Here is a 140,137-nt window from a genome sequence, read left to right as displayed (position 1 = left end):
TGTGTGTGTGTGTGTGTTTCTGTGTGTGTGTGTGTGTGGGTGTGTACGTGGGTGTGTGCGTGCGTGCGTGCGTGCGTGCATGCGTGTGTGTCTCTCTGTGTGTGTGTCTGTGTGTGTGTGTCTGTGTGTGTGTGTTACCCTCTCCGTTGGACTCCATGCGTGATGCTGTGTTCACTGTGTCTCCAAACAGACAGTACCTGGGCATCTTCAGTCCGACCACTCCTGCACACACTGGACCTACACACGCACACACACACACACACACATTTAATTCAATTTGTAAAACTTTATTAACACATCATCTTTCTCACACACACACACACACACAGACACACACACACACACACTGACCGCTGTGTATGCCGATGCGTAGCCTCAGCTGCTGGTCGGCTCGGTGTCGGATCCTGAAGCTCTTGACGGCGTCCAGCAGAGCCAGAGACATCCGGGCCACCTCTCGGGCGTGGAGCTTCCCGTTCCTCACCGGCAGACCTGACACCACCATGTAGGCGTCACCGATGGTCTCCACCTGGGGGCAGCAGCGAGCTCATCATGTCATTCAGAAGACACCTGAGTTTCAGTCCGGTTCAGATCAAATGAGACGTGTCAGAGGATCTCTAATCATTTGTCTTGACACCAACAAAGAACTTTAGAACCTTTTCAGAAAAATCGAAAATTCACATCTGATACAAGCAGAGACGAGTCAGGTGTTCACTGCATCCTCTGATGATGTATGTTGACATGTGAGCTGATAGATAACTAATTATTTTAAATATTGTAATTACTTTTATTGTATATAAACTGGTGGAGCAGGTTGTCTGATCACAGGGTTGGTGGTTTGATTCCCTCCTTGTCCTAAAGCACCATATACATGTAGCCCGTTACCATTAAACTACAAGTACTGATGAGGCAGTGGAGGCTGAACTGAGCCTGACTGGTCCTCAGGTGCGAGGACAGGTATCAGCTTCAGGTTCATGAGTTCAGGACAGAGATAGACAGGTCCAGGACCTGCAGCAGACTGTGTGTAGTTGCTGTGGTGATAAATGTTTACCTTGTAAACATCAAAGTTGTCGATGATGGCGTCAAAACAGGTGTACAGGTCGTTTAACAAGGTCACCACCTGGATGTACAGACAGGTAAATATATAAACCATTTATCTGATCATAAACACATTTACATATAGACAAATGTGCATTAACAACAGTTACACCACAAGATGGCAGCACTGTGCTGATAGACTTATACTGTTTATAGTAGTGTATTGTATATTGTTTATACTACTTTATACACACACACATACATACATATATATATATATATATATTAGGGCTGTCAATTAACTTCACATGTTCTATCTGTCTAAATGTACCAATGTGTTATTAATTCTCTTTTCAACATGTGAGTGAACAAATCTGCTTTACGCAAGTAATATCCGCAGTAAATGTAAATAACTTTGTTCTTGAGGAGAGAAACATCTGGAACAGAACTTGTCATTCAAAAGAGCCAAAACGTTACTGCTGCATCGCTGCCTGACGTCCCAAACTACGGGGCGGGCCGAGGGTCAAATTATTATTATTAATAATTAAGATAGGTCTTCTGAACATGAGATCATAAATATACATACAGTGAGCTGAACAATCAGTTTTGGTGATTATAGAAAGTTGTGAGTCAGATGTTCTTTGTAGCATGTTAACTTCTTCTGACTGGTTCTGAGTGATAACAGCTGGTGACTTTCCTGGGCCCATTTCAATAGGACCTGTCTGACACAGACATTAGACTCAGACACACTCACTACAATGGGAAAGTCTAAGGAGCTCAGTATTGATCTGAAAGAGCTCATTATAAATCTGAACAAGTCAGGAAAGTCACTTGAACAACATCAACTGAACAAACAGCTGTTTGTAAGTATAAAGTTCACAGCACAGTTGTATTTTTTTATGTTTTGTTTTTATTATTCTGCTTTTTAACCTGCAAAGTGTCTTTGTGTACCCTGAAAAGCATTATATAAAATAAATGTATAATTATTATTATTTTTATTATTATTGTGTCACCGCCACGATCAAACTATCACCTGCTGCTGAGAGAAAACTGGTCTGATGGTCAAGAATCAACCAAAAACCACCAAAAAGCAAGTCTGCAAGCTGCTGGAAGACAGAGTCCACAGTCAGGTGTGTTTTACATCAACATGAGCTGAGAGGCTGCTGCGTTGAGAGAAGCTCTTGATCCAGACGCAGAACCTTAAAGCTCCACTGAAGTTTGCTGCTGATCACACGGACGAAGAAAAAACCTTCTGGAGGGAAACTCTGTGGTCACATGAAACAGAAACTGAGTTGTTTGACCACAATGAGCAGCAATATGTTTGGAGGAGAGAAGGTGAGGCCTTTAACCCCAAGAACACCAAACCAACCGTCCAGCATGGTGCTGGTAGAGTTCTGCTGTGGGGCGGTTCTGCTGCCAGTGGATCTGCTGCTCTACAGAAAGTAAATGGAATAATGAAGAAGGAGGATTATCTCCAAATTCTTCAGGAAAACCTAAAATCATCAGCAGAAGATTGGCTCTTGGGTGCAGTTGGATGATCCAACAGGACAATGATCCAAACACACATCAGAGGTGGTAAGGAAACGGATCAACCAGGACAGAACTGAGGTTTTGAACGGACTTCCCAAAGTCCAGACTTGAACCTCATCGAGAACATGTGGACTGTGCTGAAGAAACAAGTCTGTGCCAGGAAGACAACAGATTTAGTTGAACTTCACCGATTCTGTCAAGAGGAGCGTTAAAGCGTGATTGTGACTGTGATTGTGACTGTGATTGTGTTGTGACTGTGATTGTGATTGTGTTGTGTTGTGTTGTGTTGTGTTGTGTTGTGTTGTGTTGTGTTGTGTTGTGACTGGGACTGTGATTGTGATTGTGTTGTGTTGTGTTGTGACTGTGACTGTGACTGTGAGTGTGTTGTGACTGTGATTGTGTTGTGACTGTGATTGTGTTGTGTTGTGTTGTGTTGTGTTGTGTTGTGACTGGGACTGTGATTGTGATTGTGTTGTGTTGTGTTGTGACTGTGACTGTGACTGTGAGTGTGTTGTGACTGTGACTGTGATTGTGTTGTGACTGTGATTGTGTTGTGACTGTGAGTGTGTTGTGACTGTGACTGTGATTGTGACTGTGATTGTGTTGTGACTGTGAATGTGATTGTGATTGTGTTGTGACTGTGACTGTGACTGTGAGTGTGTTGTGACGGTGACTGTGATTGTGTTGTGACTGTAATTGCGACTGTGATGTGACTGTGATTGTGTTGTGACTGTGATTGTGTTGTGACTGTGATTGTGTTGTGACTGTGACTGTGATTGTGTTGTGATGGTGACTGTGATTGTGTTGTGACTGTGATTGTGTTGTGATGGTGACTGTGATTGTGTTGTGATGGTGACTGTGATTGTGTTGTGATGGTGACTGTGATTGTGTTGTGATGGTGACTGTGACTGTGATTGTGTTGTGACTAATTGTGTTGTGACTGTGACTGTGATTGTGACTGGGATTGTGTTGTGACTGTGATTGTGTTGTGATGGTGACTGTGATTGTGATTGTGTTGTGACTGTGACTGTAATTGTGTTGTGACTAATTGTGTTGTGACTGTGATTGTGATTGTGACTGTGATTGTGACTGTGATTGTGTTGTGACTGTGATTGTGTTGTGATGGTGACTGTGATTGTGTTGTGACTAATTGTGTTGTGACTGTGATTGTGATTGTGACTGTGATTGTGACTGTGATTGTGTTGTGACTGTGATTGTGTTGTGACTGTGATTGTGTTGTGATGGTGACTGTGATTGTGATTGTGTTGTGACTGTGAGTGTGTTGTGACTGTGACTGTGATTGTGACTGTGATTGTGTTGTGACTGTGATTGTGTTGTGATGGTGACTGTGATTGTGTTGTGACTGTGAGTGTGTTGTGACTGTGACTGTGATTGTGACTGTGATTGTGTTGTGACTGTGATTGTGTTGTGATGGTGACTGTGATTGTGATTGTGTTGTGACTGTGAGTGTGTTGTGACTGTGACTGTGATTGTGACTGTGATTGTGTTGTGACTGTGATTGTGTTGTGATGGTGACTGTGATTGTGTTGTGATGGTGACTGTGATTGTGTTGTGATGGTGACTGTGATTGTGTTGTGTCTGTGACTGTGACTGTGATGTGACTGTGACTGTGACTGTGATTGTGAGTGTGTTGTGACTGTGACTGTGACTGTGATTGTGAGTGTGTTGTGACTGTGACTGTGACTGTGACTGTGATTGTGAGTGTGTTGTGACTGTGACTGTGACTGTGATTGTGAGTGTGTTGTGACTGTGACTGTGATTGTGACTGTGATTGTGTTGTGACTGTGACTGTGACTGTGAGTGTGTTGTGACTGTGACTGTGACTGTGATTGTGTTGTGACTGTGATTGTGATTGTGTTGTGTTGTGTTGTGTTGTGACTGGGACTGTGATTGTGATTGTGTTGTGTTGTGTTGTGTTGTGACTGTGACTGTGACTGTGAGTGTGTTGTGACTGTGATTGTGTTGTGACTGTGATTGTGTTGTGTTGTGTTGTGACTGGGACTGTGATTGTGATTGTGTTGTGTTGTGTTGTGACTGTGAGTGTGTTGTGACTGTGACTGTGATTGTGTTGTGACTGTGACTGTGACTGTGATTGTGATTGTGTTGTGACTGTGATTGTGATTGTGTTGTGACTGTGACTGTGATTGTGTTGTGACTGTGATTGTGATTGTGTTGTGACTGTGACTGTGATTGTGTTGTGACTGTGACTGTGACTGTGATTGTGTTGTGACTGTGACTGTGACTGTGAGTGTGTTGTGACTGTGACTGTGACTGTGATTGTGTTGTGACTGTGATTGTGATTGTGTTGTGTTGTGTTGTGTTGTGTTGTGTTGTGTTGTGTTGTGTTGTGTTGTGACTGGGACTGTGATTGTGATTGTGATTGTGTTGTGTTGTGTTGTGTTGTGTTGTGACTGTGACTGTGACTGTGAGTGTGTTGTGACTGTGATTGTGTTGTGACTGTGATTGTGTTGTGTTGTGTTGTGACTGGGACTGTGATTGTGATTGTGATTGTGTTGTGTTGTGTTGTGACTGTGACTGTGAGTATGTTGTGACTGTGACTGCGATTGTGATTGTGTTGTGACTGTGACTGTGATTGTGATTGTGTTGTGACTGTGATTGTGATTGTGTTGTGACTGTGACTGTGACTGTGATTGTGTTGTGACTGTGATTGTGTTGTGACTGTGACTGTGACTGTGATTGTGTTGTGTTGTGACTGTGATTGTGTTGTGACTGTGACTGTGACTGTGACTGTGATTGTGTTGTGACTGTGACTGTGACTGTGACTGTGATTGTGTTGTGACTGTGACTGTGACTGTGATTGTGTTGTGACTGTGATTGTGTTGTGACTGTGACTGTGACTGTGATTGTGTTGTGACTGTGACTGTGACTGTGACTGTGATTGTGTTGTGACTGTGATTGTGTTGTGACTGTGACTGTGACTGTGATTGTGATTGTGTTGTGACTGTGATTGTGTTGTGACTGTGATTGTGTTGTGACTGTGACTGTGACTGTGACTGTGATTGTGTTGTGACTGTGATTGTGTTGTGACTGTGACTGTGATTGTGATTGTGTTGTGTTGTGACTGGGACTGTGACTGTGATTGTGTTGTGACTGTGACTGTGACTGTGATTGTGATTGTGTTGTGTTGTGACTGGGACTGTGACTGTGATTGTGTTGTGACTGTGACTGTGATTGTGTTGTGACTGTGATTGTGTTGTGACTGTGACTGTGACTGTGATTGTGTTTTGACTGTGATTGTGTTGTGACTGTGACTGTGACTGTGATTGTGTTGTGTTGTGACTGGGACTGTGACTGTGATTGTGTTGTGACTGTGACTGTGACTGTGATTGTGTTGTGACTGTGACTGTGACTGTGTTGTGACTGTGACTGTGATTGTGTTGTGACTGGGACTGTGACTGTGATTGTGTTGTGACTGTGTTGTGTTGTGTTGTGACTGTGACTGTGACTGTGTTGTGACTGTGATTGTGTTGTGACTGTGACTGTGATTGTGTTTTGACTGTGATTGTGTTGTGACTGTGACTGTGACTGTGATTGTGTTTTGACTGTGATTGTGTTGTGACTGTGACTGTGACTGTGATTGTGTTGTGTTGTGACTGGGACTGTGACTGTGATTGTGTTGTGACTGTGACTGTGACTGTGATTGTGTTGTGACTGTGACTGTGACTGTGATTGTGTTGTGACTGTGACTGTGATTGTGTTGTGACTGGGACTGTGACTGTGATTGTGTTGTGACTGTGTTGTGTTGTGTTGTGACTGTGACTGTGACTGTGTTGTGACTGTGATTGTGTTGTGACTGTGACTGTGACTGTGATTGTGTTGTGACTGTGACTGTGACTGTGATTGTGACTGTGACTGTGATTGTGATTGTGTTGTGACTGGGACTGTGACTGTGATTTTGGGTTGTATAAATAAAATTGATTTGATTTGACCAGAAGCTTGTGGATGGAGATCTAAAGCAGCTGACTGAGGTGAAAATGGCCGAGAGACATTTACCCACATGTTAGAATCACTGTATATATATTCATGATCTCATGTTCAGAAGACCGATAATAAATTCAATGATTGAACCAAACTTCATGAATGCTTTTGTGACATCACAGAAACATGAGAGCTGATAGAATCAACTGAAGACTGACATGATGAACATGTTCTTTATAAGAAGGATGGAAACGTTTGACTGTGACTGTGTATAAATGTATATACATACAAATATACAAACATACCAGGTTTACATACAGCCTGCTTCCACTGACCTGCAGTGTTGTTCTACTCAGTTCTACCCACCTGTAGAGGCGTGCTCTCAGCAGACAGGGCGGTGAAGCCGACGATGTCACTGAAGTAGATGGTGACGGAGTCGAAAGCTTCGGCCTGAACCGTCTCACCTCGTTTCAGCTGCTCTGCTACTGAACTGAAACACACACCAGGTAACAGTACTCAACACAATTCCACTATGCAGTATTTGATTCAGCAGTACTGCAGTGTATGTGTGTACTGTAGTGTATTTACTGTGGTAGTATGTGGTAGTAGTACTGCAGTATATTTACTGTGGTTGTATGTGGTAGTAGTACTGCAGTATATTTACTGTGGTTGTATGTGGTAGTAGTACTGCAGTATATTTACTGTGGTAGTATGTGGTAGTAGTACTGCAGTATATTTACTGTGGTTGTATGTGGTAGTAGTACTGCAGTATATTTACTGTGGTTGTATGTGGTAGTAGTACTGCAGTATATTTACTGTGGTAGTATGTGGTAGTAGTACTGCAGTATATTTACTGTGGTAGTATGTGGTAGTAGTACTGCAGTATATTTACTGTGGTTGTATGTGGTAGTAGTACTGCAGTATATTTACTGTGGTTGTATGTGATAGTAGTACTGCAGTATATTTACTGTGGTAGTATCTGGCAGTAGTACTGCAGTATATCTACTGTAGTAGTATCTGGCAGTAGTACTGTGGTATATTTACTGTGGTAGTATCTGGCAGTAGTACTGCGGTATATTTACTGTGGTAGTATCTGGCAGTAGTACTGCGGTATATTTACTGTGGTAGTATCTGGCAGTAGTACTGCGGTATATTTGCTGTGGTAGTATCTGGCAGTAGTACTGCGGTATATTTACTGTGGTAGTATCTGGCAGTAGTACTGCAGTATATTTACTGTGGTAGTATCTGGCAGTAGTACTGCGGTATATTTACTGTGGTAGTATCTGGCAGTAGTACTGCAGTATATTTACTGTGGTAGTATCTGGCAGTAGTACTGCAGTATATTTACTGTGGTAGTATCTGGCAGTAGTACTGCGGTATATTTACTGTGGTAGTATCTGGCAGTAGTACTGCAGTATATTTACTGTGGTAGTATCTGGCAGTAGTACTGCAGTATATTTACTGTGGTAGTATCTGGTACAGCAGAGCCTCAGCCTTGCGTTTCTCCTCGTGGTACGCCTGCGTTCTCTCCTCCACCAGCTCCTCCAGGTTGTTGGCGTACTGCTCCATCCGAGACAGAAGGTTGTCCAGGATGTTTGAACCATAACCCCTGAACAGACAGACAGGAGGACAGACAGGAGGACAGACAGGAGGACAAGCAGGAGGACAGACAGGAGGACAAGCAGGAGGACAAACAGGAGGACAGACATGAGGACAAACAGGAGGACAGACATGAGGACAAACAGGATGACAGACAGGAAGAAAGGAGGACAGACAGGGTGACAGGCAGGAGGACAGACAGGATGACAGACAGGAGGACACTATAGTTTACTGCTTTAGTACACAAACAACACACAACAGGAAATGACACACTGCAACTTTCTGCAGCTCTTTCAACATGTGGAGAAACCTTCAGTATATGAATGAGTGTATCAATGAATGTATTAATGAGTGTATTAATGAGTGTATTAATTAATGTATTAATGAATGTATTAATGAATGTATTAATGAGTGTATTAATGAATGTATTAATGAGTGTATTAATGAGTGTATTAATTAATGTATTAATGAGTGTATTAATTAATGTATTAATGAGTGTATCGATGAATGTATTAATGAGTGTATTAATGAGTGTATTAATGAGTGTATTAATGGCCATATTAATGCACCACCTGTGCTGTTTCCTGAGCAGGATCTTGATGGTGTTGAAGTCGGGCCTCTCGCTCGGCTCTTCGGTCCAGCAGCGCTGCATCAGGATGCCGAGCTCCTCGCTATGACTGTGGAAGCAGAGGGAGGGGCGGAGGGGAAGGACACCACCCTGAAGCACCACCTGGATGATCTCTGAGGGGGGGACAGGGACCTCATCTTTAAAACTGTTGTTCAAGTTAACATCCATCCTTGTTGGTGTACCCCAGAGGCTGTTAGAAGGTGTATTTGTGGTATTCGAATACTTTGTGAGTGGTGCTGATGTCATCAGTTCTCTGATCAGCTCACGTTACTCTGCTGAGTCTTCAGACTGAAGCTTCTGACCAATCAGCAGTATGTTTTCAAACTGATGAACACTTGAATGCAAAAATAATTATACTCTAATCATATAATGTATATTATTCTGCATAATGAGTACTTTGACTTCTAGTACTTTAAGTAAAATTGATGCTAAAACTTTATTTGTACTTTGACATGTAAGATATGTGTGAGAGCATCAGAGGTGTTGTCATGTGTCTTCTGTGAGCGACCTCAGTGAGGCAGCAGGAAGTGAACATGTGGAGGAACGTGTTGATGTGTGGCGACGTGATGACCGCAGAGTGTTAGCAGACTGTCACACTACAATGTAAACAACACATTCTACACTGTCATCACACACACACACACACACACACACACACACACACACACACACACACACTTTAACCTTTAAGCAGATGTTCATCCTGAACTTTCATCAGATAATTGTGGTGACCTGCTGACGTTATGTATATATTTACTGTATATAACCTGTTTCAGTCATGTGAGGCACTTTGTAAATTTGTAAGAAAAGTGCTGTTTAAATAAAGTTTATTGATATTAATGGTGTGTGTCCACACTGACCTTTAGGGGTCAGCGTGTGTGTGTCCAGGTAGAAGACTCCTCTGAGCAGAGCCAGTTCCTGCAGGATGATACTAAAGCTGTAGACGTCTCCTTTCTGCGTCCCACAGAGGGGAGGACACTCTGTCCTCAGCAGCTCCGGGGCCGTCCACAGTTTACCTGCACAGGTGGAGATAAAGTGTTACCATCTACCGTATAGGTATATAGATGTGTATACTGTGTGTGTGTGTGTGTGTGTGTGTGTGTGTGTGTGTGTTTGTGTGTGTGTCATACGTGCGTAGTAGGCATGAGTGTCCTCGGGGCAGTTGCTCGTCCTTAGACTCTGCAGACCGTAGTCGGTGATCTTCAGGACGAAGCGACTGTCCACCACACAGTTAGATGACTTCAGGTTGCCGTGGGAGATGATGACGCTGTTGTGGAGGAACAACATGCCCTGGTGACAAAAACAAATAACAATGATGAACAATAAACAGAGATGTGTTTTAACATGTAGTCACTGGTTCAGTCACAGCTGATCATCAACATCCGACTGTTCATCCGACCTAGTCAGTCAGGACTGAACATCAAACCACAGATTATTCACTTTATTTAATGAGGTACGTTTCCTCTGTCCAAGCCCCGCCCCCTGGTGCAGTGACAGGTCGTTACCTTGACAATGTCATTGATGAGAGAGTATCTGAACATCCAGTCCAGAGTGATGCTGTCGCTCTCCATCAGGTCCTGGAAGACAAACTCATAGTCAGTGGGTACAGAGGGCTGATAGAGGGGTACAGTGGGCTGATAGAGGGGTACAGAGGGCTGATAGAGGTGTACAGTGGGCTGATAGAGGGGTACAGAGGGCTGATAGAGGGGTAAAGAGGGCTGATAGAGGGGTAAAGAGGGCTGATAGAGGGGTACAGAGGGCTGATAGAGGGGTAAAGAGGGCTGACAGAGGGGTAAAGAGGGCTGACAGAGGGGTACAGAGGGCTGATAGAGGGGTACAGAGGGCTGATAGAGGGGTACAGTGGGCTGATAGAGGGGTACAGAGGGCTGATAGAGGAGTACAGTGGGCTGATAGAGGGGTACAGAGGGCTGATAGAGGGGTAAAGAGGGCTGATAGAGGGGTACAGAGGGCTGACAGAGGGGTACATAGGGCTGATAGAGGGGTACAGTGGGCTGATAGAGGGGTACAGAGGGCTGATAGAGGGGTACAGAGGGCTGATAGAGGGGTACAGAGGGCTGATAGAGGGGTACAGTGGGCTGATAGAGGGGTAAAGAGGGCTGATAGAGGGGTAAAGAGGGCTGATAGAGGGGTACAGAGGGCTGATAGAGGGGTAAAGAGGGCTGACAGAGGGGTACAGAGGGCTGATAGAGGGGTACAGAGGGCTGATAGAGGGGTACAGTGGGTTTCGTAGAGGGGTAAAGACTTTGGTGTGGGGTACCTGCAGGCTGCCCCGGGGGCAGTACTCTGTGACGATGCACATGTTGGGCGGGTCGATGCAGCTGCCGATGAAGCGAGTTAAGTGTTCATTCTGAACGTCTCGCATCTGCAAAGACACAGAAGCTGCTGGTTCAAATCCCACCAGAACCACCAGACTCCTACAAGCACTGGACCAACATTAGTTGTGTTGGGTGGGAGGACCAATCACCGACAGAACCTACAAACAGTCACTAAGTAGGTTCACACTCAGCACACAGTTATCAACACTCACAGTCATTAGACTAGTTTGTAGATCAGCTGGTCGGCAGGTTGATCAACTGGAAGGTAGGAAGACAGGTAGTGTGGCCTGTCTGTCAGTCGGTCTGTTGTAAGACAGTTGTAGATCAGTTGTAGGTCAGTTGTAGGTCAGTTGTAGATCGGTTGTAAGTCAGTTGTAGATCGGTTGTAAGTCAGTTGTAGATCGGTTGTAAGTCAGTTGTAGATCGGTTGTAGGTGAGTTGAAGGTGGACAGGTTGAGTTCTTACATGTTTCAGTTCAAACAGAACTTTCCGGTCCAGTTCGAGCCGTTTCTTGTTGATGTACTTGATGGCTGCCAGGTTTCCCTGCAGGAGACAAATTCATCATCATGTTATTCCTTGTTAGAGTCGAGTCATTGGTCTGATCATCCTGGTGCTGTGTGACGAGTGTGTGTGTTTGTGTGTGTGTGTGTGTGTGTGGGTGTCTCACCTTGTAGTATCCAGTTTTGGTGTAGATCTGGAAGTTTCCCTCCATCGTCATCAGAGAGCCACAGTTCGACCCTTTCTGCAGAAAACCAGAGGAACTTGTTCTGATCAATCCACTCACTCACTACGTTTACATGATGTTAGAAAAAGTCGGACTGTCCATGTCCGTGTAAGCATATTAGTCTGACTGAAATCGTACTGAATCGAATTTCTTAAAGTCGGACTAACACACCCAGGTAATGCGGTTGGAAGTGGATTTACTCTTTCATGTATACGTGTTAGTCGACCTGAACTGGCCTCGGCGTTCTGCCCATGCACCACAGTCCCCGTGACGGGCATTGACTGGAAGTTGTCCATGGCATAAATCCAGGAAAAAGCCAGGAAAACAAAAGAAGAAGACGACGATGAAGGCATCAACATGGCAAGTGCTAGAGCAAGAAATACGCTTCTTTGGACCGATGAGGAAAAACAGTTTATGTTGTCTCAGCTGAAGGAATTAAACATTTTGAAGTACATGGACGGAAGGAAAACGCAGAATGGCGACCTTTTCAAAATACCAACGTCCGTGGTGGAGTCGGACACACTTCTGTGGATACATGGATTCTCCCCTGGTGCTTGTGTACTGGGACAATGGCAGCAGTCCAATAAAATGGCCTGATCGAGCTGTGACCGTAGCTCGACTTGAGTGTGCATGGAAACGTACTGAGTAACTTCCACTGTGTGTGTGTGTGTGTGTGTGTGTGTGTGATACCAGAGACATGGTGAGTCTGCTGCAGGCTCTCCTCAGGACTTTATCCAGGTTGCTGATCTGGACGTCGTCCCAAGAAACTCTCCACAGCTGAGCTGCCAGCTCGCTCTCCAGCTTCAACTTCCTGTTCAACAGACAGGAAGACAGGTGTGTGTGTGTGTGTGTGTGTGTGTGTGTGTGTGTGTGTGTGCGTGTGTGTGTATGTCTCACCTGTAGATGAAGACAGTCACAGTGACAATTATGACAAAGACGAAGCAGATCACTATGGCAACCATCTGATGCATAGTCACTGTACCTGGAGACCAGAGTTAAGGGTAAAGTTAGGCTGTGTGTGTGTGTGTGTGTGTGTGTGTGTGTGTGTGTGTGTGTGTGTGTGTGTGTGTGAATGTGCACGTACGTGCGAGGCAGGCCGGTTTGTCGTTCTTGAAGCCACACTCTGGGACATCTGCAGGTGGAGATCCACCTGGCCACTGGAAGCTCCGCCCACTCTGCATGACCAGCTGTTTCATACTGCTGTTATACACACACACCACCTGCACACAGACACAGACACACACACACACACACACACACACACACACACACACACACACGTAAAGTTAACATTTCCTGCTGCTGTTAAAAGGCAGCATTAAGCTTTTATTGTGAAGGAGCTGCAGGAAGTGTTTCAGATTGTTAGCTTTAAATCAGTTCACTTCAGGTGTTACGTCACTTCCTGTCCTCCAGCTGCTGTTAGCTTCAGTTTATTATTCTGAAAGTCAACCTGCTGCAGTGAGACCATCCACCACAGTGTTTGTTCAGGCTTCATTTGACTGTGAAACTTCACTTCCTGTCATCTGACTGAAAGACTTGATGCCCAAAAACATTTGATTATATCACCAGACTCCATTAACAAATCAGCTGATTTTAAGAGTTGCTGAGTTAAAACAAACTTTATAACCGTTGTGAAACTCTGTCTCTGACAGATTCTGAATCATTGGAGTCAATCAATGTTCAGCACAAACATGGAGTCTGTTTGTCCCAGTGATGGACGGGTTGATTTCATATACAACAGGAAGTGACATCAGATCAGACGCAGGTTAGTGTAGCTGTAAACTGACTTTCACAGTGTCTGAAACATGTGATGACATCACAGTGATGACATCATGAGGTGTTTTACCTGAAACTCTCCAGACTCGATATCTGTCATGTCCCACACAGCAAAGTCCACCTGTCTGTCCCCGAACTCGTCCATCTCCAGTGAACCCATCACTCCTGCACACACACACGCACGCACGCACGCACGCACGCACACACGCACGCACGCACACACACACACACACACACACACACAAACACAGGTTATTAATTCTATGTGTGTCTCATTAGATCTTCAGACTCTTTCTGTTTATTAAAGGTCTGTTGTCTCTGCAGACTGAACTCAGTCGTCTGATTGGTCCACAGAGACGTTATCTGAAGACAGACGTCTGTCCCTGTGTTGATCCTCAGACTCACTCATGTTTTTAAATTTATTTCCTCGTGTGCAGTGAAGCGTCGTCTCAATCAGCCAATTAGATCACTCAGATCTGTCAACATGTGAAGCTTCACTGGACAACAAATCAATGAAAACAATCCATTTTCCTGTTTTGTCCCTTGAACAGACCGATAGTTTCTGTCAACTGATGGACACAGTTTGTCTGTGGACAGACGGACATCAGAGTTCAGTCGGACCGTTTCTCTTCTTCTTCCTCCGGCTGAATGTCGGAGCGTCACTCTGTAGAATTATCAACGTGATCAGATTGTTTTCACATTCATTGATTTTTAATGAGGGAGGAGGAGTCACTGAGGATTTTAATGTAAAATCCTTTTATTTTCTGCAGAAACATGTTGGACTCTTGAGAGAGTGCGTGTGGGGAGGAGACAGAGTGGACAGTCTGCACACATGCTAACAGCTCTGTGAGGCTGCTAAGCTAAATGCCAACATCCTGCATGCTAACATGTTGACAATGATAACGCTAACATGCAGGTTTAATGATTACCATGTTAATCTAGACCTGGACAACACGTCGCTCAGCCTCTCTCCCAGTTCTGCCTGGTGGCCACTCGTGGTACTGCAGCTACACGTTCCCCACAGAGCTCCATCATAAAGACACTGACAGACCGGCTCCATCAGGACTCTTTATGTTCTCAAGTTTACATCCACGGAGGTTTTATATTGAGAAAAGTGATTTAAAATCCATGATGTCATCACAGTGAGCAGGAACTGGTGGGCGGGGCCAGTGGGAGGAAACTACTGAACATATTCAATGAGCCGCAAAACCAGGAAGTAAACTTTCACATCTCACTGTACCTGGTGTCCAGCTCGTATATACATCTATCATTTAGCATGTTAGCATGCTAACATTAGCTAATTATCAGCAAACACAGCTGAGGATGATGTCATCAGTTCTGCAGTAATGTGGTCATAAACTAAAGTACTGAACACACACACACCCACACACACACCCCCACCCACACACACACACACACACACACCCACACACACACACACACACACACACCCCCACCCACACACACACACTGTAACAGTCAGCGGTCATTAATCACTGGGCATGTGCGTCAGAAGCGGGTGGATGGTGGATGGTGGACGTGCGTGTGTGTGTGTGTGTGTGTGTGTGTGTGTATGTGGGGATGTGTGTGTGTGTGTGTGTGTGTGTGTGTGTGTGTTATCAGCTCCATCAACACTCTCAGTCTCTGTCGTTTGTCTCCTCCCTCCATCATGTCCTCTGACTTCACTCTGTTCATTTAATCTGTGTCCAACACACACACACACACACACACACACACACACACACACACACACACACATACACACACACACATACACACACACACACACACACACACACACACACACACACACACACATACACACACACACACACACACACACAGGGACAACACCAGAACACAGCTAGAACCTGTCCAGTCTGGTGTTGAGACATGTGGATGTCTCTTCTGTCCTGAATTAATCTGTAAAGAACTTTGACAGCAGCAGATACACACTATATACACATATGTATACACACTATATATATATGTATAAACATGTATATATATACACACAACCGACTTTCTCAGTCTTTTTGTTATGCATATATATATATACACATGTATATATGTGTATATATATATACGTGTATATATACACGTATATATATATACATACATATATATACATGTATATACATATATATATATATTTACATGTATTTGTATACATGTACTTGAAAGTCCTCCTGGTAACATTCAAGGCCATTCACAACCTCGCCCCCCCATATCTGTCAGACCTCCTCCATGTCCCCACTCCCTCCCGCTCCCTCAGATCCTCCTCCTCCATACACCTGTCTGTCCCCTCCGCCCGTCTCACCACCATGGGGAGCAGAGCATTCAGCCGCTCTGCCTCTGGAACTCACTTCCATCCCAACTCAGAAACATTGATTCACTCCCCAACTTCAAATCACAACTCAAAACACACCTGTTTAAAACTGCCTATTCCCTCTGATGCCACTTGCCCTGTCCCATCCCTTCAATCTATTGGAATTGTTCTTATTTTGTGTGTTTTTTATTTATTTTTTCATTTATTGATATTGATGTTTATTCTAGATGTATTCTTTTATCTCCTTTGTGTACGGTGTCCTTGAGTGTCCAGAAAGGCGCCTTCCAAATAAAATTTATTATTATTATTATTATTATTATCACCTGACTGATGAGGTCACACTGAGGTCAGATCACTTTAACAAGCTCACTGATCAATAAATCAAAGTACACATGTACACACACACACACACACACACACACACACACACACACACACACACACACACACACACACACACACACAGATCACATTAGCTGGTCACCAGCTGAGTCCTGCTGTCTGTCAGCGTGTCACTTCCTGTTTGTTCAGCACACCTGCTCACCTCCTCGTCCTCTCTCTCTTCTGTCTCCTCACGTCTCAGTCTCATCCTTGTTCTTCTTCTTGTTTTGTCTCAGTCCCTCGATGTCCCTGCTCTCTGTCTTCCTGCCCTGTCTGTCTCTGTCCTTATAGGTCTTTTGTTTTGTATTTATTATTTGTTATTTAACAGCAGACAGTTGACAGGAATCGAGGCGGGACAACACACGACAGGCGTCCCTGATAAGACCTGAACTGTCCGTCTTGTCTTATCAGCTGACAATCATTTGTCTGTTTTATTTTTTAGTAATGATTTGATCCTATTCTCATCTTTTCCTCCAAGCTCCACTCTCACAGGAGGGTGTCTGTCTCGTCCTGACTGCTGTCTCGTCCTGACTGCTGTCTCCTGTCTGCTGTCTCGTCCTGTCTGCTGTCTCGTCCTGACTGCTGTCTCGTCCTGTCTGCTGTCTCGTCCTGTCTGCTGTCTCGTCCTGACTGCTGTCTCCTGTCTGCTGTCTCGTCCTGTCTGCTGTCTCGTCCTGTCTGCTGTCTCGTCCTGACTGCTTTCTCAGTGTTTCCCGTCCACATGATAAACGTCCCGTGTGTTTGTCTTTAAACGTCTCTCAGGCTGAAACAACAGCCGTTATTATATTAAAGTGATTTAATGTTTGAACAACATGTCCCTCTGATGAATGAGACGTTTTTATGGTCAGTAAACTTCAGTGTGAGCTGCTCGAGGACAGATTCATTATTTTCTCTCTGTTTGCTTCTTTAAATAATCAGACTGTCTCACAAACATCAGCTGGATCAGAGCTGATGAAGCCTGAGAAGACGAGATCTGGGGACTAACTCAGTGGAGGCGTGAGACAGAAACAAGATGTGTAGCTGAAGTCCTGACGGATTCACAGCTACAAACTGCTGCACAAACAAAAGTCCAACATGTTTGTTCGTCTTCCTGAAGCTGTCTGCAGCGTCTCTGACAGATGAGCGATGACTTCCTGTCTCTTCCTGTTCTGACCTGAAAACAATGACGAGCTTCAGCTGCTCTCAGAAACACGTCCAGCTCCTCGTTTACTCTTAACTCCACATGGACCAGTCCACTGTCCACTGTCCTCTGTCCACTGTCCACTGTCCTCTGTCCACTGTCCACTGTCCTCTGTCCTCTGTCCTCTGTCCAGAGTCCACTGTCCACTGTCCTCTGTCCTCTGTCCACTGTCCTCTGTCCAGAGTCCACTGTCCACTGTCCACTGTCCTCTGTCCACTGTCCTCTGTCCTCTGTCCACTGTCCACTGTCCTCTGTCCTCTGTCCTCTGTCCAGAGTCCACTGTCCACTGTCCACTGTCCACTGTCCTCTGTCCACTGTCCTCTGTCCTCTGTCCACTGTCCTCTGTCCAGAGTCCACTGTCCACTGTCCACTGTCCTCTGTCCACTGTCCTCTGTCCTCTGTCCACTGTCCTCTGTCCACTGTCCTCTGTCCAGAGTCCACTGTCCACTGTCCACTGTCCACTGTCCTCTGTCCACTGTCCTCTGTCCTCTGTCCACTGTCCACTGTCCTCTTTCCTCTGTCCACTGTCCTCTGTCCACAGTCTGTCCTCCAGGACAACTCCACATACTTCTTCTGCTAAAAGTACTGATTCAGCTTATTTACTCCAGTAAAAGTAATCGAGTACAGGCTCTGACATGTACTCAGAGTATCAGAGTAAAAAGTCTCCCTCTGAAGGACATTTGTGGTCAAAGCTACTGAAGCTCACGTCATATTAATATAACTCAAAGACTATTAAAGTTAAAGGTAGAGTCAGTAGGATTTGTCCCAGCTGTTCCTGAACGCACCACAAAGATAGTTGATAGTTGAGTCTCATTCCCAGGACGTCAAACAGCCACATGTTGGGTTGGTAAAGCGTCCCGAGCAGCAACAAAGAGAGAAAATAAGAAACTCTCTGCAGATACGAGACACTAACACGCCTTTTCTCCCCATTCAGCCTCCCTCTCTGTCTGTTCACGTCTTTTACGTCTTTGTCTCGTCTCGCTGCGTCTGCCGTGCGTGATGTGCTCTGATAGGTCGACATCAGTCTGGTGATGTTGGGAAGGCGGCGTGCGATGACGCCAAATAATAATAATCCATAATTCACCTCAAATGCATCAAACTAAAGTAACGAGGCTGTTTGAAGCTGTGAGGAGGAGAAAGTTCAGATGTAGAGAGGGAAAGTCTCAGAGATACTCAGGGACAGGACAGATACCTGAAACATCTGCTGAAGGACAGGACAGATACCTGAAACATGTATTGAAGGACAGTAATGAAGTATTTGTACTTTGTTACTTCCTCCTCTGTCTGAGCTTCAGGTCATCTGAGTATAATTAAACATGTGACGTGTGTCGACTCTTCAATAATTCTGCTGACTTCACAATTGAAGCTCAGTGTGAAACTGATCGATGAAACCAGCTTCACTCTCTGACCAATCAGGAGCCGTCACACTCTGTGAGGTCACCATGGGAACCAGAGTCTGACAGTTTCCTTTTTCTACTCGACCTGTCCGTCATTACACACACACACACGCACACACACGTTCTCACGGCTGTCAGCAGGGAGTTAGCCTGTTAGCGTAGCATGGCAGTGACTCTGGGAACATGAAGACAGGACGTCTGGGACTCAAACCACCAACCAGGACAGGAAACCCACAGACGGCTCTCTGATTGGACGCTCGGTCAGCTAAGACATCACGTTCCCACCAACACATAAACTGGTGACACATGAACAGACTTCGACATCTTAATCTGAATGTCAACAAACGCTCGTCTGCTCGCTCTCATGTGTCTTGTTATTGTAGCTGTCAGAATATTTTCTGCTCTTTGTGGTTTATTGATGAATGAAATTATTTTTACTCCGACTGTTCTCATGCAGCTCTGCGCTGTGATTGGCTGAAACACTGAGCTCCACGTTCCCGTGTGAGTTTCCCACCACGGACGCCTGAGAGCAGATCTGTCTCACCTGGAAAGGTCCTGTTCCACATCCTCCTGGTCACCACGTCTCCTCTGGGCCGCCGGACTCCCCCCGGTCCCGGTCCCGGTCTCTGCTCGCTCAGCGTCTCGTTCAGAGCCTGAGAGTACATCATCACGCCGTCATGGAAACCTCCAGCGATCAGATTATACTGACACAGAGAGAGAGATGAGATCAGGTTCATGCTGACTCTGTTCACACAGACTGAAGGTTCAGTCCGTCAACAACATGTTGCTCCTTCTCTGAATACTGTCCCACTTCCTGTCTGAGGCCCAGCGGTTCCTCACAGACACACAGTCTCATCTCAAACAGTCTGAAACATGTCATCAGTTTGTACCAGAGAGTCCTCGATGGTGAAGTTGAACATTTTCTTTGCGTCGATCTTCAGAGTTTCAACAAACTGAAGATACTCTGGATTCTGAGGCTCCAGGTAGGACAGCACCTTCACACTCTGACACACAGACAGGTAGAGACACAGACAGACAAGTCAGAATCGGACCCGTCTGCTCTCTTCTTCTTAAAAACATGAAAACTCTTATGAAGTTCTGAACAGACGTTGAATCTAAAACAGGAAATGAACCCTCAAACTAAAAAAAAGTCTCACCCTGAAGGCGTGACGGGCCGCCGTGTCATCCCTGTCTCCTCTGTACCACGGCCTGACGGGGCCCCGCCCCCCCAGACCCTCAGCGAACAGATCAATGAAGAAGAAGACGTAGTCCTCCAGCTGCAGCCCCTCCCTCCAGAAGTGGACCATCAGAGTCCTGAAGATGTCCCAGGAGCAACACAGGTACACCACTGAAGAAGAAAAAAACATCACTCTATTTCTAATGATAGAAGAAGAAGAGATGATTCTTCAGAGCGACAGAGCAAGAACAGGAAGTGTAGAAGAAGAAAGGACAGGTACGGAAGCCCCAAACGGTCAAAATGTTTATTTCCTTCCTTAGTTTGTTTTATATTTGTGATCATCATGAAAGTACACACTGATACACACTGATACACACACTGATACACACACTGATACACACTGATACACACTGATACACACACTGATACACACTGATACACACAGATACACACACAGATACACACACAGATACACACACTGATACACACTGATACACACACTGATACACACACTGATACACACACTGATACACACACTGATACACACTGATACACACACTGATACACACACTGATACACACTGATACACACTGATACACACACTGATACACACTGATACACACACTGATACACACTGATACACACTGATACACACACTGATACACACTGATACACACAGATACACACACTGATACACACTGATACACACAGATACACAATACACATGTTATACAATAACATGTATGTGATGACGGAGGAACATGTCAGTTGATGTGACTCGGTGTCCAGTTTCCTCCACAGAGGATAACTGTCCCTCACTGATGACCTCACCACTCAGATCATCAGTAACCATGGTGACTATCACATCCCCCCCCCCCAATACTCTGTACTCTGAACTCTGAACTCAGTACTCTGTACTCAGTACTCTGTACTCTGAACTCAGTACTCTGAACTCTGCACTCTGTACTCTGTACTCAGTACTCTGTACTCTGTACTCTGTACTCTGAACTCAGTACTCTGAACTCAGTACTCTGAACTCAGTACTCTGAACTCTGCACTCTGTACTCTGTACTCTGTACTCTGAACTCTGTACTCTGTACTCTGAACTCAGTACTCTGAACTCTGTACTCTGTACTCTGTACTCTGTACTCAGTACTCTGTACTCTGTACTCAGTACTCTGTACTCTGAACTCTGTACTCTGTACTCTGAACTCAGTACTCTGTACTCTGAACTCAGTACTCTGAACTCTGTACTCTGTACTCTGTACTCAGTACTCTGTACTCTGAACTCTGTACTCTGTACTCTGAACTCAGTACTCTGTACTCTGAACTCAGTACTCTGAACTCTGTACTCTGTACTCTGTACTCAGTACTCTGAACTCTGCACTCTGTACTCTGTACTCTGAACTCAGTACTCTGTACTCTGAACTCAGTACTCTGAACTCTGTACTCTGTACTCTGTACTCTGTACTCAGTACTCTGTACTCTGAACTCAGTACTCTGAACTCAGTACTCAGTTCTCCACTACATGTTCGGAGCTGTTGCTGCCTGTTCAGAACTCCATAAGTGAAACAGTGAATTTAGAGAGAGTGAATTTATATCAAATATGATATATTAAATATAAACACCCTCTTCTGTTCTCCATCAGCCCAGAGAACATTAAGAGAACATGCAGAACCTTGATGTTCTCCTCTATTCTACAACAACTGAGTCTGTTTTTCATTAGTCTCTGTGAGAAAAACACACACACACACATATCCTACACAGACACATGCACACACACACACACACACACACACACAGACACACACACACATACACAGACACACACACACAGACACAGACACACACACACACACACACACACACACACACACGAAGGTACATACTGTCAGTACCATCCAGTGTTGCTGGCTGCAACAGATGGCCTCACTTAAAAGAAGACATGACCAATAATTAGTGTGTGTGTGTGTGTGTGTGTGTGTGTGTCTGTGTAGGATATGTGTGTGTGTGTGTCTGTGTGTGTGTGTGTGTGTGTCTGTGTGTGTGTGTGTGTGTGTGTCTGTGTGTGTGTGTCTGTGTGTATGTGTGTGTCTGTGTGTGTGTGTGTGTGTCTGTGTGTGTGTGTGTGTGTGTGTGTCTGTGTGTGTGTGTGTGTCTGTGTGTGTGCGTGTGTGTGTCTGTGTGTGTCTGTGTGTGTGTGTGTAGGATGTGTGTGTCCGACACTTTATTTTGAAAAGTCTCAACATGCAGCAGCTACAGCATATACCGTAGAGGCAGGTTAGGGCTCTCCAAGCTGACGAGCTAGTTAGCTCGCTAGCTGACCAGATGATAATCAGCAGCTGTGTGTTTGTGTGTGTGACGTCCCCTCACTGTCTGTGAACCAGTTCAGGATGAGGACACATCTTCAGAGACGTGTCTGCTTCATGAGTTCTCCCCACAGAGCATGCTCACTACAGATGTCTGCCGATCGAGCAGCTAACTTCCCGTTTAGCATCCAATTAACTTGAATGGGATAAAATAATTTAATCGTGCGGCTCTTCTAGACTTCCCAAATATTATTGGACCGAATGACTCAAATTCTGACAGTCAAACGAGTCATTTCTTGGGTTGTGATGCTCAAAAAGCATTTATTCAGCGTTTCACTGACGCTTCTTTCACAATGTAAGCTTGTGAAAAAGTCTGTGGACCTCAGTGCATCACGGGACCATGTAGTTACACAGTCTGACCACTACGAGCTCTTCATTAGCTCAGCTACAGCAGCTTCCTCCTTCTTGGTCCAATCACAGCTCAGCTCTGTCACGATGGCTTGTTAATGGCAATGCTGGAATTTAACTAAGTATGTTTACTCAAGTACTCTACTTATTGAGGTACTTTAATATTTATATTTTCTTCTCTATATGTCGACAACATGTCAGGCTGAACAAAGAGCTCTTTCTTCTTCTCTGCTCTGAATACCAGTTACTGATTATTTACAGGTGTGTACAACACACACACACACACACACACACACACACACACACACACACTCAGTAACTACTGAAGCAAAAAATCAAACAATAATTAACCTGTTCAACGAGGAGAGACGGAGAGAGAGGACGAGGACAAAGAACAACAAAGGAAGAAAAAGAGGGAGAGAAGGAAAGAAGGAAGGAAATGAAGAAGAGTGACCTCTGACCTCGGCCATTGTCGCGGATCTCCTGGATGACGGACTTGTAGTTGTCGTTGATGACGTGGTCACGGATGGAGATGTTGTTCTTCCCGAGCTGCGTGTACAGCCCCTCCACGGCGAAGTAGCATGGCCGGTCATCGTTGGCGTCCTTGTTGTCGCTGAAGATGAGCATGGCTTGCTGCCGCCAGCCGAACGTCTCCTGGATCCTCACGCCCAGCTCGCCCAGCTTCTTGTGGGTGGGGCCCGTGTTGGTGACCGCCGCGTAGAGCTCGAAGCCGATGGCACGGGCGCCGGCCGTCACCATGGGAACGTCCCAGTGGGTGGTGAAGCGGGCGACGGGCGAGGAGGAGTAGTCGCAGCCGGGGCCAATGAAGGCCCAGGGGTCGTGGGACAGCTTGAGGTCGACGGCGACCAGCGGCGCCATGGAGTCCGAGCAGAAGCCATCGCGGTTCTCAGAGCTGCCGTGAACCAGCTGGAGCTTCAGGCCCGGCAGCAGCGAGGGGTCAGAGTTCACCCGCCGCACCGCCTGGTGCAGCGCTGGTGCCACGCGAGGCCATGCCCACGCATAGTCAGTGTTAGTCAGAGGCAAGATGGCTGCCAGAGTCACCTCCTGAAGATCCTCTGTGGCGTTGTCAGCAGAGAGAGACGACTCAGCTGATTGGATGAGGACGAAAGGGAGGAGCAGGAAGGGGCGGGGCCAACATGACAGCATGATGACGAGGAGTCTGTCTGTCTGTCAGAAGAGCTGCAGGGACAAACACACACACACTGAGGGCAAAACTTTGGCCATGAAATACTTCCTGTTACCGTCGAAGTTTTAATGACGGATCCCTTTCAGGAGCAGCTGGGATTTCTGGAAACTCAGTGTGTCACTATGGACCCCACAAACAGCTCTGTATGGAGCCCACAAACAGCTCTGTATGGACCCCACATACAGCTCTGTATGGAGCCCACAAACAGCTCTGTATGGAGCCCACAAACAGCTCTGTATGGACCCCACATACAGCTCTGTATGGAGCCCACAAACAGCTCTGTATGGACCCCACATACAGCTCTGTATGGAGCCCACAAACAGCTCTGTATGGACCCCACATACAGCTCTGTATGGAGCCCACAAACAGCTCTGTATGGACCCCACATACAGCTCTGTATGGAGCCCACAAACAGCTCTGTATGGAGCCCACAAACAGCTCTGTATGGAGCCCACAAACAGCTCTGTATGGAGCCCACATACAGCTCTGTATGGACCCCACATACAGCTCTGTATGGAGCCCACAAACAGCTCTGTATGGAGCCCACAAACAGCTCTGTATGGACCCCACATACAGCTCTGTATGGAGCCCACAAACAGCTCTGTATGGACCCCACATACAGCTCTGTATGGAGCCCACAAACAGCTCTGTATGGAGCCCACAAACAGCTCTGTATGGAGCCCACAGACAGCTCTGTATGGAGCCCACAAACAGCTCTGTATGAAGCCCACAAACAGCTCTGTATGGACCCCACATACAGCTCTGTATGGAGCCCACAAACAGCTCTGTATGGACCCCACATACAGCTCTGTATGGACCCCACAAACAGCTCTGTATGGAGCCCACAAACAGCTCTGTATGGACCCCACATACAGCTCTGTATGGACCCCACATACAGCTCTGTATGGAGCCCACATACAGCTCTGTATGGAGCCCACAAACAGCTCTGTATGGACCCCACATACAGCTCTGTATGGACCCCACAAACAGCTCTGTATGAAGCCCACAAACAGCTCTGTATGGACCCCACATACAGCTCTGTATGGAGCCCACAAACAGCTCTGTATGGACCCCACATACAGCTCTGTATGGACCCCACAAACAGCTCTGTATGGAGCCCACAAACAGCTCTGTATGGACCCCACATACAGCTCTGTATGGAGCCCGTTAACTGATCATCAGAACAAACATAGTGAATCTGTATGTTCTCTAAACACCAACAGGAGGAAACTGTGTGTGTGTGTGTGTGTGTGTGTGTGTGTGTGTGTGTGTTTATGAGCCATTGTTCTGCAGCTTCAGTCTTATGTAAGAGTCGTTACGAAACAGCAGAACGTACACACTGACATAGAAATAGAACTGACAGAGAGGTCATCACAGACAGCGTAGAAACAGACAGCGTAGAAACAGACAGTGTAGAAACAGACAGCGTAGAAACAAACAGTGTAGAAACAGACAGCGTAGAAACAGACAGCGTAGAAACAGACAGTGCAGAAACAGACAGCGTAGAAACAGACAGCGTAGAAACAGACAGTGTAGAAACAGTGTAGAAACAGACAGCGTAGAAACAGACAGTGTAGAAACAGACAGTGCAGAAACAGACAGCGTAGAAACAGACAGCGTAGAAACAGACAGTGCAGAAACAAACAGTGTAGAAACAGACAGCGTAGAAACAGACAGCGTAGAAACAGACAGCGTAGAAACAGACAGTGCAGAAACAAACAGTGTAGAAACAGACAGCGTAGAAACAGACAGCGTAGAAACAGACAGTGCAGAAACAGTGTAGAAACAGACAGTGCAGAAACAGACAGCGTAGAAACAGACAGCGTAGAAACAGACAGTGCAGAAACAAACAGTGTAGAAACAGACAGCGTAGAAACAGACAGCGTAGAAACAGACAGCGTAGAAACAGACAGTGCAGAAACAAACAGTGTAGAAACAGACAGCGTAGAAACAGACAGCGTAGAAACAGACAGCGTAGAAACAGACAGCGTAGAAACAGACAGTGTAGAAACAGACAGTGCAGAAACAGACAGCGTAGAAACAGACAGCGTAGAAACAGACAGTGTAGAAACAGACAGCGTAGAAACAGACAGTGCAGAAACAGACAGTGCAGAAACAGACAGTGTAGAAACAGACAGTGCAGAAACAGACAGTGTAGAAACAGACAGTGTAGAAACAGACAGCGTAGAAACAGTGTAGAAGTTCACAAGTTTACAGTTTGATGACTGAATGACTCCTGTTGAGTTTATCTGTCAGATTCACTGTTTCTTCAAATATGAGTTTTTACTGAAGAAAAACGCATTCACTGTTCTGATTATTGATCTGTTCTGTTGATCTGATTATCGATCTGTTCTGTTGATCTGATTATTGATCTGTTCTGTTGATCTGATTATTGATCTGTTCTGTTGATCTGATTATTGATCTGTTCTGTTGATCTGATTATTGATCTGTTCTGTTGGTCTGATGATTGATCTGTTCTGTTGTTCTGATTATTGGTCTGGTTATTGATATTGGTCTTTAAGTGAATTTATTGTACATTAAATTACTGTAATATTCTATAAAATCACAGCTTTACATACTTAATGTCTATAACACTGTTTAATTTACACTGCATTATATTGATTATATATAACAACTTTATTACTGCTATGTATTTATTGTTGTTTCATTTAGATGAACATACTTCATGGTTCCATATTATTACTGTGTGTACTTCCTGTATGTTATATTTATACTCTGATGTATATTATTCAGTCTCGTCAGACTGCAGCGGTGACATCCCTGTATGTCTTCTTTATTGTGATAAAGTTTAAAGATTTAATCTGTTAATCTGCATTAAATGGACTCAACCTTCACTCGACATGTTGTTGAGTGGAGTTCTTTAATTATAACAAATGTTTCCAACAAAGTTCAAACCAGAGAAATCCACAAGTTTCCTCGAGGTAACGGAGAGTTTCATCTGGTCGTCAGAGAGTGAGACCAAACATAATGTGAAAAAAACTTTAACACACTTCGTCTGAGTCACAGAGACAGATTTTCTTTGACAATGAAGACAACAACTCCCATGATACACAGCGTGGGTCAGGAAAGTTACAGAAGTAACTTTAGTTACATTATGTTACTTAATGATGTTAAAATAACTCAGTGTTGACTGATGAACCACATCCTGTTTGTTTTATCTCACGTCACCTGACTTCCTCCTTTGCAGCTGTAATAATCACTACAGCCACCAGAGGTTGCTGCCTCACAACAAACAAACACAACAAACAGACGCAACAGACATAAACACAACAAACATAAACACACCAGACAAACACAAACAAACATAAACACAAAATACAACACAACAGACAAACACAACGAACAGACGCAACAGACATAAACACAACAAACAAACACAACAAACAGACACAACAAACAGACACAACAAAAATAAACACACCAGACAAACACAAACAAACATAAACACAACAAACAACACAACCAACACAAACACAACCAACATAAACACAACAAACAAACACAACAAACATAAACACAACAGACATAAACACATGAGAACTCACAGAACATCTGCAGAGTAATCTAAAGTGTGATGACAGATGGAGACTGAGCTGCAGAACAGTGATCAGAACTGATCAGCTCACTGATGAGTTATTGATCTGATTCATCTTTAACTGGCTGATGTCTGTTTGTTCTTCAGTCTGACAACAAGTTAATAAATGTTAGTTTACCTGCTCACAGCTTCAGTCCGACGTCCCTCATGTTCACAGGAGAAGAAGAAGAAGAAGAAGAAGAAGAAGAAGAAGAAGAAGAAGAAGAAGAAAAAGAAAAAGAAAAGAAGAAGAAGAAGAAGAAGAAGAAAAAGAAAAAGAGAAGAAGAAGAAGAAGAAGAAGAAGCAGAAGAAGAAGCGGGCGGATGTTTCCACAGCAACAAACCGGAGAGAAAATCAGCTCCCACACACACACACACACACACACATACACACACACACCGGGGTCTGTTCACACTGGAAGACCACCGGGAGGCTCGAGCCCAGCGACACGTTTCCGGTTCAGTCCGGCCCGAAGAAAACGAGTCCAAATGTCCCGGTTACGACCAGGTAACGTTCAGGTAACGTTGAGGTATCGACCGACTCTGCTGTCGATCTGCAGCTCCACACAGGCACCGCGGACACGCGCACACATGCACGCACAGAGAGAGGAGGGGGCGTGTAGAGGGCACGAGGGCAGTCACGATAATGCTGACTGTGCATGTGCGCGTGCACGTCTCTGTCCCCTGCGAGCCGGAGGGGATATTCAATTACCCTGATGAGACCCGCGTGCACGTGCGCGTGTGTCAGTGCCCCCCAAGCTGATTTATTGTTTTTCAATAAACAAATGAAAATAGATCAGTTATTGATTATTGAGCAGATGCTGTTACAGTGACACTCATCAATATTAATCTGCTGACACATAAACAAATACAGTTAATTAACTTTAGTTAATAACACTGAAATGTTTATAAACACGTATTAATCAATTGTTTTAAAGTTGTGGCTGAAGTTTATAAACATTACTGACGTCATAAAGTGTTTTATTATGAAGTTGAATCTATGAAATAAACTGTTTTTATTTTCAGTCCAGTGAAGACAAAACGTGATGACGTCATCAGAGCTCGTGTGTTCCTGCACAGGTCAAACTGAACTGTATTTATATTTTATATTACTGTCCCGTGTGCCAGAATGTTTGTTCTGTAAACAAGTTAAATTGAGTGAAATCCCTCAGAGGTTTGGTGCAGGTTGAGTGTGACTGAAGCAGCAGAGCAGAGGGCGCCCCCTGCTGACTGTCTCTGTAATAAACTGGAGGTTTGGACCAAACAAACACACAAACCTCGTCCACATCTTCACAGCAACATGTATTTATTATTTATTATTTCACTGTATTAACATCCTGTTGCCTCGCTGAAGAACTGAACTCTGGCGTTTATTCTATAAACACGGTAAATAATTAATTGTGTACAGTTATAATTGATCTGGTGCTCAGTCTGTGACGCTTCATGGTCTCACGCTGAGTTAACGAGATGGTCTTAGAAAATGGCCGCCGTGCTCAGTCAATGATTTTGGGAGTTCTGGAACTAAAATGATGTGAAACTCAACCGAAACTGTTTTAACTCGAGTGACTAAACATGATTTCACACGTTCATCAGCAGACTCACTAAAACAACAACATGAGACCAACAATCACCTCACAATCAACAAGCTGCTGCTAAATCTGACTTTTTCTTAATGAAGTTTTGAATGGTTGGATTTTTATAACAGTGAAGTGTGTGTGTGTTCATCAAGTTAATGAACAACACACACGCGACCCACTCAGTGTGTGTGTTTTAACAGGATACACCCGGTGGACCAGGAAATCGCTTAGTAACACACACACACACACACACACACACACACACACACACACACACTACTTCTTTGCACCTCTTCCTGGAAATGACCACCACACACACAGACACACACTCCCCCTCTTCCTCCCACTCTCTCCTGTTAATGAAAACGCTTGTTTGTCCTGACGGTAAATGTCGCCCTTGAACGCACCGTGCAGACTCCAGCTGAGCGACGTCATGTTGCGTTACAGGAAGTGACCGAACAGACGTCAACAAACAAGAGAAAGTTGTTTCTCTGAGCTTCTTTTATCTGAACAACCTGAAAAGAGTCAGCTGACCCTCAACAGCCAATCAGCTGCTGAGAAGAGACAAACACATAAACGCCTCAGAGATGATTCATTTAGTTTGATTTAATATGAAACAAGAGAACAGGTGAACCAGGTGAGTCTGCACCTGCTGAGAGTTTCTGTCTGAGGTAGAAAATATTAAAATCTTTATTAACATTTCAATTTTACACATTAAAAACTTTCATTGATACAGAAAATCAAGATCCAATCGGATCTGAGCCAACGAGGTCCTGTGCAGACTCAAGAGACCACGCTGACATCACCTGAGTCCACGCTGACATCACCTGAGACCACGCTGACATCACCTGAGACCACGCTGACATCACCTGAGTCCACGCTGACATCACCTGAGTCATGTGACTGCTGAGACCACAGAAGAAGAAGATTCATGTGCATGTTTCTTTAAGTCAGGACGCGGTCCTCCCCGACTCCACTGTTGAAATGTTTTCATTCATTATTTTATCAACTGTGTCAAAGTTCAGAGTCTAGCTGCTGGTAAGATGATCCGGTTCAGATCCGGTTCAGATCAGATCCGGTTCAGATCAGATCCGGCTCAGGTCTCTTTGACTTTCTGAAATCAAACTTACATTTTCTGTTGAGTTTTCTGAATCGGTTTCACAGTTTAAGTCTCAGCGCTGAACAACTTGGTCCCTGCAGGTGGACCTGGTCTGTCTATGCGGTCCCTGCAGATGGACCTGGTCTGTCTATGCAGTCCCTGCAGGTGGACCTGGTCTGTCTATGCGGTCCCTGCAGGTGGACCTGGTCTCTCGATGTGGCTGATCTTCAGGTGGTGGACCAGGTACTCCCTTCTGGTGAAGGTCCTCCTGCAGAGTCCACAGCGGTGTGGTCTGTCCCCGCTGTGGACCTTCAGGTGTCTCTCCAGACTCTCCTTCCGGCTGAAGTCCCGGCTACAGAACCCGCAGCGGTATGGTTTTTCCCCGGTGTGGACCCGTTTGTGGATCTCCATCCTCTTAATGGAGCTGCACTTCTTCCCGCACACGTCACAGGTGCTGCCCAGCTCTTTGTGGGACCGCAGGTGGTCTCTCAGGACCTCGGTGGACTCCAGACAATCCCCGCAGGCCCCGCACCGGCTCTCAGGCTCCTTGCAGTGGTTCTCTGCATGCCGGACCAGAATCCCCTGAGTGTAGAAGGAACTCCCACAGATCCTGCAGATGAAGGACTTGGCAGGACTCTGGAAGGGGGCCCTCTGTCTGCGGAGGCTGCAGGACATCAGGTCCTGGTCCTGAGACGTGTTTCGTCTGATGTGTTTCCTCAGAGTTCGACTTGAGCTGAACTCTCGACCACAGCTGTCGCAGACCAGAAGCTTCTGGTCGACAGGAGGACCAGTCCCAGATCCCCCAGTCCTCTGGAGACCTGGTCCCAGCTGGGCATCATCACTGTCTTCAGTACCTGAGTCTAATTGGTTCCTGTGGTGGTCAGACTCCGCCTCCTCTCTGTGGGACTGGATATGATAGGACGAAGAACTGCCCTCGTCCTCGTAGCTGTCCAACAGCCAATCAGGACTCTGTGTGAACTCTGTGACAGTGTCGTCTGGTCCTGAAGCCCCGCCCTCCTCCCGTTTGATGTGCAGACTGAAGCCCCGCCCCTTCACCTGCTGCTCTTCTTCTGTGCTAAAAGCATGCACGACACCTGGAGGATAAGAACAACAACAACATCATTAATAATAATTAAATGTTTATTGATCCATTAGAATATTTAATGAAAACACACACACACACACGCACACACACACACACACACACACACACACACACACAGTCTGTTACTGTACTGACCCTTATCCACTTCCTGTTTGTTGACAGCAAGTTGAGGCCCCACCCCTTCCTGAGAGAACTGGATCTGATTGGACAAAGAACTCTGCTCTCTTTCAGGTCTCTCCATCAGCCAATCAGGACTTTGTGTGAACATGATGTTGGACCCCTCTTCTCCTGAAGTCCCGCCCTCTTCCTGTTTAATGCGGGGACAGAAGCTCCGCCCCCTCACCAGTTGTTCTTCTGTGGTGAAAACCTGCATAACACCTGAGAGACGAGAACAGATCATATTTAGACGTCATTGAGACAAAGACAACGGTGTCATCGTTTCACACTCCTGTTCCTTCTCCCTCCATGTGTGTGAACGGTGTGTGTGTGTTAGAGGGTGACACGGGAGTGGATTTTCACTCCTGTCCCATCCCACTCCTGGTAAAATGACTCCCACTCCCATTCAGAACGACTCCCACTCCTGTACCGCTCCCATTTTTCTTCTTCTTCTAGTCTTTAGGCAGTACATTGAACTTGATTTGATCTTCTCCCCATTCTTTTTAGATTACTTTCTGCAGTGTTATTTCAAAAGATATGGCAACAGGAACAGTTCACCTGTGGTAATATAGGGAGGCATTTATTGCCTTAATCCAAACAAAAAACCTTCACTGAAGGGCACAAAACATGAATAATACATGGCCTGTGGTCCCTTTAGTTTTTCTATGGAGGACCACCTGCTGAGTCCCTGTTTCTAGCTCTTTTGGAGGTCAGTTACAGTAAAAACAACAACAAACAAACAAGAAAACAATACATGGGTCACACCATGCCTACCTTAGTTGAATAACCCAAACAGAATTTGCCTTGCAGGTGTGCCTCTTATGCTGCATGCCAGATGCATGCGACACCACTCGCCCGAGTTGCAAAGTGGGAAATCTCGCAGCTGTCTCGCAACATTTCACCGAGGCAACGCCCCCTTTTGGTCCGAATATCAGCTGTCCGACTCGGGGCTCCTGAGAGTAAACTGAGTCGGACAGTTCATATTCCGACGGACTGTCGCACTGTTGGCTTCTGGGCCGTGTAGTTCTTTTGACTTGCGTAACAGTGTAGGCTTATGGAAAGAAAACTACAAAGTGGCGGCGCGCCTGTCCTATGTTTTTTGTTGTTGTTGTCCTATTGGTTGGTTCCTGCTCCCGTCTGCTCCCGTTAACTTTTTTATCCTGTACCGTCCCAATCACGTGATTAATAGTAAGGTTGACTCCCATCCCACGGGAATCCCACAGGAATCCCACGGGAATCCCACGGGAATCCCACAGGAATCCCACGGGAATCCCACAGGAATCCCGTGACCCGTAGGATTCCCGAACAAATGTCAGCCTCTAGTGTGGGTCTTGTCGATGTGTGTGAACGGTGTCTTCTCAATCCACTGAAAAAATCATCAATTTTATCATCATAAAACTCTTAAATAAATCTTCCTGGTTCATGTTTCCACTGTTCAGACAACGAGCTCCAGCTCTGGTTTGGTCACAGTAACAGTTTAATTAATGATTATGTATTTATTATCTATTTCCTTTGTACTTCCTACATGACTTTGTACTTCCTACATGACTTTCCCGTTTATCTATCCATTTACAGAGAGCTGAAGCCCCGCCCCTCAGGTTACTACCGCCCCTTCCTGTTATCCTCATGGAGCTTATTGATCAAACCTGTGTCGTCTTTATAACGACGTCAGTCTGATGTTTCATTAGTTTGATGACAAACTGACAAACATCATCTGTGTGACTCATGACACGATACAAACAGGATCAATACATCACCTGTCTCTCTTCATCACTACCAGACAAAGCTCTGATCAATAAGCTCCATGAGGAACCGGAAGGGGCGGGGCTTCCGCTCTGTCGTAACACGAGGGGCGGGGCTTCCGCTCTGTACAGGTGTTCTCAGCAGTCTGACGTGTCCTTCATCTTTTTTGGTTCTGTGTTCTGGTTCCTGTCACTTCACTCAGAACAATCTAACGGGTTGAATCCACCTCTGATCCTGACGGCTGGTTATTAGTTTATTTTGTGTCTTTAACTGTTTGTGTTGCAGCTTTAATAAGAGAAACGCAGCTCAAAGTGCTTCACAGTAATTATTATTATTATTATTATTATTATTATTATAACTAATAATGCTTCAACAGGTTCCTGTTTGTGACGCGACAGCGACATCTGGCGGGAAAAAACAGCTACGTCATCCACTGAGCGGACATTTTCTTTATCAAACCAACAAACACCAGAGAGTCTCTGACACTGACCTGCTGCTCCGTCCTCCGGCCTGTCCCCCGGCCTGTCCCCCGGCCTGTCCTCCGGCCTGTCCCCCGGCCTGTCCCCCGGCCTGTCCCCCGGCCCGTCCTCCGGCCTGTCCCCCGGCCTGTCCCCCGGCCTGTCCTCCGGCCTGTCCCCCGGCCTGTCCCCCGGCCTGTCCCCCGGCCTGTCCTCCGGCCTGTCCCCCGGCCTGTCCTCCGGCCCGTCCTCCGGCCTGTCCTCCGGCCTGTCCCCCGGCCTGTCCCCGGCTCGTCCAGTCGTCTCCTGCAGTCTTCTCTGTCGGTCCAGTTCGTGTTTTAACCGGAAAACTTCGTGCTCATATTCGGCGATCATTCTGGCGAAACGGCGGAAGATGTCGTCAGTGAGCGCGGAGAGCCGCTGGTCCACAAACAGCCGCAACACGTCGAGCTTCGACATGTCTGAACCCACAGAGACACTGAGACACAGAGACACGGAGACACAGAGACACTGAGACACTGAGACACGGAGACACTGAGACGAGAAGCTGCTGGAGGTTTAATGTCGGAGACCGGAAACAGTCAAGTTCCAGTACACACTGAGATGGAGGCAGACCGGAAGTCTTCACAATAAAAGTACCACAGAGGCGGACAGATAAACGGTTACTATATTAATATATATTAATATTAATATGAATATGAATAATAGTTTTAAGTTTCTGAATTAGTTTAGTCTCTGTTCCATCAGTGACGTCATCAGAACCTGAGACAGGAACATTAATTCTATGGACTGTTGGAACAGAGACCTCTGTAACTTTGTTCTGACGTGTTCTGATTGATCACTCAGGTGACAGAACATGTTGTGGACCTGATGATCACATCTGTTTCAATAAAGTTTATTTTAAGTTGAAAGAATAAAAACATTTAAGTATTTCTGTACAATTTAACTTAATTTACTCCCCAAAAAGACGCTTGTTCATCATAATGTATCATAACCAGCTGTGTGTGTGTGTGTGTGTGTGTGTGTGTGTGTGTGTGTGTGTGTGTGTGTGTGTGTGCGTGCTATCATGGATAATCTCTCTCGCCCCCTCCACAAAACTCTGGACAAGCAACAGACTCATCCAACCTGCTGCCTAAAGGAACGGCACAGGAAATCATTCAACCGGCTGCCATCAGACTTTACAACGCACAAATAATCTTAAATGATTATTACTGTAAACACTGCACCTTATCCTCTCACACCTTATGTTCCACTTTACTCCTCGATACCTCAGCATTTTATTTTATCTTATTTTACAACTACTTAAGCATTTTATTGTATATAGTACTTTATTGTTCGTTATTGTTTCTATATCTGTCCTTGTATTTTGATTGCATTTGTACTTGAATGTACCTGCTGCTATGGTAACTATGTGGCCCCAAGAACATTTCAAGGAACAGAGAAAGTAAATAAAGGCCCTGAATCTTTTACGGCCTTAAAGGACCTCTGGAATCTATTCAATGACATTCAAGGACTCGCTGGATCATAGCAGGATAGAGTGCGGAGCTGCAGTCACCAGCAGGAGGCGCTGCAGATCTCAGTTTATTGATGAAGAAGAAGACGGTGGTGAACACTGATCACAGTATTAATAACTGGACTGAAGCTTAAAGCTGCTGTAATCAACATGATTGATGAGCTGACGGAGTCTCTGTCAGTGAATCAATATATTAATAACAATCACTTTATTACATGATGAAAACGACTCGGTCTGTTCGTGATTAAACCTTTTGGACTCAAAACATGAACATCAGTTTATTTTGGCCTCATCATAACAAATTAAAACATCTGTATGATATCATGATTTTAACGATATCACCCAGCTGATTTATTAATCTGTCCACAAAAACTTCATGAAAAAAGGAAAAGATTATTATTTGGAGAACTTTCCTGAACATCAGTCAGCCCTGCAGAAAGTTCTAGTGACGGAGCAGCACCGGCTGATCCATTAATTGATTTCTTCATCAACTGATGATCGTTTTACTCATTTTCATTCCAAGAAGATTTGATGTTTTTCTTCTTCATATTTGATGTAAAGTGAAGAAAAAGCAAACATTTAAATGATCTTCTGACATTTTATAGACAAATCAATGAAACTGAAGCAATAAAATCAGATTATCAATAACGAAAATAATCGTTAGTCGACAACAAACTGTGACACTGAAAAATAAAAGAGTGAAATTTCTGTGAAACATGAAAAGTTGAAGATGAATTTATTAAGTTTGATTAAAGTCTTGACTGTTTGTCTGTAAACCAGTGTGTGTGTGTGTGTGTGTGTGAACTGGTATGTGTGTGTGTGTGTGTGAACTGGTATGTGTGTGTGTGTGTGTGTGTGTGTGTCTACAGCTGAATGAAGTCCTGCTGCAGGGCGTCCTGACTCCTGATTGGTTCCTTGGCGGCGCAGACGTCCATGTGGACCTTCATGTGGACGTCTCGGGAACGTTTCTCCTGGTAGCTCTTCCCACAGACGCAGCAGCTGTAGGGTTTCTCTCCGCTGTGCGTCAGCAGGTGTTTCTTCAGGTCGTTCTTGGTGACGAAAGCCTTCCAGCACAGGTGGCAGCTGAACGCTCGCTCCTTCTTGTGGAAGCGGATGTGTGTCTCCAGGTAACCTTTGGTGCTGAAGCTCTTGTTGCACAGGTTGCAGGTGAACGGCTTCTCCCCGGTGTGGGTCAGCATGTGGGCGTTCAGCCCTCCCACCTGCCTGAAGGCTTTCCCACAGATGCGGCACTGGAACGGCTTCTCTCCAGTGTGGATCCTCTTGTGGACCTCGAGGACGTGGACCGATGCCAGGCTCTTCCCGCAGGTCTCACAGGGCACGCGCTGGGCTGGTTTGTCTCCGGTGTGGTTTCTAATGTGCGTGGTCAGAGCGCAGTTATCGATGAACGTCTTCCCGCAGAACTCGCAGATGTACGGTCGCTCGCCGCTGTGGATCCTCTTGTGGCGCCGCAGGGCACCAGGGCGAGGGAAGGACTTCCCGCAGACCCCGCAGCGGTACGGTTTGACGCCGGTGTGACTCCTCATGTGCGTCTCGATGTTCTGGTAGGTTTTACCACAGATGTGACAGATCTTCCCAGCGTCTCTGTGGACCTGCAGGTGGTCCATCAGCGTCTCTGACGGCAGTAAACTTTCCCCACAGACGCCGCAGGAAGACTCTGCTGAATGACTCTTAGCATGTTTCCTCAGACGACCTTTACTCTGAAAGGACTCGGCGCAGACTTTACAGCTGTGACACGTCGGCGTCGTCACCTTGGTGACAGTTTCAATCTTCTCCGTCTGAGGTGTCAGACGCTTGGCGTCCTCGTCCTCATAGACGTCTGATGAGTGACTCCTGCTGTGAGTCTTTAAGGCGCTGCTCTCGATGAACTTCTTCCCGCAGAGCTGACAGACGTGAGGTCGCTCGCCGCCATGCAGCTTCCTGTGGCGCCGCAGCGCTCCAGGTCGTGGGAAGCGTTTGTTGCAGACGCTGCAGCGGTACGGTTTCATCCCTGTGTGGCTCCTCATGTGCGTCTCCATGTTCTGGAAGCTCTTCCCACAGATGCTGCAGGTGCCGCTGGTCTCTCTGTGAGTCCTCAGGTGAGTCAGCAGGATGTCAGGTGAGTCTAGCGTCTGTCCACACACGCCGCAGACGCTCCGAGTGTCCCTGCAGTGCGTCTCAGCGTGTTTCCTCAGGAAGCCTCGGCTGTGGAAGGCGTCGCCGCAGACTCTGCAGCAGAGTGAGGACGAGCTCTGTCTCTGTCCTCTCTGAGGTCTTTTTGACTGCCCGTCCTCCTCGTCCTTGTTCTGGTCTCCGTCGTCCTCGTCGTGCATCTTCAGGTGATCCTGCAGCAGCTGGTTGCAGGTGAAGGTGAGTCCACAGATTGGACACACATCGGTGGTCCTCCGGCTGTGGATCTTCTTGTGTCTCCTCAGTGATCCTGGTCGGGGGAAGCTCTTGCTGCAGACGTCACAGCTGAACGGTTTGACTCCGGTGTGACTCCTCATGTGCGTCTCCATGTTCTGAAACGTCTTCCCGCAGATGTCACATGTCCCGCTGCCACGGCCGCTGCCTCCGCCGCCTCCGCCGCCTCCGCCATTTCCGCCATCCGTTTCTCTGTGAGCTCTGAGATGTTTGAAGAAACTGTCTGAGGACTCGCAGTGTTTCCCACAGACTCCACAGAGACGCTGCGGCTCGTCGGAGTGCGTCTCCACGTGTTTCAACAGGTTTCCTCTGTGACGGAAGCTCCTCCCACAGCTGACGCAGCGGTGAGCCGCCGGCCACTCTGATGATGTCACCTGCTGTCTGTGACCACCGCACCGTCCGTCATCCGTCCTATTGGCTTCTTTATGACAGGAGGAGCCATCGCTGCCCCGCCACTCGTCGTCGCTCTCAGCTGCTGAGGCGTCTGAGGAGGTGCCACTGGGCGGGGCTGAGGAGAAGTGGGCAGGGTCAGCCGCAGATGGTGGAGGGTCGTCTGTGTCAGCAGAGGTCGCCCTGATGGAGTCTGGAAGAAAATATTCAAAATGATCATTGATGATCCGAATCGCCTCACAGCTCCTGTTACTGCAGAAGAAGTACTCGACTACTCTACAAATACTCTGTTACAGTAAACATCCTGCATTAAAGTGTCACTGCAGGAAAAGTATCAGGAAACTTAAAGTACTTAAAGTATTTACAGTTACTTATTATTTACAGTACTGGTTGGAAAAATCATCAGTATAGTTGATCATTAATCGATTGATCTTCTGATTATTTCATGTTTACAACTTATTTTGTAAAGTAATCAGTAACTAAAGCTGTCAGCTAAGTACAAGTACACATGAGATTAAAATACTCGAGTGCAGTAACTCTAATTCGTAATTAAATACAGTAATTAGTTACATTTCTCCACTACAAGTTACTCATCACCCTCATACTCAGCTGTGACATCACAACCACAGCTGTGACATCACGACCATAGCTGTGACATCAATAATAATAATAATAATAATACATTTAATTTATATAGCGCCTTTCAGGGTACCCAAGGACGCTTAACAAAGTGGAACATACAAAACAAAGAATAAATGGATAAACAAAAATATAAGATATATATAAGAGAAAGAACTAGAAAAGTTGATTGTTGGGGCTGGACCCAGAGCTGAGAGGCCTTATTGAAGAGATCGGTTTTTAAGTTCTCCAGAGAAGTCTGTTTGCGGGCTGTCACACAGAAGGCTGTCGCCGAGGGTTTGCAGTCTGGTGTGAGGGATGGAGAGCTGGTGTGTGCCTGATGAGCGCAGCTTCTGAGACTGGGTGGAGGGGTGGAGGAGGTCAGACAGGCACTGGGGGGCGAGGGAATGGAGAGATTTATAGGTAAGGAGGAGAATTTTGTAAGCGATGCTTAATTTGACTGGGAGCCAGTGAAGGCGGATGAAAGTGGGGGTGATGTGTTGCCAGGGCTTGGTGCGGGTGAGGGCCCTGGCAGCGGAGTTCTGGACGTACTGGAGCCTGTCCAGGGTTTTGGAAGGGAGCCCAGACAGGACTCATTACAGTAGGTCCAGGCGGGAGGTGATGAAGGCACGGATGAGGGTCTCTGCCACAGGTTCGGAGAGTCTGGAGATGTTTTAAAGGTGATAAAAAGCTGATTTGGTGATGGATTTTATGTGTGCTTGAAAGGATAGCGTGGAATCGAGGATGACACACAGGTTGCGGACTTCCGTGGACGGGGAGATAGAGCAGCCGTCCACGTCCAGGAGAAGATCTCCAACCTTCTGGAGCAGCGCCTTGGAGGCCACAACCATGAGCTCATCAAGACCTCAGCTGTGACATCAAAACATAAGCTGTGACATCACGACCACAGCTGTGACATCACCACCTCAGCTGCAGCTGCACCAATCAGTGAACGTGATGATGTCCTGCTCCTCACTACCAGCTGCTGTGATTGGCTGACACTCACGCAAAGTTTCCCTTCTGAACTTTACCGTCGGTCTGATCTCTGCCCTGTGATTGGCTGACCTGTGGTTGCCCAGCAACAGCCAGAGCGATGTGTCTCCAACATGGCGGCGGTGTGTCGGTGCTCACCTGTGCGGGTCAGCCGGACCACCGGGCTCAGCACGGCCTCCAGAAGCCGGCTCTGCCGCTCCAGCTGCCGCCGGTACTCCTCCACCTCCCGCTCCAGCAGCCCGACGACCCGCCCCGCCGCCGCCGCCAGCCGCTCCGTGAGCAGCAGCCGCAGCAGGGGCAGCAGGCGGCCCCCGGAGGCTCCGCTCCGCTTCTCCAGCAGCACCAGGACCTCCTCCGCCACCCGGGCCAGCTGCTCCGACACCGACTCCGTCAGGGCCCGGAGCCCGCAGCGCGGCGGGACTTCCAGCAGAGACATCCCGGTCCGGAGCGCCGTCCCCCGGCCACAGGAAGGAAAACAACACGGGACACTTCCGGGTCAACGAGTTCACACCGAGTGGAGACAGAGAGAGAGTGCCCCCTGCTGGAGCGGAGGAGGTACTGATACCACAGTATTGATCGGTAATAATCTGACACTGATACCACAGTATTGATCGGTAATAATCTGACACTGATACCACAGTATTGATCAGTAATAATCTGACACTGATACCACAGTATTGATCAGTAATAATCTGACACTGATACCACAGTATTGATCAGTACCAGGACAGGTGTATTGATGCCAGAGCGCCACTTTTTATTCTCTAAGTGAGGAAATAAAATGTTCAGTTTGTTTAATCCGTCTGAATGTTAAAATATTAAAGTGATAAATTAATAAAACTACTCAGTACCACTCTTGTCTTCAGCACAGCGGAGCAGCTGTTACATTATAAATATGTAAGGAGCTGCTCACGTTCAGAATCGTCCCGTCCTTCAGTCACAGCGCAGGAACAGAAGCAGCAGCTGTGTTCAGGACCTGATAACCAGCATGGCTACCACCGCTTTCTGCAGCCACATGCCAGCACATCTGGTTTGAGCTTAGTGGGACCATCATCTGTTTTTCAACAGGACAATGACCCCAAACACACCTCCAGGCTTTGTAATGGCTATCTGACCAAGAAGGAGAGTGATGGAGTGCTGCGTCAGATGACCTGGCCTCCACAATCACCCGACCTAAACCCAGTTGAGACGGTTTGGGATGAGTTGGACCGCAGAGTGAAGCAAAGCAGCCAACAAGTGCTCAGCACCTCTGGGAACTCCTTCAAGACTGTTGGACACCATCCAGGTGACGACCTCATGAATCTGACTGAGAGATTGTCAGGAGTGTGCAGAGCTGTCATCACAGCAGCAGGTGGCTACTGAAGAATATCACATATAAATCATATTCTGGTTTGTTTAACACTTTGTGGTCGTGATGTCACAGCTGAGGTCGTGTACAGTTTCGATCTACAATGTAGAAAATAATACAAATAAAGAAAAACCATTGAATGAGAAGGTGTGTCCAAACTTATGACTGGTACTATATATTAATGTGTTTTTAAATAGACTAAAAGAGGGGAGACGTAGAGGTTCTGCTGCTGGAGGATCACTGCAGGTGATGAAGGCTCCTTAATATTTTCCTCATTATAGATGTTGTTCTCTCTTGGCTGCACTTTGAATATCACTTATTCTGATTCTGTTGTTGTGACGAATGTTTCATCTGAAATATTATTAGAAATGCAGTCATCTTTATACATCTATACATATAATACATCTTATTATTATATCTGTACATATATCATTATTATATCTTTACATATAATACATCTTATTATTATATCTGTGTATACAGTCGCAATCAAAATTATTCAACCCCCACTAAAAATTAGGTTTATTGGCAAAATGTACAAACTAGCAGCTGTTTGCAATAAACAAATCAAACAAGAACAATTTAAATAGCTCAACACAACTAATATTACAAGTGGTTTCTCCAAATTCAATACAAAATGCCACTTTTAATGACGACTGCAGTCTCAAATTATTCAACCCCTTCATGACAAGCGTCTTCAGTACTTAGTAGAGCGCCATTTTGCTGTTACGACCTGCTGCAAACGTGATGCATAGCCAGACACCAGCTTCTGGCAGCGTTCCTGAGGAATCTTAGCCCATTCCTCATCGGCAAAGGCCTTCAGTTCACTATTATTCTTGGGTTTGCGTGTTGCAACCGCCTTTTTCAAATCCCACCAGAGATTTTCAATGGGGTTCAAGTCAGGCGACAGTGATGGCCACTCTAGTATCTTCCAGGACTTCTTCTGAAACCAAGCCTTGGTGGACTTTGAGGTATGCTTGGGATCATTGTCCTGTTGGAAGGTCCAATGACGCCCAAGCTTCAGCTTCCTCACAGATGGCATGACATTTTCTCCCAGGATTTCCTGATACTTGATTGAATCCATCTTGCCCTCCACACGCTGCAGGTTTCCAGTGCCAGAGGAAGCGAAGCAGCCCAGAGCATCACTGAGCCACCGCCATGCTTCGCTGTAGGCAGGGTGTTCTTCTCAGCGTATGCTTCATTCTTCCTCCTCCAGACACACCGCTGATCCATCGGCCCGAAAGTTTTGTTTCATCGCTCCACAGGACAGAATCCCAAAACCTCTTTGGCTTATTTATATAGTTTTGAGCAAACTGGAGCCGACTTTTCTTGTGCTTTTGGGTCAGTAGTGGTGTTCGTCTTGGAGTTCGGGCGTGGAGCCCTTCAGCGTTTAGTTTGCGCCTTACTGTGGAGCTGAAACCTCAGTGCCTGCTGCCACCGAGTCTTGCTGCAGGTCTTTTGCAGTCAGTCGAGGGTTTTTGACCACCTGCCTCCTCAGGACTCTGGTGGCAGCCATTGATAGCTTCCTCTTTCTGCCACGTCCAGGAAGTGTAGCCACTGTTCCTTTGACTTTAAACTTGAGAACTATGCTTCCAGCTGCATCTCTAGCAACATTCAGTGCCTTTGCTATCTTTTTGTATCCTTTTCCTTGTTTGTGCAAGACAGTGATCTCTTCTCTGAACGCTTTGGACATTTCTCTCGACTTGGCCATATTTCTAACATGCAATGAAACGTCACCGTCAACAGTCCAGGTAGTTGAGGTGTTCGATCTCATCACACCTGATGCAACTAATGAAGCCCTTGATTGGTGTGTGTGTTGATTGTGCTTGAGACCACACCTGATTTGCAAATGTGTCTCTTATGAGGAATTCTATTCAGGAGGTTTAATATTTTTGAGACTGCAGTCGTCATTGAAAGTAGGATTTAGTGTTGAATTTGGATACAATCCTTGTAATATTAGTTTTATTTAACTATTTAAACTGTTCTTGTGTAATTTGTTTATTGCAAACACCTGAAAAATTTTAAATTTTGCCAATAAACCTAAAATGCAATGGGGGTTGAATAATTTTGATTGCAACTGTATAATATATCTTATTATTATATCTGTACATATAAAATAATCAGTACTCAACAGTCTCTGGACTTGAAGAGAAACATTCTCATATTTAATCAGAATCAGAATTCCTCATTAGTCCCGCAAACGGGGAAATTTATATAACATTAATAAAATTTCAGTAAAATTATTAAACAAAATGTAAAATAATTCAAATCTAAAAAAAACTAAAATTATTATTATTATCATTGTTATTTAACTTTTATGTAACAGGAAGTGGTCTGAGACTGAAGGAGACGTCAGCTGACAGGCACAAGAAGAGAATAATCATCTGAACTGACTGGCTCTGTCTCCACAGCAACAGCAGCTGAGGCTCATGGGTAGTGTAGTGTTTAGAGACAGTGAAGAAACTCCGAACTGATCATCAGATTCATTTCTTCTTCAGACAGGTGAACAGGTGAGAATCAGGCAGGTGAACAGGTGAGAATCAGACAGGTGAACAGCTGAGAATCAGGCAGGTGAACAGGTGAGAATCAGACAGGTGAACAGGTGAGAATCAGACAGGTGAACAGGTGAGAATCAGACAGGTGAACAGGTGAGAATCAGACAGGTGAACAGGTGAGAATCAGACAGGTGAACAGGTGAGAATCAGACAGGTGAACAGGTGAGAATCAGACAGGTGAACAGGTGAGAGGTGCTGAGGGTTTCCATCAACCATCAGGAGTATCAGTATCAGTACTACGTTATTACAGCAGTACTCGGTACTCGTTGGTTGGACCACAGCCATCTCAGAACTCTGAACATTTATAAGTACAGTTACACAGACACACAGACACACAGACACACACACACAGACAGACACACAGACACACAGACACACACACAGACACACACACAGACACACAGACACACACACACACACAGACACACACAGACACACACACACAGACACACACACACACACAGACACACACAGACACACACACACAGACACACACACACAGACACACACACACAGACAGACACACACACACACACACACACACACACAGACACACACACAGACAGACACACAGACACACACACAGACACACAGAGAGACACACAGACAGACACACAGACACACAGACACACACACACACACAGACACACACACAGACAGACACACAGACACACACACACACAGACACACAGAGAGACACACAGACAGACACACAGACACACACACACACACAGACACACACAGACACACACACAGACAGACACAGACTCACACAGACACAGACACACACAGACACACACACAGACACACAGACACACAGACACACACAGACACACACAGACACACAGACAGACACACAGACACACAGACACACACACACACACACACACACACAGACACACACAGACACACAGACAGACACAGACACACACAGACACACAGACACACAGAGACACACACACACACACAGACACACAGACAGACACACAGACAGACACACAGACACACACACAGACACACACACAGACAGACACACAGACACACAGACAGACACAGACAGACAGACACACAGACACACACACACACAGACACACAGAGAGACACACAGACAGACACACAGACAGACAGACACACAGACAGACACACAGACAGACACAGACACACAGACAGACACACCGACAGACAGACAGACACACAGACAGACACACAGACAGACAGACAGACACACACACAGACAGACACACAGACAGACACACAGACAGACACACAGACAGACAGGTCCTCATCATGTTTGTTTGTGTTCTCAGAGTAATGTTGCCTCAGTTCTGTTACTGACACTGAGAACCTTCAGCTGAATGTGAGTCCGGCTCTACGAGTCTCTGACACGTGTCCTAACCTCTACAGCTGGATGAAGCCAGAGTAGAAACAGTCCGGCGGTGGTTCTGAGGTCTGGTCTGGCTCCAGCCCCGCCCCCCCCATGGCGTGGCCTTTGAGGTGTCCGTTGAGCGAGCGTTTGGCCTGGAAGCTCTTCCCGCAGATCCTGCAGCTGTAGGGTTTCTCCCCAGTGTGGATCAGCATGTGTCTCTTCAGGTCCACGTCCTGCATGAAGCCCTTCCCGCAGCACTGACACAGGAAGCGTCGCTCCTTGTTGTGGAAGCGGACGTGTGTGTCCAGCGTCTGTTTCTGGGTGAAACCCTTTCCACAGAGGCTGCAGGAGAACGCCCGCTCACCTGTGTGGATTTTCAGGTGCGTCCTCAGGTTGCCTCTCTGGTTGAAGGCCTTCCCGCAGAAGCTGCAGGTGTAGGGTTTCTCTCCGGAGTGGATCCTCAGGTGCATCTGCAGCGCCGCCTGAGCCGGGAAGCTCTTTCCGCACACATCGCAGGTGTTTCCGATCTCGCGGTGGGAGCGCAGGTGAGCAGCGAGGCTGTCGGCGGACTCGTACTGATGTCCACAGAGTCCACAGCAGCAGTCCGGGTCCTGCAGGTGAGTCTCCACGTGTTTCACCAGAAAGCTCCTCTTGTCGAAGGCCTTCCTGCACACTTTGCAGCGGTGGGGTGGCGCCGAGCCGCGGCGTCTCTTCGGCTTGTCAGCGGCGTCCCTCTGATGCGACACCATATGTCGCTGCAGGCTGCGTCGCTTGCTGAAGTCCTGACCGCAGGTGCTGCAGGTGTGCACCTTCTCCTTGCCACCGTGCTCCTGCATGTGTCGCTCTAACGATGTCATGTGACAGAATGTGCGGCTGCACTCTTTACATTTGAAGGGTTTCTCGGGGGCGTGGACGCGAATGTGGGAGTTCAGGTTCCCCTTCTGGCTGAACTTCTTGCCGCAGATGTCGCAGCTGTACGGTTTCTCTCCGGTGTGCAGGCGCACGTGCAGCTCCTGCGCCAGGATGGACTGGAAGGTTTTCCCGCAGAATGAGCAGGTTTTACTTGTCTCCTGGTGCGTTTTCAGGTGAGCTGCTAGCTCGTCAGCAGAGTCTAAATGCTCGCCACAGAAGCCACAGTGACAGTCGGGGTCTTTGGCGCAGACCTGCAAGACGTGTTTGAGCAGGAAGCCTTTCCCCTGCAGAGAGCGGCCACACACCTGACAGACAAAACTCTGGGCCGGAGTCGAACGCTTCCGCTTGTTTCTAACAACAAGCGGTGACCGTCCTCTCTTCTTCTTCCTTGGAGGTCTCACAGTCGGAATCTGTTCAGTCCAGTCGCTGTCTGGATCTGGATCGCTGGGGACGGCTGAGCTGCCCGGAGAGACAGGAGGGTGGGAAGGGGGAGAAGGACAGCGAGGACTCAGTGGAGAGCAAGGCACTGGCAGAGAAGAGGCGTCAACTTGTTCAGATTCCGTCTGGTTCAAGTCTGCAGGAGGCCGGAGGTCTGAGGGGGTCAGAGAGACACACACACCTGATCAACACACACACACCTGATCAACACACACACCTGATCAACACACACACACCTGATCACACACACACACACCTGATCCACACACACACACACCTGATCCACACACACACACACCTGATCCACACACACACACACCTGATCCACACACACACCTGATCAACACACACACACACACACCTGATCAACACACACACACCTGATCAACACACACACCTGATCCACACACACACACACCTGATCAACACACACACACCTGATCAACACACACACACACCTGATCCACACACACCTGATCCACACACACACCTGATCAACACACAGGGACTTCATGGTGCGTTCAGGTCCAAGTTAAAGTCTGTACTTGAATCACCTCTCAGGTTGTTTAAACAGTAATGTTATTGTCGTCTCTGGCTTCTTTCATGACATCACGTTTAATAATAAGATGATAAAATCAGAATGATTATATTGTTTTTATATAAAGTTGTTGTCAGACTCAACCATGTTGTACAACAGAGGAACATCACGGCACTCTGATCATCAATGATCTCATCACTGTAGCTCATTAAATATGCAGAGTACTGAGAAAAGGCACCAGAGGAGACTGGACCCACAGTGCAGGTACAAAACCTCACTGAGCAGAAACATCTCCAAGAGATGTCAGTTCAACGTTCACTAGCGACGTCATCGTGACGTCATAGTGACGTCCTTCCTGTGCTGTGAGAGTTCAGATGTAATGTTCCTTTTAGAATGACGTAACTTCCTGTAGGGCATTCTGGGAAAACCAATAAATGTCCGAGTGAGCTGAAAGCGTCCGAATCCGTCCGTCCGAGTGTGTCTGAGACTAACTATTAATTTATAGTGACGTAACACTTACAGGGTTCAAATAAAGTTTTTATGACGCCAAAATGTTACTTCATGCAGCGTCTCCCTGCAGGTGAGCGGAGCTCCTCGTCCACCTGACGCACTCGGCTTGAATTTATTCTCACAGGATGTGATTTAAACAACGTAACCGTTTAGTTTACTTACTACGGTAACTATAACAACAAAGAGTAATCTGACTTCCATCCAGTCACTGTGCTGACGGGGCTTTTATTTTGAAGTGGAGCGGAAGTGTGAGTCGGTGCATGTGTCCGGGCTCCTCTCCGGGACTGACCTGCTCTGTGCAGCTTGACTTGGGGCTTCAGCACGGCATCGAGCAGCCTCCTCTGGCGGCAGATCTCCCGCTCGGACCGCTCCGCTCTGTCTTCGTACTCCGCCACGGTTTCCTCCAGCAGAGCGACGATCTCCTCCGCAGCCGCCGTCAGCCGCTCGGTGAGCAGCGCTCTCAGCGCCGGGACTTCAGCCGCTTCTGCTCCTGTTTCCACCCGCAGCAGAAAGTCTTCAGCGGCGGCGCTCATCCGCTCATGGACCGACACCCGCAGCAGCTGCACGGCCCCGCACATCGTCCTCCTCTGGGCCGAACAAAGAGCCAGCGGGGACGTAAACACACACACGGAGTTCCGCGACGACGACGCTTCGCTGTGAGGAGGCGAAGCGGAGCGGAGCGGAGCGGCGAACAGCGACCCCTGCTGGACCGGAGGAGAACCGCTGGTTTTATTCACGATTATTAATAACACAACAATCATCTTCAGTATAATGATATAAATGACACGAGCCAGAGGCTGATGTTCACTGCAGCACATCGTTTATTATTTAAACACATTTTACATTTGTTCCATTCAGAAATAATAAATCCAGACTTCACTCAAACATCACTCTGTCTCAGTACATCAGCTGGAGGACACTTTGTGTCTCAGTACATCAGCTGGAGGACACTTTGTGTCTCAGCTGTTTGTGTTGTTTATTGTTTATGTTTATTTTTATTATATTCACACACACACACACACACACACACACACACACACACACTGTCAGCACTGTAAATGAGGTTATAATAATGAAGCTGAGACAAGCAGTGGTGGATTATTGATCTGATTTAACTAGTTATCAGATAAATGTAGTGGAGTGGGAGTATAAAGTAGCAGAAAATGGAAATACTCAAGTAAAGTACAAGTAGGCTACCTCAAATTTGTACTTGAGTACGGTAACTGAGTAAATATACTTAGTTATATTTCATCAATTTAAATAACGTTGTCAATGCAGTACTTTTAATTTTAGCAGTAACTTTTTCTGCTGTTTTTTCTTTTCGTACAATAAAGTTATTTAAAAGAAAAAAACGTCGCTGTTGCCATGAGACCGTTGCTAGGACACAGCAAACCGCGCCGCCATTTCAGCGGGTCAAAGAGAGACAGACGGACAGAGAGACAGAGACACACAGACAGACAAAGAGACAGAGACACAGACAGACACACAGACAGACAGAGAGACACACAGACAGACAGAGACAGAGACACAGAGAGACACACAGACAGACACACAGGCAGACAGAGAGACAGACCGGCGGATGGAGATCGTCCATGTCTACACGAAGCTCCGCAGTGAGTTCGGCCGGGAGTGTCTCTTCTCGGACCGGCCCGCTGAGCTGCTGGTGGACGTCCCTCCGGACCCAAGTCTGGCTCTACAGTTCATCCAGAAAACCCACCGGGACCAGGCGGTGCAGGCCTGCAGGGACATGTCCGAGCACCAGGTGAGCTGCAGCTGTCTCACCTGCACGTTACCGTTTCACAAGACTTCTGTGACGTTACCGCCATGTAACGTTACTTTGAGTCTCCTGGGGAAAGTTCAAACTTCCTGACCTGTGGTGGAGGATCCTTTACTACAGTAAGAGTACTATTACCACACTGTAATACTCTGAAATACTCCGTTACAACCGGAAGTCCTATACAGAAAGGATGGAGATGTTCTATTAGAATAGTCACCACAACATCACCAGACTCCCTTAACAAATGTAGTGATTTTAAGAGTTGTTGAGTTAAAACAAACTTTATAACGTAGTGAAACTCTGTCTCTGACAGACTCTGAATCAGTGTCTCCTTCTTGTAAATTCAGCATTAAATGAAAACAGTAAGTTGTGTGTTTCCTTGTAGAAAGTGTCAGTTTGTGGCAGCATGGCTGCACCAGCCTGTCTGCTTCTGTGTCTAAAGTGCTAAAGTCTGACCTGCCAACATTTAGCAGCTGTTTGAACACACTGTTTACACTGATTTCACCATTTACACTCCATTTATGAAAGAAGAAACATTTTATTGATCTAAACATGTCACATTTTACAGATACACTGAACAGTAACCAGTATAGGCTTCTTCTTTGTCCCCAGACTCCCTTTACAAATGTGTCAGTTTAGTGAGTTGTTGAGTTGGAGACACTTTATAAACTGTGTGAAACTCTGTCTCTGACTGATTCTGACTTATTTGTTCCTTCTGGTAAATTCAGCAAATGTTCTACATGAACTTCTTTCTGTCTTTGCGTAAAAACATGGAGTCTGTTTGTCCCAGTGATGGACGGGTTTGTTTCATACAGAGCAGGAAGTGACATCACATCACAGGTGGTCAGAAACAACACAAACTGCCCTTCATTTCTATAAAGGTGAAGCCCTCAGGTGTGACTGATGTCACCTCAGGTGTTCCTGTGTGTCTGCAGGTGAACACGGAGCGCTTTGAGTCTGACAGCTGTGGGATAAACCACGTGGAGGGGGGGTGGCCCAAAGACGTCAACCCTCAGGAGATGGAGCAAACAATCCGTTTCAGGAAGAAGGTGGAGAAAGACGAGAGCTACATCAACAGCATCCTGCAGCTGGGAAGTGTAAGATCCACGATCCAAATCAGACCATTTGAGACCACATCAATCCACTTCAGACCACCTCAGACCACATAGATCCACTTCAGACCACATAGATCCACTTCAGACCACCTCAGACCACATAGATCCACTTCAGACCACATAGATCCACTTCAGACCACCTCAGACCACATAGATCCACTTCAGACCACATAGATCCACTTCAGACCACCTCAGACCACATAGATCCACTTCAGACCACATAGATCCACTTCAGACCACATAGATCCACTTCAGACCACCTCAGACCCCATAGATCCACTTCAGACCACCTCAGACCACATAGATCCACTTCAGACCACACCGATCCAGTTCAGACCACATCGATCCACTTCAGACCACATCGATCCACTTCAGACCACATCGATCCACTTCAGACCCTACAATCTCCTCACTGACTCTGTATTTGTTGACTGAAATGAGCCATGTCGCTGTTATGATCAGAGGGGCGTGTCCACGGTAACAGCCTTGCCTCTAGTTGTGATGTCACTGCGTGCTGTGTGATGTCATCATGTGTTTGTCACTCAGGCGATGGAGCACTGCATCAGACAGAACAATGCTGTGGACATCTACCAGGAGTACTTCGAGGACGAAGAGGAAATGGAGGAGAGTCAGGAGCCGCCATCTGCCAAGACCATCAACGTCTTCAGGTAACAGCTGACATCACAGAATGTCAGACAGGTAACAGCTGATATCACATTTCTTCTCACCTGTGTGTCTGCAGAGATCCTAACGAGCTGAAGCGGACCGTCACCGGTCTGTCGTGGCATCCTGATGGCGGCAGGAAGTTGGCGGCAGCCTACTCCTGCCTGGAGTTCCAGAAGACCTCCAGAGACACGAGCCTGGACTCGTACATCTGGGACGTGGGTGAGACAGGAAGCAGCTGGATTAGACCTCCTCAGAGTTCTCAGAGCCCTCAGAGTTCTTAGAGCCCTCCGAGTTCTTAGAGTCCTCAGAGTTCTCAGAGTCCTCAGTGTTCTCAGAGTCCTCAGGTTCTTCAAAGTCCTCAGAGTCCTCAGGTTCCTCAGAGTTCTCAGGTTCCTCAGAGTCCTCAGAGTTCTCAGAGTCTTCAGAGGTCTCAGAGTCCTCAGTGTTCTCAGAGTCCTCAGGTTCTTCAAAGTCCTCAGAGTCCTCAGGTTCCTCAGAGTTCTCAGGTTCCTCAGAGTCCTCAGAGTTCTCAGAGTCTTCAGAGGTCTCAGAGTCCTCAGTGTTCTCAGAGTCCTCAGGTTCTTCAAAGTCCTCAGAGTCCTCAGGGTCCTCAGAGTCCTCAGAGTTCTCAGAGTCTTCAGAGGTCTCAGAGTCCTCAGAGGTCTCAGAGTCCTCAGTGTTCTCAGAGTCCTCAGGTTCGTCCAATCACACCTGGATTTGTTTGTGTTGCAGAGAACCCGAACAGACCTGAGATGACCCTGAAGCCGGCGTCTCCTCTCGTCTGTCTCGACTACAACCCCAAAGATTCCCACACTCTGGTGGGAGGCTGCTACAATGGACAGATCGGTAGGTTCAGGTCCAGGCTGATGGACAGGTGAGTCTGTATCTGACTAGGTTTACTCACCTGTGGGCATGCTTGTTTTAGTGTACTGGGACACTCGGAGAGGCAGTCAGCCAGTGGAGGTGTCCTCTGTGGAACATAGCCACAGAGACCCCGTCTACAAGATCATCTGGCTGCAGTCCAAGACTGGGACAGACGCCTTCTCTGCCTCCACAGACGGACAGGTAGATGGATGTTGGACAGGTAGACAGGTGAAGGACAGGTAGACAGGTGTTGGACAGGTAGACAGTTGATGGACAGGTAGACAAATGAAGGACAGGTAGACAGGTGTTGGACAGGTTATGGACAGGTAGACAGGTGCTGGACAGATAGACAGGTGTTGGACAGGTAGACAGATGAAGGACAGATAGACAGATATTGGACAGGTAGACAGATGTTGGACAGGTAGACAGATGCTGGACAAGTAGACAGGTGACGGACAGGTAGACAGGTGTTGGACAGGTAGACAGATGAAGGACAGGTAGACAGATGCTGGACAAGTAGACAGGTGAAGGACAGGTAGACAGATGAAGGACAGGTAGACAGGTGTTGGACAGGTAGACAGATAAAGGACAGGTAGACAGGTGTTGGACAGGTAGACAGATGCTGGACAAGTAGACAGGTGAAGGACAGGTAGACAGATGAAGGACAGGTAGACAGATGCTGGACAAGTAGACAGGTGAAGGACAGGTAGACAGATGAAGGACAGGTAGACAGGTGTTGGACAGGTAGACAGATGAAGGACAGGTAGACAGATGTTGGACAGGTAGACAGATGCTGGACAAGTGGACAGGTGAAGGACAGGTAGACAGGTGTTGGACAGGTAGACAGTGTTTCAGGTTTAAAACTGTCTCTGTCCCTGTGAGGTCCTGTGGTGGGACGTCCGCAGGCTGAGTGAGCCAACAGAGTGTCTGGTTCTGGACCCAAGCAGAGAGGGACACCTGGACCGAGCTTTAGGGGGTGTGTCTCTGGAGTTTGAGTCCACCATGGTGAGCGACACTTGTTTAAAACACATTAGAGAAGGTATACACTCGTCTTCAGGGGAGGACAGCTGTTTGTAGTTCTGTCTCCGTCTCAGTGTGTCTCTGTCCTCATTGTCTCTCCAGCCCACTAAGTTCATGGTGGGGACGGAACAGGGTGTGGTGGTGTCCTGTAACAGGAAGGCGAAGACGCCAACGGAGAAGATCGTGTGTACGTACGACAGTCACCACGGACCCGTCTACGCCCTGCAGAGGAACCCCTTCTTCCCCAAGAACTTCCTCACTGTGGGGGACTGGACTGCTCGCATCTGGTCTGAGGACATCAAGGAGTCGTCCATCATGTGGACCAGGTAGGACTCAGACACACCAACGGGATGTTACATCATCACCTCTGATCAGCGTCAAAGAATCAGAATTAAGGAGAGACGAAGTCTTCATGATTCATCTGTCTCCTCTCAACCTGTCCTGTCCCATTGTCCCATGGCTTTATTTATCCCACAACGGGGAAATTCACTTGTTACAACAGCTCGAGATGCAACAGTTCAGGAAAGAGAATCAGACAAATATGCATAAAGTTAAATAGAAAATAATAGAAACAAAAACAAAATATTTACAAAAAACAAACAAGTGATTGTTCAGGTAGTGCTCGAGGTAAACAGTCTGATGGCTGTGGGGATAAATGATGTCCTCCCCGTCCTTTGCCTCCAGGTTCATCTTGTTCCATTTCATCTCGTCTTTTTATCTTTCTGTCTTGTGTCCAGTCGTCCTGGACGTTCCAGCCTGTCTTCTTTCATCTCATTCTCTCCCCACGTCTCATCTCGTCTCTCCCCATCCTGTCTCACGTCACCTCAGTCTGTTTCATCTGACAGTGTCTCTTTGTCTTGAGTCGTCCCGTCTCCACGTCTTCATCCTGCTCAAACAGACTAAAGCTCTGACTGTCTCTGTCCTCTTTGTGTCTCAGGTATCAGATGTCCTACCTGACGGACGCCTGCTGGAGTCCAGTCAGACCTTCTGTCTTCTTCACTGTGAAGATGGACGGCGTGCTGGACGTCTGGGACATCTTGTTCAAACAGAACGACCCCACGCTGAGTCTCAAGGTGCGTCCGTCTCACCTGTGAACTGAGACTCGCCTTTCAATCAGTTTTGATTTGATTCACTTGCAGGTTTCTGTTCTTGTGTGTGTTGGTGCTCAGGTGTGTGACGAGGCCCTGTACAGCCTGCGGCTTCAGGACAACGGCCGTCTGGTGGCTTGCGGCTCTCAGCAGGGCGGAGCCACGCTGCTGGAGATCTGCTCCGGACTGTCAACGCTCCAGAAGAATGAGAAGAGTCTCCTCGCTGCCGTAAGAGTCCTCTGTCAGACATCTAGGGCATTTAGCAGACGCTTTTGTCTAAAGCGACTTACAATAAGTACATTTGTCACAAGACAGAAACCACAACATATCACCGTCGATAAAGTAAGAAAAGAGAAACAATTTTCAAGCCCTCATCTGAGCAAAGTAGCTGCTATTTATCAAGGATACCATAAGTACAAAAGTGCTATGATGAAAGTGCTGAGGGTCAGAACTTACAAGTGCATATACATTTTTTTGGGGGGGGGGGTTGGGAGGGGGTCATGCTATGCAGGGTCGAGGTGAATTCTGAACAAGTGAGTCTTGAGTCTTTTGCGGAAGATGGCGAGTAACTCTGCTGTCCTGACGTTGGTCGGGAGTTCGTTCCACCACTGAGGCGCCAGAACAGAGAAGAGTCGCGACTTCGCTGAGTGGCCTTTGTTTGCTCTCAGCGATGGCGGTACCAGCCGGCCAGCTGATGTAGTAGGGTTAGACCTGAGTCCTCTGTCAGACCTGCGTCCTCTGTCAGACCTGAGTCCTCTGTCAAACCCGAGTCCTCTGTCAGACCCGAGTCCTCTGTCAGACCTGAGACCATTCAAAGGGAAATAAAGTTGATATGAGGCCAGAAATATCAAAACATTACAAACACATCGATACAGAACATGACGTGATCATCTCTGTACAGAGTTTGTAAAGTAAAACTTTATTGATAAAGAAGCAGATTGACAAAGTAAAGATGGTAAAATCAGAATGAATCTGTGAAGCTTCAGTTTGTTCTCACTGAGTCGATCCGTCTGCAGATGTTTGAACGAGAGACGAAGCGAGAGAAGATCCTGGAGGCTCGACAGAGGGAGCTCCGTCTGAAGGAGAGGAGTCGTTCTGAGCAGAGCAGAGAGGAGGACGCGGGACGAGACGACGGAGACGACCGTCCTGATCAACTGATCAGCAGAGCAGAGACAGACTTTTACAGTGTGGTGGAGACGGAGACGAGGAGAAGGAGGGACAGGGAGGAGCAGAGCAACCGGGTCAGAGTCTGACTGCACCTCCTGCTGTTACTGCTGCTGTCCTTCTGTCCTCCTTTACTTCTGTCATCCTGTCCTCCTTTACTTCTGTCCTTCTGTCCTCCTTTACTCCTTTACTTATGTCCTCCTTTACATCTTTCCTTCTGTCCTCCTTTACTTCTGTCCTCCTGTCCTCCTTTACTTCTGTCCTTCTGTCCTCCTTTACTTCTGTCCTCCTTTACTTCTGTCCTCCCTTACTTCTGTCCTCCTTTACTTCTGTCCTTCTGTCCTCCTTTACTTCTGTCCTCCTGTCCTCCTTTACTTCTGTCCTTCTGTCCTCCTTTACTTCTGTCCTTCTGTCCTCCTTTACTCCTTTACTTCTGTCCTCCCTTACTTCTGTCCTCCTTTACTCCTTTACTTCTGTCCTCCTTTACTTCTTTCTTTCTGTTCTCCTTTACTTCTGTCCTTCTGTCCTCCTTTACTTCTGTCCTCCTGTCCTCCTTTACTTCTGTCCTTCTGTCCTCCTTTACTTCTGTCCTTCTGTCCTCCTTTACTCCTTTACTTCTGTCTTCCTTTACTCCTTTACTTCTGTCCTCCTTTACTTCTGTCCTCCTGTCCTCCTTTACTTCTTTCCTTCTGTCCTCCTTTACTTCTTTCCTTCTGTTCTCCTTTACTTCTTTCCTTCTGTCCTCCCTTACTTCTGTCCTCCTTTACTCCTTTACTTCTGTCCTCCTGTCCTCCTTTACTTCTGTCCTCCTGTCCTCCTTTACTTCTGTCCTTCTGTCCTCCTTTACTTCTTTCCTTCTGTCCTCCCTTACTTCTGTCGTCCTATCCTCCTTTACTTCTGTCCTCCTTTACTTCTGTCCTCCTGTCCTCCTTTACTTCTGTCCTTCTGTCCTCCTTTACTTCTTTCCTTCTGTTCTCCTTTCCTTCTTTCCTTCTGTCCTCCTTTACTTCTTTCCTTCTGTCCTCCTTTACTTCTTTCCTTCTGTCCTCCCTTACTTCTTTCCTTCTGTCCTCCTTTACTTCTTTCCTTCTGTCCTCCTTTCCTTCTGTCCTCCTTTACTCCTGTCCTCCTTTACTTCTGTCCTTCTGTCCTCCTTTACTCCTTTACTTCTGTCCTCCTTTACTTCTTTCCTTCTGTCCTCCTTTATTTCTGTCCTTCTGTCCTCCTTTACTTCTGTCCTCCTTTACTTCTGTCCTTCTGTCCTCCTTTATTTCTGTCCTCCCTTACTTCTGCCGTCCTGTCCTCCTTTACTTCTGTCCTTCTGTCCTCCTTTACTTCTGTCTTTCTGTCCTCCTTTACGCCTGTCCTCCTTTGCTTCTGTCTTTCTGTCCTCCCGTCCTTCTTTACTTACTTAGCATTAACACTGGAAACATGAGGAACAGCTAGCTTAGCTTAGCATTAAGGGATGAACTGAAGTCCCTCTATACGTCCTCAGACTACAGCTGCTCTCAGAAGACCAGAGAGGACTAAAGCAGCTGGACAGTTTGACAGTTTGACTTTGTCCTGTTTTTGTCCTGAGTTTTAACTGAACGTGAAAATGTTTTCTTTCATCAGGAGAAAGACGTCTGTGAGGAGAAAGACGTCTGTGAGGAGAAAGAAGTGAAAGATGAAGACACTTCAGAAACTGGACCGTCACAGTGAATGAAATCAGAGTATTTGTTTTTTATTGTTGGACACAAACAGACACTGAAACTTGATTTAAATATTAAAGAAGTAAAGAATCCTGAGGGGAACGTGAACGTCTCACAGCTGCTCACATGATTAATGATCCATCAACTCGTGGCTACATGTTGAAGATCAAACTGACAGCGCTCAGAGGTGTAATCTAAATTACAGGTCTCATTAATAAATAGCAGAACATGTTCATCACATCCTAAGTTTGACAATAATATTTTCATTATTACACTATAATATAATAGAAATGCAATAAAAAACAATCCATCACTGACACAACTGTTTTCATTGTGTTTTACTTTTTATTCTCTGATCGCAAAGTATTTGTCTTAATTTACAGACTGTCAGTCCCATGATGCTTTTATTGTGAAGGATTCCGGAAGCGGTCCTGCAGGAACAACCGCTTCTTCAGCCGTTAGCTCAGTTACCAGTTAGCAGCAAGTAGCAGCAGTTAGCAGTCAGCAGCAGTTAGCAGTCAGCAGCAGTCAGCAGTCAGCAGCAGTGTGCGGACATGTCTCGGCTCCAAAAGCTCCGCGTGTTCGTCGGTCAGCGGCTCGACGCGGCGCTCGAGGAGATTCTGGCAGTTTTTGAGAAAACGCTCGTGAGGTACGAACAGGAAGCGGCTCTGAATCAGCAGGTGATCTCCCGCCAGCACGCGCTGCTCTGCGCGCTGCACAAGCCGCTCGTGGACCTTTCGTCCGCAGGTGAGTCTCTCACGTGTTTGTTACATGTAACAGGTCACCTGGGACAGTCGTGGTTCCGGTCCAGGTGTCACAGGGGACTGAGTTCAGGTGAGGTGGAGGTGCAGCTGTGGGGACTGGATAGGTGTTCAGGTGAGATCAGTCCTGCAGGAGATCAGTTCAACTGTGACGTCAACAGGAAGTGATCGACTGAGAGGAAAATAATCGATCTTTAAAATCATAAGTCAGTGAACTCAACAGAATCATCCGAACATTTAATCTCGTTTTAATAACTGATCAGTTAATGGATCTGTTAATGAAGCACAGAGCTGCGGTCCGTCCCTGTCAATGTTCCCCTGATGCTGTCCGTCCCTGTCAGTGTTCCCCTGATGCTGTCCGTCCCTGTCAATGTTCCCCTGATGCTGTCCGTCCCTGTCAGTGTTCCCCTGATGCTGTCCGTCCCTGTCAGTGTTCCCCTGATGCTGTCCGTCCCTGTCAGTGTTCCCCTGATGCTGTCCGTCCCTGTCAGTGTTCCCCTGATGCTGTCCGTCCCTGTCAATGTTCCCCTGATGCTGTCCGTCCCTGTCAATGTTCCCCTGATGCTGTCCGTCCCTCTCAATGTTCCCCTGATGCTGTCCGTCCCTCTCAATGTTCCCCTGATGCTGTCTGTCCCTCTCAGGCCGTGTCCAAATTCAGGGGCTGCAGCCCAGGAAGGGCGCATTTGAAGGCAAATTACGTCACAACGCTGCGCGAAGGCTGTCCAAATTCAAAGGCTGCGCCACATGCAGCCTTCCCCACCCTTGTTTAGGAGGACGCACCGCTACTGTCCTTCGCGGCCTCACATATCCCAAGATCCTTTGCGCACCGCCGCTCAGTCCCGAAACAGAAGAGGAAGCAAGAGAAAATGGCGACATCAAGTGGCGCAGACATGACATTTAAATTTAAGTAATGGGTTTATACTCGGTTTTTACTCATTTGAACATCCAACGCCAGATGTGTTAAACTTCAAGAGACTATAAAACCTCCAAAGTTTAACTTTCAGTTAAAATACGTGACGCTGGTACTGCTATGGTAAATATAGTTGTTATTCACCAATGGGTTCATGTTTATTTTGTAATGTTGATAATTCAATTCAGATTTGACACATTGTACACACACACATAAATGTACATGTTTGATAGATTTGAACCAAAACAGACTTTAATGCATGAACACCTGGTGACGCAACCAGGAAACACTCTGACGGCTGGACCGTCCCATTTAACAACGGTGGACGAGGCCTTCAAGGTCTCTGAAGGACCCGGCCCTCGTGGACCGCTAAGGCCGCGGCCTTGAAGGCTGCAGCCCCTGAATTTGGACACAGCCAATGTTCCCCTGATGCTGTCCGTCCCTGTCAATGTTCCCCTGATGCTGTCCGTCCCTGTCAGGCTGTGTCCGAAATCACTCACTCATTCACTACTCCCTGCTCCCTACATGGGGAGATAAATGTAGTGGACTATATAGTGAGCTCAACTGAAAATCTTTCGGACACTTTCGGACACTACTCTTGGCGCCGTTAATTACGTCATCGCTGTCGCACAATTAAAACGTACCACATTAATGTCATCTTTCCTCCCGTCCGTCCGTCATTTTCCCATCAGCGCAATGCCAGAGAATTTCTGGCAATGCATGATGGGATATCTTGCTTCGGTTAGTGACCATCGGATGTTCACTACATTTCGCGGTGCATTGTGGGACACAATGAGTGCACTATATAGTGAATATCAATAATCACTAAACATTCGGACACCACTACAAAATGGCGTACTCACTATATAGTGAGTAGGGGGTGATTTCGGACACAGCCTCAGTGTTCCCCTGATGCTGTCCGTCCCTGTCAGTGTTCCCCTGATGCTGTCCCCGTCCCTGTCAATGTTCCCCTGATGCTGTCCGTCCCTGTCAATGTTCCCCTGATGCTGTCCGTCCCTGTCAATGTTCTCCTGATGCTGTCCGTCCCTGTCAATGTTCCCCTGATGCTGTCCGTCCCTGTCAATAGGCTCGTTCGAGATGAGCCAGGCCTGCTCAGAGTCGATCACCGGCGACCACCGCACAATGCATGCCGGTTAGATTTGTGTCCGACTTGATCCCGACTTGCTCTGACGTCATGCACGCGCCGGCAACGATAACCTCACGAGATCAAGGTGGCCGCAGTTTTTAGAGCCAGGCGCCGCAGTTGCTCTCCAAGGACTGCAAGACCGCAGGGTATGATGGGAAACGCCTGGCTGTCGCCTGATCAAAGAGCTGATTGGCTCTTAGTTAGGACTTACTACTTGTGTGTAATTGTTATATTTAATGCTAGATTATATGAATCTCATGCTGTGCAATGAAGGTTTAATCTGTTAACAAACATATTTTGTGTGGTTGATAGCTCTCTGAACGTGTTCTGCAAACTACAGGTAGCCTACAGGTGGATCTAACAGGATGTAAATGTTTCTGTGACTTCCTGTATTTTCTTTGACGGCGGCTGGAAACTGTCACCGCCCCCTGCTGCTGCTGCCGCCTGGTCTCGTCCACCTTCAGGCGAGGCGCAGTTCATCTCGAACGAGCTTATTGGCTGTGTCCAAATTCAGGGTCTGCAGCCCTCGAAAGGAGCATTTGAAGGCCAATTACGTCACAACGCCGCGCGAAGGACGCGGCCACCGTTGTTAAATGAGACGGTCTAGCCTTCGGAGCATTTCCTGGTTGCGTCACCAGATGTACCCGCCCCTTAACCTTACGTCACGATTGTGAATGAAGAGATGCATTAAAGTCTGTTTTGGTTCAAATCTATCAAACGCGTACATTTATTTGTGTGTGTACAAAAATTAACGACAAAATGTGTCAAATCTAAATTGAATAATCAACATTACAAAATAAACATTAACCCATTGGTGAATAACAACTATATTTACCATAGCAGTACCAGTGTCACGTATTTTAACTGAAAGTTAAACTTTGGAGGTTTTATAGTCTCTTGAAGTTTAACATATCTGGCGTTGGATGTTCAAATGAGTAAAAACCGAGTATAAACCCAAGACTCACATTTGAATGTCATATCTGCGCCACTTGATGTCGCCATTTTCTCTTTCTTTCCCTCTTCTGTTTCGGGACTGAGCGGTGCGCAAAGGATCTTGGGATATGGGAGGCCGCGAAGGACAGTAGCGGTGCGTCCTCCTAAAAGAGGGAAGAGAAGGCTGCATTTGAAGGAGACTTCGAATTTGGACAGCCTTCGCGCAGTGTTGTGACGTAATTGGCCTTCAAATGCGTCCTGCGAAGGCTGCAGACCCTGAATTTGGACACAGCCAATGTTCCCCTGATGCTGTCCGTCCCTCTCAATGTTCTCCTGATGCTGTCCGTCCCTCTCAATGTTCTCCTGATGCTGTCTGTCCCTCTCAATGTTCTCCTGATGCTGTCTGTCCCTCTCAATGTTCTCCTGATGCTGTCCGTCCCTCTCAATGTTCCCCTGATGCTGTCCGTCCCTCTCAATGTTCTCCTGATGCTGTCCGTCCCTGTCAATGTTCCCCTGATGCTGTCCGTCCCTCTCAGGCCGTGTCCAAATTCAGGGGCTGCAGCCCAGGAAGGGCGCATTTGAAGGCCAATTACGTCACAACGCTGCGCGAAGGCTGTCCAAATTCGAAGGCTGCTCCACATGCAGCCCACAAATGCAGCCTTCCCCACCCTTGTTTAGGAGGACGCACCGCTACTATCCTTCGCGGCCTCACATATCCCAAGATCCTTTGCGCACCGCTCAGTCCCGAAACAGAAGATGAAGCAAGAGAAAATGGCGACATCAAGTGGCGCAGACATGACATTTAAATTTAAGTAATGGGTTTATACTCGGTTTTTACTCATTTGAACATCCAACGCCAGATATGTTAAACTTCAAGGGACTATAAAACCTCCAAAGTTTAACTTTCAGTTAAAATACGTGACGCTGGTAATGCTATGGTAAATATAGTTGTTATTCACCAATGGGTTCATGTTTATTTTGTAATGTTGATAATTCAATTCAGATTTGACACATTGTACACACACAAATAAATGTACACGTTTGATAGATTTGAACCAAAACAGACTTTAATGCATGAACACCTGGTGACGCAACCAGGAAATACTCCGAAGGCTAGACCGTCCCATTTAACAGCGGTGGACGAGGCCTTCAAGGTCTCTCCGAAGGCCGCGGCCTTCGTGGACCGCTAAGGCCGCGGCCTTGAAGGCTGCAGCCCCTGAATTTGGACACAGCCTCAATGTTCTCCTGATGCTGTCCGTCCCTCTCAATGTTCCCCTGATGCTGTCCGTCCCTCTCAATGTTCCCTTGGGACAGAACAGTGATAAACAGAAGTGTTGGTTTGTGTCCCTGCAGACGCCTTCACTCAGCAGCTGATGGTCAGTCACAAAGAGGCCCCCCCTGAGGACCAGGAGGACCCGGAGCCCCCACAGGTCAGAGTGGAGCTTCAGGACCTGGACGAGGCCGACATCATCCAGTTCACCTACAGCAGACCAGGTTCCACCCGGACAGAACCAGGTTCAGCAGGTCCGGATCAGGAGGTCCAGCTGGTGTCGTCTGAGACCGAGGACAGCGATGACTACAGCAAAGACCCGGCTGGGACCAGATCTACTCCAACCCGGCCCAAACCGAAGAGGGGCCACAGACCAGAAAGCGGTCTGAGATGCTGGGTCTGCAGCCGGACCTTTAAGTCCCGCCAGTTCTTACTGAGACACATCAAGGCTCACCTGCAGGAGGCGGAGCCGGTCTGCGGTGTGTGTGGGGAACGATTTGAAGCCTCAGAGAGTCTGAAGATCCACATCCAGACCCACCAGACCACTCAGCAGAACCAGCCCAGGACCCGGGGAAGAGAGACACGGTGTCTCTCAGAACCGAACACAAACGTCCAGACGAGGCAGAGAGAGCACACCTGTGAGAACTGTGGGAGGAGTTTCCTCCAGGTGTGGAAGAAGAGGAAGCACAGGTGTGTCACCTTGAGGAAGAAGGGGGACGGTCCTGAGGGAACCAAGACTTAACGGACCGATCCGGATCAGACCTGTTTTTAGTCCGTCCAGACAGACTGAAACTGTTTCTGAGCTGAGAGCAAAAACTTTTTACTGAGTTTAAGTTTCATTTTTTACAATAAAGACGTCAGAGACACCGAGGACGTCAGACACTCCGAGGACTGAAGGCACAAACTGAGAGAAAAGTCCAAAATTTTTAGAAAACTTTATTTTCTTGTTGTAAATGTTTGAGTCTGAAGTTATTTTAAACTTTATTTAGAAAGATTCAAACTTTCTTCCTGCAGATGTTTCAGGTGTTTTGTTGCTCGTTTCTTCTTCATGTGTTGTCGTCGGTCTGAACACAGTGAAGTTCATCAGACTGCAGCTCGTTAACTGATCTCAGATCAGCTGCCGTCAGCTCAGCGTTAAGTAAGACTCTGATGAAGGTTTCTTGTTTGTTGGTTCTGATGTTGTTGAAGTCTCAAAGGTTCTGTTTCTACTGAATTTTAATAAAAAACATTTTCTACTTGAAGTTTTTCAGTGAATGGTTTTTAACATTAAAGGAGAAGTACATAGTTTTATAGAAGAAATCTAAACTGAGAATTTTAATATTTTCAATATTAATGAGGTAATAACACAAACTGTCTCCATCAGTGAATAAACCAGCTGTTCTCAGAGGAAAATAAGGTCCAGAACACTGTTTGAAGCTAGGAAGGTGGCAGATTCACATGTAAACAAAGTAAAACAGTATAAATTGTGTTGTCCTTTAAGGTCAGTTTGTTTATTCAGTCATGAAAACAAAGAGAGTTTGTTTATTTAGTTTGTTTATCAGCCAATGAGGATCTTTCTCTGCTCCTTTAAAATACAGACCCTAACCCAGACCTTTTAAGCCCAATTTTTACTACTGCGTAAAGTGCTGTACACGGACACGGAGAGCCCTCTCTGTCGCCGGAGAGCCTGTCGGAGAACCTCTTCGTACTCTCCGGGCCCATGAAATATTTTTTAAATGTCCGTCACTCCGTTGAGGGGAAACGGAGACGCAAGGGCTGCGATTGGTCCTCTAAAAACATCATTTCCGGAATTACTTTTCCGGTTTGACTACTCTCTCAACAACATAAACACCACCACCGCCATTTTCGAAAGAGTTTGACCGGTTCGCAATCAAGACGAGAATGAATCTGATCGAAGAACGCCTAGCCGAAGAAATATAGAATAGAAATATAGTATAGAAAATACGAGAACCTTTATGTAACCTCCTTAAAGACATACAAGGACGCACAAATGACCAGTAATTCCTGGTCGGAAATAGCTAAGGCAGTTGACTTGTCGGTCCCTGAGTGCATCAAGAGATGGAGGTCGCTCAGGGACAAATTCGATTAGGCCAGTCTTGCGTAGCGACCCCTAGAGAGGAGAACAGGAGAACTGCAAAGGCTCGAGGGGTCTCCGTGGTTACAGAGTCGGATTATGTATTACGTAGTAGGAGTAGTATATTCGACCCTTTAGACTACAGGCTGCTCCTTTAATCTACAGACTGCTCCTTTAGACTACAGACTGCTCCTTTAGACTACAGGCTGCTCCTTTAATCTACAGACTGCTCCTTTAATCTACAGACTGCTCCTTTAGACTACAGACTGCTCCTTTAGACTACAGACTGCAGTTCTCACCTGTGAGAACTGAACTTTTATTCAATCTGATTAATCAACGAGCAGCACTGATTTATCTTCACTTCTATACAAATAAAAGGTCATGAGGTGATGTGACATATAAACTATACATTAAGTATGACATCATCTGACTGATTCTCAGTGTCCATCAATGCAAACAGATCAAATGACTGTACAGTAATTACCGTCTGACTGATGGACAGTAACTAATTACATTTACTACACTGGGAACATAAAATACTTTTTACTGCACTACTTTATGTGATGTTTGTTGTGACGTCACTGCCACAGACCTCATGTACCCATACACACTGTAGAGGAGCAAGCAGCATCAGGAACTTCAACAATGTACAGAATTATGACAATAACGTGCTTGTTAATGATTTAATTATATGCCGAATTTATTCAGAACCAGTTCTGGTTCACCGCTTGGTTAAAGTTCTGTTTCTGAAGTTATGACTCTCTGTAGGTTAGTGAGGAACACAACCTGAGAGACAGAGAGTGACCGACGCGCGCGCACACACACACACACACACACACACACACACACACACACACACACACACACACACACAGTATACTGTATAATTGATGTAAATCAATCTTGGTGTTGTGTTTGTGTTGTTATTTGTTGTGTTCTGTCCGAGTGTTTGGACAGATGCTCTGGCAACATTGTTGTTTAACTTCCATGCCAATAAAGCTCCTTTGAATTGAAATGAAATGAATTGAAATGAATTGAATTGAATTGAAATGAACTGAATTGAAATGCAGTCGGTGTATAGGTCGTACCCGGTGTAGCAGTGAAGCATTTACAGCTGCGTTTGTCCGACAAACAAAGAAAAGAGTCAGAACTTCAATGAAAGACGTTAAAAATTGAATTGAAAAACAAACATGAATTAAGGAGCTTTGACGCGCAGCTGCAGTCAGCACGCTGGAGACACGTTCCCGCTGACGCACAGATGACGTGACATGTGAACGTAGGAAACGTCTACGTGTTACGCAAAGACGCTGGGCCGGGGATCCCGGAAGTGTCCTCGCATTGTTTACATCCTCCTCTTTGTTCGGTGGACACTCCGCCAAAATGTCCAAGAAACGGTGTAAAAGCGCGGAGAGCCGCAGCCTGCGAGCCGCCGTCGACCAGCAGCTGGCGGCGGCCGCGGAGGACGTGTTCCGGCTGCTGAAGGAGCGCAGACAGGCGGCGCTGGAGCAGCTGAAGCAGCTGGTGACGGAGCGCATCGCCGCGGCCGTGGAGCAAATCTTCACCGTGTTCGAGGCGAGCAGGGCGGCCGACAGAGGAGCGGAGGAGCCCGGTGAGATTCAGCTACCAGGGGAGGAATGTAACGGAGTACAGTTACCCGACTGCTGTACTCGAGTACAGTTTAAAGTACTTGTGCTTCACTTCCATGTTATGCTACTTTATGATGTACTCCACTACAGATCACGTTACTTTATTATAAACACACAGGAGATTATTGTCACGAGTCTGTTAATGAACAAACTGGATCAAGTTTATTATTTAATAAATTAATAATTAAAAACAGAATGAAAAACATCACAGTTGATAAAAGTACTCAACAGTTATACTCGAGTAAAAGTAAAGATACAGTGTTAAAATATTACTTTGGTCAAGAGTAAGACAGACAGACAGACAGAGAGACTGACAGACAGACAGACAGGCAGAGACTGACCGAGAGACAGACAGACAGACAGACAGACACACAGACAGACAGACAGACAGACAGGCAGAGACTGACCGAGAGACAGACAGACAGACAGGCAGAGAGACAGACAGGCAGAGACTGACAGGCAGAGACTGACCGAGAGACAGACAGACAGACAGGCAGAGAGACACACAGACAGACAGACAGAGACTGACCGAGAGACAGACAGACAGAGAGACTGACAGAGAGACAGACAGACAGACAGACAGACAGACAGACAGAGAGACAGACAGACAGACAGACAGAGAGACAGACAGACAGAGAGACAGACAGACAGACAGACAGAGAGACAGACAGACCTGAGAAAAATAACAAATGAAAAACATCGCCAACCAAACAACCAAAACCAACATTTTAAAGAAATATAAATGAACAATTAGGAGCAAAAAACAAATGATACCCACATGAAACTGGAAGATATTGAGAATGCCATTAATCAAAATCAATTCTGGGATATGTGGAACAAGTTCAACACAAAGCAACAGACATTACTCATCCAAAATGGAGACACCTGGAGAGCACACTTTGAAAATCTGTACAAAGACACGCCAATAAATCAAATCAATTCAGATCAGTGTATTATACAAGAAAAACTCCAAACATTAGAAGAAACAGTTAAAGAGAACCAAACCCCGCTTGATTTCCCAATTACTTGGGAAGAATTGACCACACAGACAAAATGTCTCCAGCCGAGGAAAGCTTGTGGTCCAGACAGCATTAAAAACCAAATGCTCAGATGCAGCAGCCCAGAGCTGCAGGGTGCAGTGTGAAAGCTGTTCAATACTGTGTTACAGTCGGGATGTTTCCTGACATCTGGTGCAAAGGGCTCATTTCCCCCATTCATAAGAGTGGGGACACATCAGACCCTGATAACTACCGTGGCCTCTGTGTCAGCAGCTGTCCAGGTAAATTATTCTGGAGTATTCTGAATAAAAGGAAACTGGATTTCCTTGACGAACACTCCATCTTGAGTAAAAGTCAAATTGGCTTCCTCCCAAAACAACGTATATACCCTTCACACTTTAATTAACAACATGTTCACCAAACAAAAGATGGTAAGATATTCACTCGTTTCATTGACTTCAAGAAAGCTTTCGACTCCATTTGGCATGAAGGGCTCTACTACAGGCTCCTGCACTGTGGTACAGGGGGCAACATGAACCATCTGGTTACATCAGTGTGTTTGGAAAATATGTGTGCTGTTAAAACTGGAGACAAACAGACTGAACTCTTCACCCAGAGAAGAGGAGTACGCCAGGGCTGCAATATAAGTCCGACTTTATTTAACGTGGATATAAATGAACTTGCTGGTGAGCTGGATCCATGTGCTGCTCCTGGCCTCTCCCTCCTGGACAGAGAGGTGAAGTCTCTGTTTTATGCTGATGACCTTGTTCTACTGTCTCCTACTGAACAAGGACTACAGCAGCAGCTGGACATAGTAGGAAAGTACTGTCAGAACTGGGCCCTGGCAGTAAACATGAAGAAAACTAATGTCATGATCTTTCAAAAACGCCCCAGATGTGAGGAGAACAAACACCAATTTACCATAAATAATCACATCATTGAACGCAGCATGAGTTATAGCTGCCTTGGTAAAACCATTACAGCATCAGGAGTTTCAACATGGCAGTGAACGCACTAAAAGAAACAGCTGGAAGAGCCCGACATGCAATTAAGAGAACATTTTATCATTTCCAAATTCCAGTCAAAATCTGGCTTCACATATTTGATAGTGTCATCCAGCCCATTGCGCTGTACGGTAGTGAAGTCTGGGTCCACTCAGTCATCAGAGCTGAACCCGCTGGGACAAACATCCAGCAGAGTCTTTACATGCAGAGTTCAGCAGACACATTTTACACACACACAGAAACACACCAACAAATGCATGTAGAGCAGAATGAGGCAGATACCCACTGATAATTAACATTCAACAGACAACGCTCAACTTTTAACCAGCTGAAATCCAGCCAGAGACGCCCTCCACTCCAAAGCCCTCCAAACTCAAGAGACTTCGACAAACAGACAGACAGAGAGACACACAGACAGACAGAGAGACACACATACAGACAGACAGAGAGACAGGTGCTCATTTAAAACATCACCCCTGCTGCAGTCTGCAGGTAACAGCAGAAATATAACAACTTCCTCCAGGTGTGCTGAGGCCTGTTAACGTCTCTTCAAGTGATCAAACATCACAGTTTAAGCTGCTGTTAGACTCCTTCACACCGTCACTGAGAGAAACTGACCAGCAGCTTCATGTTTGATGAGACTGTCAGCTTTTGAACTGAGACGTGAGCTGACGGACACTTGATGTAAACGTGTGTCGTGTGTTTGTCTCTGCAGAGTTGTGTCTGTCCGTCGGTGTCCAGAGTCTCTCGGATGAAAAACATCTGAAGCGCAGTGTCTCTGTGGACGACCGACTGAGGGAAGCTCTGCCTGGCACCTCCTCCAGACCGGAGGACGTCTCTGAACCGGACCATCACCCCGCCTCTCCGGACAATCCGACTGGCGAGGAAGAAGAGGGCGAGAATGATGAAGAGGTGACGCCTCACTGCTGCAGAGTGTGCGGGAAGTCCTTCGACAGGAAAGGCTTCCTGATGAAACACGTGGAGAAACACCTGAAGGAGGCGGAGTGTCTCTGCGGTCTGTGCGGCGAACGTTTGGAGTCCAGCGACGGTTTGAGGCTGCACCTTCAGACGCACCGCGACAGCAGCCGGACCTGCGACGTCTGCGGCAAGAAGTTCCCCTCGATCCGAGCTCAGGAGACTCACTTGAGGCTGCACACCGGAGAGAAACCCTTCAGCTGCCACGTCTGCGGCAAAGTCTTCAACCAGAAGGGCAACATGGTGACACACATGAGAATCCACACGGCGGAGAAGCCTTTCAACTGCTCCATCTGCAGCAAAGAGTTCAGCCACACCGGCTCTCTGGAGCGACACATGAGGGCCCACGACGGACCGCCGGCCTTCAGCTGCAAAGTCTGTGGGAAAGGCTTCAGCAAGAGTGCTGAGCTGAGGCGACACATCCGCAGCCACGAGTCCAACGCTACGCCTGCTGTCAGGAGCAGACGCAGGAAACCGAGTCTGACACCGTCTCACTGCTGCACGGTCTGTGGGAACGCCTTTCACAATAAAGGGAACTTTGTGCGTCATGCAGAGACTCATTTAAACGAGCCTGAGTGCCGCTGTGGCGTCTGTGGAGAGCAGTCTGAATCCTCTGAGAGTCTGCAGCTTCACATCCAAAGCCACAGAGAGACCAGTAGGATCTGTGACATCTGCGGCATCAGCTTCAGGGACATGGAGATCCACATGAGGACGCACACAGGCCAGAAACCCTTCAGCTGCAAAGACTGCGGCAAGGACTTCCCCAGGAAAGGCTCTCTGGAGAGACACATGAAGCTGCACGCCGGCGAGAGGCCGTTCATCTGCGAGTTCTGCGGGAAGACTTTCATCGAAAACACCGTCCTGAAGAGACACATCAAGAGCCACACGGGAGGGAAGCCCAGGATCTACTCCTGTGACGTCTGCGGCAAGAAGTTCACCATGAGCCAGCATCTGGATGTGCACAAGAGGATCCACACCGGGGAGAAACCATACACCTGCAGGGTCTGCGGGAAAAACTTCAGACAGATCGGCAACCTGGACTCCCACATGAGGATCCACACGGGCGAGAAGCCTTTCATCTGCAGCCTCTGTGGGAAGAGGTTTCGCCAGAAGATCTCGCTGGAGACGCATGAGAGGTTCCACAAGAAGGAGAAACCGTTCAGCTGCCAGCTCTGCACCAAGGGCTTCGTCCAGAAGATTGACCTGAAGAGACACATGCTGACGCACACCGGAGAGAAACCCTACAGCTGCCGCGTCTGTGGGAAGAGGTATCAGGAGAAACGCTCAGTGGACTCGCACATGAAGGTTCACACCGGAGAACGAGCCACCAAAGATCCGCAGGTGACACCGAAACATCAGGAAGGTGTTCACACAGACTTCATCCAGCTGTGACCTGCAGAGAGACGGAGACTTCAGTCTGTCACTGGCTGAGACATCAGGAGTCACAGTCTGAACTCATGTCAGTCCCTCAGAGAGTCTCAGATCAACAGATGTTTTACTGTCCAGAGGCTTCACCTGCCTTTCACTACAGGAGCAGACGAAGACATTGAGCTCTGTGGTCAGTTATCAGGGTGGAGTCAGCAGTGCTGAACACTGAGTGGTCAAACACAAACGTCTCTCTCAGTGGAGACTGTGTCCTGAACCGGAGCTCTAAAGGTCACAGACTGAGCTTCTGTCAGGACACCAACTGATTCATGTTCAGTCCTCTGTGTCAGAGTCAGGAACCTGAGAACTCTCTGTCTGTCCCTCTGTCTGTCTGTCCCTCTGTCTGTCTGTCTGTCCCTCTGTCTGTCTGTCTCTTCGACGCCCTGACAGGTAAATAAATGCTTCTTATAGATGGAACATGTGACATTCATGTCTGATCAGATCCAGCAGACATACAGAGACCAACGAGGAGTTAAAGAAACAGTTCATCATCTCCTCCTGTTGATATAAAGTCAGCTGAAGTCTCGTAGTCCACAGAACATTTCTGGAGCTTCACAGTAAAACAGAGTTGCAGCGTTCTGCTGAACAGCTGAAGCAGCTGGAGATGATTTAAACATCAGATGTCTCCATACAGCTCGTCTGCTGTGGTCACAGTCTGCAGGAGAGGAGATCACAACCTGATCTGAGGAGACCATATTTAACCCTGTAAGATGAAGTCTTCACTGTAGCTGCTGAGCTAACAGTGTTAGCATCAGCTAGTTCTGCTGAGCTAACAGTGTTAGTGTGTACGAGCTCGACTGCATGTCGAGGATGTAAATAACGTAAACTTCACCTGACTTTCCATCAGCAGGTGAGGACTGAACTGTTCCTTTAAAGCTGACAGGGAGGATGAAGACAGTTTTGTCTGTCGGGCTGCTTCACTGATGGATGTGTTGATGACCGTCGAGACGGTGAGGGAAATTAAATAGTTTTGAATTCTGTAATCAATGTTTGGTAGAGAACATCTCAGGATGTGAGAGGAGGAGATTCTCCTTCACCTCAGGGCTCAGAAAGTGACATGAGGGGCAGTTCTCTCTGCCTGAGGTGTCACAGGAAGGTAGACAGGATGACACGTACTGTCCTAGTAACACACCAGAGGGTCACTGTCCTGAAAGACATGATCAAACAAACATCAGGGGGTCGTTGTTTTGGGAAGAAATGATTAACAGCTTTTGTAAAAGTATGTGACCTCTACTCTGATGTATTTAAGTCAGAAATATCTGAAGACTGCAGAGACACTTCAGGTCTTCTGTCCATGCTGCAGGTGTTAAAGAGATCTGATTCATCACGCTGAGTCTAAAATTCTTCAGAGAATTAGAAACTCTCAACCTCACAAAGGAGATTTCCCTTACAGACGGTGAGGGACGCTCCCCGTCTGACCGTCGAGACGGTGACCGTCGAGACGGTGAGGGACGCTCCCCGTCTGACTGTCTGACCGTCGAGACGGTGAGGGACGCTCCCCGTCTCACCGTCGAGATCTCCTTCAGATCTCAGCGGCGTCTCTTTCTGTGAGCAACATTAAATCTGTCTGATGACAAAACGTCATCACTAACAGATTAATTTAATATCTGATCTGGTCTCACATGTTGGTTAATGAAACAGTTTGAACCTTCAGTCACTTCATGAAGACTGAAATCATTTTGTTAATTGATGATCATTCAGTGCCGACGTGATCTGATGTCCGTTGATCTCTTCATGCTTCATTGTTTCAACATTTAATATTTAATAAAGTAGAAATAATCACAGGAGATGTTTCAGCTCAGCCACTTTATTAAAACAAACATCTGAATAATAAATTCTTTAAACTGTTGAAAACAAAAGTCTTCTTAGACGAACTCTTCAGGGACGTAACGTGATGCAGTTTTAGATTTTGAACCTGAAAATGTTTCTGCTGACAAATTAAACAGAAACGTTTGAATCATTCTGTTGATGTAAGAAAATAATAAAAAAACGTTTCATATTTCCTGTTTGACTTCCTGTCTTTCATCTGACGAGCAGCTGCTTCATTTCTCTCTGAAACAGAAGAAATGTCGACTTGATGATTCAGTTCAAACGATGATGTTCCTCCACCACCACACTCCTCTTCTCCCCTGCGTTAACTTCACCTGTGGACATCATGTGAGTGCAGATGTTCAGCCCAGATGTTCAGTGCAGATGTTCAGCATCATCAGTACTGAGATGATCTTTTATTAAAAAATGAAGAAACAACGCGGCTCAAAGAACTTTTACATCTGACCAGAACTCCTTAAATTCAACACAAGAGGTTTCAGGATGGTTTTGGTTTTAGATTTGAATATTTTATGATTGATAATTAAAACTAATAATAACTCTGCATCCAGTCCTTGTTATTACACAGTGATGTGATTCTGTTGTGGTTCTGTCGACCCATGTTGGTGTTTAATGTGATAATATGTTTGTGACAGAAACGGAGCTGCTGGTGATAAAAAGATGATTCAATCACATTTCAACTGTTAAACTCTGAAATTCTTAAGTTATGAAAGAAAAGAAATGATTTGATTTAAAAACAGAATGTACACGTTATATCAATTATATATATATATATATTATATACGTTATATATAAGAGGAGTTAATCAGAATGAACAGATTGGTTCTGGTCAGCAGGACGATGTGGATTCTAATACTTCAGGTGACTCACTGAGACTGACCCACTGAAGAAGGTAGTGATCCAAGTCCAGGACTAATTAAAGGCTGAGTCAAAGACTTGAGTTTGAGTTTAGATTTAAAGGCGTCAGTAGAAACAGTTGAGCCTGATGCACCAGGTGGGACATCTGGTGTAATGAGGTCTGACATGTATGACGTGTACAGTTCTGTATGTCATCAGCAGAACCTTAAAGTCTGATCTTATATGAAGTGGCAGCGAGGTGAGGATTGGTGTAACGTGATCACATGTTCTGGACCTTGTTCAGACTCCAGCTGCAGCTTTCTGAACCATCTGAAGACTTTTACTGCTCTCACACAGCAGACCTGCAATAATCCAGCCTAGAAACAAAGGCATGAATCAGGATCTCTGCGTCAGCTGTGGACGGGTCGGACCAGTTTATCTGTTGGGCAGGTGGTGAAAAGAGATCTTGGTCATTTCTTTGATGTGCTGAAGGAGACAGAGGCTAGAAATTAAGATTCTGCATGGAGCAAAGGGCCACAAGAGTTGAACCCTGAGCTGCTGCAGCAAGTCACAGACACTCCACCAACTGAGCTACTGAGGTACTGGAGCTGCTGGACTACTGGACTACTGGAGCTACTGAGCTACTAGAGCTACTGAGGTACTGGACTACTGGAGCTTCTGAGGTACTGGACTACTGGAGCTTCTGAGGTACTGGACTACTGGAGCTGCTGGACTACTGGAGCTACTGAGGTACTGGACTACTGGAGCTACTGAGGTACTGGAGCTGCTGGACTACTGGACTACTGGAGCTGCTGGAGCTACTGAGGTACTGGAGCTGCTGGACTACTGGAGCTGCTGGACTACTGGAGCTACTGAGGTACTGAGCTACTAGAGCTACTGAGGTACTGGAGCTGCTGGACTACTGGAGCTACTGGACTACTGGAGCTACTGAGCTACTGGAGCTACTGAGGTACTGGACTACTGGAGCTACTGAGGTACTGGAGCTGCTGGACTACTGGACTACTGGAGCTGCTGGACTACTGGAGCTACTGAGGTACTGGAGCTGCTGGACTACTGGACTACTGGAGCTGCTGGACTACTGGAGCTACTGAGGTACTGGACTACTGGAGCTACTGGACTGCTGGAGCTACTGAGCTACTGAGGTACTGGACTACTGGAGCTACTGAGGTACTGGAGCTGCTGGACTACTGGACTACTGGAGCTGCTGGACTACTGGAGCTACTGAGGTACTGGACTACTGGAGCTACTGAGGTACTGGACTACTGGAGCTGCTGGAGCTACTGGACTACTGGAGCTGCTGGAGCTACTGGAGCTACTGAGGTACTGGACTACTGGAGCTACTGAGGTACTGGAGCTGCTGAGGTACTGGACTACTGGAGCTGCTGGACTACTGGACTACTGGAGCTGCTGGACTACTGGAGCTACTGAGGTACTGGAGCTGCTGGACTACTGGACTACTGGAGCTGCTGGACTACTGGAGCTACTGAGGTACTGGACTACTGGAGCTACTGGACTGCTGGAGCTACTGAGCTACTGAGGTACTGGACTACTGGAGCTACTGAGGTACTGGAGCTGCTGGACTACTGGACTACTGGAGCTGCTGGACTACTGGAGCTACTGAGGTACTGGACTACTGGAGCTACTGAGGTACTGGACTACTGGAGCTGCTGGACTACTGGAGCTACTGAGGTACTGGACTACTGGAGCTGCTGGAGCTACTGGACTACTGGAGCTGCTGGAGCTACTGGAGCTACTGAGGTACTGGACTACTGGAGCTACTGAGGTACTGGAGCTGCTGAGGTACTGGACTACTGGAGCTACTGAGGTACTGGACTACTGGAGCTACTGAGGTACTGGAGCTGCTGAGGTACTGGAGCTGCTGGACTACTGGAGCTACTGAGGTACTGGACGACCTGCAGGAAGTTTAATCACATCCATTTATTCACGCAGACAAACAGCTGAGACACAAAGTGTCCTCCAGCTGATGTACTGAGACACAAAGTGTCCTCCAGCTGATGTACTGAGACACAAAGTGTCCTCCAGCTGATGTACTGAGACAGAGTGATGTTTGAGTGAAGTCTGGATTTATTATTTCTGAATGGAACAAATGTAAAATGTGTTTAAATAATAAACGATGTGCTGCAGTGAACATCAGCCTCTGGCTCGTGTCATTCATATCATTATACTGAAGATGATTGTTGTGTTATTAATAATCGTGAATAAAACCAGCGGTTCTCCTCCGGTCCAGCAGGGGTCGCTGTTCGCCGCTCCGCTCCGCTCCGCTTCGCCTCCTCACAGCGAAGCGTCGTCGTCGCGGAACTCCGTGTGTGTGTTTACGTCCCCGCTGGCTCTTTGTTCGGCCCAGAGGAGGACGATGTGCGGGGCCGTGCAGCTGCTGCGGGTGTCGGTCCATGAGCGGATGAGCGCCGCCGCTGAAGACTTTCTGCTGCGGGTGGAAACAGGAGCAGAAGCGGCTGAAGTCCCGGCGCTGAGAGCGCTGCTCACCGAGCGGCTGACGGCGGCTGCGGAGGAGATCGTCGCTCTGCTGGAGGAAACCGTGGCGGAGTACGAAGACAGAGCGGAGCGGTCCGAGCGGGAGATCTGCCGCCAGAGGAGGCTGCTCGATGCCGTGCTGAAGCCCCAAGTCAAGCTGCACAGAGCAGGTCAGTCCCGGAGAGGAGCCCGGAGCACCCGGAGCGCCGCGCACATGCTAATGCTAATGCTAGCAGGGCTAACAAACAACGTTTTTACTGAAGTGAAACATTTTCTGAAGTTTTCTGTCTTCAGTGTGACACCAACTGATGTCCGCCACGCTGTCAGTCTTTAAAATATTCATATATATTCATTTAAACTAAGAGAAAACAACAAAAACTGTGTTCGCGAGAAACAACTACAACTCCCATTAGTCTTAGACAGCGCAACGTCAGCAAAGCCTGATGGGAGCTGTAGTGTTTACATGTCATCAACAGTCATTGGGTTACCGCTGTTATTCTTGTGTTTCTAATAACCTGATTTACTGTAACTCATTAAATATCTGCTCACTAATGAACCTTCGTTCATATTCACAGGACAGGAAATAAAAACTACTGATTAATACACATCTAAAATAAATAAACAACAGAAATGAAATGATTTTAATCACAGAAACAACCAAAGTCTGATGTTCATCAGTTATACTGACGATGTGTGTCACTGTTGATCAGCATCATCTGGAAATATTTTAATAATCGATGTTCAACTCAGACACCAGCAGTCTGACACTTTACTGGTGGTGGTGGTGGTGTTGTTGGTGTTGGTTCTGATGGTGTTGGTGGTGTTGGTGTCAGTGCTGTTGGTGTTGGTGTCGGTGCTGTTGGTGGTGATGGTGTTGGTGTCGGTTGGTGATGGTGTCGGTTGGTGTCGGTGGTGTTGGTGTCGGTGCTGTTGGTGCTGTTGGTGTTGGTGTCGGTTGGTGTTGGTGGTGTTGGTGTCGGTGCTGTTGGTGTTGGTGTCGGTTGGTGTTGGTGCTGTTGGTGTTGGTGTTGGTGGTGTTGGTGTCGGTGCTGTTGGTGTTGGTGCTGTTGGTGTTGGTGTTGGTGGTGTTGGTGTCGGTGCTGTTGGTGTTGGTGGTGATGGTGTTGGTGTCGGTTGGTGTTGGTGCTGTTGGTGTTGGTGTCGGTGCTGTTGGTGTTGGTGCTGTTGGTGTTGGTGTCGGTTGGTGTTGGTGCTGTTGGTGTTGGTGTTGGTGGTGTTGGTGGTGATGGTGTCGGTGCTGTTGGTGTCGGTGCTGTTTGTGTTGGTGGTGTTGGTGTCGGTTGGTGTTGGTGTCGGTTGGTGTTGGTGCTGTTGGTGTTGGTGTCGGTTGGTGTTGGTGGTGTTGGTGTCGGTGCTGTTGGTGTTGTTGGTGGTGTTGGTGGTGTTGGTGTCAGTTGGTGTTGGTGGTGATGGTGTTGGTGCTGTTGGTGTTGGTGTCGGTGCTGTTGGTGTTGGTGGTGTTGGTGCTGTTGGTGTTGGTGTCGGTGCTGTTGGTGTTGGTGGTGTTGGTGTTGGTGTCGGTGCTGTTGGTGTTGGTGGTGTTGGTGCTGTTGGTGTTGGTGTCGGTGCTGTTGGTGTTGGTGGTGTTGGTGTTGGTGGTGTTGGTGCTGTTGGTGTTGGTGGTGTTGGTGCTGTTGGTGTTGGTGTCGGTGCTGTTGGTGTTGGTGGTGTTGGTGTTGGTGGTGTTGGTGCTGTTGGTGTTGGTGTCGGTGCTGTTGGTGTTGGTGGTGTTGGTGCTGTTGGTGTTGGTGCTGTTGGTGTTGGTGTCGGTGCTGTTGGTGTTGGTGGTGTTGGTGCTGTTGGTGTTGGTGTCGGTTGGTGTTGGTGTCGGTTGGTGTTGGTGTCGGTTGGTGTTGGTGTCGGTGGTGATGGTGGTGTCAGTTGGTGTTGGTGCTGTTGGTGTTGGTGCTGTTGGTGTTGGTGCATCATGTGACTGCTGCTGGCAGCTGGATCACTGCATGAACCAATCAGCAGCTGTGCTGGTCAGCAGTGAATCAGTGAGGTTAAAGAAGTAGAAACTGTATTTATTAAAATATTGATATGTTGTCACCATGGTGACATCTGGAGGGAGAATTTACTTCCTTAATAAAAATGACAAACAGGAAGTGATGAAACAAAAGAGAGTTTCACAATAAGACATGACAGGATGTTAATGACAAACACAAACTGATCATCTGGATCACACTAACACTCTACACAGCTGATCACCTGTCAGTTACTCCAGCACCTGTTGTATCTGGTTGTCACTGGAGGGATGTAACTGAGTACATTTACTCAAGTACTGTATTCAGTAGAAATGTGGGGTTCTTGTTCTTTAGTTGATTCTTTTCTTTTCTTCTTCTCCGCCACATTTATCTGTCAGCTTTAGTTACTTCACTCAACATGTAAAGAGTTAAATCTGATGTTTGTTCTAAATGATACATCCATCTGAACCATCGGTACATTCAGCGATCAATAATCTGCTCTGTAGATCAGTTCTGTAAAGTCATGGTGTGGTGTCAGGTCTGACTGGATGTGTCGGTACTGATGTTGAGGTTTGGACTGAACAAACGCTGTGAAGTCACTCTGGGCTCTGAGCTCATTGTCAGAGATGTTTGATCACCTGTTATGTGCGGGCCTATAGGGATGCTTGTTGTGCCCGACTGGTTGTGTTCTCTCTCTATGCCTCTCTCTCTGTTGCTCTCTGGCGCCCTCTCTTCCTTTTTGTCTGTTTCTTTCAGGAAGACACACCTGTCCAGGGGTGTTGCAATTACCTGACAGCATTTAAGGGGGATTGAGTGGAAGCCACGCTCTCTCTGGAGCCACTGCCCAGCTGACACTGAAAGGAGGAGATTTTTTACCTTATGTCTCCTTTGTCACCTTTTCCCCACCATGTTTTCAGTGCTGGGGCTTTTGTTTTGTTAATTTGTTTGTAGTTTAGTTTTGGAGATCACCAGCAATGCAGTTTTGGTTTTCTTAAATTAATCTAGGATTAGATTAATTTCTTTCTTTGATTAGGTTAGAGAGATAGCTGGGTGCAACAGCCCACTGCGTGACTGGCCCAGCGATTTCCCCCTTTTGTTTATTTCAGCTGGGTTCTCCAACCTTTTCTTTTGGTATGTACTTTTTTTTTTACTCTCTTTGATTTCTAAATAAAATTTGGTTTATTCCTTAATTTGTTGTCTGAGCATCCTCTTAAATGTGTTGCATCATCTATGCAAGCATTTTTTGTAAGAGGGTCCGTAACATCATCGATCATTGATCATTGATCTGAGTCATGTTGAACATCAGTCAGAAATGAGACAGTAAAGCTCAGAAGTGAAGGTACAAAGACGACATAGTGTCCTTTTTTTGGGCTCTGACATCACTGGGCCTCGTAGATGAGGACCAATCAGGGCTGGACCTGATCATTATTTTCATCATCTGTTGATTATCTTCTGGATTAATCGATTTTTGTTGTTGAAAAAATCTTGATCACTGTTTCGTCTCAAAGATCTTCAGTTTACTGTCACAGACAAGGAAACAAACATATTGACATGTACCGAGCCGACAGCAGAGACAGAAACTGTCTCCTACAGTGACTCAGTGTTGGTTGTGTTGTTGGTGTTTGTGTTGACATGAAATATGATCCATGATGTTCAGTTTGAGTCAGAGATGAATGTTTCTCACCCAGCGTCAGACTGATGTCAGCTGATCACAGATGGATCAATATCCACCCATGTGTCAGAGGACCAAAGATGTGTTCTCCAACAGTGTCCACCAGAGGGCAGTGACGGGTGAACTACACTGTACAACGTCCCAACAGCACAGTTCACGTCCCAAATTAAAAAATGTAAAAAAAAAAATTAATGGAACTTTCTTTAAAACTGGTCAACAATAACAACAACAAACACCAGCCTTCAACCGGTCAACAATTAACAATAAACACCAGCCTTCAACCAGTTAACAATAAACAACAACAAACACCAGCCTTCAACTGCTCAACAATTAACAACAAACACCAGCCTTCAACCGCTCAACAATAACAACAACAAACACCAGCCTTCAACCGGTCAACAATTAACAACAAACACCAGCCTTCAACCGGTCAACAATAACAACAATAAACACCAGCCTTCAACCGGTCAACAATTAACAACAACAAACACCAGCCTTCAACCGTTCAACAATTAACAACAAACACCAGCCTTCAACCGGTCAACAATTAACAACAACAAACACCAGCCTTCAACCGGTCAACAATAACAACAATAAACACCAGCCTTCAACCAGTTAACAATAAACAACAACAAACACCAGCCTTCAACTGCTCAACAATTAACAACAAACACCAGCCTTCAACCGCTCAACAATAACAACAACAAACACCAGCCTTCAACCGGTCAACAATTAACAACAAACACCAGCCTTCAACCGGTCAACAATTAACAACAAACACCAGCCTTCAACCGGTCAACAATAACAACAATAAACACCAGCCTTCAACCGGTCAACAATTAACAACAAACACCAGCCTTCAACAGGTCAACAATAACAACAACAAACACCAGCCTTCAACCGGTCAACAATAACAACAACAAACACCAGCCTTCAACCGGTCAACAATAACAACAAACACCAGCCTTCAACCGGTTACAATAAACAACAAACACCAGCCTTCAACCGGTTAACAATAAACAACAAACACCAGCCTTCAACCGGTCAACAATAAACAACAAACACCAGCCTTCAACCGGTTAACAATAAACAACAAACACCAGCCTTCAACCGTTTAACAATAAACAACAAACACCAGCCTTCAACCGGTCAACAATTAACAACAAACACCAGCCTTCAACAGGTCAACAATTAACAACACCAAACACCAGCCTTCAACAGGTCAACAATAACAACAACAAACACCAGCCTATAACCAGTCAACAATTAACAACAAACACCAGCCTATAACCAGTCAACAATAAACAACAAACACCAGCCTTCAACCGGTCAACAATTAACAACAAACACCAGCCTTCAACAGGTCAACAATAACAACAACAAACACCAGCCTTCAACCGCTCAACAATAACAACAACAGTTTGTTACAAAGTTCAGTTTCTCAAATCGTTCCAGAGTGAACCCTCTTCACAAACAAATCAATAAAGGATCTCTGAAAAAGAAAATAAACCAACATGTCCGACACTGTCAGAGTTTCCTCTGGTACCAGTCAGCTGATCGTCTTCATCACACAGGAGAAGAGTCTAGAAGTGACACTGCAGGTTAACACTAAGCTAGCTGCAGGTTAACACTAAGCTAGGTGCAGGCTAGGCTTTTTTTTTTTTTTTGTCTGTGAAGTAGGCGGGGTGGAGAGAAGAAAATAGCGGGGGAATCAGCAATCCAGATTTTGATCTCGATGATGGAAATTGAAAAGTCATGTTGATCAATTTTTGATTCATAATTAAAATCATGACATCATCATTGATGTTTTTTTATTTTTCTTCTTCAGAGATCCTTAATTGTGGATTTGCAGCGTTACGACAGCTGTAGAGGCTCCAGGTAACAAACAAATGTTTAATAATGAAATAATGTGTGTTTGTGTTTCAGAGTGTCCTGCAGACGTCCAGCAGCTGTCGGTGAGTGAAGAAGAGGTTCCCCCTGAGCAGCAGGAGTGCAGCTCCAGTCTGGACCAGGAGGAACCAGAACCCCCACACATTAAAGAGGAACAGGAGGAACTCTGGACCAATCAGGAGGAGGATGACATCACCAGGTTCACCTTCACCGTGAAGAGTGAAGATGAAGATGATGAAGAGTATCATCAGAGCCAACTTGAGGAGTTCAGAGAGACTGAAGGTCCAGCCAGTGGCTCAGCTGAACAGATGGAGACAGACACTAATGGAGAGGACTGTGGAGGACCAGAACCAGCCAGGAAGTCTGATCCAGATCGACATTTACAACCTGTCAGTGAGGATAATTCTCTGGACTCGACTGAAACTGATGACAGTGATTGTGATTGGACAGAAACAGACAAAAAGCCGTCTGTTACAGAAGGTCAGAACAGTGAAGCTCCTGACGTTGGACCTTCAGTGAAGGAGCGACCGTTTCCCTGCTCGTACTGTGGGAAAAGATTCAGTCTGAAGGGAAACCTGAACAGACACATCAGAGACCACACAGGTGAGAGGCCGTTTCCTTGTACAGGCTGTGATAAATCATTTAAAGACAGCGGGTCGCTGACGGCACACATGAGGTGTCACACCGGCGAGCAGCCGTACAGCTGCTTGTTCTGCGGGAAGAACTTCAGCGGGAGAGGAAACATGACGAGACACATGAGGATCCACACAGGAGAGAAGCCCTTCACCTGCTCCGTCTGCAACAAGAGCTTCCATGTCAAAGAACACCTTAACAGACACATGAAGTACCACACGGGGGAGAAACCCTTCAGCTGCACCATCTGCGGGAAAGGCTGCGCTCAGAAAACAGACCTGAAGAAACACATGAGAGTCCACACGGGAGAGAAACCCTTCAGCTGTCCCTTCTGTGGGAAGTGCTGCGCTGAGAAAGGAGACTTGACCAAACACATGAGAGTTCACACGGGAGAGAAACCCTTCAGCTGCAACGTCTGCGGGAAGAGTTGTGCCCAGAAGGGAAGTCTGAAGATCCACATGAGAGTCCACACCGGAGAGAAACCCTTCAGCTGCTCCGTCTGCGGCAAACGCTTCACTGTCACAGGACATCTGAAGAGACACATGAAGCTGCACACGGCTGACAGTCAGGGGGCGGAGTCTACAGCCAAAGGACAACAGGAAGTGGACACTGTGGAACAGGAAGTGGACACTGTGGAGCCGTCTAACGTGTCATGATGGTTCCATCAGCCAGCTTGTCTGGGTCCATGTTTAACCAGCTGCTCAGACTCATGTCTCATCGTCCAGTTCATTACTAGACTGTTAAAGAATCGCTGCCGTCAGCGATCAGAAATACGTTATTTAATAATGTAGAATATGAGAATATGAGAATGTACCTGTGGTTCTGTGGTTCTGTGGCTCCTCTCTCCTCCAGAGCTCTTCTTCATGAAGCCTCGCTGCTGATCAGTTTGTCTGTCTGAACCTGAACTGAACTGAGCCCGACATGAACTCCACGGACGTTCTGTTCTGTATGTCTGAACCCGACCGAGTCTAATGAAGTTAATGTCAGCTTAAGCTCTGAGTTTGTGTTACCATGGTTACAGCCTGTCTGTCATGCACAGTGAAGATAAAGTAAGAAAGTATCCTATACACACAATAAAATTTTATATATGTATATATATGTATATATATATGTATATATATATATATATATATATATATATATATATATATATATATATATATATATAAAAATATATAAATGAATACAGACTACCGCCACCTGCAGGTGTGGAGAGGTAGTTCCTCTCAGGTGCAGAGCGTACGAGCTGGTTGGTCGTCGTCTCTGTGGTGAGTTCAAGTGCAGCTTTCAGGTGGAGTCACAGGAGACGTGAGGCGGCGACACAGTCGACCTTCATCGCTGCGACTTCTGTGATGTTTTTGGTTTCGAAGTATTTCAGTGGCGAAGTCTCTGCAGAGAGGGATGAGAATCAATGAATGGTACAGACAGGGGTAACAGATCACACTCACCTGTAAAGTGACAAAAACTAACCCCGCCTACTTTACACCTCCACACAGCTGCTTAGACCTTCAGATTCCTCCATTTCAACGCTCTGGATGAAGAAGTTTCCAGGTGCTGCTGGCTGATCAGAAGCGTCAGAGAACACGTTGTAGTTCTGAACCGGCAGATCAATAAAACATTGACTGTGCAGCTGAAGAGGGATTCACTTCTTCATCTCTGATCTGATTGATTTATAAAATCTCAGTGAAGTTTGAGTCCTTCTCTTCAAGAAAGGTCTTTGTGACTGAAACATTTTTAATACATCATCAATTCGACGGTCGATGGTCAGTAAAGTCTATTAATGTTGATTCATAACTAACAATTGGTGAGCGTTGTTCAGCGACACATAAGTTAAAGTTGAGAGCAGGTCAGTTTCTGCCAACAGCTGCACAGCTCGACACCTGGAGGCTGCGAGGGCTCCTTTAATTCTCACAGACACCCACAGTCGATCACAGAGGGTTCGGTCAGCGTCTCTGAAGACGCTCCATGTTTAAACTTGTGTATTTGCAGGTTCTCTGCAAGCTCTCTGCAGGCTCTCTGCAGGCTCTCTGCAAGCTCTCTGCAGGCTCTCTGCAGGCTCTCTGCAGGCTCTCTGCAGGCTCTCTGCAGGCTCTCTGCAAGCTCTCTGCAGGCTCTCTGCAGGCTCTCTGCAGGCTCTCTGCAGGTTCTTTGTAGGTTCTCTGCAGGTTCTCTGCAGGCTCTCTGCAGGCTCTCTGCAGGCTCTCTGCAGGTTCTCTGCAAGCTCTCTGCAGGCTCTTTGTAGGTTCTCTGCAGGTTCTCTGCAGGCTCTTTGCAGGCTCTCTGCAGGCTCTTTGTAGGTTCTCTGCAGGTTCTCTGCAGGCTCTCTGCAGGTTCTCTGCAGGCTCTCTGTAGGTTCTCTGCAGGCTCTCTGCAGGCTCTCTGCAGGTTCTCTGTAGGTTCTCTGCAGGTTCTCTGCAGGCTCTTTGCAGGCTCTCTGTAGGTTCTCTGCAGGTTCTCTGCAGGCTCTTTGCAGGCTCTCTGTAGGTTCTCTGCAGGCTCTTTGCAGGCTCTCTGTAGGTTCTCTGCAGGTTCTCTGCAGGCTCTCTGCAGGTTCTCTGCAGGCTCTTTGCAGGCTCTCTGCAGGTTCTCTTTGCATGCTGGGATGTAAATCAACAGAATGGAGGTTTGACCCGGAGCAGCTTCGTGATGTTTTGGACTCTTCATGTGATTCACTTTGATCTGAAGTCTGGACAGAAACAAGCTGTTTGTGTAAAGTTCTCATATTTATGATCTTTCTTCTTCACGTCTGTCAGCGGTCACATTCTGACTCGTGGGGTCGTCTCGTGTCTCGGCGCTGAGGACGGGTCAGTTTCATCATCGTGTTATTAATGTGAATCTGAGACAGAGGATTTAAAATACGTTGCGCTGATCGGCTCAGAGAACGTCAGCAGCTCTCACCTGATGAGAGGAAGTCAGTCACAAGTTCAACAGCTCGATCACTGAATCAGACCAGAACCAAACTCTGGAGGAAACGGGCCGAACCAGATCTCAGACAGAGTCACAGCAAATATTCATAAATGTAATTTCTTTGACGGACACAGTTTGTGTGAATGAATGTCTCTGATTATTTTATTATTAATATCAGACCGAACAGTAACTTAATTATTTATTGAGTTCTAATAGAATCATGTGATGAATGTGGACGAGTGGGACGGACAGCCGGAGGACCTGAAGACGTCTCACGGAGAGAGAGATGCTCGTCTGTCTGACAGGAAGTGAAATATTATTCTGCCTCCTGTAGAAACGATCATAAATCAGAGCAGCTGACGAACTTCTGCTTCATAACTGAATAAAGATATTTTATCAGATTCATGAATATTAAAGAGTTCAGCTGAAGAGCAACGTGTCTTTATTTCAATGCTTTCAGTTGTCAGGTGGGACACACCTGTGTCTCTTGTCCTCGTCCCGTCTCCTCGTCTCTTGTCCTCGTCCTGTCTCCTCGTCTCTTGTCTCTTGTCCTCGTCCTGTCTCCTCGTCTCTTGTCTCTTGTCCTCGTCCTGTCTCCTCATGTCCACACGGAGTCTGGAGGATCCTCCATGATGTCAGAGGGGAACGAGGAGGAGGTGGAGACGTTTGTCAGGGAGAAGGTCAGTGTGACATCATCAGTGATGTCATAAGTGGCAACAAGTTATACTCGAGTAAAAGTCTTAAGAATCTGATATTAAAGTATTAAAAGTAAAGTAACTGATCATGTATTTACATGTATGTATAAACTGAGTCAGCTGATCATCACAAACACTTTTTATCTGATGATAAAAAAATCAATTCATTTAAAAATGATGCAGCATGTAATCTGTAAAGTAACTAGTAACTAAAGTTATCAGAAGTAGTGGAGTGGAAGTATAAAGTAACAGATAATAGAAATACTCAAGTTAAGTACAAGTACTTCAAATTTGTACTTGAGTAAATGTATTTAGTAACATCCAATCAGTGGAAACAGAAAACCTGGAAAGTAACTAAATTCTTTTACTCAAGTATTGTACTAATACACATCTGAGGTACTTTCTGCTTCACTTCATCTCAGAGGGAAATATTCAACTTTTTACTCCACTACATTTGTCTGACAGCTTTAGTTACTAATTACTTTTCAGATTACCTTCCTGTCATACTTGTACTTGAGTAAAAGTCTTAAAGTATCTGACATTAAATGTAGTGAAGTATCAACAGTAACAGTATTTACATGTATGTAAATACTGAGTCAGCTGATTACAATCAATGTTTTTGTCTAAATGTAATAAATATAAAACTGCTCTGAAGCTGTAAAGTAATCTGTAAAGTAACTAAAGTGATGTAATAATGTAGTGGAGTAAAAGTACAGTATTTGACTCTGAAACGGAGTCAAATACTCAAAGACGGAGTATGCTTTTACTTTGGTGAGGAACGTCCGGTTGTCGTAGCGCCTCCGGACCAGCAGAGTTCGCTGTTCGCTTTCGCCGCTTCGCCTCCGTCGATGCGGAACTGCTGACAGAAGTCCGTCCGTCGCTGCGTGTCGTGCGGCCCAGAGGAGGACGATGTGCGGGGCCGTGCAGCTGCTGCGGGTGTCGGTCCATGAGCGGATGAGCGCCGCCGCTGAAGACTTTCTGCTGCGGGTGGAAACAGGAGCAGAAGCGGCTGAAGTCCCGGCGCTGAGAGCGCTGCTCACCGAGCGGCTGACGGCGGCTGCGGAGGAGATCGTCGCTCTGCTGGAGGAAACCGTGGCGGAGTACGAAGACAGAGCGGAGCGGTCCGAGCGGGAGATCTGCCGCCAGAGGAGGCTGCTCGATGCCGTGCTGAAGCCCCAAGTCAAGCTGCACAGAGCAGGTCAGTCCCGGAGAGGAGCCCGGGCACAGCCGAGCCGAGCCGAGCCGAGCCGAGCCGAGCGGGGCTGCTGCTGACTTTCACTAGCAGCTACTGTGCAGTCTTTCTGTGACGTCAGGGAGTAGCTCACCTGTCACTCACCTGTCATAGTTTAACTCACCTGTTGGTTCCTCATCACCTGTCTGGAAGCTAAGCTAACAGGGCTAACTGTAGCTACGTGACAGAAGTTATTAATGAAACTGACAGACAATAAAACAAACAGGAAGTACACCTCCATAATAAAAGTCTCACAGCTCCAACACATCAGTGACGTTTCTCCTCATTAATATAGCAGAGCTGAAACTAATCTGTAATAATAATGAGAATAAGAATAACAATGATAATATTAACAATAATGATAATAATAATGACAATAATAATAATAATAATGATAATAATAATAATGATAATGACAAAAATAATAATAATAATGATAATAATAATAATGATGATAATAATAATAATAATAATGATAATAATAATGATGATGATGATGATGATGATAATAATAATAATAATAATGATAATAATAATAATGATAATGACAAAAATAATAATAATAATGATAATAATAATAATGATGATAATAATAATAATAATAATGATAATAATAATGATGATGATGATGATGATGATGATGATAATAATAATAATAATAATAATGATAATAATAATGATGATGATGATGATGATGATGATAATAATAATAATAATAATGATAATAATAATAATGATTTATTATATTAATCCCATATTGGTACCCTCCCCTTCTCCCTCCCCATATACCCTCCCATGGGACGAAGAGTCCAAAAAAAAAAACCAAGATCCAATTCTGCAGAGGTATATCAACGGGCTAGTCAGACAGTTGACTAGAGAGAGCGCTTAGATAACATGATAACATGATCTGTTAGATGTTCAACTTCCTCACATATTCAATGAAGGGAGTCCACACTCTACTGAATGTGTCGCAGGAGCCTTTCAGAGTATGTCTCATCTTTTCTAGCTGAAGTACAGATAGCACCTCCTGAATCCATCTGAAGGGTGGGCATTTATTAGCTTTCCAATTCATTAAGATTAACCTCCGCGTTATGAGACTACAGAATGCTGTTGCTCTCTTTTGTGTGCCTTTGATATGTATTTCCGAGGGTGTGACTCCAAATATAGCAGTGAGTGGATTGGGTTTGAGGGATGTGTTGCATAAAGCTGCAAGGCAGTCAAATATGGAGGACCAGAAATCAACTAGGGAGGGACATGACCAGAACATGTGGCCCAATGACACCGGGTTTCCACATCTGGGACAGATTGGGTGAACAGACGGGTATATTTTAGCAGCCTGTCATTGGAGTAATGTGCTCTGTGAAATACCTTGAACTGTATCAGTCCGAGCCTCAGACACACAGAGGAGGTGTGTATGTTGGAGATGCATTTAGCCCAGACATCATCCAGGATTACAATTTCCAGGTCCCTTTCCCAGGCTTTAAACAGCTTCATTTGACTTCATCATGAATTAAAGTTTACAATAATCAGATAAAGTCCGTCGATCCTGATACTGTAAATATCAATATGTCAATATATCAATATATCAATACATATTGATCGTGAAGTGATGATGGACGATGAAATCGAGGCCTAATCACAGAATGTAGTTGCTATTAAGACCTGATGTGATGAATGAACTTTAATAAAGACAGAGACCCGACGGGACGGTACCGTCGGTCCACAGAGACGCGACCGACCGACGGTACCGTCGGGCCACAGAGACGCGATGGACCGACGGTACCGTCCCGTAGGGTCTCTGTCTTTATTAATGTTTTCACTGCAACGAAACTCAGTTGAGCCTTTTAACAACTGCTGACTGAGTATTGATCTGTTGATGATCAGAGTGAACTCTGGCGCCCTCCAGTGGTTTGTCAGTGGAAAGTTGTTAACATGAACTGAGTGGTCACACAGCTGTTAAACATCTGCAGGAGAGCCAGCTGTGATTAAAGGAGCAATCTGTAAAATATGGACAGAATTTGAGTTTAAAACCAGTTAGCCTCCTAACAGGTCTGACAGCCTGTAGTTTTAAAAGCAGTCAGTTCACTACTGAGTCTAACAAGTCAACAGAATAAACTCAGGACATATTTTGACACCTATTTTCCTTCTAAACAGAAAAATAAACCGTCTGAACTCAAGTTTGTCTCTGTGACTGAACTCAGACGAGCTTCATCGCCTCCTTAACTCGTCAAACACACTTCATTCAAACTGAGTCACAGTCACCAGAACAGTTCTGGTTTGTCTCCACAGTCACCTCTGGTTCGGGTCAAATAAATCCTCAGTTCACAGAGTAACGTGAAAATATTCTGTCTCTCTCTCTGTCCTCTCCTGTCCTTTACTGTCCTCTCCTGTCCCTGCCTGCCGTGTCTTCTCGTACCCGGAGTCATAGTCCTGGTCAGAGCCGCTGTAAATCACCTCTGCACTGTGTCCTCTGTCTTCACATGACCTCCATCAGTTCAGTCCCAGTCTGATGTCCACACGTCTTCACTGGTGACTCCTCCTGTGAACTGAGGTCTCATCTCAGACAGACGAGCAAAGAGCAGCAGTTATCAGAAGTTCTGCTGCCACCTTCAAACTCTGTCCATATTTTACAGATTACACCTTTAATAAGTTCAGTTAACTCAAATAAAACTAAACGATGTTTAGATTCACAACTTGATGATGGAGACGACACAGTTTCACATCGTGTCTGCTCTTTTATTTCACTGTCCTGCAGACGTCCAGCAGCTGTCGGTGAGTAAAGAAGAGGTTCCCCCTGAGCAGCAGGAGTGCAGCTCCAGTCTGGACCAGGAGGAACCAGAACCCCCACGCATTAAAGAGGAACAGGAGGAACTCTGGACCAATCAGGAGGAGGATGACGTCACCAGGTTTACCTTCACTCCTGTCCCTGTGAAGAGTGAAGATGATGATGATGAAGAGAAACCTCAGTCCTCGCAGATGGAGACAGAAGCTGATGGAGAGGACTGTGGAGGACCAGAACCAGCCAGGACCTCTGATCCAGATCCTGAGACTGACGACAGGGCGACAGAGTTTTCTGTGGCCGAGGTCGAGGTCAGTTGTGACGACTGGGACCAGACCAGAGAACCTGGGTCATGTTTAAACTTGAATGAAGGTCGCAGGTATCAGAAACCTTTCAGCTGCTCTGAATGTGGTAAAACATTCACCAGAACTGGACTTCTGGAGACACACATGAGGACTCACACAGGAGAGAGACCATTGAGTTGCTCTGTGTGTGGAAAGAAATACACAATCTACAGATATCTGCTGCGACACATGGCCGTGCACGACGTGGAGAGACGAGGCCATCAGTGTGATAAGACTGAGTGTGACAGGAGACTCTGCTACAGTCACCACCTGAACAAAGACGCTCTGTCAGAGGAAAGTCTGTTCAGCTGCTCCGTCTGTGGAAGAAAGTTCACACAGCGAGGATATCTGACGCAGCACATGGCGCGGCACATGGGCAAGATCCGATTCCGCTGCTGCGTTTGTGACGAAAGATTCGCCTGGCGTCACGAGCTCAAGAGCCACAAGTGTGTCGGTGAGTCATCAGAGCTTCACCGAGAGGCCGGAGAGGCAGAACCTCGAGCTGACGGAGACGACTGCTCGGGATCAGACTCTGACGACAAGACTTCAGACTCCTCTGAAGCTGAGACTGAGGTCAGAGATGACGTCTGGAGGGAACCGCAGCCGGGTTTCAACTCTGCAACGGACACCGACGTCCCTGTGAGCGATGGCAGCACTGAGAAGAAATCCTTCATCTGCTCTGAGTGCGGCAAAACGTTTAGTGGTGAGGAGAATCTGAAGACTCACATGGGAACTCACGCAGGAGAGAAACCATTCAGCTGCTCGTACTGTGAGAAGGGGTTTCCACAAAGAGACTACCTGACGAGCCACGGGACGGTCCACACGGACGAGAAACGGTTCCTTTACTGCGTCTGTGGAAAAAGATTTGCTTGGTGTTACAATCTGAAAAATTACAAGTGTGTCGGCGAGTCGAGTCCGACTGATGAGGACCGACAGCCTCCGGCCTGCGGCTCCAAACCTTCAGACTCTTATAACGAGACTCTAAACTCTCCAACACATCTGGTCAGCGAAGGCGGCGCTGCAGAGAGACCGTTCAGCTGCTCGCAGTGCGCTAAAACGTTTCGCCGCAAGAAGAACCTGCAGGAGCACCTGAGAATCCACACAGGAGAGAAACCGTACGGCTGCTCGGTGTGTATGAAATATTTCTCCTGCAGTGGATCGTTAAGAAAACACCTGAGAATCCACACAGGAGAGAAACCGTTCAGCTGCTCTGTGTGCGGGAACAGATTCACTGAGAGTGGACATCTGAAGGTGCACATGAGGACGCACACCGGAGAGAAACCCTTCAGCTGCTCAGTCTGCGGGAAAAGTTTCACCTGGAGGCAAAGTTTCAACAATCACATGAAATATCACACGGAGACGAACTAGAGACGCTTCACGACGGCCCATCATTCAGGAGGAAGTCCGACTCTTTCAGTCAGAACTGTTTGGAGATGAAGACAGAAACTTCTCAGCTGCTGTTTGTTTCAAACATCTTCATCTCACTGCAGGACACCACTTAAAGGAACAGTTCACCCAAAAACTCAAATCATCCAGTCATCATCTTCTCCTGATGATATAAAGTCAGGCTCAGCCATCATCTCCTCCTGATGATATAAAGTCAGGCTCAGCCATCATCTCCTCCTGATGATATAAAGTCAGGCTCAGCCATCATCTCCTCCTGATGATATAAAGTCAGGCTCAGCCATCATCTCCTCCTGATGATATAAAGTCAGGCTCAGTCATCATCTCCTCCTGATGATATAAAGTCAGGTGAAGTCATCATCTCCTCCTGATGATATAAAGTCAGGCTCAGCCATCATCTCCTCCTGATGATATAAAGTCAGGTGAAGTCTCGTAGTCCACAGAACATTTCTGGAGCTTCACAGTAAAACAGAGTTGCAGCGTTCTGCTGAACAGCTGAAGCAGCTGGAGATGATTTAAACATCAGATGTCTCCATGCAGCTCGTCTGCTGTGATCACAGAGATCAACCTGATCTGAGGAGACCAGATTTAACCCTTCATTAACATGAAGTCTTCAGTGGAGCTGAACTGTTCCTTTAAGGTCGAGTGGACGAAGTGTAAATCTCTGTTCTGATGTTGGAGACTTCGGTGCTGCAGACTCGTGTCTTGTACTCGAACATGTTTCAGTGAATGTATTTAATTGAATTGACAGACTGATGAAACATCATGAATGTCTCTGTGTATCCTGATGTTTGTGTTCATCGCTGAGGTTGATTCATTAAAGTCACAAAGTGTTTCCTGTCTGATGGGGTTGATCTGTTGTTTCCTCGGTGACTCGACTCTGACTGCAGCTGCTGGTTTCTGACACTAGAGGGCAGAAGCAGACTGATGACAGCGAGGAGACGAGCTCGTCCAGCAGCTCAGGAGAAGAAAGAAGAAAACTAACGAGTCGTAATTATGAGATGTCAAAATGATTAGTATTTTGTTTTTATTGATGTTTTTAACACAAATGTGTTTTTGTGTTGTGTATTTCAGGATCAACGTCAAAGACAGAAACGAGTGTTGAGTCATAATGAAGTTTTATTTCCACTTCATCAGTTTGGATGAATAATAAAATATGAACGAGAGTTTGGAAACAAACCTCAAGTGAAGAAAAAGTGATCGAGCAGCGATCGTTCAAGAACAAATCAATTCAAATATTTACTTTTTGAATAAAATATAATTTGTTGAGAATTAAAACAATCTAACTTTTATTATAAAACTATTTCTCATCAGTTGAACTCAAATAAAGTATCTGGTCTAAAACATGTCGTCAGATTGTCAGAGTGTGTTTCAGCTGCAGTTTGTGGCCGTGAGCTGACTACCCAGAATGCACTGCGTCTCCTCAGACTGTCGGATCATTTCTGTAAACTAATCAGTGAATTAATTTCTGACATGTTCAGATAATAACAATAATTATAAAACTTTACAACTAATGAGAAACTAAGAAAATGAAAGAACAAAACTTGTCTGAATAAAAACTGAAGGAAACGTCTCAAAGATGGTTTCTGCAAATTTGTGATTTTTCAGTTTTAAGTCGTCGTTCAACGAGTTTAAAAACTATATAAATATATAACATATAAATATTAAAGGAGGTGGTCTCTGGGTGTTGAGTCCACTGAGCCTCACAAACTGTATTAATGATGATAAACTGTTTAACTGCCGTTCTGAAGTTTGTCCAAAGGGTGTTTCTGTACCAAACTGTCAGAGATGGCGGACACGCTCGTGCTGCTCAGATCAGTTTTATTTATATTACTGATTATTGAATATAGATTATCCCTCCGTGCTGTGACTCAACATCAATGCTGAAATGTCTGAATTTATTTTCTTTGCTCGTCTGAACTTGTTTCTGAAGGTTGTTCCTCTAACGGTCCTGCAGCGAGCTGAAGTCTGGTGACAGCTGAGTCGTCTCCGTCGTCACAGTCACTTTAATATTCAATCGTGACTTTGGAAATAAACTCTTGCTGTTAGTTCCTCAACTTAAAATCCAAACTCCTGTGACTCGCAGCACGTCTGCACTGAGACGATGCTTGTGTTTAACGAGGTGGACGGATGACGTCCTCACCTCCATCGCCTCTTTCTAATCATGCTAACATGCTAACAGGAACACTGACACGATGAACACTTCCTCCACCGTCTGTCAGAGCGGGTCGACACCAGCTAACATTCAGGGTTAGCGGCTAGCTTTAGCAGACTGCAGTAATGTGAGGCCTGTTAGCTTCTCACATCAAACATTTAGCTCGCTGTGACACAATATTAGTGCTAACAGTTAAAAAAATTAAAACTGGATGTCTTAAAGATGTTTACATCAGCGTCAGGGATGAAAACCATACAGCCAATCAAAACGTGGCCAGCATCCAGAGTGACCAATCAAGAGACAACACACAACAATGAAGAGGTGGCAGACATGTTTTATTTAAATCATCAGAGCCTTTCTGTGTAGGAGAGCAGGTGGTCGGATGAAGACAAACACTCCGAACTCCAGCACATTATATTAAACATGGAGTCGACCGGTCTCCTCTGCTGCAGCGTCGGGTCAGCTTCCGGTTCTGCCGGTCTGGTGTACAAGCTTTGATTTAATGCAAACGGACTGGTGGACAGAGCTAGCAGCGTGTGGCTAACTGTGGCTAACTGTTATAAGACACATGAACACCTTCAGTTTGAAGCCACTTTGATTAAAGTTACAGCATTACATGGCTCATATTCACTTCCTGTATTGGTTTCAAATTAAAAGCCCTCTACAGTTTCAGTTGACAGAAACCCTTTATTTAACACAACTTTTATTGTGAAACATTTCCAGGAAGTTGTTGTTAGAACCTCACAAGTTAATCTCAAGTCACTTATTTAATATTTCTACGCTCTTCGCTCAAACAGGAAGTTGTTCTGGATGCTTGATGACACTTCAGAGTAAAAGACGTCTCATTTCCTTGTTTCTCCTCGCGGGGTTTCCTCGTGTCTCTCTGCGTCCTCAGTGGGAGGAGCTACAGCACAAGGAAAAGATGCAAGCGAGGGAAATGTGGATGCAATACAACAGAATTGGGATGCACCCCGGGTCTTGAAAGGTTCTATAAACACTTGGAATGCAGCCGCTGTCATCTTTTTTCACGTTGCGGTCAGCTGAAGTTTTATTTTATAATTCTGATGTAAAGTTCAGTCGACGTCTCTGTGAACGTGTCTCAGTCTGAACCACACCGCTCAAACAGTAGTCACATTATTATGCCTGTTTTAAATGATATGAAGTGAAGCTGTGAGTCAGGTGTTCACTCTGAGGCCTCCTGTCATCATATGAACCTTTAACCACAGCAGCACTCAAACGTCTCCGCTGCTTCAGACTCCAGCTGAGTGTTTCATGAACATTTTCACTCCAGCTGTAGATTTTTTTCTTTACTTTCAAGATAATCTGTGTTGAACTGTGTTAAAGTGGTGAAGGGTTCTGTCCTGTCAGCTGTAGAGGAACCCATCTGTCACACAGTTCACGTATCTGATAAAACAACTAAAAACAAGTTGAGAGTTTAGATTCAAAGATGAACTTGTGACTCAGGCAGAAGATTTTCACAGTTCAATATTTCAGCACTTTAAATTCTGTCGTGTTTAAATGTATTCAGCTTCTCATCAGGTCCAAATCTTTGAGGACATTGTTCTCCTCGACACAGGACATGATGTGAACCGCCGGATCAGAACTCACCTGCTGTTCATCTTATTGAACACACTTCACTCTGCTGAGGATTAAACACACGTGTGGTTTCTGACCAGTAACTTCTTATTGAATCCTTTTCCACAGACGCTGCATTTATAGAGTTTCTCTCCGGTGTGGATGGTCATGTGCTCCGTCAGATGAACGTTCTGTTTAAAACTTTTGCTGCAGACTGAGCAGCTGAACGGTTTCTCTCCTGTGTGAATCCTCATGTGTGTCTTCAGATTTCCCTTCAGGCTGAACTTTTTTCCACACTCAGTGCAGCTGAACGCTTCCTTGTTAGGAACCTTCTTCTCAGTGTGTCGCAGCTGTGAGGACTCACCGACACACTTGTGGGTTTTGAGCTGCGTGTACCAAGTGAACCTTTTGTCACAAGCGCTGCAGCTGAAGCGTTTCTCCTCCGTGTGGACGGACATGTGCAGCGTCATGCGTCTTTTATGAGCAAACCTTTTGTCGCAGAACGGGCAGCTGAACGGTTTCTCTCCTGTGTGGATTCTCTCGTGAAGCTGTAACGTTCCCTTCTGGCTGAAGCTTTTGCCACAGAATGAACACTCGAACGGTTTCTCTCCTGTGTGAATCCTCATGTGGGCCAAAATGTTTCCGCTGCAGCTGAAACGTTTGTGACACACGGAGCAGCTGAAGGGTTTCTCTCCTGTGTGCGTCCTCATGTGGCTCATCAGATGATCCCGGCGGCAGAAAGTTCTGCCACAGTCGGAGCAGCTGAAGGTCTCTTTGTCAGGATTACATCTCATATCGCTCACAGAGATTTCATCGGTGTTCAGAGCGTTGTCACCTGACTCAAGTTCCCTGCTGTCCTTCCACCTATCGTCTCTGTCTTCAGTCTCTGGTTCTGAAGGTTTATCATCAGTAACTGGTTGTAGATGTCGATCTGGTTCTGACTTCCTGGCTGGTTCTGGTCCTATGTGAATGTTCCCGTCGATCGCGTTACCGACGTTGGATTTCTTTTTCTTCCCTGTGTGGATCCTCATGTGTCTGCTGACGTCTCCGCTGTACCTGAAGTGTTTGTGACAGATGGAGCAGCTGAAGGGTTTCTCTCCTGTGTGAAGCCTCATGTGACTGATGGAGTTTCCCTTCTGAGAAAATCTCTTCCCACAGAAGGAGCAGCTGAACGGTTTCTCTCCTGTGTGGATTCTCATGTGTGCGTTCAGATGCGGCTTGCGTCCAAATCTTTGACCACATTCAGAGCAGCTGAACGATCTCTCCACGCTCAGATCACCAACACTCACTTCATTATTGACCACAGAGTTGGAACCTGCCTGAGGCTCTCTGGTCTCCTCCCAGTCACCATCACTGACTTCAGTCTCAGAAGAGTCGTCAGTCTCAGGATCTGGATCAGAGGTCCTGGCTGGTTCTGGTCCTCCACAGTCCTCTCCATCAGCTTCTGTCTCCGTCTGTGAGGACTGAGGTTTCTCTTCATCATCGTCTTCACTCTTCACAGGGACAGGAGTGAAGGTGAAACTGGTGACGTCGTCCTCCTCCTGATTGGTCCAGAGTTCCTCCTGTTCCTCTTTAATGCGTGGGGGTTCTGGTTCCTCCTGGTCCAGACTGGAGCTCCACTCCTGCTGCTCTTCTTCACCAACAATCACTTTTCGGACATCTGAAGGTAAAGCTGAAACACAGACAGACGTGTTAATGTCAGAACTTCTGATCCGCTGCTGAACTTTGTTTTTTTTTAATCACATTCTCACAACTGGCTTCCGACTCGTACGATGCACGAGTCCAAATTTATGGATAAAAGATTCATGTTTTTATGAAACTTAATATTCAGCTTTATATTTTGGTGTGGTCAGCACAGGAGAACTATTGACCCGGACTGGGGATATTGTCAGGCAGTGAAAAGACTTTGAAGACTCGTTAAACCGACTAACACGTCCTCTGAGGAGGAGAAGAAGAAGACCTGCTCTGAGACGTTGAGGTTCTGGACATCATCGGGTCGTCTCTCAGCTGACTCACCTCTTCGGTGCTGCTTCGGAGTCAGAGACAGAACCACTTCCAACTGGACGGAATCTCTTATGTTAACCTGCCGCTGCGACCCGGCCACTGATAGGTGGAACAAAGTGGATGAAAAATGACCTGCTCGAAATTATTGTTTTGCATTTTACTCAAGATGTAAAAAGACTAAAATAAACTGACGGTTAATATACGAGAAATAATCAAGATGCTGAAAAATCGATTCAAAATTATTCTAAAATACTTTAAAACTCAAATTCATTAAAAAAGCACAAAAACGCAAAACTAGAAAATCATGGAAACAATTTACAGGCACAGAATGGACACCTAAAAAAACAAACAAGCCAGTGAAGCGTCTGATTGGTGTTAAAAGCAGGACTCAGCCTGGATGGCCCGCCCACGGACAGCTGATTGACAGCTATACCGCTCAGCAGGACAGAACCGCTCAGCAGGACAGAACCTCTCAGCAGGACAGAACCGCTCAGCAGGACAGAACCTCTCAGCAGGACAGAACCGCTCAGCAGGACAGAACCTCTCAGCAGGACAGAACCGCTCAGCAGGACAGAACCTCTCAGGTGCTTCACTGTGATGTAAATGACATGTTTGTTAACCTGCTGATGTCAGCAGCTGTCTGTGAACACACCGTCTGTTTGAACTGATCCAACCATTGAACCAGTAACACAACATCACCAGACTCCCTTAACAAATGTGTCAGTTTAGTGAGTCGTTGAGTTGGAGACACTTTATAAACTGTGTGAAACTCTGTCTCTGACTGATTCTGACTTATTTGTTCCTTCTTGTAAATTCGGCAAATGTTCTACATGAACTTCTTTCTGTCTTTGAGTAGAAACATGGAGTCTGTTTGTCCCAGTGATGGACGGGTTTGTTTCATACAGAGCAGGAAGTGACATCACAGGTGGTCACTCAGGTTAATGTAGCTGTGAACTGAGAGCTGAACCCTGTAATCAGATTACTCAGGATGGATAGTGATACTGGGTCTGACTCCACCTGTCAATCAGTGTGATTTCTGCTCAGCTGATTATTTCAGGCGTTGGACGACAGCTCATATTCAGATCCCACTAGTATTAACTTATATTAGTTGTTTACTGTTAAATGTAACTTATTACTGTAACTTCTTTACTTTCATTCTTTAACTTATGTATTCCTCAGTTTTTGGAGAGACGACGACGTGGATTTATTTTAATTGATAATTAGCTGCTCCTCGTGACCACTGATCGATAAAAAACTATTTGTTTCTTGTGCCTGAGAGGATTCATCTGACCCATAATGCATCAGTAAAGTGACACCTGTGCGGTGTGTCCAGGATGACCTGATCAGACGGCTCCTCTCTCTCTCACATCAGGTAAAGTTTCCTCACACCTGGCTGCTTGTTTCTCTCGACAGATCTGGCAACCCTCGCTCCAAACAGGCCTCCCGTCCGCCCCTCAGCTGTCTGCAGCCTGAAGACACTCTGTCGGAACCGGAAGTCTTTTCAGCTCTTTAAGTTTCTCTAATGAAGTCAGAGACCGGACTGAGATCAGGATGTTCGGGAGACGTGAAGCCTCCTGTGTTGGCTCACATGAGCTAGCTGCTGCGGCTAACAGGCTGCGTGTGAACGGCTGTGCTAACGTTAGCTTAGCACCATTAGCAGAGCGGGAGACAGCAGAACCGGAACCAACCTTCAGCTCGAGGCTTCGCTTCAGCTTTTATCTGGACGTGCAGCAGTTTGAGCTCCGAGTCCATCTCTGATCGATTACAGGTGAAAATATCGATCAACGGCAGCTTCGACCCACTGAACGCTCGCGATGGTACGGCAGGTAGACGTCAACACTTCCGGGGCCGTGTTTCAAAATAAAATCATCTCCAAGCACCACCGCAGGTTTAAAGTTCAGCTGTGACCTCACATCAGCTGTTCATTACACATCCAACGTGTGTGTGTGTGTGTGTGTGTGTGTGTGTGTGTGTGTGTGTGTGTTGAATTAGTAAGTAACTAGAGTTGTCAGACAAATGTAAAGTAAAATTAGAGTGTTTGTCGCTGAGATGTAATCAGGCAGGTTACTGTCAAAATGTAATATATTACATATTACTAGTTACCTTCACTTTAAAGTAATACATTACGATACAATATTACTGTCTGTGTAGAGTAATATATTACTTATTACACTACTTTTTAGTTACTTTCAACAACACGGCCACATAAGCTGTATAGAACAAAGAAACAGCCTCGATGTGTTGAAGTACACGATGGTCTTGGACTCAGTGACGAGCAGACAGAGGATCACAGTCTGATATTTTATGAGACAGGAATGAATATTTGTGATTGTAGGCTCAGTCATATGAAACACAACAGAACTATAGCTTCTATAAGGTAGCCTATAATGACATGACAAGACAAACAGAACAAGGACTGCATGGTGTGACTCAAGAATGTAAGTTAAAGTGCAGGATCAGGATTCATCATGAGGCTCAGTTCAGTCACACAAACACACAGAGCCTTTATTAATATGGTCGTGTTGGTGTGGATGGGCTCTTAAAACAACAACAATAATATTAATGACAACATGTTCCAGACTAAAATTCTGAACACATTGAATTATTTTTTCTAAAAACAATCATTACTCTTATTAGTCTTATTTTGAAGGCATGAGGATGTGGCGGAAGTTGTGTCTTTGTTTCCGGGTCAGCTCTTTCCGGCCGGACACAGTTAGCATGTGTGCTAACGTGCTACAGCCGGTGAGCTGAGCTGGTGTGTCCGGATCATCGTCCTGTTCGCAGCCTGTTGTCCTCTGCGACTCTTCGCTCTGTACGAAATGTTCATCTCACTTCAGTTTAATAAAGATTGATTCAAACGGAGGCTCGAGACGATTTGATTGGACGTTTGGAGACAACAACAACAACAACAACAACACCGGGACATGGAGAGCAGATGTGTCCGGCAGGAAGTTCTGGACGTGTTTTAAAGGCTGAGATAAAGCTGCAGAGAGAAGGTGGGTCCGGTTCTGCTGCTGGGAACATGTTCACTGCTCTGCTGCTGCTACAGGACGTTTTATGCTAAGCTAACGTTAGCTAAACCATCCACACTCTGCCTGTTAGCCGCAGCTAGCTCCTGCTAAAAGTTTCATGTAGTTCTTTGTTACTGATCAGCCTCCGGACTGTCAGCCCCACAGGCCCAGACAGGCCCAGACAGGACACAAGAACCAGAGAGGAAGTTCTGCGACTGGAGCTGACACGCACGCACGCACACACGCACGCACAGATACACACACGTCACAGTGGTGGAGGTGTACGTGCAGGTCGGTGCTGGTGTGTGACCCTGCTGATCGACTGACCGTTCTAAACTTCGATAGAAAACTAGTATACAATAACCAGTACCGGTAGAGTGTATACCTCCACCAAGGCCCAGCAGTCCCTTTAATTCCATCATTCCTGATCCAATATCAAATCAAACACGTTTAAATCTCACTCACAGACACAAGCCACAAAAATCTGCCTGATTTATTTCTTCCAGCTCGTTATTGCTCCCTGAGAAGTTAACACAAATGTGGAAGAACGTCTGATTATGTATCCGTCTTTTCTTTTGGATCAGCACCAAAAGTTAATAAGGTCTATTCTGGGCTGACATCGTCTATCCAAGTCTAGTGAAAATCTGTTCAGTAGTTTTTGTGTAATCCTGCTGACAAACAGACTCAGGTGAGAACATCACCTCCTCGGTGGAGGTAATAAAACTTGATCGCTCTTTCAATCCCCCAAAAAATAAAATGGTCCGATTATTTTGTTCGGTCGGGCTGATTCACATCTGTTAACATCTGTGCACTGATGGGTTGAACATCTTGTTGTTTTTATAGTAGATCTACACAGTTTGGTCCAAATCACTTTGGACAGTCTGTGGGGACAGTCTGTGGGGACAGTCTGGAGGGACAGTGTGTGTGGGGACAGTTTGGAGGGACAGTCTGTGGGGACAGTCTGGAGGGACAGTCTGTGGGGACAGTCTGGAGGGACAGTTTGGAGGGACAGTCTGTGGGGACAGTTTGGAGGGACAGTCTGTGGGGACAGTCTGTGGGGACAGTCTGGAGGGACAGTGTGTGGGGACAGTCTGGAGGGACAGTTTGGAGGGACAGTCTGTGGGGACAGTTTGGAGGGACAGTCTGTGGGGACAGTCTGGAGGGACAGTCTGGAGGGACAGTGTGTGGGGACAGTCTGGAGGGACAGTGTGTGGGGACAGTCTGGAGGGACAGTGTGTGTGGGGACAGTCTGGAGGGACAGTGTGTGGGGACAGTCTGGAGGGACAGTGTGTGTGGGGACAGTCTGGAGGGACAGTGTGTGGGGACAGTCTGGAGGGACAGTGTGTGGGGACAGTTTGGAGGGACAGTGTGTGGGGACAGTCTGGAGGGACAGTCTGGAGGGACAGTCTGTGGGGACAATCCTTCGGCTTCAGCTGCTGTTTAAAGCAACTTGTTGACGTATGAACAGTAAAAACAGATAAAAATCTTCTTGTCGTTTGTTTGTTTGTTTGTTGTTTGCACGTCCAACAATCATCGTGGACTCAGAAGTCTTTCAGAACATTAAAATGTTTCTGTGTCTCTGTGATTGAATATTGTTGCTCGTCCTTCTGTATTTAAATTGTCTCTTTGGTCTGAACTCATAATGTGACGTTGAGTCTTCATAGAAAACAGTTCAGGGTTTCATTTCTTTGATTCTTTTGAGAAGTTTTGAGTAAAATAATCTAATTGTGTTTTTGAGGCCTCGGTTTCTAACTTTGTTCTGTTTGTGAAGAAACATCAGCATCACTGAGGCGAGACAGTCACTGAGTTATACATCATATTCAGTTTGTACGTAGTAACTGAAGATATCATGAGTGTGAATTATCGTAATTGTATATTTTGTTTTTTAAGGTGCCAAAGAAGAAGAAAGGATTCAGAATGAGGACGTTCCCTCAAGAAGCAGCTAAGACCGACACCAGAGGTAGTTCACCGTCTTCAACACCAAGTTTAGTGTTTATATACCACAGCTGTAACACCCGATCAGCCCGATCAACCTGATTAACCCGATCAGCCCGATCAACCTGATCAATCTGATCAACCTGATTAACCCGATCAACCTGATCAACCCGATCAACCCGATCAATCTGATCAATCTGATCAATCTGATCAACCTGATCAACCCGATCAGCCCGATCAATCTGATCAACCTGATTAACCCGATCAACCTGATTAACCCGATCAATCAGGAACACACAGGAACACAGGAACACGCAGGAACGCAGGAACACGCAGGAACACGCAGGAACACAGGAACACACAGGAACACGCAGGAACACAGGAACACGCAGGAACGCAGGAACACACAGGAACACACAGGAACACGCAGGAACGCAGGAACACAGGAACACAGGAACACGCAGGAACACACAGGAACACACAGGAACACAGGAACACACAGGAACACAGGAACACGCAGGAACACAGGAACGCGCAGGAACACGCAGGAACACGCAGGAACACAGGAACACGCAGGAACACAGGAACACACAGGAACAAGCAGGAACAAGCAGGAACACGCAGGAACACGCAGGAACACAGGAACATGCAGGAACATGCAGGAACAAGCAGGAACACAGGAACACGCAGGAACACGCAGGAACACAGGAACACGCAGGAACACCCAGGAACACCCAGGAACACGCAGGAACACCCAGGAGAACGCAGGAACACCCAGGAACACGCAGGAACACAGGACCACACAGGAACAAGCAGGAACACGCAGGAACACAGGAACACAGGAACACGCAGGAACACGCAGGAACACAGGAACACGCAGGAACACCCAGGAACACGCAGGAACACGCAGGAACACGCAGGAACACAGGAACACGCAGGAACACCCAGGAACACGCAGGAACACCCAGGAGAACGCAGGAACACCCAGGAACACGCAGGAACACAGGACCACACAGGAACAAGCAGGAACACACAGGAACACGCAGGAACACAGGAACACGCAGGAACACAGGAACACACAGGAACAAGCAGGAACAAGCAGGAACACGCAGGAACACGCAGGAACACAGGAACATGCAGGAACACGCAGGAACAAGCAGGAACACGCAGGAACACGCAGGAACACAGGAACACGCAGGAACACGCAGGAACACGCAGGAACACAGGAACACACAGGAACAGGCAGGAACACATGAACACGCAGGAACACAGGAACACACAGGAACACGCAGGAACACACAGGAACACGCAGGAACACGCAGGAACTCACAGGAACACAGGAACACGCAGGAACATTCGTTCCCCGACCTTTGGATTTACAAAGGTCGGGGAACACAGCTGCTGCTCCGGTGGGTCCACAGTGTCTGGAGCAAACTGAGCATTATTTATTGACATTTATTGATCAGAGTGATCAATAATCAGTCAGGATCAGCAGGCGGAGCTCTAGTACCAGCTGATTTATGTCTGTCCCTCTGTCTCTATCCTTGACTGTCCCTGTCGACTCGCCTCTCTGTTTGTGGACGGTACAATGGAGGAAAATGGAGTTCGGACCGCAGATCTACAAAAAGCAGCTGGCTAAAAAACCAAACGGACTTGTTCTGTCTGAGCGATCACTTGATGCATCTCAGTTCTGGACCTTCACACTCATGGACTCATTTCACAGCACGTCGCTCTCTGACTCAGAGCAGAAAGCACAAAACTCTCCTCTTCAGTCACGCTGCAGGCGTCACTGCGTTAACAGGCTGGACAGGATCGATGAGCAGCGCAGAGCCACTGAGAAGATCTGATCAACGAGATTACTGAGATTAAACTGGATCCAATGTTTTCAGTTTGTTTTGAAACAGTTTCAGGAGTTTTATCATTTGACACCTTCAGACAGTCGACCGGCACAGTTCAGAGTTTTCTATAATGTGTGTTTGTGTTTGTGTTTCCTGCAGACGTCCAGCAGCTGTCGGTGAGTGAAGAAGAGGTTCCCCCTGAGCAGCAGGAGTGCAGCTCCAGTCTGGACCAGGAGGAACCAGAACCCCCACACATTAAAGAGGAACCGGAGGAACTCTGGACCAATCAGGAGGATGATGATGTCCCCCAAATGTCCAGATTTCAGGATCTTAAAGATTTATTCAGACAGCGACTGCTCACTGCGGCTCGAGAAGATCTGATTGGACATTTTGAGACGACAGTCTGTGGATATGAAAAGGAGATCCACCGGCAGCAGAAACTGCTGGATGTGGTTTTAAAGCCTGAAATAAAGCTGCGAAGAGCAGGTTGGTTTCCTTTCTACTGCTGGACACATGCTTACTGCTCTGCTCATGTTGCTGGGAGCTGATGCTAAGCTAATATTAGCTAAACCATCCGGGTACTAATGAGGACTTCACCTCGATTAATCAAACTATTATGTTTTATTGCTCAATTAATGTAACAATGAATTTACCCAAAATATCATTTTGAACTTAAATCATCAACAAACAAATATGACAAAGTGCACTGAGGGCAACAACAAGTAGCTCAGTCTGGTAATCTGTGTAATCCTGACATATATTTTGGTGAACAAAAAGTAAACAGGACTTCAATCACATCAGCTGTCAATCAGCAGGACGTGTTGTTTCTCCTGGATAAGTGCGACATTTTATCTGTGAAGCGTTAGTTAGTCCAGTCTTGTGTTCCAGTTTAAAACACAGTCATGATGCTCATGCTGGTTGTTTACTGTGATTTTTAACTCGTCCATGAGGACAAACGATCACCAGCAGGACCAACGTGTAGGAATTAAATAGCTTTACATTCAGAAATCAATGTACGGATGAGAACACATCAGTATGTGAGAGAAGAGTGTTCAGGGTTCAGGTCAGGAAGTCATGTGAGGGGCAGTTCTCTTCACCTGAGGTGTTAACAGGAAGACACTTATTGTCCAATAAAACACCAGAGGGTCACTGCCTCGGGGAAGACATGAGTAACAACTATCATAACGTATGTTACCTCCGTTCTGTTTTATATAAGTCAAGACAATCTGGAGGACGGCAGAGAGCAGTGTGGGTCTTCTCTCCATGCTGCATGTTTGTAAATCTTCAGAGACTTAGCAACATGCTAGTAGCACAACAACATAGCAGCTTCGTCTTTCAGCAAAATGATCTGTGGGGTTCCCAACAGGTCACACACACAGACCATGGTGTGACACTGCCACATCCAATGTGAATCCAGCCGCCCGGGGATGTTTCCGCTTCAAGTGCTCCATCGTGGTGGTAGTTCTTCTTACATCCTCCGCGTCCGCGCACGTTGTGTAAATCGACATATTTACCTAAACGTAAACGGTTACATCGATGCGTCGCACCAGCCCTGGTACTGATTATTCTTTGTATGAGGCTCTTTGACTCAGAAAGTTTTGATGATCAATTTATTGATTTTCTAGAAAAGAAATGCGTAAAACATGAGCTGGTTCCAGCTCCTCAGCTCTGAGGGTTTCAGATCAACGTAAATTGAATATTTTGGCTTTATAACCGAAGATTTAAAAAGTCTGTTGTTCTGAAAAGTTTTGCCTTTTCTCACCGAACATGTTTCTGATTTTTATAAAAGAGATTCAGATTCAGTATAGTAACCGACTTTATCAGCACACCTGAGTGTACGAGAGGTGATTGGTGAGTTCACAGGTGGAGGAGAAGCTCAGTGATAATGATGCTCTCGCTGCTGTGGATCCTTCTGGAGGTCCAAGACGCCAACTTCTGCACAGAAGGGATTGGTATGCTCTACGATCGCTGTGTGTAAATGTAGGCAGAGATTATGTTGAAGAATAAATGTTCTAATTTATCAGTTGTCTTCGTTTATTCACCGTCTTCTGTGGTGTTCAGGTCAAAGTGTGTCCACGTGATGGACAGGACTTCTTGTTGGATGCAGTAGTTTCAGGGACAGAGAAGCTCCAGGCTGGTTGTAGTTGTGGTTTAAGAGGTGACAGCTGCTGCCTCAGTGTGAAGCCTCTGATACTCGTCTGTTGCCTGATGTTAAAATAATTAAATTTGTTCATCTCTTGTGTGTCTGATCCGATATATCTTTATACTGTGATGTCATGCTGCAGTGCATTTCATAGGAATTAAAGTGAAAAGCTGTTTATGGTCATCCAGCAAATTATGACCTGAAGCTAATCATGTAAAAATGTAATATCACCATGTCGAGCTCGTCTTTAACATGAACTCAGAGTTTTCTATAATGTGTGTTTGTGTTTGTGTTTCCTGCAGACGTCCAGCAGCTGTCGGTGAGTAAAGAAGAGGTTCCCCCTGAGCAGCAGGAGTGCAGCTCCAGTCTGGACCAGGAGGAACCAGAACCCCCACACATTAAAGAGGAACAGGAGGAACTCTGGACCAATCAGGAGGAGGATGATGTCCCCCAAATGTCCAGATTTCAGGATCTTAAAGATTTATTCAGACAGCGACTGCTCACTGCGGCTCGAGAAGATCTGATTGGACATTTTGAGACGACAGTCTGTGGATATGAAAAGGAGATCCACCGGCAGCAGAAACTGCTGGATGTGGTTTTAAAGCCTGAAATAAAGCTGCGAAGAGCAGGTTGGTTTCCTTTCTGCTGCTGGACACATGCTTACTGCTCTGCTCATGTTGCAGGGAGCTGATGCTAAGCTAATGTTAGCTAAACCATTCATACTCTGCGAGAAGCAGTTTGCTCAGTTTCTTTTTGTTCTGTGGACTGCGTGTTGTGTATCGATCATTCTTTGTTTGAGGCCTTTTTGACGGTGAGACATTATTGTAGAAGTCGTCCTTCATGTGTCTCAGCATGTAAAACTTTGGACTGAAACATCATCATCAGTCCATTTTGTAGGAACACAAGCTAAGAGCTGTTTGTTTGTCCAGCAAATGATTTGCTGTTGGAAGATAAAAATCCAACATCACTCCAACGTGTATTCATGGTTTTCTTTAATGTCTGTTTGTCTGTCTGTGTTCTCTGCAGACGTCCAGCAGCTGTCAGTGAGTAAAGAAGAGGTTCCCCCTGAGCAGCAGGAGTGGAGCTCCAGTCTGGACCAGGAGGAACCAGAACCCCCACACATTAAAGAGGAACAGGAGGAACTCTGGACCAACCAGGAGGAGGATGACGTCACCAGGTTTACCTTCACTCCTGTCCCTGTGAAGAGTGAAGACGATGATGAAGAGAAACCTCAGTCCTCACAGATGGAGACAGAAGCTGATGGAGAGGACTGTGGAGGACCAGAACCAGCCAGGACCTCTGATCCAGATCCTGAGACTGACGACTCTTCTGAGACTGAAGTCAGTGATGATGATGGAAACATTAAGGAAGCTCATTTAGGTTTAAACTCTCTGAAAAATCCTCAAAATGATTGTGATGAGAAGTCACGCTGCTCTGAATGTGGGAAAGTGTTTAATAAACAGTCACATCTGAAGAGACACATGAGGATTCACACAGGAGAGAAACCCTTCAGCTGTTCATATTGTGGCAGAAGATTTGTGCAGAAGGAACATCTGCAGAAACATGTGAAATGCCACACAGGAGAAAAACCTCACAGCTGTTCAGTGTGTAGTAAAAGTTTTTCTCAGTCTGAACATCTGCAGCTACACATGAGAACTCACACCGGAGAGAAACGATACGCCTGCACAGTCTGTGACCAAAGATTCATTTGGCCTAATCAACTGAAAAGACACAAGTGTGTTGTTGAGTCCTCACAGCTTCTTCAGAGTCGTACTGAACAGATGGAGACAGAAGCTGGTGGAGAGGACTGTGGAGGACCAGAACCAGCCAGGAACTCGGATCCAGATCAATGTTTACAACCTGAGGCTAAAGACGGGACTGAAGTCTGTAATGATGTCAGAAGGAGCACAGAAGCTCATTTAGGTCCAAACTTGATGAAAATGAACGGGTTTGATTCTTGTGAGAAACCATTCAGCTGCTCTGTCTGCAGGACAGGATTCAACCAGATCTCACGTCTGAACAGACACATGAGGACTCACACAGGAGAGAAGCTGCTGAGCTGCAGAGTCTGTGGACAAACATTCATTCAGCCTCATCAGCTCAAATCACACAAGTGTGTCGGTGAGTCTTCACAGCTTCATCAAAGACAAACTGAGACAGAAGCTGATGGAGAGGACTGTGGAGGGCCAGAACCTGCCAGGAACTCGGATCCAGATCAGTGTTTACAACCTGAGTCTGACAACAGGACTGAAGACTTTTCTGAGTCTGATAGTGAGGACGAAGATAAAGACTGGAAGGATCCTGAGAGGAAACGTTGTCGCTGCTCTGTGTGTGGTAAAACATTTCAACACCGCGGAAATCTTAATACACATTTGAGAACTCACACAGGAGTGAAACCATTCAGATGTTCTGTGTGCAGCAAAACCTTTTCTCAAAAATCGGGTCTGGACTACCATCTGAGAATTCACACAGGAGAGAAACCGTTCAGCTGCTCAGTCTGCGGCAACTCGTACAGAAACAAAGGAACTCTGAACTATCACATGGCGAGCCACGCCGGGGTGAAACCGTTCAGCTGCAGCGACTGTGGCAAAAGATTCAGGGGGACGTCTCAGCTCAAAATTCATAAGTGTGATGATGAGTCATCACCGATCCACAGAAACCACAGACGCACAAAACCACTGACCTGTTCTGAATGTAACATAACGTTTCCTAACAACTACGTTCTGATGACACATATAAGAGCACACAAAGGCAAGCAACTTTTTACTTGCACAATTTGTGGCACAACCCGGCAGTACAGTTCCCATCTGGAGATCCACATGAGAACCCACACAGGAGAGAAACCCTACAGCTGCTCCGTCTGTGGGAAAAGGTTTTCACAAAGAGGAATCATGACGCAGCACATGGCCGTCCACTCAGGGGTGAAACCGTTCAGCTGCAGCGACTGTGGGAGAGAATTCTTTTGGCAGTTTCAGATTAAAAAACACAAGTGTCTCGCCAAGTCCTCACAGCAAAGACACGCTGGCTTCAATGGAAAGAACTGTGGAGGAGCAGAACCGGTCCGTTACTTGAACCTATACAGACGTTTAAAACCAGACACTGAGAAAGACACCAAGTTGTCTTCAGAAAGTGACGACAGTGTTGACCTTGACTTTTGGAAAGAGACCAGGCAACATCAGTCAGGTTTCACTTACTGCAGGAAAAATCTGAGAGAGAAAGTCTCTGAAAACGGAGAGAAACACGTCAGCTGCTCCGACCACAGAGCTCCAACTGAACCAAAGACCAGCGACAGTGTTCACATAGACCTCTGTAAACAGACCAGGCAGCATCCATCAGGTCTCCAGCTGAAGAACGAGGAAGTCTCTGTGAGTGATAAAGGATTTAATACTGCCAAGAAACCATCCAGCGCCTCGTTTAGCTGCTTATTTTGTGGGAAAGGATTTGCAACAGGAGGATATCTTACAAGACACATTTCCATCCACGTCGGGGAGAAAAGACTCAGTTGCATCATTTGTGAGAAAACGTTCACTTCAGAGTTGGCGCTCATCAGCCATGAATGTGTTGAAGAGGCTTCACAGCTTCATCAAAGCCAGACTGCAGAACAGCTTTCTGCTAACAAATCATTTATCTGCTCTCAGTGCGGGAAAGGATTTAGCCGTAAGCACAATCTACAGGTGCACATGAGGATTCATACCGGAGAGAAACCGTTCGGCTGCTCAGTTTGTGGTAAAGTGTTTTCCAGGAGTGAAAGTTTAAGTTTTCACATGATGTGTCACACAGGGGAGAAGCCTTTCCACTGCTCGGTCTGTAACACAGGTTTTATAGATAGTGAATCTTTAGTCAAACACATGAGAATCCACACGAGACAAACACAGTTCAGTTGTTCAGTTTGTGGGAAAGAATTTGCGTGGAGAAGATATCTGACCAAACACATGGAAGTCCACGCCAAGGAGAAGATCTACAGGTGCAGCGTTTGTGACGAAAGATTCACTATGATTTCTGAGCTTCATCACCATCAGTGTGACGGAGAATCATCACAGATTCATGACAGAGACACTGAGAACAAACAGACAGAACCTCCAGTCAGAACCTCAACTGAACAGATGGAGACAGAAGCTGATGGAGAGGACTGTGGAAGACCAGAACCAGCCAGGACCTCTGATCCAGAGCGACATTTACAATCTGAGACTGAAGACAGGACTGAAGACTCTCCTGAACCTGAGACTGATGACTGGAAGCAGACAAGAGAACCTCAGTTCAAACATAATGAAGTTCTTCAGAGAGATTCAGTCGGTACGACTGACGAGAAACTCTTCAGCTGCTCTGAGTGTGGGGACACTTTCTACAACAGCCACCTTCTGATGATCCACGTAAGAAATCATACAGAAGAGAAAGTGTTCAGTGGCTCAGTGTGTGTCAATCACTTTACTGAAAGAGGAAGTCCGAGTCAAACCTTTACAGTCCATGATGGCGTCCACAGAGGGACGAGGCAGGAGGACTCAGAGACCCCACGTATTAAAGAAGAACCACAGGAACCCTGGATCAATCAGGAGGAGGATGATATCACCAGCTTTACATTCACTCATGTCCCTGTGAAGAGTGAAGACAATGATGAAGAAGAGAAGCCTCAGTCCTCACAGCTTCAAAGACATACTCAAGAGGGCAGTGGAGGACCAGAACCAGCTCAGAACTCAGATCCAGACAGACATTTACAACCTGAGACCGATGACAGTGTTGACAGTGATTTCTGGAAGGAGACCAGAGAACGTCCGGCAGGTCTAAACTCTTTGGGAAATGATGAAATCTGTGAAAGTGTTGCAGGATGTGATTCTGATGAGAAGGCGTCAGAGTCTGCTGAACCTGAGAGTGACGACAGCGTCGACAGTGACTTTTGGAAAGACAACAAAAAACCTCTGGAAACTCGCAGGAAACCACACAGCTGCTCCGAGTGTGGGAAAAGGTTTCTCCACATTCATCATCTGAAGAACCACATGAGGTTTCATGTCAGACAGAAAGCTCCGTTCTTTTGTTCCGTCTGTGGTCAGGAGTGTCTTTACAAGTCCCACCTGAAGATCCACATGAGGACCCACACAGGAGAAAAGCCGTTCCCCTGCCCAGTCTGTGGGAAGAAATATGCACACAAGGCAAGTATGCAGTCTCACATGGCCGTCCACACTGTGAACAAACAGTACACCTGCCAGGCCTGCGACAGAAGCTTTGGTTGGTATACAGAACTGAAATACCATCAGTGTGTCGATCCGTCTGACTGCAGAGGAACCATGTAGCTGCACACAGAAATCTGAAGGATTCATGTTGTGTTGCATGAAAGGAAGCTGCAACTAACGAGTTGGGTCATTTTAAACCAGCTCACCACCACCTCCAGCTCACCATCACCTCCAGCTCACCACTACCTCCAGCTCACCATCACCTCAAGCTTACCATCACCTCCAGCTCACCACCACCTCCAGCTCACCACCACCTCCAGCTCACCACCACCTCCAGCTCACCATCACCTCCAGCTCACCATCACCTCCAGCTCACCACCACCTCCCAGCTTACCATCACCTCCAGCTCACCATCACCTCCAGCTCACCATCACCTCCAGCTCACCACTACCTCCAGCTCACCACCACCTCCCAGCTTACCATCACCTCCAGCTCACCACCACCTCCAGCTCACCACTACCTCCAGCTCACCACCACCTCCCAGCTTACCATCACCTCCAGCTCACCATCACCTCCAGCTCACCACCACCTCCCAGCTCACCACCACCTCCAGCTCACCACCACCTCCCAGCTCACCACCACCTCCCAGCTCACCACCACCTCCCAGCTTACCATCACCTCCAGCTGACCACCACCTCCCAGCTCATCATCACCTCCCAGCTCATCATCACCTCCAGCTCACCACCACCTCCCAGCTCATCATCACCTCCAGCTCACCACCACCTCCCAGCTCACCATCACCTCCAGCTCACCATCACCTCCAGCTCACGTCAGGATTATCTTGAAGAAATGAATGTTAAACCATCTGTTAGTGTTTTTAGAAGTTTGGCCCTCAGAGCTAAATTTATCATTTTTGTGGTTTGTTGGTTTTTATTCTGGACCTCATCCATGACTTCATCATCTAGTCTGCAACAAACCAATAAACTCTGTAACTTGCAAATTTCCTGAGCTCGATGAAAAACAGGCTCAACTGGTATCAGACAGAAACCTGGTGTGAGTTTTCTCAGCCTCAACATCTTTCAACAGACCCTGCAGATCAGTTACAATATGTGTTTATTTCAGTTATTGTTGGGATCTTTGATTTTCAAACATTAATATCTTCACTAGTTTCCACTTGGTTGATCCAGATGCTGATTCTGTGACTCACATCTTCTTAAATAACTTCAGAGCTGAAAAACACTGATGGAGATTTTATTTGTTCTGTTGGCTTCAAGCTTTTCTCTCCGTCTGATACCTGTTGAGCCTGTTTTTCATTGAGTTCTGGACATTTACAGTTGGTTTGTACTGGTTGGTTTTCTTGCAGACTCGATGGCTTCATGTGTTTCACAATTTTAACTGTTCTGAACTCATTTATGATTTCCACTTCTGTCACTTGAGCAGCTGATGAGGCTGAGAATCATTAAATCAACTTTGTAAAGTATCTGGAGCACAGCTGGGTCCCATGAATTTAGTTTTAGTGTTTGAATTGTTTTTTTGTTTTGTTTTTTCAAGAAAATCCAGGACATGAACTAAAACAAGTTCTGGACTGTGGGTGAGTTGGTGTGAAGTGACCCATCTTTTGGTGGAACAACAGTCCAAATCCAAAGATATTCTGTTTACTGTAATTTATGTCAGAATAAAGCAGCAAATGTTTTTGTTATTTTTGTTCCCATGACTGAAACTGTTATCTGAGTGGTTGCAGATTATTATTATTTCATTTCTTTAGACAAAGAAGTTAACTTGTTTTTGATGACAGTGAAGAGATTTTAAACCCAGACTCTTGTTCAGTCCACGTTCTGGATGTGTTTTAGATATTGATAATGTTCCTGTTGGACTCACAGCTGTGTGTTTTATCTTAAATATTGTATCATCACAGTATTTTATATGTTGTTGAATCAGAATATCCAGATGTTTTCTGCTCCTCCTGCAGATGATAATAAAAGTATAAAGTTAAACAAAGCTGTTTATAAGATTCATTATCAGACAGCAGGTCAGCTGTTGTTTAAACACCTCTGCTCCTAACAGTCTGTACAGTGGGCAGACTTCAACCAAACCCCATTCAAAAAGCAGGTGTTCTATGATACTATCTTTTTCACAGGGTAAACTGTAGTGACATCATCATTGATTAACTTTGATCTACAGACAGCACACTGTCATTTACTCAGTGACATCATTAACTCACCTGTGATCAGGTGTTCACAGGGGTTAGTTCAGAAAAAAGTTCAGACACACAGATCTCTCGTTACTCTCCTTCGTTTTTTGGGGAAGTAAAGAAAATCACAAACTAGTTTTCTATTGTTTGATGTGTAAAATGCAACACAGCAGCTTTCTTGATTTGTCACCGACAGTTTAACAGTCTGTTTTCACCCAGAAGGGTCGTTCTGTTCCGGCTTTGACAATGTGATGTCTCACCTTCTTTACACCCTCTCAGTGTGTCGTCTGTCTTTCCATTCAGCCAGTCGACCTTCACCTCCACCATCTTGAAATGAAAAGGCTGTGTGAACACACCACCACCAAAATCCACACAAGACGTGTAGGAGACGCAGCGTCACATAAACAACACGTTTTGTGTCAACATCTGTCTGAGTGACCAGCTGTGATGTGATGTCACTTCCTGCTCTGTAAGAAACAAACCCATCCATCACTGGGACAAACAGACTCCATGTTTCTACTCAAAGACAGAAAGAAGTTCATGTTGAACATTTGCTGAATTCACAAGAAGGAACAAATAAGTCAGAATCAGTCAGAGACAGAGTTTCACACAGTTTATAAAGTGTCTCCAACTCAACAACTCACTAAACTGACACATTTGTTAAGGGAGTCTGGGGACAAAGAAGTCGCCTATACTGGTTACTGTTTAGTGTATCTGTAAAATGTGACATGTTTAGCATCAATAAAATGTTTCTTCTTTCATAAATTGAGTGTAAATGGTGAAATCAGTGTAAACAGTGTGTTCAAACAGCTGCTAAATGTTGGCAGGTCAGACTTTAGCACTTTAGACACAGAAGCAGACAGGCTGGTGCAGCCATGCTGCCACAAGTATGTGGCTCCGCAGTAACACTACAGTGTACAAAACTTTATTTCAGTAAAAGTTCAGAAGGATTCAAATCAAAATGAATGCAAAAAGTAGCAAAAGTAAAACTCCATAAAAGTTTGTACGCTGTAAATAACAACAGAATCAATCATGAACAAACTGTTTACAGCAGTTTCACACAGTCATTGATCACCTGTAATGATCCGAACAGGTGATGTTGCTCCTGTCACAACTGGTTTGAAACATTGAATCATCAAATATTTACAAAAACTCGATCACACTGTAAAAAGATAAATATATATTGTCTTTGTTCTGTTTAACATGTAAAACATTATATTCTATAATGATCAGGGCCGAAGAGCTGGAACAGATTTACAGTCTAATGTTTCCACTGGGAGTCTTTCAGTGAATTATGAATACTTAACACAGGCGGATTGCTCCTTTTATACCCAATCATGACACTCACCTGTTTCCAATTAACCTATTCACCTGTGGAATGTTCCAAACAGGTGTTTTTTGAGCATTTCCCAGTCTTTTGTTGCCTCTGTCCCAGCTGCTCTGGAACGTGTTGCAGGCATCAAATTTAAAATGAGTGAATATTTGCAAAAAAAAAAAAAAACAGTAAAATCCTGTGAAACCAGGTGAACTCACATGGTGTCATCAGTGTCAAATCACAACATTCATGTCACAGCTTCAGCTTTCAGACACTTCAGCACATTTCAAATCTCTTGACTTAACAAAAAGTTAATAATGTGTCAGCCTATCACAGTTCTTACCTACAACGTCCGGTCAGACCCCCTCGTAGAGAGGAGCCAACAAAAGTTCAGTTGGGATGAACTTAATACAACCAGTTTTATTCAACTTTACAGCTTCAGTTCAGAAAAATACAAAAGTAAAAAATCCATTAAAGATGTCAAGTCAGAGCCAAAAGCAAAGACCTAAGGGCCTCCGTCATCCCCCTGACCTCCTCTCCGTCACTGTTTTTACACTTCATTCACAGAGAAAAGGTTCATTTATATGATTTATATAAAGACAAGTTCATTTTCAAAGACAGAACAGGCATCTTAGCAAATCACACCTCAAGCTTCGCGGGTACATCTCAGTCTTGTTGCAACAGACTGAACAGCTGTTAAAACCACATCGGCTGCATAGTGAGCGAACGACAGACCAACAGCAGCAGCAGCAGGCGAGACGCTGCGGATCCATCAGAAGGAAAATGTCCCGAGTTCAACGTCTGGTTTTATTACATTCACCTTAATAAAAGTTCAGATTCAATATCAGGCTTTAGAGAGTAGTGTTTGGTTTTCTTCTGCCAAAGTAATCAGATTACTTACAACATTTTTTAAGTAGCTTCAGACACATTTCTCACCAACTTTTTAACCTCTAACCTTATTTATGTTATGAAACTAAATGATTATGAATTTATAACTAAAACAAACACAATGTCTCTGATAAGTTACAGTACTGTAGAGTTTATAATTATTATTATCATTATATATGTTTGTACCGTAAAAACTGGACTATATTTGAATTCAAGCATTATCCTGACATAAAACATAAAAGTCCAAATTTGGCATTTTTCAAACTTTCCAGACTCGAATGAACCCTGAGGTTTCTCTTCATCATCATCATCGTCATCATCATCACAGGGACAGGAGTGAAGGTGAACTCAGTGACATCAGCCTCCTCGTGATTGGTCCAGAGTTCATGAAGCTAAGATGGCTCAACACAGTTGTGATTTTTGAGCTGACGACGCCAAGTGAATTTTTTGCCACAGACTCTGCAGCTGAACGGTTTCTCCCCCGTGTGGGTTCTCATGTGTTCCTGTAACGTGTCAATCCGTGAGAAACTTCTGACACACTGAGAACAGCTGTGAGGCTTTTCTCCAGTGTGGCATCTCACATGTTTCTGCAGACACGCCTTGTGGTGAAATCTTCTGCCACAATATGAACAGCTGAAGGGTTTCTCTCCTGTGTGAATCCTCATGTGTCTCTTCAGATGTGACTGTTTATTAAACACTTTCCCACATTCAGAGCAGCGCGACTTCTCATCACAATCATTTTGAGGATTTTTCAGAGAGTTTAAACCTAAATGAGCTTCCTTAATGTTTCCATCATCATCACTGACTTCAGTCTCAGAAGAGTCGTCAGTCTCAGGATCTGGATCAGAGGTCCTGGCTGGTTCTGGTCCTCCACAGTCCTCTCCATCAGCTTCTGTCTCCATCTGTGAGGACTGAGGTTTCTCTTCATCATCGTCTTCACTCTTCACAGGGACAGGAGTGAAGGTAAACCTGGTGACGTCATCCTCCTCCTGATTGGTCCAGAGTTCCTCCTGTTCCTCTTTAATGTGTGGGGGTTCTGGTTCCTCCTGGTCCAGACTGGAGCTCCACTCCTGCTGCTCAGGGGGAACCTCTTCTTTACTCACCGACAGCTGCTGGACGTCTGCAGGACAAAGGAGACAAACAGACAGATGTTATAGAAAAACAACAGGAGCCGGGCTGGAACTTTATCATCAATCCCATAATTTCTCTAAATGACGATAGGAAACTCTTGTTGTTGGGTCACTGTGCTCTTTGCAGGGTTGTCAGTGGGATAAATATTATGAAGCAGACTTGTAACTGATATATTTGATCAGTCTAGTTCTGGAGCTCTGGTGGCACCAAAAGGGCGTGACGGTTCACATCATGATGTCATAATGTCTCAGCAGACTGTTTATAATCATATGGATGCTGTTATAATGTGTTGTGATGGAGATCCTGATCCTGACAGACTGACAGATGGTCTCTAACTGTTCACCTGAACACTTTATGGTCAGTGATGTCAGGTGGAGACATCTTGTAGAACATTGTGGACTCATACAAAGAGTCTACAAGAAGGGCCTGAGCCGGCTTCACTTCCTGAGGAGGCTCAGGTCCTTAATGTCTGCAACCAGATGCTCCAGATGTTCCATCGGTCTGTTGTTGCGAGCACCATCTTCTTGGCTGTGGTGTCCTGGGGTGCAGGCATCAAAGTGAAGGACGCCAACAGACTGAACAAACTCATCAAGAAGGCAGAGTCTGTTGTTGGCTCTGAGCTCGTCACCCTGGAGGAGGTGGTGGAGGACAGGATGCTGGCAGAACTGCAGGCTATCATGGATAATCTCTCTCGCCCCTCCACAAAACTCTGGACAAGCAACAGACTCATCCAACCTGCTGCCTAAAGGAACGGCACAGGAAATCATTCAACCGGCTGCCATCAGACTTTACAACGCACAAATAATCTTAAATGATTATTACTGTAAACACTGCACCTTATCCTCTCACACCTTATGTTCCACTTTACTCCTCGATACCTCAGCATTTTATTTTATCTTATTTTATAACTACTTAAGCATTTTATTGTATATAGTATTGTTTCTATAATTGCCCTTGTATTTTGATTGTATTTGAATGTACCTGCTGCTATGAATGAAAGTTTTTACAACAATGTTGCCAAAGCATTAAAACACAACTTGTCCAAACATTCGGACAGAACACAACAAATAACAACACAAACACAACACCAAGATTGATTTACATTAATATCTCTCTCTCTCTCTCTCTGCAGTACTGAACATATTCTGCAGCCAAACTGCAGAACCGAGCCGAGTGTGAAGCAGAAGTGAACGGAACCGACCTGCTCTGTGTAACCGGACCTGAGGCTTGAAAACAGCGTCCAGTAGTTTCCGCTGCCGCTCGTTCTCCTCTTTGGAGCGACTCAGCTCCTCCTCGTACTCTGCTATCGCTCTTTCCAACAGCCCAGATATCTCTTCAGCAGCCGCAGCCAGCCGCTGCTGCACCAGCGCGCGCAGCATCTGGACTTTAGACATTTTCACAGTCACACAAACTCCGTCACACACACTGCTGCTCTCCGTCACACACACTGCTGCTCTCCGTCACACACACTGCTGCTCTCCGTCACACACACTGCTGCTCTCCGTCACACGCACTGCCTGCTCTCCGTCACACGCACTGCCTGCTCTCCGTCACACGCACTGCCTGCTCTCCGTCACACGCACTGCCTGCTCTCCGTCACACACACTGCCTGCTCTCCGTCACACACACTGCCTGCTCTCCGTCACACACACTGCTGCTCTCCGTCACACACACTGCCTGCTCTCCGTCACACACACTGCCTGCTCTCCGTCACACACACTGCTGCTCTCCGTCACACACACTGCCTGCTCTCCGTCACACACACTGCTGCTCTCCGTCACACACACTGCCTGCTCTCCGTCACACACACTGCTGCTCTCCGTCACACACACTGCCTGCTCTCCGTCACACACACTGCTGCTCTCCGTCACACACACTGCCTGCTCTCCGTCACACACACTGCTGCTCTCCGTCACACACACTGCCTGCTCTCCGTCACACGCACTGCCTGCTCTCCGTCACACACACTGCCTGCTCTCCGTCACACGCACTGCCTGCTCTCCGTCACACACACTGCTGCTCTCCGTCACACACACTGCCTGCTCTCCGTCACACAGCAGCTGCTCTCCGTCACACACACTGCTGCTCTCCGTCACACACACTGCCTGCTCTCCGTCACACACACTGCTGCTCTCCGTCACACACACTGCTGCTCTCCGTCACACGCACTGCCTGCTCTCCGTCACACACACTGCTGCTCTCCGTCACACGCACTGCCTGCTCTCCGTCACACAGCCGCTGTTTACAGCTAGCATGCTAAGCTAACGTGTGTGGCCGTGACAGTGGAGCTTCCGGTGCAGCTTCATTCACTCGCGCTGTTACTGATATTATAATTATAATAATTATAATGAAATATAGAAGTTGTTGTTGTCACAACACCGACAGAAAGAAGTTATTACTGTACGAAGTATCGCTGTGTGCCAAACCAACGAAGAAGAAGTTTACTTCCGTTTCCGGTGACGGAACTAGTTCCGCCTCCTGATGAATCGTCCTGCTCGGTTTTCATCTAAACTGCTGGATGTGGTTTAAAGCTGCGAACATCCGGTTTGTTTTCTGTCTTTTCTACTGAGTGACTGTCGCACAGAGACAGTGCTAAGCTAACGTTAGCTTAGCCCTGTCGCACAGAGACAGTGCTAAGCTAACGTTAGCTTAGCCCTGTCGCACAGAGACAGTGCTAAGCTAACGTTAGCTGAACCAGTCCCACACTGTGTGATCAGACACAGCTGCTCTCAGGCAACATGGCGCCCAGACGGAGGTTTGACTTCAGATTCAAGGAGAAAGTGTTGCAGTATGCAGAGCTTCATTCGGGAGAGAGAGCTGCCAGGCACTTTGACATCGACTCCAAAAGGATCCGGTACTGGAGGAAGCAGCGGGGCCAGCTGCTGGCGGCTGACCGGCGCAGAGCGCGGCTGGCTGGAGGAGGGAGGCAGAGACTGAACCTGCAGCTGGAGAAGAAGCTGTCGGACTGGATCTACTCAACATGGCACAAACGGACACCGGTGACAGGAACAATGATCCTGGATAAAGTGTCTGAGGTGAGTAATGGGGCCGAGGCGTCGGTGGCCAGCAGAAGTTGGCTACAACGGTTTCTGCAGCGCAACACGCTCTCACTGCAGCGCCGCGCCGAGGCCCGCACGGACCCGCACCTCCTCACCCGCACACTTGTCTCGTTTGTCGACTATGTCGGCAGGACTGTCCGCGCTAAAGGGATTTCAGAGGAGGACATTATTGCGATGGATGAGACTGCAGTTTGGCTCGGCAGTCACCTCACCGTCGTCCTCGCCGCCAAGGCGGACGGCACCAAACTGAAGCCCTTCGTCGTGTTCAGAGGAGCCGCTGAGCTGAAGGAGCTGCAGCAGCTGACCTCCAGCGCGGTGATCGGCCTGTCTGACAACGGCTGGATGAACGATGCTCTCACTGCTGACTGGCTGCAGTCTGCAGTGGGACATCTGAGCCCGGGCCCGTGTCTCCTGGTGTGGGACTCGTACCGCTGCCACGTCAGCGCCGCCACCAGCGCAGAGCTGAGCCGCCGCAGCGTCACCGCGGCTGTGATCCCGAGCGGCTGCGCTAAATACGCGCAACCCTGCGCCGTGTGCTGGAAGCAGCCGCTCAACAAGAGTCTGCAGGACGTCTACGATCAGTGGACATCTGGGCAGGCAGATGAGGAAGCCCCCTCACACCGCCTCCTGGTGGACTGGGTGGTCTCAGCATGGGACAAACTGGACGAGGATCTGATCAGGAAGTCTTTCAAACTCTGTGGACTGTCTGTGAGAGCTGACGGCAGCGAGGACGCCCTCATCCTCTGCCTGAGGGAGGGACAAGCCTGCGCCGCCGGGCGGGAGGCGCTCAGCGGGGTCAGGAGACAGGCCGGCAGACCGCAGGAGGCCTGGGACGAGGACGACGAAGAGCTGTTAAACAACGAGGTCGTTGTTTTTGATGATGAGGAGGACGATGTTGGCGAGGAGGACGATGTTGGCGAGGAGGACGATGACCACATGTCATGGCACTGTTTCATTCATCAAGGTGAGACCGGACCGGTTCTGCCCGCAGCTGAATCTGCTACTGGCCGATCGTTGATCCATATCAGAGACCAGCGACACCAAACTTTATCAGCTGGTTATAATCTCGATGCTTTACGTTAAAGTTTTAATGACACAGAAACTAAAACGGATCATTTCACAAATAAAAAATGTGATGTGTGATTTTAATTGAAGGTCCACATCTCGGTTCTGGAGATTAAACATCACATTTATTTGAAAAAAATACCTGTCTTAAAGGTGCACTGAATAAATGTAAAGTCATGAGCTCATAGTTACAATATTATAAAAGTCATAATACAAACTCAGACGTTCAGTTGATGTTTCCATGTTCAGATTGTCATCACGTGATTATTGTGACCAAACAGATTCAGCACGATGTCGTCATGATGGTGGAGAGTCTGAGACAGAGACAGAGACAGAGACAGGGTCTGAGACAGGGTCTGAGACAGAGACAGAGACAGAGACAGAGTCTGAGACAGAGACAGGGTCAGAGTCTGAGACAGAGACAGAGACAGGGTCTGAGACAGAGACAGAGACAGAGTCTGAGACAGAGACAGGGTCAGAGTCTGAGACAGAGACAGAGACAGAGTCTGAGACAGAGACAGGGTCAGAGTCTGAGACAGAGACAGAGACAGGGTCTGAGACAGAGTCAGAGACTGAGACAGAGACAGAGTCTGAGACAGAGACAGGGTCAGAGACAGAGTCAGAGACTGAGACTGAGACAGAGTCTGAGTCTGAGTCAGAGACTGAGACTGAGACAGAGTCAGAGACTGAGACTGAGACAGAGTCAGAGACAGAGACAGAGACAGGGTCTGAGTCTGAGTCTGAGTCTGAGTCAGAGACAGAGACAGAGACAGAGAGAGAGACAGAGACAGAGTCTGAGACAGAGACAGAGACAGAGTCTGAGACAGAGAGAGGGTCAGAGACAGAGTCAGAGACAGGGTCAGAGTCTGAGTCTGAGTCAGAGACTGAGACAGAGTCAGAGACTGAGACTGAGACTGAGACAGAGTCTGAGACAGAGACTGAGACTGAGACAGAGTCAGAGACTGAGACAGAGACAGGGTCAGAGACAGAGTCAGAGACAGGGTCAGAGTCTGAGTCTGAGTCTGAGTCTGAGTCAGAGACAGAGACAGAGAGAGAGACAGAGACAGAGTCTGAGTCAGAGACAGAGTCTGAGACAGAGACAGAGACAGGGTCTGAGACAGAGACAGAGACAGGGTCTGAGACAGAGACAGTCAGAGTCAGAGACAGAGTCAGAGACAGAGTCTGAGACAGAGTCTGAGACAGAGTCTGAGACAGAGACAGAGACAGAGACAGAGACAGAGTCTGAGACAGAGACAGAGACAGGGTCTGAGACAGAGACAGAGTATGAGACAGACAGAGACAGGGTCTGAGACAGAGACAGAGTCTGAGACAGAGTATGAGACAGAGACAGGGTCTGAGACAGAGACAGGGTCTGAGACAGAGTCAGAGACAGAGACAGAGACAGAGAGAGAGACAGACAGACAGACAGATGGACAGACAGAGAGACAGACAGATGGACAGAGAGACAGACAGACAGACAGATGGACAGAGAGACAGACAGACAGACAGGTAGAGAGACAGACAGACAGACAGATGGACAGAGAGAGACAGATCTTTAGTTTGTCTGTATATAATAATAATAATAATAATAATAATAATAATAATAATAATAATAATAACCTGTATGTTGTCGCTTCCTCTGAATCAGCTCAGAAACATCACTACTGACAGGATGAACTCAGGGAGCTTATTGATTATTGATGAAACAGATGATCAGTGATGTTTATGAAGGAGGGTCTCTGGTTCCAGACTGAGGTGACAGCTGTATAGAAGTCTATGAGAGATGATGGAGAAACATGAAACCCAACATCTACGTGGAGAGGTTACCACCTGAGGTTTATGGACAGGTGGTGTTGGTGTCAGTGAAGCCTCATCAGCAGGAATCAGTCAGCTTGATCACAGTACCATCGGCCCGCTCACTCTGGACCGGAGGAACATCAGTGTTCACCTCTCTGTTGTGTGTTCTGTCATGTTCTGAGAACGATTCTTCATCATTACGACGTAGATGTGTTGGGTTGTAGTGTGTTTCTCCATCATCTTCCATAGACTTCGATACATCTGTCCCCACAGTCTGACGCCAAAGATCCACATGATGTGTTCAGAGTTAAAGAGTTCTGGTGTTGTGGTCCGTCTCCTCCATCTTACATCTCAGTTAACAACTGTCTGTCTGTGTTTCAGCTTTACCCTTCAACAACAACACAAGACTTCTCATTAAAGAAGAGCAGCAGGAGTGGAGCTCCAGTCTGGACCAGGAGGAACCAGAACCCCCACACATTAAAGAGGAACAGGAGGAACTCTGGACCAATCAGGAGGAGGACGACATCACCAGGTTCACCTTCACTCCTGTCCCTGTGAAGAGTGAAGACGATGATGAAGAGAAACCTAAGTCCTCACAGATGGAGACAGAAGCTGATGGAGAGGACTGTGGAGGACCAGAACCAGCCAGGACCTCTGATCCAGATCCTGAGACTGACGACAGTGATGACAGTGACTTCTGGAAGGAGACCAGAGAAGATCTGGCAGGTTTAACCTCTCCAAAGATGAATCGGAACCCGGTGAGTGATGTGGGACGTAAAGCCTTCGTCTGCTCTGAATGTGAGAAAAGGTTCGACTGCCTCGGGAGTCTGAAGATCCACAGCAGAGTCCACTCAGGAGAAGAACCGTTCAGCTGCTCAGTCTGTCAGAAGAGTTTCAGATATAAAGGAAATTATGTGAGACACGTGAGAAGTCACACGATGGAGAAGTCATTCAGCTGCTCCGTCTGTGGGAAGAGATTCTATGAAGAGGTGAATGTGAAGGTTCACACGAGGATCCACCGAGAGGACGAACCGTTCAGCTGCACACAGGAAGCAGCTCTGACCACGCACGGGTCCGTCCACACAGCCCAGGACCGATCCACTGAGGACCAACAGACTGAGAACAGAGAGGCAGAACGTGGAGCCAGCAGCTCACCTCGACAGACGGACACAGAAGGACCAGAACCAGAACCAGATCCACATTTACAGCCTGACACTGAAGACTCTTCTGATGCAGACACTGACGACAGCGACGACTGGAACCACGGCCCTGATCCCCGCTCAGGTCTCAACACTGAGGCTGTGTTCATGTGGAGACAGAGACTCTGTCAGTGAATGAAGAGACGACTGCTGGTCCAATGGACCTCTCAGGGAACCGGTCCTGACGCCGCTCGTCTGTCAGAGAGCCTGAGCCTGAGCCTGAGCCTGAGCCTGAGCCTGAGCCTGAGCCCGTCACACTCAGTAAACAGGTCTGGATTCTGTTTCAATCGGACTTGATGATTCTGGTCTTTTATTTAAACTCTTCAGGAGTAAATATCTTTTTAACACTTCTGATTATCTGTCAATCATTGTCTCCATTAATCGATCAGTTGATTGGTCAATAAAGCGTCGATCAGATGTCAGTAACTGTCACATTTAACGAGCTGACGGCAGAGTTTACTCTTTCAGACACATGTATTGATTATCAGAATACTGGCCCACTAATCGATTCATGTGTCTAATGTTTATTAAATGTATTGGTTCTGATCCGAACCAGCAGGGGGCGACCTCACCTCTTCCTGCAGGTGCATTATTAAATTACACTACAGAGTTCTGTTCATTTTGAGATTCAGATATAATTCAGTTATTTGTTTGTAACTCTTTAATGACGTCGTGCTGCCGTGTGATTGGCCGACAGACGGTCAGAAGGATAAAGTGAAGTAAAAATAATAACTCAGCTGAAATATTGATCAGTTTTCATCTGAAGTAGAGCTGAAATATGACGTGTATCAAGGCTAATGATGATTTCACTCCATGAATTGATCAGTTGATTGATTTATAAAACGTTGATCAGTGTTTCGTCCTCAAACGTCTCAAAAATCTTCAGTTAATAATAATATTCACATTTAACGAGCTGACGGCAGAAACAATGACTCAAAGTACCTGCTGCTGTTTTCAAACTTCAGCTCTGCTCTGATCAGACTCATTGATCCGTCTGTAACGTCTTCAGTTCTTTTTGACTCCACAGACCAGCTGTGACTTCTGTTCATGGATCAACCTCCATTTTAATTCAGTCAGCTTCATATCAGTTAGCTGCTGTTTATAAATCACCTGAGCAGACGTGTCCTCTCACTACACCTGTCGATGACATCATCAGCATCATCAGTAACACCTGTGAACCTCACGCAGCCTCAGGACGCCAAGAGCAGAAACACTTTCAGATTTCTTTGTTACTGTTTCATTGATAAAGTCACACACACACACACACACACACACACACACACACCAGCTGTGAGTCACTTCAGTCAGTCTGTTGATAGAAGTGTAAACAACAGTTTAATTAAAAGTTTGAGATATTATTGTTTAATAATGATTTTATTCTAAACATTTTAGGTCATTTAAAGAAAATCTAAATGTTCCACCTGCTGACATCACGCTGACGCTGCACTGACATCACGCTGACATCACGCTGATGCTGCACTGACATCACGCTGATATCACGCTGACGCTGCACTGACATCACGCTGACATCACGCTGACGCTGCACTGACATCACGCTGACATCACGCTGACGCTGCACTGACATCACGCTGACATCACGCTGATGCTGCACTGACATCACGCTGACATCACGCTGATGCTGCACTGACATCACGCTGATGCCGCACTGACATCACGCTGACGCCACGCTGACATCACGCTGATGCCGCACTGACATCACGCTGACGCCACGCTGACATCACGTAGACGCCGCACTGACATCACGCTGACGCTGCACTGACATCACGCTGACATCACGCTGATGCTGCACTGACATCACGCTGACATCACGCTGACGCAGAGTTAGGGTTAGTTGCTACAAGAAACAAAACATCAAACTTTATTTATTCAGCAGCTTTCAAACAAATCAAAATGTGATTCATAAAAACAACATTAATGCACAGCTGCTGTCATAAAATGAAGAATGAAACATTAAATGTTAATAAAATGTAACAGTCAAATATAGAGAAAAAACAATAATGAGACAAAAAAATACTTTAATCTATAAACATAAAAACCATGAAATGCATAAAACCCAGAACAGATTACAGGTTATTAGTATAAATAATACTAATAATATTCCAGCTCCTGCAGGTCTGAACACTTTGTCATATCTGTCACATCTATAGACACACACACCTCATCCCTGCTGTCCAGACTTTATTCTGTATACTGTTTTTGTTTTTCTTTCTTTATTAATTGTGTTGTTATTACTATTATTATTATTATTTCTTATGGACATTTCATTTAGTATTGACCCTTTCTGTAGTGGAGTCTCTAACAGACGAGGCTCTGACAGGTTTCATGATGTAAATGTTTTACACATTTATGTGATGACAGAAGTTCATCCATCAGCACCGTGATGATGTAAACCAGATCCTCTCTGAGCTGTGTGATGTCATAACCTTCATATTTAAATTAAGTGACTGTTGTTGTGAGAAGTGTGTGTGTGTGTGTGTGTGTGTGTGTGTGTGTGTGTGTGTGTGAGAGAGAGAGAAAGTCATGGACTTGAATCACATAATGAAGTCACTAGTAACCTCAACATCACCAGACTCCATTAACAAATGTAGTGATTTTAAGAGTTGTTGAGTGAAAACAAACTTTATAAACTGTGTGAAACTCTGTCTCTGACTGATTCTGACTTATTTGTTCCTTCTTGTAAATTCAGCAAATGTTCTACATGAACTTCTTTCTGTCTTTGAGTAGAAACATGGAGTCTGTTTGTCAGTGATGGACGGGTTTGTTTCATACAGAGCAGGAAGTGACATCACATCACGGGGTCACTTTAAGGTCAGCTTCTTCTCACACTGACCTTCTTCTGATCGGATCACTCTGTAAAACCAAACGTGAACAGTCTCTCTCTCTCTGAACCGCCTGTTCTTTATTAATGTCTCTCGCCCTACACGGTGAGTCAGTTCAGTTAAAGACCACAGTGGTTTATAATCTCATCACAGGTGCTGAGTCGCCCTCTGCTGGACGTTTACAGTCACAGAGGTCGTGACAGTTTAACACCTGCAGGGACAGAAAACAGGAAAATAAAATGAATTTCTCAGTGACAGTTTCTTATGATTCATGCTGACACATTGATTTTGTTTTTGTCTCGACCAATCACCACTGAGCTCTGTCAGCGCCGCAGCCTCATCGACTGCCGCCGCTCTCTCCGACACACTCGTGTCTTTTAAATTGCGACTGCCAGGTGAAGCTTTTCCCACAAACATGGCAGCTGAACGGTTTCTCGTCGCTGTGAGCCGCCATGTGTCTCGTCATGTGACCCTTCCGTGAGAACGTCTTGCGGCAGACGGAGCAGACGAAAGGTTTGAGTCCAGTGTGAGTTCTCATGTGCTGAACCAGCGTGTGACGCTGAGTGAACCTCGTGTCACAGACGGAGCAGGAAAAAGGTTTTTCTCCCGTGTGGATTCGACGGTGAGCGACCAAATCTGAGCGCTGCCTGAATGTTTTACTGCAGAAGGAGCAGCTGAAGGGTTTCTCTCCTGTGTGGACTCTCATGTGTTTGTCCAGCGACCAGCCGTGGCTGAAGCTGCTGCGACACACGGAGCAGCTGAACGGTTTCTCTCCTGAGTGACATCTCATGTGAGCGACCACGTGTTCCCTCCGGGTGAAGCTTTTACTGCAGAAGGAGCAGCTGAACGGTTTCTCTCCCGTGTGACACCTCATGTGTCTCTTCAGGTTCGTCTTGTGGACAAATGTCTTCCCACATTCAGAACAGATGAACGAGTCCTTGTTGGTTATATTATTGATCGCAGAGTTTAAACCTGCCTGAGCTTCTCTGGCCTCCGTCCAGCCGTCGTCACTGACTTCAGTCTCAGGAGAGTCGTCAGTCTCAGGATCTGGATCAGAGGTCCTGTCTGGTTCTGGTCCTCCACAGTCCTCTCCATCAGCTTCTGTCTCCATCTGTGAGGACTGAGGTTTCTCTTCATCATCGTCTTCACTCTTCACAGGGACAGGAGTGAACCTGGTGACGTCATCCTCCTCCTGATTGGTCCAGAGTTCCTCCTGTTCCTCTTTAATGTGTGGGGGTTCTGGTTCCTCCTGGTCCAGACTGGAGCTGCACTCCTGCTGCTCAGGGGGAACCTCTTCTTCACTCACCGACAGCTGCTGGACGTCTGCAGGAAACAGTGACAGTTCAGATTACAACAATCTGAACCTCATTTAAATCTCCAGCTGTTAATTTATTCTTAATGCGTCATTATTTCACTGATTTGTGTTTTTATTGTTTTCACATGATTTATTTTCTGTTTCATCTTTAATGTGGCAGAAAATCTGAGTGAGACTCAGAATCTGTCTGATGAGCCAAGTTTCACATCAGAGCAACAAACTGAAGACACATCAAGTTTCAATAAAGGAAAAGTGAACAATGAAGAGACGTGAGGAGAAGCGTGCAGCGGCTAACAGACGTGAGGAGAAGCGTGCAGCGGCTAACAGACGTGAGGAGAAGCGTGCAGCGGCTAACAGACGTGAGGAGAAGCGTGCAGCGGCTAACAGACGTGAGGAGAAGCGTGCAGCGGCTAACAGACGTGAGGAGAAGCGTGCAGCGGCTAACAGAGACGTGAGGAGAAGCGTGCAGCGGCTAACAGACGTGAGGAGAAGCGTGCAGCGGCTAACAGAGACGTGAGGAGAAGCGTGCAGCGGCTAACAGACGTGAGGAGAAGCATGCAGCGGCTAACAGACGTGAGGAGAAGCATGCAGCGGCTAACAGAGACGTGAGGAGAAGCGTGCAGCGGCTAACAGACGTGAGGAGAAGCGTGCAGCGGCTAACAGAGACGTGAGGAGAAGCGTGCAGCGGCTAACAGACGTGAGGAGAAGCATGCAGCGGCTAACAGACGTGAGGAGAAGCATGCAGCGGCTAACAGAGACGTGAGGAGAAGCATGCAGCGGCTAACAGACGTGAGGAGAAGCATGCAGCGGCTAACAGACGTGAGGAGAAGCGTGCAGCGGCTAACAGACGTGAGGAGAAGCATGCAGCGGCTAACAGACGTGAGGAGAAGCGTGCAGCGGCTAACAGACGTGAGGAGAAGCATGCAGCGGCTAACAGACGTGAGGAGAAGCATGCAGCGGCTAACAGACGTGAGGAGAAGCATGCAGCGGCTAACAGACGTGAGGAGAAGCATGCAGCGGCTAACAGCTGAGGCTCTGAACTTGTCTTCTCTTTTCATCTGTTCTTAATTCTTTGTCCTTGTAATCTGTTCTGAACAGTGTTGAGGGTAACTTACAAAGTAATCTGTTAGAGTACTTGGATTACTTTTTTGTTGTAATGCATAAGTTCTGCAATTCAAGTAATCCGTTATTTAGTTAGATTTTTATAAAAGTAATCTGTTACTGAAAGAATTGCTGTCTTTTCCTTTTGTGGCCAAAAAATAAAACAAACTCTCTGAAGCTTCATCTCCGTCCGTCCGTCCGTCCGTCCGTCCGTCTGTCTCTCTGTGTGTCTGTCTGTCTGTCTGTGTCTCTGTGTGTCTGTGTCTCTGTCTGTCTGTGTGTGTCTGTCTCTCTCTCTGTCTGTCTGTGTGTGTCTGTCTCTCTGTGTCTCTCTGTCTGTCTGTGTGTGTGTGTGCCTGTCTGTCTCTCTCTGTGTGTCTGTCTGTGTCTGTCTCTCTGTGTCTGTCTGTGTGTGTCTGTCTCTCTGTCTGTCTGTGTGTGTCTGTCTCTCTGTGTCTCTCTGTCTGTCTGTGTGTGTGTGTGCCTGTCTGTCTCTGTGTGTGTCTGTCTCTCTCTCTGTCTGTCTGTCTGTCTCTCTGTGTGTCTGTCTGTGTCTGTCTCTGTCTGTCTGTGTCTGTCTCTCTGTGTCTGTGTGTCTTTGTGTCTCTCTGTGTGTCTGTGTGTCTCTCTGTGTCTGTCTGTCTGTGTGTTTGTCTCTCTGTGTCTGTCTGTGTGTGTCTTTGTGTCTCTCTGTCTGTCTGTGTGTGTCTGTCTCTCTGTGTGCCTGTCTGTCTCTCTGTGTGTGTCTGTCTGTCTGTCTCTCTGTTTGTCTCTGTCTGTCTGTGTCTCTCTGTGTGTCTGTCTGTCTGTGTGTGTCTTTGTGTCTCTCTGTGTGTGTCTGTCTCTCTGTGTCTGTCTCTCTCTCTGTGTCTCTGTCTGTCTGTGTGTCTCTCTGTCTGTCTGTGTGTCTCTCTGTGTGTCTGTCTCTCTGTGTGTGTCTCTCTCTCTGTCTCAGTCTGTCTGTCTGTGTCTCTCTGTGTGTCTGTGTCTCTCTGTGTGTCTGTCTCTCTGTGTGTGTCTGTCTGTGTGTGTCTGTGTGTGTCCTGCTGCTCAGCTGAAGGTTACCTACAGTGTGTCAGTGAGCATGTAGCGAGGTGTTACTCATCACCAGCTGTGTGTGTGTGGTCCTACAGTGACGTGGAGTCCAAACATTCACAGCTTCACGTGGCTCCGCGCGTCTGGACAACATAACACGAGGTAACTGTAAAGTACTCTAACGTGTTACGTACCAAGTTACTTTTAAAAGTAACGTTACCAACACTGGTTTTACTTCCTGTGATGTGACGTCTTCTCCTCGTCCTTTACTGATGTCATTGATCTCTTTTCTCTCTGATGTCATCACTTTTATTGTTTACTTGTTCTGACTCACCTCAGTTTAGTTTACACTTCAATGACGTCACAACAAGAGAAGCGTTGAACGTTACATTACCGTAAAGTTGAGAATACGGTCGCGCGGCTGTCGCACCGGCGGCCGCTTCGCCCCCCGCAGCCAGCCGCTGCTGCACCAGCGCGCGCAGCATTTGGACTTTAGACATTTTCACAGTCACACAAACTCCGTCACACACACTGCTGCTCTCCGTCACACGCACTGCCTGCTCTCCGTCACACACACTGCCTGCTCTCCGTCACACACACTGCCTGCTCTCCGTCACACAGCCGCTGTTTACAGCTAGCATGCTAAGCTAACGTGTGTAGCTTTGTAGGCTACCATTCAGAACAAAGGTGAACAGCACAAAGTCCATTCACACACGCTGATCAGAACACAGAGGTTCTGGTGGGGCAGCGCTGTTCACTGGACACACACGAACACTGGACGCCATGTTGATCAAAACTCAGAGAAATATCACTTCCGGGACAGAATAGTCGTCGCTGAGTTTCAAAATAAAAGTCTGTTGGCACAGAGCTCAAAGGTTCATTGTTGAACTTTGAATCAGGAGTTTATATAATTAATAATAATAAAAGAAAAGCTGTTTATGAATTCATCTCAATGTAATGAGCTAAATGTTTAGCTGTGACAAAGTATCTGTGAATCACACTGATGGAATGTAACTAAGTACATTTACTCAACTACTGTACTGAACTGCTATTTTGAGGTACTTTACTTGAGTATTTCCATTTTCTGCCTCTTCATACGTCCACGTCACTACATTAGTGGTACCATCAACACAGTTCACTGAACGGCCCGAATCACCTGGTTTACATATAAATGTCAGAAGCAAAGGAGCAGCTGAAGAACAGGAAGTGTAGTTTTACAGACTGTGAACTTGAAGTGATGATGATCAGACTGACAGAAGAGTTTTATTTACAGGCTGCAGTTCTGACAGAGGAGCTGAACGCTGTGAGTTCACAACGGCCCACTTTTAAAAGTGATCTGAGGAGGATCCCCTCGCTCTCTCTGCCTGATGATGTCATCATCATGGGCCAGAACATCAGAACGGTCCCTGAACACTGGCTCCGGTCCAAACTGCTCATTGGTACCGCCCTCTAACACCAACACAGCTGTTGTGTCATGCGGCTACAGCCCTTATAGTGCCGCTGACACCTGGATGTGTTCTCACTCCTCAATAATACAGGAAATAATCTTTGTTTACGTTTAGAAAGATCATGTGTTTGTTTATTTACATAAAGATCATTATAATTACTGACACACATGTTTACAGAAGACAGTAAACGCATCACAGTGAAGGTTTTAAACTATAGATGTGATCCTCAAACATGATTTAGTGAAAATAAACAGCTGTAAATAAAACGTCACCTGATTCACACTTTTCTTCTCATTTTTACAAACTCACAACGTCCCAGTGCTCAGACACGACTGTGTTCATGTTACACGTGCTGAGCAACACGGATCAGTACAAACTGTCTCTCTGTGGACGCTTATACATTTAGAAACCTGGTGGAAAAGGTGGAAGTACGCATGATTTATACGTTTGGCTGCAGAACTTGTCCTCAACTCTCCACCTTGTGTGTGACTGTTGGACCTGATGTTCTGCTGCTCTTCCTTTAAACTGTATTGGACCTGATTGTTGTCATCAGGTGTTTATTATCTTTATTCTTCTTCTCTGGTTTATTTGACATCTTTTGTCTTTTTACAGTATTTATTAAATGTTTTGTGTCTTCAGGCGGTTTGAGTCGTTTCTTTGTTGTAAAGTGCTTTAAAGTTTAACATTATTTCAGTTCTGTTCTGGTCTGAACCACACGTGATCCGGTCTATGGCTCCAGAACTTTCCTCCTTCGTTTCTCTGAAGTTCCTCATGTTTTCATTTTATTTCATTATTAATATGAAGGGACAAAATAAACAGCAGCAGGTTGGATCAGCTGGGTTTATGTTCTGATTCAGAGAAATCAGTCAAAACTGTTAAAAACACTCAAATATCCGACAGACCATCGGCTGTTATTGACCCTGTCCAGGAGTTCAGTACTGTAGAACTTTCCTGATCAACTTTGAATGGGATCAAATCAAACGGGTCTGAAACATAACACAACGACAACCATCAGAATCTATTCGGACACACGGTTTGGATCAAACACTTTCTGAACCTTTTTCTAACTTTCAGTTTGGATCCAAAAATACTTTTTCAGGACTTGGTTCTGGTCCTCCACAGAACTCTCCATCAGCTTTTGTCTCCATCTGTGAGGACTGAGGTTTCTCTTCATCATCGTCTTCACTCTTCACAGGGACAGGAGTGAAGGTGAACTTGATGATGTCACCCTCCTCCTGATTGGTCCAGAGTTCCTGTTCCTCTTTACTGTGTTGGTTCTGGTGAAGCTGTGACGGATCAGGACGATCGCACTCGTGTGTTTTTAACGTAAAACGTTGTGTGAAGGTTTCTTCACGCAGGCTGCAGCTCAGGGGTTTCTCTCCTGCGTGCACGGCCGAGTGTCGGGTCAGTTGAGCCTTCTGAACAAATCTTTTACCACAAACTGAGCAACAGAACCGCTTCTCTCCCGTGTGGGTTCTCATGTGTACGGTAAGACTTTGTTTCCGGTTAAATTGTTTACCGCATTCAGAGCAGCTGAATGGTTTCTCCTGGGTGTGACAGGCCATGTGGAGCTCCAGGCTACACTTTCTAGTAAAACTTTTCCCGCAGACTGAGCAGTAGAACGGAGTCTCTCCCGTGTGTGTGGCCATGTGTCGGGTCAGGTCTGCGTTTCGTATAAATCTTTTGTCACATTGAGAGCAGCTGAATGGTTTCTCCCCGGTGTGCTGGGCCGTGTGGTGGGTCAGATGAGCCTTTCGTGTGAATCTTTTACCACAAACTGAGCAGCTGAACGGTTTCTCCCCTCGGTGCACGGCCATGTGTTCCAGCATGTTCCCCTTCCACAAAAACCTCTTACCACATTCAGAACAACAGAACGGTTTCTGCCCTCGGTGACGTCCCATGTGTTGCATCAAATTTTCATTTCGTGCAAATTTTTTCTCACAGACTGAGCAGCTGAAAGGTTTCTCTCCGGTGTGAATCCTCATGTGTCTGATAAGAAAAATCTGGTGGCTGAATCTTTTACCACATTCAGGACAACAGAAAGTTTTCTCTCCGTGGTGAATCCTCCCGTGAGTCTCCAGCTCGGAGCTCTGACTGGGTCCACAGTCAGAGGAGATGAGTGGTTTCTCTCCAGTATCACCTCCCACATCACTAACAGGGACTTCAGCCTCGCGTTCAGTCTCAGGCTGTAAATGTCGGTCTGGATCTGAGTCCCCGGCGGCTTCGTCAGCTTCTGACTTCATCTGATCAGCGGAGCTGCTGTAGGACTGAGGACGGACACATTTGTGTCTTTTGAGCTGATACGGCCACGTGAAGCGTCGCTCACAGACGCTGCAGCTGAATCGTTTCTCTCCTGTGTGGCAGCTCATGTGATACGTCAGGTGGCCCTTTAGTTTAAATCTCTGGCCACAGAAGGAGCAGCTGAACGGTTTCTCCCCCGAGTGGATCCTCGTGTGTTTGATGAGATTTTCGATCCTGATGAACGAGATGCCACATTCAGAGCAGATGAATGCTTCCCTGTCAGAACTACATCCTACACTGACTGTGACTTCGTTATTGATCTGAGACTTTAAACCTGCCTGAGGCTGTCTGGTCTCCTCCCAGTCACCATCACTGACTTCAGTCTCAGGATTTGGATCAGAGGTCCTGGCTGGTTCTGGTCCTCCACAGTCCTCTCCATCAGCTTCTGTCTCCATCTGTGAGGACTGAGGTTTCTCTTCACCATCGTCTTCACTCTTCACAGGGACAGGAGTGAAGGTGAACCTGGTGACGTCATCCTCCTCCTGATTGGTCCAGAGTTCCTCCTGTTCCTCTTTAATGTGTGGGGGTTCTGGTTCCTCCTGGTCCAGACTGGAGCTGCACTCCTGCTGCTCAGGGGGAACCTCTTCTTTACTCACCGACAGCTGCTGGACGTCTGCAGGAAACACAAACATTAACACTGACACCTCTGCTTCATCTCACCGTCTCCATCAGGAAAATGTGACTGTTGTTTTCACGTTTACTTGGTTTTAATGTGTTTTATTAAATAAATATTAGGGGTGTAACGGTACACACAAGTCACGGTTCGGTACGTACCTCGGTATGGGGGTCACGGTTCGGTACAATGGGGAAAAAAAAGAAAAGACTAGCTTTTTTCATTTATTTTTAACAGACACCAATTGACTGCAAAATAAAAAAACATCTCCGGTTATAAAAGTAAAAAATGAATAGAATAAAACATAAAACAAATGTATTGGGAGGGTTCTCATGATGCGCCGATGTGCGCGGGATGGGACACTGTAGCGGCTCAAGCACCTTTAATAAACACTTGAAGCGGGGCTCCTCTACTACGGCATATGGCCGCATAGATGTTGATATGTAGCTATATGCCAGTTGCTTCTGTGATGTTTGTGGCCCTGTCAGTGTCAATGTCAAGAGGTGGCTTAAAAGCAGCGGGGATAAGTTGTTGCACCTCGCACCAGTGGCGGATGTGCCGGGGTGGTGCTGTCTTATGTGGGTTAGCATGTTTGAGGTGTTGCCAGCGACATACCGCACCTCCGTGAGACATCGTCGGGAGACAGTCTTTGTCCGGTCCTCCACTCGCGTGCCATCACCATTATATTGTACTGGGAAGCCAAAGTGCTCCCAAACAGCTGATTTAAATGAAGCCGGCGGCTCCTCCAACTCCACACTTTCCATCACTTTCCTTCTTCGTCCTTTTTTGTACCTACTTCTTCTTCTTCTTCTGTAATGACTGTTCCCGTCAGCTTTTAGGCTCATTACCGCCACCTGTAGTAAAGTGAAGACTCCACTTTTTTTTAAACTCACTCAGACGTATTCGTCGTATGACTGCGTGCACCGAACCGTGACGCCCGTACCGTGACGGGTCGGGACGAATACAAATACCGTTACACACCTAATAAATATATACACGTATATATAATTATAACTTAACTAAATAAAACTACACACAGGGTCAAAGGTCAGAGATGACCGCTCACATCCTCAGACACACCAAACATCTGTATTTCTCCATCTTAACTGTTATAAACAGTTTAAAGAACCAACAATGTTCAGTTTTATTTTGAAGGAAAATCAGTTTTCAGAGGAAAAGACGGACGCACAAAAAAAAGACTGCCGAAGATGAATAAACTAACAAACTCCTCTTTGACGTTTGAGTCGCCTCAGAACCATCGAGGGAGAATTTCTGCTCCGTGTGAACAGACGTGGAGCCACGAGCTCAACGCCCGCTCTCTGATCAGGTCCAGTTCTGAGACACGTGAGGCGGGTTCAATAAACTCTGCGAGCTTTGTTTTGTTACGAGATAAAAATAAAAAAGAAGCATTTTTCTCCACTGAGGAGTTTCATAAGTGTAAATGTCGTCAGTGACGTCACTGACGACGGACGACGTCGTCTCCTAACTGAAACACTGTAGAGCTGCTCCTGTATACGAGCAGCTCACAGAACTGAACCAGAACCAGAACTGCAGTTGTCAATATGAGCAGATTTATTGTGATGTTCATCTTGTTTACGAGCTTTTCTGAGCCCAGTTGGCTCCATGTTGGTGCTGGTTCTGGTGCTGATGAGACGATGTAGTTCACTGAGTGCTTCAACACAAAACTACACGAGGTTTGACTTTAACACAACAAACTGACAAACATCATGTGACTCATGACCCAGTTCAACTGGATCATGAATATTATTTATCTCTCTTTATTGAACAGAACAAGTTTTTTCTGAAATAAGGCCCCAAAGGCTCCACCGGAGGGGGCGGGGCTTCGGCTCTCTATGACGTACAAATTAAAAGTATTTTTTTTAATCAGGGTTATTTTATTTTGAAAACCGGATGTACAGGCTGAGCCTCTGTCGTGTTTCCAAAAGGCTGCTGACGTCACAAACAACTGAGCGATGACGTAACAGCGTGTGCCAATCAGTAAACACGTGACAGGTTGTTTACTCTAACAGCTGATCGTTGGGTGAAAATGACGTCACAGACAGCAGACACACCGAACCGCGTCAGCGCCGTTAAGTTACCGTAAAGTTGAGAATACAGACGCCCTCCTGTTGGAGCGGCGGCTGCTGTGACGTCAGTATAACCACCACAGAAGAAGAAGTAAACGGAACCGACCTGCTCTGTGTAACCGGACCTGAGGCTTGAAAACAGCGTCCAGTAGTTTCCGCTGCCGCTCGTTCTCCTCTTTGGAGCGACTCAGCTCCTCCTCGTACTCTGCTATCGCTCTTTCCAACAGCCCAGATATCTCTTCAGCAGCCGCAGCCAGCCGCTGCTGCACCAGCGCGCGCAGCATCTGGACTTTAGACATTTTCACAGTCACACAAACTCCGTCACACACACTGCTGCTCTCCGTCACACACACTGCCTGCTCTCCGTCACACACACTGCCTGCTCTCCGTCACACACACTGCCTGCTCTCCGTCACACACACTGCCTGCTCTCCGTCACACGCACTGCTGCTCTCCGTCACACACACTGCTGCTCTCCGTCACACAGCAGCTGTTTACAGCTAGCATGCTAAGCTAACGTGTGTAGCTTTGTAGGCTACCATTCAGAACAAAGGTGAACAGCACAAAGTCCATTCACACACGCTGATCAGAACACAGAGGTTCTGGTGGGGCAGCGCTGTTCACTGGACGCCATGTTGATCAAAACTCAGAGAAATATCACTTCCGGGACAGAATAGTCGTCGCTGATTTTCAAAATAAAAGTCTGTTGGCACAGAGCTCAAAGGTTCATTGTTGAACTTTGAATCAGGAGTTTATATAATTAATAATAATAATAAAAGAAAAGCTGTTTTTGAATTCATCTCAATGTAATGAGCTAAATGTTTAGCTGTGACAAAGTATCTGTGAATCACACTGATGGAATGTAACTAAGTACATTTACTCAACTACTGTACTGAACTGCGATTAAATTAATTGATTTTCTCATCAATCAGATGAAAACAGTGATGTGATAATCAGCTGACTCACAGTTTATACATCAGTTACTTTTACTTCTGATACTCTGAGACTTTTAGACTCCAGTGTTGGTAATGTTCCCACAGGCCGTCAAACATCAACAAAGAGACGAAGAAGCAGCAGCAGAGATCAGACATGTTAGTTATGTTAAATCATCTCAGTGAATCATCTAAAGACATTTTACTAGAGCTATATAATAAAGTTTGGGGGAAAATCACCACAAATATGGAAAGAGGCTGTTGTAGTTCTGATACGAAAGCCAGGAAAAGATAGTAAAAACCCAGGTTATAGGCCTGTTGCTTTAACATCTAATGTATGCAAAATAATGGAAAGAATGATAAATGAAAGATTAACATATTACGTAAAAAACAAAGGGTATATATCAAAATATCAGAGTGGGTTCAGAAGAGGTAGAAATACCATGGACCTGCTCTATGTTCAGAACATGCAGTAAGGAAAGCACAGGTTCACAGGGAAGGTGTAGTCGCCATCTTGTTTGATATAGAGAAGGCCTGATAGACAGACAGACAGACAGACAGACAGACAGACAGATAGACAGACAGATAGACAGACAGACAGACAGACAGACAGACAGACAGACAGACAGACAGATAGACAGACAGACAGACAGACAGACAGATAGACAGACAGACAGACAGACAGCAGACAGACAGACAGACAGACAGACAGACAGATAGATACTTTATTTATCCCGAGGGAAATTCAAGTGTCCAGTAGCATACAAAATACAAAACATATATTACACATATATAATATATAAAATTAAAATTAACAGCTACAGTAAACAGTGCAAATGGAGGTAGAAATGGTCCATTGTCTATTATCTATTGTCCTCCCTGCCTTCACTGAGAGCTGTTGCAGTCTGATGTCCCGGTGGACGAAAGAGTTTTTGAGTCTGGTGGTGGAGCTGGACTGGGACAGCAGTCTGCCACTGAACACACTCCTCTGCCTGGTGAAGGTGTTGTGCAGAGGGGGGTGGGTGTTGTCCAGTATGGACAGCAGTTTGTCCAGGGTCCTTCTTTCTGCCACTGTCCCCAGAGAGTCCAGCTCTGTGCCCACTACTGAGCCAGCTCTCCTCACCAGTCTGTCCAGTCGACCGGCGTCTCTCTTCTTGCTGCTTCCTCCCCGGCAAACCACAGCATAAAAGGGGCCGCTGGCCACCACAGACTGGTAAAACATCTGCAGCAGTTTTTTGCAGATGTTGAAGGACCCCAGCCTTCTCAGGAAGTACAGACGGCTCTGCCCTTTCCTGTGTAGAGTGTCCATATTTGCTGTCCAGTCCAGCTTGTCGTCCAGCTGCAGCCCCAGATATTTATAGGTCCTGACCACCTCCACATCGACCCCCTCGATGGACACGGGTCGGAGATGTGGTTTCTTCCTTCTGAAGTCCACCACCATCTCCTTGGTCTTGGAGGTGTTTGGCTGCAGATGGTTGGACCTGCACCACCTCACGAAGTCCTCGACCAGGCTCCTGCACTCCCCCTCCCGTCCATCCTTGATACAGCCAACTATCGCAGTGTCGTCCGAGTATTTCTGCATGTGGCAGAGCCCGGAGTTGTACTGGAAGTCGGATGTGTACACGGTGAAGAGGACGGGAGAGAGCACGGTCCCCTGTGGTGCTCCGGTGCTGCTGACCACAGTGTCTGACGTGCAGCCCTTCAGTCTGACGTACTGTGGTCTCTCCGTGAGGTAGTCAGTAATCCATGTCACCAGGAGTGGGCCCACCCTCATCTCTGTCAGCTTGTCTCTCAGCAGGAGCGGCCGGATGGTGTCGCAGGCGCTGGAGAAATCAAAAAACGCGATTCTCACCGCGCCGCTCTCCTTGTCCAGATGAGAGTGGGCCCTATGGAGCAGATAGAGGATGGCATCCTCCACGCCCACCTTCTCCTGGTATCCAAACTGCAGTGGATCTTGTGCGTGGTGGACCTGGGGTCTGAGGACATGGAGCAGCAGCCGTTCAAAGGTCTTCATAATGTGTGACGTCAGAGCTACTGGTCTGAAGTACCCCGGCCTGTGATATGATGTGGAAAGCAGGATTATTAATTAAACTAAGTAAATTAGGGATTAAAGGCCCGATGTATAGATGGATCAAGGATTTTTTATTGAGAAGATTTATTCAAGTTAAGATAGGGAAGTGTTATTCAGGGAAACGTGTTATTGAAAATGGAGCACCTCGAGGGAGTATAGTGAGTCCTTTGTTATTTTCTATTGTGATAAATGATGTTTTCTGAGTTTAGAAAATGGGATTTTCTCTTCCTGCGGATGATGGGGCAGTTTGGACGAGGGGAGGGATTTGGAATTTATTGTGAAGAAACTACGAGAGGCTATTATTAAAACAGAAGAATGGGGATTTAAATTTTCAGTAGATAAAACAAAGACAATGTTCTTTACAAGGAAAATAAATGTTGGTAATTTAAAACTTAAATTATATAATCAAGAATTGGAAAGAGTGGAACAATGAAAATGTTTAGGTTTGTGGTTTGATGAAAGAATTACATGGAAGGTACATATTCAGAAAATAAATGACAAGTGTAAGAAAGTTTTAAATGTAATGAGATGTCCGGTAGGAAATGAGCGGGGAGCTGAGAGAACATCACTGAAAACATTTCTATAAGATTAATCAGATCAGTATTAGATTATGATTGTGCAGCGTTTGGATCTGCAGCAAACACATCTCTGAAAAGGTTAGACAATATTCAATATCAGGCTTTGAGACGATGCTCAGGTGCGATTAGAACAACCCCAACATCAGCATTACAAGTGGAAATGGGAGAAATGCCACTGGAATTAAGGAGAACACAGCTATCGTGAAATTACTGGGCTAATTTAAAAGGACATAATGAAGATCATCCAACACAAGATATACTGAAACAATGTTGGGAAGAGGAGAGAAGAGAAACACAAAGTTTGGGATGGATAATTGAGCAGAAAGCAAAAGAAGTGGAAGTAAATGAAATAAATATTTGTCCAACGGTACCACTCTCAGTAATACATCATGGATGACTCCTGATCCTATTGTAGATCTCACATTGCTTGACAAAAAGAACAAAGATAAGGAATTTATTTTACACCCACAAGTAATATAGACAGAAAATAACTATTATAGTTGTGTTCAAATTTATACAGATGCTTCAAAGAACTCAGCTAACAAAACTGGTATTTCATTTATAGTTCCAGATTTCAGCATTAAAGTTTGCAAATGAGTCAGTGATGGATTGTCAGTGTACACTGGAGAGATGATGGCAGTTGTGTTAGTGTTACAGTGGGTTGAAGAGGTGAGAGCTTTGAGAGCAGTAATGTGCTCTGACTCCACTTCTTCGTTAATCAGCTTGAAGAACAACAATACAGACGGCAGACCAGATGTTTTAATAGAGATGCAGCAAACGTTACATAG

General features: G+C 46.3%; 13 protein-coding genes across 16 annotated transcripts in view; 6 read left to right on the top strand and 7 right to left on the bottom strand.

Moving 5' to 3' along the window:
* LOC141009767 (atrial natriuretic peptide receptor 1-like) overlaps positions 1–29,579 on the bottom strand; it is a 31,678-nt gene extending 2,099 nt beyond the window's left edge. Inside the window, exons 1-21 of one of the 3 annotated variants that reach the window (XM_073482465.1) lie at positions 29,556–29,579; positions 23,231–23,969; positions 20,033–20,223; positions 19,766–19,879; positions 19,420–19,579; positions 13,659–13,753; positions 12,897–13,032; positions 12,710–12,794; positions 12,503–12,623; positions 11,756–11,830; positions 11,554–11,631; positions 11,031–11,135; positions 10,258–10,329; positions 9,883–10,042; positions 9,613–9,768; positions 8,697–8,865; positions 7,988–8,134; positions 6,892–7,015; positions 1,049–1,117; positions 352–526; positions 139–237 (exon numbers count right to left, since the gene is read on the bottom strand). In XM_073482465.1, coding sequence (XP_073338566.1) covers positions 139–237; positions 352–526; positions 1,049–1,117; positions 6,892–7,015; positions 7,988–8,134; positions 8,697–8,865; positions 9,613–9,768; positions 9,883–10,042; positions 10,258–10,329; positions 11,031–11,135; positions 11,554–11,631; positions 11,756–11,830; positions 12,503–12,623; positions 12,710–12,794; positions 12,897–13,032; positions 13,659–13,753; positions 19,420–19,579; positions 19,766–19,879; positions 20,033–20,223; positions 23,231–23,936 — 3,037 coding nt within the window. In that variant the 5' untranslated portion in view covers positions 23,937–23,969; positions 29,556–29,579. Of the gene's footprint in view, positions 1–138; positions 238–351; positions 568–1,048; positions 1,118–6,891; positions 7,016–7,987; positions 8,135–8,696; positions 8,866–9,612; positions 9,769–9,882; positions 10,043–10,257; positions 10,330–11,030; positions 11,136–11,553; positions 11,632–11,755; positions 11,831–12,502; positions 12,624–12,709; positions 12,795–12,896; positions 13,033–13,658; positions 13,754–19,419; positions 19,580–19,765; positions 19,880–20,032; positions 20,224–23,230; positions 23,970–27,710; positions 27,766–29,555 lie in introns of those variants that run through there. The other 2 variants (XM_073482464.1, XM_073482466.1) reach the window with 2 other exon arrangements.
* Positions 29,580–29,734: 155 nt separating this feature from the next.
* Positions 29,735–34,450, bottom strand: LOC141009383 (uncharacterized). 2 transcript variants are annotated; one of them, XM_073481988.1, is made up of 4 exons: positions 33,742–34,450; positions 31,488–31,730; positions 30,419–31,341; positions 29,735–30,386 (listed from the first exon to the last, which is right to left on the bottom strand). In XM_073481988.1, the coding sequence occupies exons 1-3, from the start codon at positions 34,166–34,168 to the stop codon at positions 30,428–30,430; spliced, it is 1,584 nt and encodes a 527-aa protein (XP_073338089.1). In that variant the 5' UTR covers positions 34,169–34,450; the 3' UTR covers positions 29,735–30,386; positions 30,419–30,427. The 2 variants fall into 2 exon arrangements, with proteins under 2 accessions (XP_073338089.1, XP_073338087.1); XM_073481986.1 differs by having other exon boundaries at positions 29,735–31,341; positions 33,742–34,448.
* A 781-nt stretch (positions 34,451–35,231) lies between these two features.
* LOC141009186 (uncharacterized) lies at positions 35,232–40,118 on the bottom strand. The gene is made up of 2 exons (XM_073481652.1): positions 39,783–40,118; positions 35,232–38,226 (listed from the first exon to the last, which is right to left on the bottom strand). Exons 1-2 carry the CDS (start codon positions 40,078–40,080, stop codon positions 36,086–36,088), a joined length of 2,439 nt encoding a protein of 812 aa, XP_073337753.1. The 5' UTR covers positions 40,081–40,118; the 3' UTR covers positions 35,232–36,085.
* Positions 40,119–44,772: 4,654 nt separating this feature from the next.
* LOC141009193 (uncharacterized) lies at positions 44,773–47,914 on the bottom strand. Its single transcript, XM_073481660.1, has 2 exons — positions 47,601–47,914; positions 44,773–46,417 (listed from the first exon to the last, which is right to left on the bottom strand). The coding sequence occupies exons 1-2, from the start codon at positions 47,887–47,889 to the stop codon at positions 44,946–44,948; spliced, it is 1,761 nt and encodes a 586-aa protein (XP_073337761.1). The 5' UTR covers positions 47,890–47,914; the 3' UTR covers positions 44,773–44,945.
* Positions 47,915–48,848: 934 nt separating this feature from the next.
* dnai2b (dynein, axonemal, intermediate chain 2b) lies at positions 48,849–57,027 on the top strand. Its single transcript, XM_073481659.1, has 12 exons — positions 48,849–49,073; positions 50,024–50,185; positions 50,750–50,871; positions 50,946–51,088; positions 51,602–51,715; positions 51,795–51,934; positions 52,616–52,738; positions 52,856–53,079; positions 53,691–53,826; positions 53,923–54,069; positions 54,858–55,082; positions 56,620–57,027. Exons 1-12 carry the CDS (start codon positions 48,891–48,893, stop codon positions 56,704–56,706), a joined length of 1,806 nt encoding a protein of 601 aa, XP_073337760.1. The 5' UTR covers positions 48,849–48,890; the 3' UTR covers positions 56,707–57,027.
* LOC141009201 (uncharacterized) lies at positions 57,021–62,958 on the top strand. The gene is made up of 2 exons (XM_073481669.1): positions 57,021–57,443; positions 61,801–62,958. Exons 1-2 carry the CDS (start codon positions 57,251–57,253, stop codon positions 62,457–62,459), a joined length of 852 nt encoding a protein of 283 aa, XP_073337770.1. The 5' UTR covers positions 57,021–57,250; the 3' UTR covers positions 62,460–62,958.
* A 2,171-nt stretch (positions 62,959–65,129) lies between these two features.
* Positions 65,130–82,263, top strand: LOC141009665 (uncharacterized). Its single transcript, XM_073482358.1, has 5 exons — positions 65,130–65,400; positions 68,155–69,802; positions 71,189–71,386; positions 74,754–75,187; positions 80,601–82,263. Exons 1-5 carry the CDS (start codon positions 65,172–65,174, stop codon positions 81,851–81,853), a joined length of 3,762 nt encoding a protein of 1,253 aa, XP_073338459.1. The 5' UTR covers positions 65,130–65,171; the 3' UTR covers positions 81,854–82,263.
* A 3,433-nt stretch (positions 82,264–85,696) lies between these two features.
* LOC141009189 (uncharacterized) lies at positions 85,697–90,861 on the top strand. The gene is made up of 2 exons (XM_073481654.1): positions 85,697–85,997; positions 88,786–90,861. Exons 1-2 carry the CDS (start codon positions 85,709–85,711, stop codon positions 90,519–90,521), a joined length of 2,025 nt encoding a protein of 674 aa, XP_073337755.1. The 5' UTR covers positions 85,697–85,708; the 3' UTR covers positions 90,522–90,861.
* Positions 90,862–93,026: 2,165 nt separating this feature from the next.
* LOC141009194 (uncharacterized) lies at positions 93,027–98,092 on the bottom strand. Its single transcript, XM_073481661.1, has 2 exons — positions 97,980–98,092; positions 93,027–95,959 (listed from the first exon to the last, which is right to left on the bottom strand). Exons 1-2 carry the CDS (start codon positions 98,041–98,043, stop codon positions 94,362–94,364), a joined length of 1,662 nt encoding a protein of 553 aa, XP_073337762.1. The 5' UTR covers positions 98,044–98,092; the 3' UTR covers positions 93,027–94,361.
* A 969-nt stretch (positions 98,093–99,061) lies between these two features.
* Positions 99,062–110,547, top strand: LOC141009184 (uncharacterized). Its single transcript, XM_073481644.1, has 5 exons — positions 99,062–99,287; positions 101,193–101,262; positions 103,235–103,561; positions 105,521–105,847; positions 106,245–110,547. Exons 2-5 carry the CDS (start codon positions 101,220–101,222, stop codon positions 110,501–110,503), a joined length of 4,956 nt encoding a protein of 1,651 aa, XP_073337745.1. The 5' UTR covers positions 99,062–99,287; positions 101,193–101,219; the 3' UTR covers positions 110,504–110,547.
* A 3,747-nt stretch (positions 110,548–114,294) lies between these two features.
* LOC141009200 (uncharacterized) lies at positions 114,295–117,953 on the bottom strand. Its single transcript, XM_073481668.1, has 2 exons — positions 117,110–117,953; positions 114,295–115,897 (listed from the first exon to the last, which is right to left on the bottom strand). The coding sequence occupies exons 1-2, from the start codon at positions 117,300–117,302 to the stop codon at positions 115,170–115,172; spliced, it is 921 nt and encodes a 306-aa protein (XP_073337769.1). The 5' UTR covers positions 117,303–117,953; the 3' UTR covers positions 114,295–115,169.
* Positions 117,954–118,472: 519 nt separating this feature from the next.
* LOC141009187 (uncharacterized) lies at positions 118,473–123,380 on the top strand. The gene is made up of 2 exons (XM_073481653.1): positions 118,473–119,931; positions 122,211–123,380. Exons 1-2 carry the CDS (start codon positions 118,647–118,649, stop codon positions 123,161–123,163), a joined length of 2,238 nt encoding a protein of 745 aa, XP_073337754.1. The 5' UTR covers positions 118,473–118,646; the 3' UTR covers positions 123,164–123,380.
* Positions 123,381–125,072: 1,692 nt separating this feature from the next.
* LOC141009663 (uncharacterized) lies at positions 125,073–136,378 on the bottom strand. Its single transcript, XM_073482354.1, has 4 exons — positions 135,875–136,378; positions 131,859–133,681; positions 129,714–129,909; positions 125,073–127,191 (listed from the first exon to the last, which is right to left on the bottom strand). The coding sequence occupies exons 1-4, from the start codon at positions 136,065–136,067 to the stop codon at positions 126,206–126,208; spliced, it is 3,198 nt and encodes a 1,065-aa protein (XP_073338455.1). The 5' UTR covers positions 136,068–136,378; the 3' UTR covers positions 125,073–126,205.
* Between the last annotated feature and the right edge of the window lie 3,759 nt (positions 136,379–140,137).

This window comes from Pagrus major, chromosome 15 (assembly GCF_040436345.1).
Source record: "Pagrus major chromosome 15, Pma_NU_1.0".
Classification (NCBI taxonomy): domain Eukaryota; kingdom Metazoa; phylum Chordata; class Actinopteri; order Spariformes; family Sparidae; genus Pagrus; species Pagrus major.
The sequence above is the reverse complement of the archived record's forward strand: the minus strand, read 5'-3'. Positions and strand labels throughout refer to the sequence as shown.

What these genes read in the sequence shown, in the direction of transcription:
- LOC141009383 (XM_073481988.1), bottom strand. Translation starts at nt 34,168, where the DNA reads ATGTCGAAGCTCGACGTGTTGCGGCTGTTTGTGGACCAGCGGCTCTCC. An exon ending in GCCGGAGGACGGAGCAGCAG is followed by an intron (nt 31,731 to 33,741) that starts GTCAGTGTCAGA and finishes CTCGTCTCTCAG; the next exon opens with GTGTTATGCAGGTTTTCACC. An exon ending in CAAACAGGAAGTGGATAAGG is followed by an intron (nt 31,342 to 31,487) that starts GTCAGTACAGTA and finishes CTTATCCTCCAG; the next exon opens with GTGTCGTGCATGCTTTTAGC.
- LOC141009186 (XM_073481652.1), bottom strand. Translation starts at nt 40,080, where the DNA reads ATGTCTCTGCTGGAAGTCCCGCCGCGCTGCGGGCTCCGGGCCCTGACG. An exon ending in GGTCCGGCTGACCCGCACAG is followed by an intron (nt 38,227 to 39,782) that starts GTGAGCACCGAC and finishes ATTTTCTTCCAG; the next exon opens with ACTCCATCAGGGCGACCTCT.
- LOC141009193 (XM_073481660.1), bottom strand. Translation starts at nt 47,889, where the DNA reads ATGTGCGGGGCCGTGCAGCTGCTGCGGGTGTCGGTCCATGAGCGGATG. An exon ending in AGTCAAGCTGCACAGAGCAG is followed by an intron (nt 46,418 to 47,600) that starts GTCAGTCCCGGA and finishes TGACCCCCTCAG; the next exon opens with ACCTCCGGCCTCCTGCAGAC.
- dnai2b (XM_073481659.1), top strand. Translation starts at nt 48,891, where the DNA reads ATGGAGATCGTCCATGTCTACACGAAGCTCCGCAGTGAGTTCGGCCGG. An exon ending in GCATCCTGCAGCTGGGAAGT is followed by an intron (nt 50,186 to 50,749) that starts GTAAGATCCACG and finishes TTTGTCACTCAG; the next exon opens with GCGATGGAGCACTGCATCAG. An exon ending in TCGTCCATCATGTGGACCAG is followed by an intron (nt 53,080 to 53,690) that starts GTAGGACTCAGA and finishes TTTGTGTCTCAG; the next exon opens with GTATCAGATGTCCTACCTGA.
- LOC141009201 (XM_073481669.1), top strand. Translation starts at nt 57,251, where the DNA reads ATGTCTCGGCTCCAAAAGCTCCGCGTGTTCGTCGGTCAGCGGCTCGAC. An exon ending in CGTGGACCTTTCGTCCGCAG is followed by an intron (nt 57,444 to 61,800) that starts GTGAGTCTCTCA and finishes GTGTCCCTGCAG; the next exon opens with ACGCCTTCACTCAGCAGCTG.
- LOC141009665 (XM_073482358.1), top strand. Translation starts at nt 65,172, where the DNA reads ATGTCCAAGAAACGGTGTAAAAGCGCGGAGAGCCGCAGCCTGCGAGCC. An exon ending in TCTCAGCGGCGTCTCTTTCT is followed by an intron (nt 71,387 to 74,753) that starts GTGAGCAACATT and finishes GAATAAAACCAG; the next exon opens with CGGTTCTCCTCCGGTCCAGC. An exon ending in AGTCAAGCTGCACAGAGCAG is followed by an intron (nt 75,188 to 80,600) that starts GTCAGTCCCGGA and finishes TTTGTGTTTCAG; the next exon opens with AGTGTCCTGCAGACGTCCAG.
- LOC141009189 (XM_073481654.1), top strand. Translation starts at nt 85,709, where the DNA reads ATGTGCGGGGCCGTGCAGCTGCTGCGGGTGTCGGTCCATGAGCGGATG. An exon ending in AGTCAAGCTGCACAGAGCAG is followed by an intron (nt 85,998 to 88,785) that starts GTCAGTCCCGGA and finishes ACTGTCCTGCAG; the next exon opens with ACGTCCAGCAGCTGTCGGTG.
- LOC141009194 (XM_073481661.1), bottom strand. Translation starts at nt 98,043, where the DNA reads ATGGACTCGGAGCTCAAACTGCTGCACGTCCAGATAAAAGCTGAAGCG. An exon ending in AGCGAAGCCTCGAGCTGAAG is followed by an intron (nt 95,960 to 97,979) that starts GTTGGTTCCGGT and finishes TCTGTGTTTCAG; the next exon opens with CTTTACCTTCAGATGTCCGA.
- LOC141009184 (XM_073481644.1), top strand. Translation starts at nt 101,220, where the DNA reads ATGAGGACGTTCCCTCAAGAAGCAGCTAAGACCGACACCAGAG. An exon ending in AGCTAAGACCGACACCAGAG is followed by an intron (nt 101,263 to 103,234) that starts GTAGTTCACCGT and finishes TGTTTCCTGCAG; the next exon opens with ACGTCCAGCAGCTGTCGGTG. An exon ending in AATAAAGCTGCGAAGAGCAG is followed by an intron (nt 103,562 to 105,520) that starts GTTGGTTTCCTT and finishes TGTTTCCTGCAG; the next exon opens with ACGTCCAGCAGCTGTCGGTG.
- LOC141009200 (XM_073481668.1), bottom strand. Translation starts at nt 117,302, where the DNA reads ATGTCTAAAGTCCAGATGCTGCGCGCGCTGGTGCAGCAGCGGCTGGCT. An exon ending in GGTCCGGTTACACAGAGCAG is followed by an intron (nt 115,898 to 117,109) that starts GTCGGTTCCGTT and finishes TTTGTCCTGCAG; the next exon opens with ACGTCCAGCAGCTGTCGGTG.
- LOC141009187 (XM_073481653.1), top strand. Translation starts at nt 118,647, where the DNA reads ATGGCGCCCAGACGGAGGTTTGACTTCAGATTCAAGGAGAAAGTGTTG. An exon ending in GCACTGTTTCATTCATCAAG is followed by an intron (nt 119,932 to 122,210) that starts GTGAGACCGGAC and finishes TCTGTGTTTCAG; the next exon opens with CTTTACCCTTCAACAACAAC.
- LOC141009663 (XM_073482354.1), bottom strand. Translation starts at nt 136,067, where the DNA reads ATGTCTAAAGTCCAGATGCTGCGCGCGCTGGTGCAGCAGCGGCTGGCT. An exon ending in CAGAACCAAGTCCTGAAAAA is followed by an intron (nt 129,910 to 131,858) that starts GTATTTTTGGAT and finishes CAGTGTGTGTGA; the next exon opens with CGGAGAGCAGGCAGTGTGTG. An exon ending in ACCGTATTCTCAACTTTACG is followed by an intron (nt 127,192 to 129,713) that starts GTAATGTAACGT and finishes TGTTTCCTGCAG; the next exon opens with ACGTCCAGCAGCTGTCGGTG.